This window comes from Balaenoptera ricei, chromosome 1 (genome assembly GCF_028023285.1).
Source record: "Balaenoptera ricei isolate mBalRic1 chromosome 1, mBalRic1.hap2, whole genome shotgun sequence".
Taxonomy (NCBI): domain Eukaryota; kingdom Metazoa; phylum Chordata; class Mammalia; order Artiodactyla; family Balaenopteridae; genus Balaenoptera; species Balaenoptera ricei.
Genome location: NC_082639.1, coordinates 67,590,364 through 67,703,845, shown reverse-complemented (window position 1 = coordinate 67,703,845; position 113,482 = coordinate 67,590,364). Strand labels below are relative to the sequence as shown.

Genomic DNA, 113,482 nt, shown 5'->3' with positions numbered 1-113,482 from the left:
GAGTTAAAAGAAATCTGGAGGAAGTGTTGCAGCCAGAGGGAACAGCAAGGGCGAAGTCGTGAAGTGGATCGAGCCTGCGTGTTGTAGGAACAGAGGGAAAGCCAGAGAGGTGAGCGAGGGAGCTATGCGGTGGGAGATGAGGTAGGCAGGAGCACATACAATATACACACACAGATTATTTTTCTACCTGAGACCACATTACTAAGGACGGAGGGTGTACAAATCTCTCAAGAGGCCACAAAAGGCAGGATGAAGCGGACTTCCAACCGCGGCGCTCCAGGGACGCCTTTCCTCCAAGGCTAGGGACAAGTTAGACAGCCGTAGGGGATGGACTGGGTCCCGCCCTCAGAAGACCAACCCTCGCCCAGGAGCGGGGGCGGATCGCGGGGGTGGACCTCGGCAGTCCCCGGCTCGCCTGGGCCGCCGGCACTGCACCGGCCGCGGTTACCAGCAGGCGGTGTAGTGAGCGCGCCTGCATCTGCAGCCGCAGCCGCCGCCGCCGTCGCCCGCCAGTCCCAGCAAGGACGAGAAAGGAGGGGACCGGAAGGAGCCACTGGTGCTGCGGGAAGTGGCAGGAACGGGAGGCGGGGACCCACCTGGAAGCGCCCCAGCGCCGCTGTCGAGCTTCCTGCGGCGGCGGCCAGCCGAGCCAGTGCCGTGGCGGGGGCGGAGAGCGGCCACGGCGGCGGCGCCTCCCGGAGTAGCCTGCGGTGCTCGGCCCCGCCCGAAAGGTGAGCAGGCGCTCGGGGCACGTGGTGGGGGCCAGATGCGGGGGAGGGGGAATGGAGGAGGAGGGATCTCGGGGATGATCGGCTCTGGGACCCGGATTTGGAACCTAGTGCTAGGAGGGGGTGGGCTGGAGGCGGCGGCGGCGACGGCGGCGACGGCGAAGCCCCCACGTGGGGCGGGGGGGCGCGCGCACGTGTGCGCGGGCAAAAGGGGGGCGGGGAGCGCTCTGGGGAGGGCGGCGGGCGCGCGCTCGCTCAGTAGTGGTCCACGTGACCGGCACGCCGAGAATGTTTCCACGTGACAGGCTCGGAGGCTGGCTGAGGCAGAGGATTGCTGTGTCTGTGTAGCGCAACCGTGGTCGTCGGAGGGTTTAGGGTTGTTTGCCGTTTTTCATCTCTAGTAGTGGGGTATGAAGAGAAATATAAGGCGGAAAAGACTTCCTGCTCTTTCTCTGTTATACACATTCTTTTCGTAAATGAAACCCTTTCTAAATGCCGAAGTACTGATTTCTCTGTACCGCCATGTTGGTTCTAGAGGAAACTCGCGAGATGCTAGCGGGTTTGTATCGCGAGATCTCCCGATTCTCGCGGGACCTTGTTGGCAGAGCAGTTGTCCTGGATGGCGGATCCCTGGGTTCCGGGGGCCTGGGACCCGCAACTCTTTCTACAAGGCAAGTTGCGAGGGAGGGGCCGGGGGCAAGTGCCTCTTGGTGCCGGGATCCGTGCTGCGTCATCTTCCTCTAGTCTTGAAGGGAATACATTGACCCAGTTGAGGCGACACGATCCTCCTCCCCACCCCCCCTGCGGGCGCTTCGCCACCTGCAGAAGCCACCCCTCATCCCGGGCTCCTTCTCCCCCGCTCAGTGATAGTTCCTCCCCCGTCTCACTGGAAGTACGGAGCCGTGCTCGCACAGACGTGATGATTCCATTGGATACCGTTCCTCTTACTTTCAGACGTTCTTGTCAGTTTTTCCCCTTGTTGCTATTTTCTGAAGAATTCCAGACCTGTTAACCATTCTGTCGCTTGTTTCTGCTGCAGAACCTTTCTCCACGGCCCCTTCTCAGACGCTTCAAATAGAACGCATTCCGTTTTTTCTCTCTGGGCATCATTTACTCCCATTTATTTGGTCATTGATAACTTCCTCATCACTCTGTGTTTACGATAACTTTTGGCAGTATTTGGAGGGATCCTTTATATCTCTGACAATACCTGATGTCAGAATAAAACCATTCTTTTAATTTTTTTGGTACGTGCCTATTAACCCATAATTATCGATAAGTTTTTTTTTTTTCCGATAGGATTTTGATTACTCTTGTTATGAGTTTGCCATCTGTGTTGTTCAGGGATGATTGTTTTAGTTTACGTATTTAAGGCAATAGTGGAATGTTTTAAGTCAAATTTAAAAGCAAACTTCTTTTCGTAAATTTTGATATCAAAGCTTGAGTTCAATTTTTCCTTAAATGAGTTTGACGTAAGATTAGTTTTTCTCCAACCCTTCAATGTTTTATCAAAGGTGAATTTATAGTATACTTTTTTTTTCGTATTTTTGAGCAGTCTGGATTTATTTAGTATTCGTAGTGGTAAATTAATCGCAAACTAATCAGATAATTAGGTAATCCAGTCATAATTTTTTTTAAACTACAAACGTGTTATTTTGCTCTACACTTAGTACGGAGAAAAATAAAGGGTAAAATGCTTCCTGTTACATTCTACCAAGTTGCCTCCCTCAGTCCTAAATCTCTGTAAACACTCTTAGCGGTAGCTATGTATTATTCCAGATATTTTCCTTTTTTTTTTTTTTTTCTTTTTAACAAAGAGGAGGAAACGGAGGGGTGTTGTTTTAAGATACTCTATCACAGCATTAGCAATCAGTAAAATTTTTTTCTGCTCACTTATATTTTTATTTAGTGGTTTTTTGACTCATGCATACATGCTTTAAAAAAGTAAATTTTTTGTACAGATTTTTTGGTGGTATAGTTTTGTGAAAATAGCTTGAGTGATAGCAATATTTTTACTGTAGAGTGGTATGCTAGTCGCTCTGTACAAAAATAAAGTACATGTGAAATAAGATTTAAAGATTTAAATGTTTTGTCACTTGAGTTTTATATTTTTATATTTAATAGTTGTGCTATCTGTTTACATTTATATTTATATGTTTATATATTCTAAACTGTTACCCAAGTGTGTATATCGGAGTTTTCCAGAAGTTTAAAAAGTTATCAGCTTAATTAAATAGTTCTCAACTGAAGAGTGGAAGACACATCAGTAGTTAATACAGACAAACGTACATATACTCAAAAGTTGCTAAGCAGCATTTTGTGATTGTTTTTTGTATTTTTCCCTCCAAACTACCAGCAATATTATTTATCACACTTGTCACATAAAAAAAGTGACCACTCGTTTTGGTCGCTGTAGTTTTCTCTTGTAATAGTTAAAGTAGGAATGTTGGGGAATAAAAGTGAGTGTTGAGAGGTGAGATGCGGGAAAGAGGAAAAGGAGACATGGGAGTGTGTATAGGTTGATACTGAAATGGAATTGGAGAAGTTGCAGAGAAAAGAAAGGGTGGTAGAAGGTTGACAGAGCCATGGTCCAAAAATAGTCTGTTCATGATGGCGGGAGGGTGACTTGAGTTGACCAGAATTTGGAATCAGTATGTGAGGCAATTTTTTCCTCTTAAATAATTTTTTTTAAACAGGTTTCAGCCCACCCCCAAATTTGCTTGATATCACCTGTCCCAAAAAAAAAAAAAAAAAAAAATCAACTGAAGTTGATGTTTAATCGGAACTTTGTGAATTCTTTACTTATTTTATGTTTTTAGAAATAGGAGCTTGTGAAAATGACAGTGGATTCAAAAGATCTCAGTTCTATAATGGCCTTTGCAAACTTTACAAAGTTTCGCTTGGGAATTGGGCCTTGAGAGTTCGCATGTGCATCTGATCCTTGTAATGATATATGTTACTTATTCGTACAACTTTGTTTTATAAACTGTTTTTGGTAGCGGATCTTAGGAATTACCAGACTTTTACAGACACTAAAATACCCATATACTGGGTAGAAATATACTGAGAAAATACAAGAGAAATATATCTTATGTGAGTTGAGTTTTGCTTGAGTAAAACTTAACCAGGAAATTTTATTTTCCTCTTTCTCAGTTATTACTGTCATAGAAGTGATCTATGAGAGCTAATGAGCTTCAGTAATCAGAGGATATTAACAAAAGTGATAATATGATGTCCTCACTTGAATTTTTTTTCTTTAGATATGACACAATGCTAGTTTCCATAGACCTGTAACTTTGTAACTATATAGTGTAATACCTATGTTACATATTAATTATGTGAAGAATGTACATTTTATTTCCTGCCTCTTACTGAACCAGTGTCCAAGACATTGCAGGAAATTACTTGACCAGAAATATCAATGAAAGTACGTGCAGGCGCTTTTTAAACAATCTGCCATTTCATATGAAAATTCATTGTCAGTTTAAGTACAAGGAATATTTGCTGGAAGTCTTTGCATGTTTTTTGTTTTGTTTTTTTTGTTTTTTTGGCCTCAACAGTGAAAGCGCGGAGTCCTAACCACTGGACCACGAGGGAATTCCCAGTCTTGATTTTTATAGTACTATTTAATATATATGTGGTATACACTGTAGTGCAGTTTTCTATAGTTAATACCGTGATAACCACTGTGATTATACTTTAAAAAACACTATGTGTATATATTTCCCGAAGTCCTAAGTCTTGCCTTCTAGAACCATGCAGTATGGACTTTGCTATTTCATTTGAACTTGTCCTTCTCACTTCTTTCCTTCTTTTTCTTTTCATCTGTTATTTCTCAACTTACGTAGGTAATTTTTCTCTGGTCAGAGACAAGTGAGTTGAGTAACTTTGAGGAGACTATCAAACTATTCAGTTATTATTATTTTGGAACTCCAGGATATGTGTAAGTTGCAGTTAGTAATTAAACATTTTTTGAGTGATTGTGATTTTAGTCATTTCAAACAGCAGAGATCCTGAGGCTTCAAAATAACTGTAACCAAGTATAATAAGCCTATGAGCTTTATTCAGAAACTACTAACTGGAGTAAATAACTTAACATTTTGCAGCCCCAACAGGGTTGGTTATCTGATATTTCAGCCCACAGATTACAATTTGCAAGGTTGGCCATTGGAGTTAGGCACACTGACAACTGAAATGTCATCTTATTTCAAGGCTACTGAAGAAGAGCTATTAAAAAGTATATGGAACTATAAAAGGATAGTGTTTTAAGGCCATTACATGGAGACATACAGTCCTACAATCATTAACTTCTGAGGGAATCACAGTGTTGTAGAGTAGTATAGTACATGGTCTGTCACAATGATGATCTTAATCATAAATAAACTTTTACTCTATGTACTGTGTTTAAGGAATTAAGAAATTGGTGTCTTTTTAGAAGATTCTTATAAGGGTAAACGTTTTCAAAGCTTTTTAATAAATTTGTTTCAGTTTTCTAGAAAATTCACTTAACAGAACTCATCTGATACCCCCCAAAAAATGGGGCTGCTGTGTATGGAATTTTCTTTGTTTTATTTTATTGCTTTTATCTACTTATTTCCTTATTTAATATTTCAAGGAGTTGCCTCCCAAGTAAGACTCTATTACATTTAATATTTGATATCAGTAATAATTAACCAATTGGCTAAAGACAAGCACGTTTGTTGATGAAGGAATTTTCAGAGCAGATAATTAGAATTAGTAAATGACCTGTCAATCACTTGTATAGTTTTGAATCCTGATAGTGAGTCTCCATCCTTAGCACAGCTGAATGTCCTGAGGTGAGAAATGTTTCTTTTTGTAGTAGATTTTGTTTGTTGCTTTGCTTGCCTTTCAGTCTCTTTTAATATGTTAATTTAAACCTTAATGTTAATTTAAACCACCCTTCAGTGGTAGAGTGATGGTATATAGCACTTGATTTAGGTATTAAGTGTGTATATTTGTGTGTGTTTTAATGATTTTGATGGCTGGTTTGAGGATTTTGAATCTTGGGAATTAATATAACCATATTAAAAATTTGATGTATTTCTTCCATTATTTAAAAACATATCTTTTACATGTTTACAGATAAAACATTTAATTTCATGTCCTGATTTTAACCTAATGTTAGGTAACATTTTCCCATTCTCACAATGAGTATTCTTAACCATAATTATAAGTGGTTGTATGATGTTCCATGTGTAGATGTATATCATTCTCCTGTTCTAGTTTTTTGCATAAGAGTGTGAAGAACATTTATATATAAGGTGTTTCTTATATATAATATTATCTTCTAGTATATTACAGGTATAATTTTTAGGTACATTTTAAAGGCTCTTAAAACTGTGTCACGATATTTGTCAAAAGGATCAGTTTATATTCACGTTGGAGTGGCTGTTGGCTCTATACATCAACATTAAGTATTGTTTATAAAAATGTAATAGGGGATAAGCTGTATTATAACATTTTTTTCTTAGATTACTACTGGGGTGAAACATTATGCTTAATAGGTGTATTTCTTTTGTGAGTTTTTCAGATAAAGAGAATTTTAAAATTAATATAATCAAATCATTGGCCTAATTTTGTTTTATTTCTGATCTTACGAAATTCTTCCTTCTCTAGAAATGTAATAAATAAATAATACTGATCTTAATACTATTTATTTTAGTTTTTCTAAGTTAGATTTAAATAAATTTAACTTTTTATCTCCTGGCATTGGTATGAGAATGTAAATGTTTTCCTGCAAATCGGTAATTGTCTCAAGTCTATTTATTAAATAATTTTTCTTTGTTTTGCGTGTTTCATTTTTACATTTTAAATGTTTATATCTTATATTGCTTATTTTTAATCCCAAACTTAAAAAAAATTAGTATTGTTTTTTAGATGATTCTTACTACATGTTTAATATCTTTTGCCCTGGTCTCTTTATTGTGTTTGTTTTCTTATCGATTTTTGAAAGCACTTTATAATTTGAGGATAATAAAAGCTCATTTTGTACAAAACAATGTTTTATAATTCCTTTTGTCAACCAAAATTTGAAATATTATTTTCCCATATACCAGAATTAAGTAGGATTAAATGAAGCAGTTTCTCCTTTCTTGAAAAGATAAAATATGAAACTATGTAAAGGTACAGTACAAGAGGCTGTAAAGAGAAAAACTACTTTGTGGATTTTGTGGAATTAGAGAAATAAACTTCTAAGATCAACAATTTAGGATGTGTGCTTAAGGTGTTTCTCTCATTAAATAGTAATACACAACTTGACATCATATCCCTCTAAAATATTTAGAAAAAAAAAGTGTTCGTTAGCAGTTCTAGGACTCAAGTTCCAGAATCACAATTCCTTTGTTTTTCAGCTGTTAAGAATGGTGACAATGTTGTGCATTTACTGAAATTAAATAATGAATCTGAGAAATTCTATGTGAGCATTAGTGAGGGCATCCATGCCAAGGAGAGCTTTTTAAATGTTTAAAGTTCTTATTGTTTACGAAGGTGTGGTTTGTTTTTTCCTTTATGAAATAATTATTCAAGACAATAAAATAATTTTTTAAAAAGTGAGATATTTATACTTACTTACACTTTAAAACTGTTATGTTCCAAGCTATTACTTTATTAAATATTGACGAACACTTTCTGTTGGCTACAGACTGGTGTGGTTACATAATTGCTAGGAAGAAAAACCAGATTAACTTTGTGAGTATGAAAATGTAATAAATATTTGAAAACACGTATGTCCTGTGCTTGGGTATTACATAAAGAGAATTGCAGATGAGGAACCAGGTGTGATGAAATTTCCTTTTACCTTGGATTGGGATTAGATTTATAGGGATTGGAGCATAATTTATATCTTTTATTTCTACTAGAATTCTGCTACCCCCTAAGGGGTGAGTTTATTTTTCAAAAGGGCACTGAAGTGGTCCAGGAATAGCAGTTGCTAATTGTGTTCTGGCATTTACTTACCTCCTTACTAATAACTTTTTTTTTAAATTGGACAGAAGTTTAAGGAAAGTAGATACTGCAGCTCATATACACTTCCCCATTAGAAGCAGATTTATGTGTTTCATAAATAGAGTGAAATTTAGCTTGGCTGTATTATAGAGGGAGGTACCAAGATTTTTTCCTCCTGAAAAAGGTGTGTGTATGTATGTTTGTGGGATTTATCTACTGAAAGCCCTTCAGGAGCTTTGTAATACTTCTCTATATTAACTCTCTACTCCCCACCCCAAACCTGTAATTCTTCTTTTTTTTTTTTTTTAAATTAATTAATTAATTAATTAATTTTTTTGGCTGTGTTGGGTCTTCGTTTCTGTGCAAGGGCTTTCTCTAGTTGTGGCAAGTGGGGGCCACTCTTCATCGCAGTGCGCGGGCCTCTCACTATCATGGCCTCTCCTGTTGCGGAGCACAGGCTCCAGACACGCAGGCTCAGTAGTTGTGGCTCACGGGCCCAGCCGCTCCGCGGCACGTGGGATCTTCCCAGACCAGGGCTCGAACCCGCATCCCCTGCATTAGCAGGCAGATTCTCAACCACTGCGCCACCAGGGAAGCCCCCAAACCTGTAATTCTTAATCTGAATGGTCTCTGCTAAATTTTTTTTTTTAATAAATTTATTTATTTATTTTTGGCTGTGCTGGGTCTTTGTTGCTATGCATGGGCTTTCTCTAGTTGCGGCGAGCGGGGGCTGCTCTTCATTGTGGTGCGTGGGCTTCTCATGGCGGTGGCTTCTCTTGTTGCGGAGCACGGGCTCCAGGTGTGTGGGCTTCAGTAGTTGTGGCACATGGGCTCAGTAGTTGTGGCTCGTGGGCTCTAGAGTGCAGGCTCAGTAGTTGTGGCGCACGGGCTTAGTTGTTCCGCGGCATGTTGGATCTTCCTGGACCAGGGCTCGAACCTGCGTCCCCTGCATTGGCAGGCGGATTCTTAACCACTGCACCACCAGGGAAGTCCCTAAAAATTTTTAATGTTGCTTTTGCAGTAATACGTTTCATTTCCTGAGGGAGAAATTTCCTCCTCCCCCACTTAAAAAATGTAAATATGATTAGCATATTAATACACACAGAAAGTTCTCCTAAGTGTACAGGTCAGTGAATTTTCACAATGTGAACAAACCTGTGTAATTATTACTGAGAAGTAGAACATTATCAAAACCCCAGAAACTGTCTTGTGCTGTATTGTGGTCATTAACTCCCCACGCCCATGAGAAATCACTATTTTGATTTCTAGTACCATAGAATAATTTTGTCTGGTTTTGAACTTTAACTTCCTTTATAAACATTAATGCATTGTTATCCTGTTTTGATATGAGTAACTTGAGAAATCCTAGAACTTGATCTAGTTTATACCTGGACATCTTAGCACTTAGACATTTTTCTCATGGTATTCATAGTTTTCAGGAACTCTAGAAGGGGACATCAAAGAACCACCTTCTTTGCTTTCAGATTGTGTGGTAGACCCTGTTTGTGTTTTATGTTTGGGCAAACAGGATGCTTTTAATTTCTGTCATTGATGGCCTTCAAGAGTACCTCACCTTTTTTTTTTTTCCTCCTACTTAAAAATTTTGTTTTGAAAACTTTGGTATAGCATTTCTGACAAGTTAATGGCTTTTTGGACTTTTATCCTATGAGTTGGCAGCTTTCTTTTCATTCTTTGAATTCCTTTCAAGCAGTGATTCCCATTCAAATTTTTATGACAGCTACCCTGTAGTATCCGCTGTTATTTCAAAGAATGTCGTGAGTACCCACCCCGCCCCTTCCCTCCCCTCTCATAAAAAGTCTCAGGTTAAGTCATTTTACTTTTAAAATATTTATTTTGTATTTATTAACAGTATAACATTGTGGTATACAGATTATAGATCAAATTATAGGCTACTAAAAAATTGAGAGTCAGCTATACCTAGTTAGCAACTCCTTTCAGGCTGGCTTCAAGTGTTAAGTGTAACTTTCTTATGAGAAATTCTCCCTTTGTACTTTCTTTTCTACCCCTCCATTTCACTTTCTTAATTGTAAAGGAAGGCATAGGAAAGATTTATTACTGTGTTCCTGCACATAATTTTTCTTTCATTTAAGTCCCACAGTTAGCCTGGGAGATACACTTAATTTCCTTTATAAACGAATTTTGCTTGCTGTCACTCAGTAATTATTAGGACCAGAATATTATAAATGGCCTGTAGCTGTCAAAATTTGATGTTTTGTTCAAGTATAATTTAAGAGTAACATGTATCTACATTTTGTACCCCAGTGCTCTTTCATTTGCTGAGCTTTTGTGGAAATTAAACGTTATGCAAAAATTGAGACTAATTTCAAAAAAAAATTTTTTTTCTTTTTTTTGCCTGGATATTTTAAATGTTTGACTTTGGGCATCATGTCATAGGAGAACATCTCATGAAGAGTGAAGGAGAAAGTAATTGACTTTTGTAAAGGTTGTAGAGTTACCACTAAATTTGAATAAATGCTGTTCTTGGTGAATGAGTCAGGACAATTTCCAGTTTGACCTAAGGCACATTTATGGGTAGGTACTTTCCTTTCTATAATTAGCAAAATTTCATGAAGGAAATTTTGATTCGTTTGTAACTATAAGGCAGTTGTTCTCAAACTTTAGCATACATCATAATCGCCTGGAAGTTTTGTTTGTTTTTATTCTTTAAAAACATTGCATGCTGGGCCCCACTCATAGAGTTTCAGGTTTAGTAGGTTAGGAGATCACGCAATACTAGGGTATAGTAAGGGCACCTACATTTAAAAACAAACAAAAACCCCACAGGTGTTTCTGATGTATATCCTAGCTGAGAACCTTTGAGCATTATTTCTTACGATATGGTCCTGGGAATTTCAGTTGGCAATCTGTTAAAGGTGCAAATTCTCTCAAACTCTGGGGTGAAACCTAGAAATCTATTTTAAACTAGCCCTCCAAATGATTCTGGTGTGTGCCAAAGCTTGAGAACCATCCTTGTAACTCAGAAGTGTCCTTCCTTGACACCTGTCTGGGAGCTTGTTAGAAATGGAAATTTCAGACCTTCTTGATAACAATCTCATTTTAACTAGATTCCCAGGCAGTTTGAATGTATATTGAACATTGTGAAGGGCTGCTCTAGATGATTTTTATTACCATTATAAAAATAATACTAATTTAAAATTATTGAACATTTGCTGTATGCTAGATACATGTAAATACTGTATTCATTATTATTTGGTCCTCACAACCACCTTGTAGGGATGTTATTTATGTATGTATGTATGTGTTGGGTCTTTGTTGCTATGCACAGGCCTCTCATTGCTGTGACCTCCCCCGTTTCAGAGCACGGGCTCCAGGTGCACACGCCTCAGCAGTTGTGTCTCGCGGGCTCCAGAGTGCAGGCTCAGTAACTGTGGTGCACAGGTTCAGCTGCTCTGAGGCATGTGGAATCCTCCCGGACCAAGGCTCCAACCCATGTCCCCTGCACTGGCAGGCGGACTCCCAACCACTGCGCCACCAGGGAAGTCCAGGGATGTTTACTTTTATCCTCATTCTGCAAATGAGCAAGTTGAGGCAGAGAGGTTAAGTATCTTGCTCAGTGTCACACAGGCATTGAATGCAGGGTTTAGGATATGAACTTAAGCATTCAAACTCTACTTTTGGGGTTTGAGATGCTATCATCAGGACCATTTATATGCATGTATATGTGGCTTCCTTGTTGTTCGAGCTCCATTGTATTGATATATATTCTAATGAATTTTTTGTGTGTCAAATTTTACAGTGGCATTTGAATTTTCTTCCAGATCTTATATGCAAGGACTGTTTTTGCTAAAATATTGTGTTTTATATACAGAAACAGAACTGGAAGTAGCTGTGATTTGATTACTTTGGTTTTTAAGAATAGAAATCACTTAAGTTTATTCATCAAGGTGTTATTTATCCAAACTCTTTGTTCCCTTATACTTTTGTGTGCAATTGTAGTAAGGCAGCTCTTACGGGTTAGTGTTTCATTTAAAATTTTGCACAATGATAAGTTCATATATTCAAGAATTGTATTTGTTTATTAAAGAGGACCACAGTTGTAGTTCAGTACTTAGAGGCCCCGATGTGCTGAAATCATACTTGGGGTTCATTTCAAGTAAGCATGCATATTTGCAGAATAATAAATCTAAATGATGGCATTTATTTCAAGGTAATAGTATAAGAAAGCATTCTGGTCACCTTATTAATAATAGATTATTTGGGGAGGATTTGAGTCATATTTTTTAAGTGTACAATTCATTGATTTTTAGTAAATTTACATTGTTGTGCAGCCATTTCCACAGTCCAGTTTTAGAACATTTCCATCAATCTAAATGATTTCTTTTTCTTTTTTTGTCAGTCTCACTTTCAGCTTATTATAGATTTTTAAAAAGTCAGCTGGTGCATTTTAGAAGTCCTTCAATATAGTACCATACTACATTATTAGTAGTAAAAACCTGTGTATAAACGTTAATCCATAAACCTTTTTTTAACTTACTTTTAAGAAATGGAAAAAAAAATACTATTCTAGCTCTTAGTTTCTGTTCACTCTGATCAATTAACTGATTGGCAGGATTCAAAGTGATGTGAATGGTAGTGTTTGGGCCTAGGAAACATTCTTTCATTCACTTAATTGGCTGTTCACAATCTAATGTATGAAGAGAGAATGAGGAGAAGAGAAAGAGAAGATAATTAAGGGAAACTATAGTTCCATGATGATATTGACAAATACAGAGTTCTGTTTGGTGGTTGCTTGGTTTCTGGAAAACTATGGTAAGCATTTCTGTTGTCTTGATCTGAACACCTCACAAGAATGACAGTTTTTTTTTTTTTAAAAACCCTTTTTCGCTACATTGTTTTAAGAATTTTGAGGATGAGTAGCACATTATGCTGAATAAGGTAGTTCAGCCACCTGGCTTTTTGTCTCTCTAACCCTGGGTTTTTATGATTGCATATAAGGCTCTTTTAACACAAAAATGTCTGAAAATTACGTGGCATAATGTAATAGAATTTTTACTTTTAATTAAGTGGATTAATTAAACAATACATTAACAATAAAGATTATCAGAGCTTTTGATATATTATTCGCTGGCAGTTTAGTCTCCTGAATGTGGAAGAGAACTGCTGGTATGAAATTGATTCCGACCAACAAGGAAGAACAGTGAGGGACGTGTGGAATTAACTATTATTGAACATTTGTTTTGGGCAAGTGGACCCATTTTATAGTCTCCTCTTTGTGTTGTAGCAAAAAGAACACAGGCTTGGAATCAGATAGACCTGGATTTAAATCCTGGCTCTAGCACTTAGAAACTCTGTGACTTTAAGAAAATTGCTTATATCTAAGCTCTTGTTTTCCTCAATATAAATGATACATACTTTCTACTTACATGTAGAGTATATAAGGCACTTGATATAAAATAGGTGCTCATTAAATCTGTTCTTTATTGATGTCGAAATGGAGACTCGGAGACGTTTGTTACACGACTAGTAAGTGACAAATATCTATCTGTCTGATTTCAAAGTCCATGCTTTTCCAAAATACTGTTCTTTGTCTCCTAGATAGAAATGGAAATCATGGGAATCAAAAGTTAGAGACTGTGTCACTTTGGATTTTAAATTATTAGGTAGGAATTCACAGAAAAGCAAGTTTCAGAAAGGTCAGAAAAAAGATTGGTAATGACCACAGATGATGTAGACAATATTGATAGAAGGCACTTAAAAATGAAACATGTTATTTAAAAAAATGGAACATGTATTAAAATTACAAAAAGTTTCCACTGAGGGGAGAAAAATGCATGAGTCATCCAGAGAAAATATTGTGACTTTCACATAGGTAATTTCTAATAAACTTCAAAAGAAAACGTATCAAGAATACCTGCATTACTAATGGTTTATAACTGATGGTTAATACTAAAATGTGTCAGTAGGAGTATGGGGAGGCTAGAGCTCTGAATGAGTTAAAGTTTGCAAAAAATGCTTAAGCCAACAAAGGAGGGCTTTAAGCTAAACTCAGCAAGATAAGTAAGGAAGAAAGAGGCCCATTCATTGGGGAGATATTAAATAATGACAACTACTCAAATCCTGTTTTACTTCTTTTACATCTAAGAAAATGACTTTCATACTGGAAAGGAGACAGCCTTGTTTAAAGAGGAGACTATTCCATGATTGTTGTGTGGTAAAGAGCATCTAGTTTCATTAAATAAATTTAGATCTCTAGTTCTAATGAATTACTTAGAGCAATGAAGCATCATTGTTTCTTGATGTCTGACTGTTTTTGGGTGTAAGGAAGACCATTTACAAGTTTTGGTAAAATAATATTGAGTAGTTAACAAATTAAAAAACTTGTCTTTTAAGTTCAACTTATACATTTTATTACTCTATTAATAAATTTAGCAAGTTTCATATAAACTAAGAATATTTTTGTTTTCCTGGGTGGGGGGATGACCCTTTGATTACTATATCTTAGTAATTCTCGTTGAAGAGATTAAATCTCCCTTAAAACACCCTTTCCAGGTAAAATGGCTTTTGTACTTGTTTTCTTTTTCTGTAATACACTTATATATTTGCATGCCTTGTTCCCTCATTTCTTAGGTTCAAATGTCACTTGGTCTAGAGAGGTTTTCCCTGATGAAGGAGTTTCCAAGGGGCATCATTTACATAACTTCCCTGTGAATGATGCTTACTGGTGTGACCCTCTTCATACCATCTAAAAGAGCACTTCCTCCTTTCAGTTTCCCTGGTTTATTTTTCTTCACAGTAATTATCATATTTGATATTTATTGTTTGCCTCTTCTCATTAAAATATGAGATCCACGAAGGTTGAAATTATGTTTTCATAATTCACTGATTTATGTTCACTGATTTAATTCTCAGAGCTTCATGGTGTATGCTCAGTGATTATTTGTTGAATGAATGACTTTATATTGTAAAGTACTTGGAACAATGTTGAGCACTAGGAAAATGCTCTTTGACTGTTAGCTGTTAGTAGCACTACTACTGCTGCTTAACTTCATTACATTCCTTATATTTACACATTAATTATACTGGATTTTATTTTATTTTTTTTAGCACTTTATATACCTTACAGAGTAAATGTAAAATTTCAACAAGCAGGACTTTCCCGGATACTTAAAACTCCTTTAAAATTAATAAGTGGAACTTATAAATATAGTCAGTCATAATTTCTCTTAAGCATTCCAATATTGCTTATTAACCAAACCAAATACTTTATACCTTTAAACTTAATGTCCTAAGACTGAGGTCAGTTACTATTTTAAATTTAGAATTATAAGACTGTCAGATTCTATAATGTTAAAGTTCTCTTAAACACTATAAAAGCTTAAAGAAAAAATACGTAGTTGTAAACTTAACATGGAAATATTAATATTGTGGGTTTGATATATAATACTTAAATTTTAGTAGTATTTAATTCTAATTCACCTTGGCAGAGAGTCACTTACTTAAGGGAATAGTTTTGTTGTCTCAAGCAAGTTGAAATTTCTGTGACACAGTTTATGAACACAGACCAGTTACCATCTCTTGACTGGCTGATTATCAGCCTGACATTGATCGGCTTCGGAAGCTGCCTTTGTCCAGGTGGTTTTACTCATTCTGCACACGGACACATTGAACCTTTAACAAAAATCGTCCCTATGATAACAGTGGAACTCCAATGCCCTTTGGTTTCTTCTCCATTCAAGTTTAAGGCTTTTTGTAACTGCCTTTTAATTCCATTGCCTGATAAAGTTCTGTAAACCCCACTCAGGTTGTTTCACCCCTTGATTGGATTCCAAGAATTCATTTTCTACCTATTTGGCTAATGCCACAGGTTTTAGATCGTTTAAATGACACAAGGGAACTGAGAGAGATGTTGATAGCTTTTGTTAATTTGTGGTGAATCAGAGTATGCCAGAAGATTAGAAACGACAAAGTCTTATTTTTTTTTTAAAAAAACAGTAGTTTTTGAAATCATTTTCCAGTCCTTGGAGGTAAGGTAGAGAAATAGGCTAGTTCATCAGCATTAAGACCATTACATTAATAGGCGTAAAATAACCTTTTTTAAATACTGGTACAGAGGGATTTATGTCAAACTTAAGAGATGTATCTAAAAAGGCTTTTTTTGTCCTTGTCTATTTTAACATTTTTATTAATACTTTGCATAAATATACAGTTGTGCTTATTTTCTGAACACCTCAACTGGCAAGGATACATGACTAAAAACAGCTTTCAAAATTTTGTCTGCAATCACAGGCAGGAACTTATAGTGTGAGTTACTTAAAAGTGAAGAATTTCTGAAAAAGTATGGAATTCGATTGAAAAAGTTCTCTGAGTAGAATTCTATTCAGTTCACCAATTTTAAGGAATTGTACTAGAGAATAAAACATGAATTGCACTGTTCCCTCAAGGAGCCTGTAATCAAGTAAGGAATATACACACATCAAACTATACATTGTAAATTCTGTGATAGAAGATTTAAGTGTTATGGGAACAAAAGAGAAAGCATTTAATTCTGATGGATCATTGAATTGGGTTTTGAGGAAGAAAAGTTTTCTAGGAATTGAAGATGGGAGAAAGTCATTGTGGTGTTTTGTTTGTTCTTTTTTTTTTTTTTCTAATGAGGGGACTGAAAAATCAGCCAGGGCTCTGTTTATTAAGACATATATTTGTGAACAGATAATACATTGGAGTAGGAGATTAATTAGGCTATTACAGTTATTTAAATGGGGTGATGATGGCCTGACCTGGAGCAATAACAATAGGACAGAAAGAGTAGAAAGTTTTTTTCAGGACATTTCAGAAGTAGAAGAAGTAGGGTTTATTGATTGTATACTGATGGGAAAAGGAAAGAGTTAAGATGTCTCAGAGTTTTTTAGTTTGGGTGATTAGATATATGTCCTTTAGATTGTTGACATAGGGAGGAGATAGTTTTTTGGAGGTAGAAAGAAAATGACTAGGGATTTGTACTTGTTGAATACAACTATTGGGATATCTAGATTGAGAGCTCAGAATATGCCAGTCTGAAGTTTTTGGTGTTGGTTGGGGCTAGAAATATAAAACTGTTTATAGATTAAATTTATCTGAAAGAGTTTGACTTCACCTATGGAGAGAGGGTTAGAAAGGGTGGGACATGTACATTTTGTAGGGAGCAGAGAGGAGTCACATTGCATGAGAAAATGGAGGGGAAAAGCCTTAGAAAATTTATGTCAGAGGTAGGAGGAAATCTAGAAGGAAATGCAGGTCAAAGATGGGAGTTTCAAAGGAAGGAGAGAAGTGATGACTTGATTAAAAGCTTCAGGGGGATTTAAATGGTGTGGCCACTGAGAAGAGAAACCTTTGCAACTGGGGGAAGAACTAGCTGGATTTGATAGACAATTTTAGGAGTTTGGTTTTGCATAATCTCAGAGATCCAACAGTGTGAATTGTTTAAAAAAGAACAAAACAAAACAAATGAGGTACCAGGTTGTATTAATGGGATTATGTCCATAATAAGGGATATACCGTAATATGTATTCCATGTTGGTTAGAACGTGTTTACAATGTTGGCCTTGCTTCTAGAAGCTGCATTTTAAGAACAGTAAATGAAAAATTGAATGTGTCAAGAGGAGGGTAACCAGTGTCTGAGAACCTTTGAAGGAGTTTGGAGTGCTTACTGTGGAGAAGGGATGACTTGGTTGGAATGGGTAGAGAACGGGAGGTGGCAGCTATTTTCAGGTAATGAAGGGCTGTAATGAAGTTTCATAGAATGGAACTAGATCCAGGTATACTGCCAGACTTTTTTCCTTAACTGGGATATTCTTTTAAAAAATCACAGTTACAATGATCAAAATCAGGAAATTTAACATTAATATAATATCTAATTTATAGTACATAATCAAATTTTGTCAGTTATCCTAATAATTACTTTCATCGCTTTAAAATCAAGGATCATGCGTTGTATTTAATTATCCTGTCTTTCTAGTCTCCTTTAATCTGGAACAGTTCCTCAAATTTCTTGACCTTGGCATTTTTGAAGAGTTTAGGCCCGTTATTTTGTTGAATGTACCTCAATTTGTGCTTCTGATGTTTCCTTTTGTTTAGATTCAGGCTATATGTACTGATACCTTCCATTCCAGTCACTGCAGTGTGTATTGCATTTTTCCACCCTGACATGTTTGTAACTCTCTTCTCCAATAAAGGTAATTAAAAGGTTTTTTTTTTTTTGCATCATGTTTAAAAATACCCTGTTACCGCTTTGAACTGCTCAAAAACAGAGAAGGGGATATCTTGTGAGTTTAGAAACTCCCCTGAATTGGATAAAGGAAACTGACAACATTCTACAATGATCTCATTTTATTCATATGATAATTATCAATATTAAGATTGGTATGCTTTCCTCTTTTATACAAGAGAAAATCTCTCCTCAGAGAATTGTAGTTTGTTACCAAATATCTAAATATAAAGTCCATATTCATTTTCCTCTAAGTGTCAAAAAAGCTGTTAGGGTGTGTCTTCAGGGCTGAATAACATGAGGGTGTTTTCAATCATTGCACTGGAAGTTTGCTTTTTGTATGTGTGCCATTGTTAACTGCATGCTTTTCTGAGTGATTTTTATGAGGGGATCCAGCGATTTTTTTTTTTTTTTAGAGTTAAAACAATTAATGCTCAATTTATTGATGACAAATTAGGGTGGCAAATGCACTTAGAGTACATATGGAATTTGAGTTCCTGAATTATCCCAGAAAAGTTTTTATAAATGAAAAATATATGTTTTGTTTATATTGTGTGTTCATAAATGTGTGGTTCCTGTTGGAACAGCTATTGCTAGATATAAATTGGAAGAAATGGAGATTAGCCCAGAATGATTGGAAACTTGGATTTGGTCACAATGATAGTATAAAGGGAAGGGAAGAAGACGATAGTTGGGCTCTAAAATAATGGGATAGAAGTAATTGTGGCCTGTTACTTAAGAGGCATACCTTTACCTGCTAGAAAATGAAATGTGCCTCTTCATTATTATTGGTCCCTATTGATATATCTCTACTGTAAGTTTATTCTTCTAGCTTCTTGTATATAGGAGTGTTAATTTCAAATGTAATAAACTTTTTCAAAACCTTTTTGTTGCGGTATAACATAAATATGAAAAACACATCATCATTAAGTATAAAGGTCAGTGAATTTCCAGAAACTGAACCAGCAACTAGATCAAGAAACAGAACATTAGCAGTACCTCCTTTCTTTCTTTTCTTCCTCCCTCCCTCCCTTCCAAAAAAAAAAAAAGAAAAAAAAAAAAATATATACATGGCTGCACCAGGTCTTAGTTGCAGCATATGGGATCTAGTTCCCTGACCAGGGATTGAACCCAGGCCCCTGCGCTGGAAGCACGGAGTCTTACCCACTGGACCACCAGGGATGTCCCAGCAGTACCTCCTTTCAATCACTTTCTACTTCCCCATGCCAAGGGTAACCTTTATCTTGACTTCTGATAGTATAGATTAGTTTCTCTGATTTGAACTTTATGTAAATGATATCACATAATGTTAATTTTCGAAAGATTTTAAACCTAAATGTTTTTACTACTTTTGTTATGAAATCATAGAATCATAAAAGTTTTATCCTTTCACTTCTAGGGAAAAGATTATCTTTTATATTTGTATGATTAGTTTAAAATGTGAGTCTGCGCTAACTTTTCCATCGATTTATAGAAAATTTCATAGCTCTGTATGGTGAAGTTTATGCTGACATTTCTGGAGAAAAGAACAAAAATTACATTAATTTATTTCTTCTGGATAAAGATAAAACTTTTTTTAGTGAAAAATAAAATCATCAGAAGTGGTTTAGTTATAAAGCAGGGTTTAATTTGGAATATCCAATTTAGGTGTTTTCTATAAGATTTTGATGAACATACTGATTGGGAAAAGGGGTATTATTGTAGAAAGAGAGGTATAAAAAGATAAAGGACATTAATGTGATCCAGTGTAGGCTCATCCCTAGTCCTAGGGGTGGAGTATATTATCCAGGCTAAAGCCGGATCAGCTCACCACTGGCCAAGTGATTGGTTCATGAGAGATGAGCACATGACTGAAGTTAGTCCAATCAGAGTGAATCTCAAGACTTTACTGTTACTGGAGTGTAAACTCAATAAAAGTAGGGACCTTCCTTACCTGTCTTATTTCCACTTCTTCCACAACATCTAAAACAAAGTAGATAATATGTTTGAATGTTAAATATCCAAAAATGGAGCTAAAAGTGGAATAAAAACTGGATTTTAATGACATCGAATCCCTGTACCTCAGCTAAATCTACCCCTAGGTCATTCAGTTACTAAGTCAGTAATTTTCTTTGTGTGCTTATACCCGTTTGAGTTTGGATTTCTCTCACTTGAAACCAACAGGTAATAGGGAAATAGGCAGGACAAGAAAAAAAAAGATAAAAAGACTTTAGAGATAAGCGTTTGATATTAAAACCAGAAATTAGACGTGATAAAGGAGAACAGCGTAAAACTCTGTCTTTTAGTAGGGAAGCTTGATGACACTTGCCATCTTTTTTTTACCCCCCGATGTCCTGTGTTCCTTGGTAAATAATCTTTTACGCTGGGGTTTCTTAACAGTGGGCAGTTGGGCCGTGACCTCAAAACAATGGAGTGAACTGGCCTTTGGCAGTGGTTCCTGAGAGATATGTTTAGTCTGAAGTTCTGATCATCAGCCATTTGGCATTCGGCACCTATGTGTTTCTCTGGTAAACATTGCTGCCTCAATGTCAAGTTACTCAGTGGTTTTTCAGATAAGAAAATGTTCCTTAGGTAAATTGAAATACCTTAGAATCAGTATTTATAACCATTCTGTAGCCTTGAGCAGAATATCAGAACACCTTCACAGAACTTCTAGCAAGTGTCCCTTTTAACCTTTATTGATTTCTGCCATATTTATGACACGCCATCTTCAGTTTTTTGTTTTTTCTCCAAGATGTGCAGGAATTGGAAAAAAAAAAAAAATCTTAGACCTTCTTCACTGCCACACACTTCCTTTGAAATGCAGTTTTTTCTTTTTTAAATCAGAATATCAGATTAAACTTTTTTAAAATTTAAAAAAGTTGATTAGGTTTATTAGAAAACATTAAATGGAATAATAAATTGGTTAGCCTAAATCTAAAATCGTCTTTCATTAGTAACATTAAAACACTTAAAGCTACATCAAGTGATAGCAAATTATTGTAGTATAAGCCACCTTTCTATATAAAATATGCTTAATAAGGATATTTTAATGTATTGTTTTGTAGTCACCTTAAATTTAGAAGTTTTAACATATGCAGCTTTATATTAACAAGTATAAAATATAAAAATATAAAAGCTTTATCTTAAAAGCAACTTGACGGTGTTCATCACAACCCTAAAAAAGTTCACATCCTAGGACCCGATAAGTCTGTTTTAAACAAGTAGTCAAGGATGCAGAAATGTACAGAATGTACAAGGACATTCATCAAAGGGTTATTTATAATCAATAATAAAATATCAGAAGTAGTCTAAATGTCCTAACAGAATGGATATGGTTGAATTAGGGACTACTTACAAGGTTTTTCTATATCCATTAACAATTTTAAGACTTAACCATGTGACATGTTAAGTGTGTGTGAGGCAGGATGTAAAATTAAGAATATGAATGTGAATTTTGACTTTAAAAATGCACATATAAATAGGAATGGAAAGGAATACACTAGTATATTAAGTGGTTGTTGAAATGGGTTAAGCTATATTTGTACTTTATATTAAGGATGTGTCTAATAATGATTGTATAGTAATTATTCATTTAACAAATAGTATTGGACATCAAGCTCTGACTAGGCTCTGGATTATAAAAGAGAAGAAAACAGACAAAGTCCTTCTAGTGGAGATTATATTTAAGTTGTGGGAGGTAGCAAGCAAATATTCCATTGAACCTTATTAAAAGGCTGTTATTTGATCATTTTTGACCTATTAACTAGAAGTTTCATATGATTTAAACATATCTCAGATGGTGATAAGTGCTGTCAAAAAAACTGGAAGTAGGGTAAAGGGGATGGAGATTGTGGTTCTGTGGAGGCAAGGAGTGGCTATCAGGGAATATCATATGTAGGTGATCAGGGAAGCCTGATACAGTGATATCTGAGCAGAGGACTGAAAGAAGTGAGGGAATTAACCAGAAAAGTGTTCCACACTGATGTAACAGTAAATTGAAGTCCAGAAGCCTGCAGTTGTATACTGTGCTCTATGCTTGTGAGAATGCTTTACCATGTTTTTGCAGTATCATGTGTTCTAAACACATGATCCTAGTTTAGGTCAATTATATTAGCACATTAAACTTTCTTAGCCAGAAAAATAGAATTAAGATATAATTATCTTCTATGTGTTTTTTAGGTATGTGTATTTTCTGGATAACAGTTCCCAACTCTTTCCCTATAAAACTTCTCATTTATTATTTCCCCTCTAATCTATATTTTCAAAGGTTTTTACTAAAAAAATTGCATTATTAATACTTATGATCAGCACTGAGATAACTAACGTGGCCATATAACTTTCTAGTCAAGAAACAGGTAGACTGATAAGAATGTAAATATGGTTGATTTTCATTATATGCAGGTTTTGAATTTATGAATTCACCTACTTGCTAAAATTTATTTGTAACACCAAAATCAATACTCCTGGAGCTTTCATGGTCATTCACAGACCTGCAGAGTGGTGAAAAATTTGAGTTGCCCAAGGCACATGTTCGTAACTGAGGTTGAACAAGGTCATGACCTGCCTTCTTTCAGCTCGCATACTGTAAACAGTGTTCTTTTCATGGTCTGTTTAGTGTCGTGTCTTTCACATTTTTGTGTTTTTTGGGGTGAGATTTTGCTGTTTAAAGTGACCTCCAAGTGTCGTGCTGAAGTGCTGTCTAGTGTTCCTAAGTGCAATAAGGTTGTGATGTATCTTACAGAGAAAATAGAAAATATGTGTTCGACAAGTTTCATTTTAGTACTAGTTACAGTGCTGTTGGCTGTAAGTTCAATGTTAATGAATCAACAATATATATTAAATAAGGTGTATTTAAACAGAAACATGCATAAAACAAGGTTATGTATTGATCAGATGATGAAAATGTGACCAGAGGCTTGCAGGAACTTAACTCTGCATTTCCCTTGGGAGAAAGGCTTCAGTATTGGCTAATTCAGTGTTTTGTGGCAACTTTATGGAACATAACTACTGTGAATAATGAGAATCAACTATATGAGACTTGTTATGGCAGTTTTAGGTTTTTGAAATATCAAAACTAGCTTGGGAACTCCTTAACCTCTATAGATTCTTAGAGGTGGTGGAGCATCCACTTAGAGGTGGATTAGTATACTGGTGAAATTTTTTTGTCCTCTCTGAGATAATTGACAGTAAAAATTCAAGAACTTAGAGGAATTACTAGAGATCTGATAAGATTTCAAGGGTTTTGCATTTTGATATTCAGCCCTTGATGATGATATCAAAAAATATTTCTGGGAGGACTCTGTCCTGAGAGAAGAATGGTAAAATGTCCTAATTCAATATGACTCTTTACCTTAGTTTGTCTCCTGTTGATTTTTTTATTTGCTTTTAAGATTTTTCCTAGTCTTTTAAAAAAAATTTAATTTTATATTGGCATATAGTTGATTAAAAATGTTGTGTTAGAAGACTTTTCCTAGTCTTCATTGTTGGTCCTTGATTGTTGTGTTGACCAAAACCATTGAGAATTCTTAGGACAGATGGAACATGTCTTTTAGAAAGGGTTAAGTAATCATTTGTTACCTGTGACTGGCTTTTAAAGAAACTGACATTACATAACATCCTTAAAGATAAAAATCACTGAATAAAATGAATGGAAATTTAGCTTTTTCTCTAAATTTAACTAATTGATAAATTCATAACCATTCTAGAGCATTGCAGAATTTGAATTTAAAATCATTATAAATATAAGACTTTTAAAAACTGAAGTATAGTGGATTTACAATATGTGTAAGACTTGTTTTTAATATTTTAAAAAAGCACTTACAATCGTAATTATTTGTAACCACTTTCAAAATGTTACGTACAGCTAGGCAGCTCTGAAAGATAGTTTTAGTGAGGAATATTACTGAAAGGAAAACATTTATACAAATTGAAGTTAATAGAGGGATCTTTACATCAGACATTTCACATAGGCCTTGCTGAATTATTAATACTTACGTTGCAAATGTTTACTGAAGGTGAACCATTGTACAGAGCTGAGATTTTATCTTAATGCTGGTAAGTGCATAGTAACATAACGTGCTCAGTTAATGTATCTTGAAATGAATCAGTCTTGCTAGTCCAAGAATCATTTCCAAACTAGTCTGTTCCATGAACAACCAAGCTAGTTTGGACCTCAGAATGATGTATAGATGCATTCGCATTTCATTTTTTGAAAGTCATCAGTCAACTAAGGGAATATTTTTGACTTATGAAGTTGAAAAGTTCAGATTGTTTATCTCGCTTCAGGCAGAACTAAATCAAACTGTTTAAATGATGGCCCTTTAGGGCTCTTTTTCCTTCTTTTGCTTGGCCACGGGGAGTTTCAACCTTATTTTTTGCTACTCTAGAGAAAAATCCTATCTGTTAGGCTATTTCATTCGCCATATAAACAGATCTCATGGAGGAACTGTGATTGGTGCTGCTTGCGTCATATGCTCTGTGTGTGTGTGTGTGTATGTGTACATATACATATATACATGTAGATGGGGTCAGCCATGTTTAAATCAACTGTATCAACACACATTAGTTTTACCTGTTCTTGAACTTTATATAAATGGAAACATACAGTATGTACTCCTTTGTGTCTGTCTTATTTGGCTAAACATTATGCTTATGAGCTTTTTATTGTTGCATGAACTTTTAGCTTATTTTCATTGTTGTATACTATTTCATTGTGTGAATAATCAACAAGTTATATATCTATTGTTGATGGGCATTTAGGTAGTTACAAATAGTGCTGCTATGAACGTTCTTATACATGTCTTTAGATGAACATATGCATGCATTTCCCTTTTTTCCCCCATATGTATGCATTTCTATTGGCTGTATACCTAGGATTGAAATGATTGGGTCAGATGGTGTATATTTATTGAACTGTAGATATTGACAGTTTTCCAGAGTGGTTATATCAGTTTACACTCTTGCCAGTAGCGTATCAGAGTTCTGGTTGCTCCACATTCTTGGTCAATTTTTTTTTTTTTTTTTTTTTTTGCCGTGGTGTTGGCTTGTGGGATCTTAGTTTCCCGACCAGGTATTGAACCCGGGCCCTTGGCAATGAAAGCGCCAGAGTCTGAACCACTGAACCGCCAGGGAATTCCCTCTTGTCAATTTTTGTTTTGCCTTTTTAAAAAATCATAGTCAGATGGTTTTGATTTTTGTTTCCTTGATGAATAATGAAGTAGAGCATCATTTCATGTTTATTGGCTAATTGGCTTTCATTTTTTGTGTGGTCAAATCTTTGCCTGTTTGAAAAATATTAGGTGTGTATCTTGTTCTTATTGGTTTATAGGAATTTTTAAAATATATTGGAACATGAGTCCTTTTTTGATTGAAATATACATTGCAAATATCTCTTCCCACTCTGGATTGCCTTTTCATTCTCTTAATGGTATCTTTTGCTGAACAGAAGTTCTAAAATTGTAACATAATCCAGTTGATCCATTTTTTTTCTTTCTTTTCTTTTTTTGTTTTTTTTTTGGCCGCAACACGATGGGGATCTTAGTTCCCCAACCAGGGATCGACCCAGTGCCCCCTGCAATGGAAGCAGTCCTAACCACTGGACCGTCAGGAAATTCCCAGTCCATTTTTTCAAATGCTGCTTTCTGTGACCTGTTCAAGAAAATCTTTGCCTATTCCAAGATGATGAAGCTGTTCTCGTGCTAAGAAGTTTTTAAATTTTTCTAAAAAGTTTAAAAAAGTTTTTTACCTTTCCCATTTAGATCTGTAGTCTGTCTGAATTGATTTTTGTGTATGGCGTGAGGTAGTAGTCAAATCACATTTTATTCCATATGGATATCTAGTTGACCCTCTGTAATCTATTAAAGAAAACCTTTCTTTCCCCACTGTACTATAGTTTTACCTTTGTCATGAATCAGATGACCATATTTGCTCATACCCCTTTTGGTTAAAAAATAAGTAGCTGTTTCTTTTAAATATTTAAAAATACTGTCATGACTAAAATCCAGTCAAACTATAGGTAATTATAGAAGAAGCAATTTTAATTTTGATCTTACAGATCATTTGTTTGATCATGTTGTGTCAATATTAACTATTTAATTGGCTTGCTTCTCTTAAGTTTTCTATTCTAGGAGACAAATAGGAGATAAATACAATGAAGGGCACTTTTCGTATCAAGCCTTAGGTGCTGTCTTGTCTTCAGTCTTCACACCTTTCCAAAGATGGAAATCTTTTCCCTCTTCATGAACAGAGAGAGGGAATGAGTTTGCAGGAGAGACTGAATGACTTACAAAGAAGTATAAAACTCTCTTCTAGTTCTCTGTTAAATGATGTCATTCATTAAACAAGAAGCATATGCAGAAAACAGTAATGGACCTGTCAAAATATCTTCTGCGTTTGATTAGCACTGGGATATTCTCACAGACTTCATGTAAGTAGGGTAATGTTGTTATTGATATTCTTAAGTAAATCTATATATATATATATATTTTTAATTTTATTTATTTATTTATGGCTGTGTTGGGTCTTCGTTTCTGTGCGAGGGCTCTCTCTAGTTGCGGCAAGTGGGGGCCACTCTTCATCGCGGTGCGCGGGCCTCTCACTATCGCGGCCTCTCTTGTTGCGGAGCACAGGCTCCAGACACGCAGGCTCAGTAATTGTGGCTCACAGGCCCAGTTGCTCCGCGGCACGTGGGATCTTCCCAGACCAGGGCTCGAACCCGTGTCCCCTGCATTGGCAGGCAGATTCTCAACCACTGCGCCACCAGGGAAGCCCAGTAAATCTATATTTTAACTTCTGGTAAATTTGACTGTTGACAGCCATTGGGAGGAAGTATTAACATAGGTCATGTATCATCTGTTTATTAAATATAACCTCTCTTGTTTTCTTCTGGAAGGAGTTCTTCATTCACAGTGTTTATAGAATTATTACCATAATGTAGAGAGCCACATAGTCTCATAGATTGAACTCTGGTTTGAGCAATAAGACCTAGGCTCAAATTCTGGCTTTATTAGTTGTGTGATCATAGGCATTTCTTGAGTTTGTTGCCATATGCTACAGGAAATGAATATCATGCCTATCCTGTATACTTTTGAGATTGTTGTGAAGGTATAATGAGAAAGTTGTTATTGTAAAGCACAGTATCAAAGTGGTTAAGACTCTTTTCTGCCACTTAATTATCTGTGTAATGTTGAAGAAAATATTTAACTTTTCAAGCCTTAGTTTTCTCATGTGTAAAATGGGAATAATAATAGGATCCCCCTCCCCCCAGGTTTTTGAGAGTTTTAAATGAGATGATGAATATAAAGTATAGTGCCTAGCATTGGACATAATACATATTAACAATCATTATTATGTGTATCTATTGATTATGTAATATGTACTGGAAGTACTTTATATAAATTATTTCATTTAATTCTCAGGATAATTCTGTGTGGTAGGAATGCTTTTTCCCCATTTCACAGGTGAGGAATGAGTGTCAGTTAATTGCTCAAGGTCACATAACTAGTAAGTAGTTTAGTTTGGATTGGAACCTAAAACTCTCCTCCCACCCCAACACCCAGTATATTAAGATTCCTTTCAAATATATGCTGTAGGTACCTTTACACCGTATAGATGAATCACCTTTGATTCATGTTTACAGATTTTTTCAAAGACTGATTTTGAGTTTTCCAGTGTTTTCAAATATCTTTTATTCCAGTCTTCCTAGGTTTCTTTAATTTGCTTGGTAGACTAGAACTTCTACTACAGAAATAAACATGCTTTGTTGATATGTAGTTAAGAACAGTTAATAGTTTGTTTATAAGCCACTAGACTCCTTGAGTCTGGCTGACTTAGCTATTACAAAGTGACTTTAGACTTTGCCTCTGTAAGGGAAAAATTCTCTGATTTTATCCTCTGTTTGTAAGGAGCTTACTTCAAGTTGAAGTGCAAAATTGTAATTGACTTTCTAGCCAAGGGAAGAAGGTCAGAAGACCCCAAAATGAAAAAGTACCTAGCTTTAAATATTTCTGGTTGGTCTTTTGATGCTGTGTCTGGGAAAATTGAAATAGATATTGTTTTCAAGGGAAATTTGGAGAACTCTATTGAGGTTTTCTTCTTTGTTCTTTTAATTTTTTTTCTGATGCAGTCCAGTTTTTGAACTTGGAATACTAAGAGAGCCCTTTAAATTATCCTTAGGCATTATGATGGCCTTTCACATTTCATTCCATCACTGTAAAATGGGCAGCATTCAAATGAACTCTCTCACTTGGTGGTATGTATTTGTTTAAAAAGCATTTTTAAGAGTTTTTATGAAAAGGTTTATGTATTTGGGATCAAAAGATTTTCTACTGATAATTCATCTGTGCAGTTGAGGTTGTAAATCATTGGGAAAATGTGAATTTTTATCAACAACTTGAATATATGTTCTTTGTGGAGTTAGATATAGGTGTTTATAAAAGATAACTTGTGTATTTGTAGGTCGTAATAACACCATTTCCCAAACATTAATCCTTCTCCTATAACTTTATTGTTTTTTTTGCTGAAGATTTGACTCCCTTAATTTTTCCTAACTAACATTAGAGCATTCACTAATATACCATAAGTCAGAGAAAGCAGATTAAAATGATCTTCCTTACCCTTGTGCTGTGACATCATTAAAGTGCGCATAATGTACAAAAAAAAAATATGATGAATGATTGGATATGGGTATGGTGGGTGGGTTGGATGATAGAGGAAGAGGGAATTAAAAAGATTACTCCTAGGATTTTAGTTTTGGCAGTAGGGTATTTTGTAGTATCATTCATTTAGGTAAGTAATTCTGATGGAGGAACCAGGTGTTGGTATTGGGGCTGAAGGGAAGAGGTGAATTCACTTCTGAACAAGTAGAATTTGAGGTTTTTATGGAGTCCAGCAGGCAGTTGGATATAGAACTGAAGCTCTGAAGGGAAATGTAGAAGCTGATGTATAGATTGAGGAGCCCACAGCATTGAAGTTATTGTGCAAGGATGAAAGAAGGCAGTAACAAAAGAGGGAGTAGGACAGAACCTTGCAGAGTACTCCTGGGCAGAGGAGGAGTAATTCTTAGAATCTTTGACTTTCTTTTAAAGCTCACATCCAGAGTATTAATGATAGTGAATTCGGTTTGGCCTGCTTTCAAAATCTAGGTTGAAGTGGCTACTGTCTTGCCACTTCCTCTGATAATGCACTGGTATTTCTCCCATAGCAGTAACATCCTCTGGAACTGTCCTTCATGTTTCTGCTCTTGCTGTCTACAGTCTGTTCTGCACAGAGCTGTTGGAATGATCCTTTTAAATAAATGTCAGATCATGGTACTCCCTTGATTAAAATTCTCCAGTGGATTTCATCTCACTCTGAATAAAATCCAAAGTCCTTACCATTGCCTACCAGGTCCTACATGATCGCTATTCAAATGTTAGGTCATTCTTAGAGATTGTCATACTGAGTGAAGTAAGTCAGACAGAGAATGACAAATGTCATATGATAACGCTTATATGTGGAATCTAAAAAAATGGTACAAATGAACCTGTTTACAAAACAGAAATAGAGTCTCAGATGTAGAAAACAAACTTATGGTTACCAAGGGGGAAAGGTGGGGGAGGGATAAATTGGGAGATTGGTATTGACATATACACACTACTATATATAAAATAGATAACTAATAAGAACCTACTGTATAGGACAGGGAACTCTACTCAATACTCTGTGATGACCAATATGGGAATAGAATCTAAAAAAGGGTATATGTATGTATATTATAACTGATTCACTTTGCTGTACAGCAGAAACTAACACAACATTGTAAATCAACTATACTCCAATAAAAAAATTAATTAAACAAATGTTAGGTCATTGGAGAATTCCCCCCTGACCACTCCCATCATTTTCATTGTCTTATCTTGCTTTATTTTTTGTAGTATTTATCTGACATAATTTATCTGTTGAATTGTTTATACAAAATGTAAGCTCTGTGAAAGCAGAAACTTTCCTCTTCCCAGTGTCCAGAACAGTGCCGGGACCACAGTTGGTCCCAGTTAGTATTTGTTGAATGAATGAAAACAAGTGACAATATTGGATGTAGTCACTTTCCTGCTTAAACGTTTATTCTTTTATTCCCTTTGTTCAAATTTATTAGGGTACTCTTGTTCCCTTCCCATTATGCTCTTGAGTTCACATTCACACAGCAGCCAGAATGATCTTTTAAAACTGTGTATTAGATTGCGTCATTCTCTTCTTTAAAACTCTTCTATGGAGTAAATACTTCAGATTAAAAATACATAACAAAATTAAAAAGTAAATGAAAAAAACCCCAAAGATCAAATTCCTATCATAGCCTACAAAGCCCTTCATGGTCTGGCACCTGTCTGCTTTAAAGCTTATTTCATGATGCTTCCTCCCTTGCCCACTTAAGGTCCAGCCTCACTGGCCTCATTTCAGTTCCTCTGATATGCCAAGGCTTTTTCTGTTTCAGTACCTCCATTGATACTGTTTCCCTTTTCTTAAACATTTTTCCCCTTACTGATTTATCCTCCATATTTACTTTTAGTTTGAATAATGTCTCAGTAATAATGTTTAATTAATGTTTTCTAAGCATCAGGGAAATGATATGGGAGGCCTTGCTATAAACTAGTTTTGGTGAATGAAATACAAGTGAATAGAAGAGTATAGTAAGTAGTAATTTTCATACTCCTAGGTGAATAGTTTGAGGGAGGGTGGGCAAGCTTACTGTCACGCAATGACTTTACCCTTGTTTTTAACTAGAGCAGCTTTACTTTCTTCTGTTTCTTTAGCATATAATTTAAGAGTTCTTGCTTTAAAAAAGAGTTCAGAAAATACCACATGTGCTCAGTGGTATGATAAGAGCTATGCACAGGATTCCCTGAGAACACATAGCTTCTTTATGGCTAAATTTGTTTTTAAATTAATTAATTAATTAATTTTTTGGGCTGCATTGGGTCTTCGTTGCTGTGCGCGGGCTTTCTGTAGTTGCGGCCAGCGGGGGCTACTCTTCCTTGCGGTGCACTGGCTTCTCATTGCAGTGGCTTCCCTTAGCGTAGCACAGGCTCTAGGCGTGTAGGCTTCAGTAGTTGTGGCGCACGGGCTTAGTTGCTCCATGGCATAGTGGGATCTTCCTGGACCAGGGCTCGAACCCGTGTCCCCTGCATTGGCAGGCAGATTCTTAACCACCGCGCCACCAGGGAAGTCCCTAAAGTGTACAGTTTTAATGGCATTAAGTACATTCACGTTGTTGGGCAGTCATCACTATCATCCACCTCTAGAACTAATTTGATTTTGTAAAACTGTAACTCTATCCATTAAACAATAACTTTCCATTACCCTCTTTCCCTAGTCTCTGGAAACCACCAGTGTGTTTTCTATCTCTATGAATTTGACTACTTTAGTTACCTCATATAAGTGGAATCATGTAGTATTTGTCCTTGGTTGCTTGTGCTTTTAGGGTCATGTGTAAGAAACCATTGTCTAATCCAAGGTAACAAGGATTTATATTTATTTTTCTTCTAAGAATATTATAATTTTAGCTCCTACACATTGGTCTTTGATTCATTTTTAGTTAATTTTTTAATGTAATGCAAAAATAGGTGTCCAGCTGTCTTTTGCATGTGGATATTCCATTTTTGTTAGCACCATTTTTGGGGAAGATTATTTTTCCTCCATTGATTTATCTTGGTTCCCTTGTTGGAATAATTATCTTTTAAATACAGAATCTACAGTTATACCACTTCTTTTTTTTTTTTATTTATCTATTTATTTGGTTGTGTCGGGTCTTAGTTGCGGCATGTGGGATCTTTTGTTGTGGCATGTGGGCTTCCCTCTAGTTGTGGCACGCAGGCTCCAGAACGCGCCAGCTCTGTAGTTGCGGCACACAGGCTCTCTAGTTGAGGCTCGCGGGCTCAGTTGACCCGCGGCATGTGGGATCTTAGTTCCCCGACCAAGGGTTGAACCCACGTCCCCTGCATTGGAAGGCAGATTCTTAACCACTGGACCACCAGGGAAGTCCCTCTTTGTTTCTTAATATTAATAATTTATATTTTTTTTTCCTGATCAGTCTGGCAAGAGATTTATCAGTTTTATTGATTTTTGTTTTTCTTTTTTTTTATAAGGTATTTTAATGGTTCTACAACTTTTTTTTTTTTAATTTATTTTTATTTTTGGCTGTGTTGGGTCTTAGTTTCTGTGCGAGGGCTTCCTCTAGTTGCGGCAAGCGGGGGCCACTCTTCATCGCGGTGCGCGGGCCTCTCACTATCGCGGCCTCTCTTGTTGCGGAGCACAGGCTCCAGATGCGCAGGCTCAGTAGTTGTGGCACACGGGCCTAGTTGCTCTGCGGTATGTGGGATCTTCCCAGACCAGGGCTCGAACCCGTGTTCCCTGCATTGGCAGGCAGATTCTCAACCACTGCGCCACCAGGGAAGCCCAATTTTTGTTTTTCTGTTTTCAGTTTTCATTGATTTCTGTTCTTTATTATTCCCTTTCTTTTTTATATAGGTTATATTATTCTTTTTTCTCTAGTTTCTTAAGGTGGAAGTCGATGTTATGTTGAGTTCTTATTTCTTTTCTAATGCTTTCTGCTATAAATTTTCCTTTAAGTGCTGCTTTTGTTGCATCCCACAGATGCTAATATGTTGTGCTTTTATTTTCATTTAGTTACACTATTTTCTAATTTCTCCCTTCATTTCTCTTTCTTCTTTGACTCATGGGGTATTTAGAAACATGCTATTTATTTTGAGATATTTTGGGATTTTGAGATATACTTTTAGTATTGATTTCTAATTTAATTCCATCATGGTTAATTTATATTACTTGAATCTTTAAAAATTTATTGATTGTTATTCTTTCCAAGCAACTTTTTCCAAATAACTATTTTAAAACTGATTTTAGACCATTTACATTAGCTGTAGTTAAGTTTAAACCTACTACCTTGCTATTGTTTAAAATTTTTTCCTATATTGTCTTTGTTCTCTTTTCCCTCTATTCTGCCTTCTTTTGGATTTAGTATTTTTTCTTTTTTATGTTTTATTTCTTTTGTTGGCTTATTAACTATCATCTTTTTTTTTGCAAGTGATTGCTTTTAGGGTTCATAGTCTACATCTTTAACTTATCACAGAGTATCTTGAAATTATATTATACCACTTCACATGTAGTATAAGAACCTTACAGCATTGTATTGTTGTAAGGTTGTTGTTGTGCTATTATTACCTTCCTGGTTGTTGTGCTATTATTACCTTCCTGGTTGTTGTGCTATTATTACCTTTTACTTCTGTGCATGTTATAAACTTCACAGTATATTGGTATTATTTTGTTTTAAATAGTCAATTATCTTTCTTTTAAAAAAATATATTTATTTATTTATTCATTTTTGGCTGCATTGAGTCTTTGTTGCTGCGTGTGGGCTTTCTCTAGTTGTGGTGGCTTCTCTTGTTGCGGAGCACAGGCTCTAGGCACGCGGGCTTCAGTAGTTGTGGTGCACGGGCTTAGTTGCTCCGAGGCATGTGGGATCTTCCCGGCCCAGGGCTCGAACCCGTGTCCCCTGCATTGGCAGGGGATTCTTAACCACTGCGCCACCTGGGAAGTCCCAGTTATCTTTTAAAGAGATATAACAACTAAGGGGAAAACTCTTTTAGATTTACCCTCATTTTCCATTTCTGGTGCTTTTCATTCATTTGGTTAGATCCAGAGTTCCAACCAGTATCTTTTTTCTTCTGCCTGAAGAACTTCTTTTAACATTTTTTTTTTGTGGGAGTGGGGGCTGCGCCACGCAGCATGCAGGATCTTAGTTCCCTAACCAGGAATCGAATCCACATCCCCTGCAGTGAAAGCACAGAGTCTTAACCACTGGACCGCCAGTGAAGTCTCCTAACATTTCCTATAGTTTATTTCTGTTGGTGATGGCATCTTCCAACATTAACCATTTGAAATCATCTTTATTTCACCTTTGAGAACATATCTTTCAAAAACTATCGAATTATCAGTTGATAGTTTCTTTCAGTATGAAGATAAACTTCACTGTCTTGTGTCTTGTGTTGTTTCCAGTGAATAGTTTGCTTTCAATCTTATTCTTCCCGTGTATATAATGTGTCATACTTCTCTGTCTGCTTTTAAGATATTCTTTTTTTTTTTTTAAACTTGTTTAAAGCAATTTGCTTATGATGTGCTGTGGTTTTCTTCATGTTTCTTGTGCTTGGGGTTTAGTCTCTGTGATCTGTGTGTTTATAATTTCCATCAAATTTGAAAAATTTGGGGCCATTACTTTTTCAGACATTTTTTTCTGCTTCTTTTGTGCACTCCAGTTACCCATCTATTAGGCCGCTTGACGTCTCACAGCTCATTTATGCTTTTTTTATTCAGTCTTGTTTGTCTCTGTGTTTTATTTTGTAGTTTCTGTTGCTATGCTTTCATGTTCGTTGACATTTTCTTTGCAGTATCTAATCTGCTGTTTATCCCAACCAGCATTTTTCATTACTAGAAGAATCGGTTTTTAAAAATATCTTTCATATCTGTACCTAACATGTTTAATCTTTCCATTTATCTTTCTGAATGTATTAACTACAGTTATAATAAATGATTTAATGTTCCTGCCTAGTAAATCTTTCATGTATGTGTCCTTTTTTATTGATTGATTTTCTCATTATATGTAGTATCTTCCTGTTTCTTAGCATGTCTGGTAATTTTTTATTGGATGCCAGGCATTGTCAATTTTACGTTGTTTGGTGCTGGACGTTTTTGTATTCCTATAAATATTTTTGAGCTTTGTTCTGGGATATAGTTAAGTTCCTTGCAAATGGATTTATTCTTTTGGGGCTTGCTTTTAATCTTTGTTAGGTGGGACTAGAGTAGTCTTTAGTCTAGAGCTCATTTTGTCCCAGTACTGAGGCGATGCCCTCCTGGGCACTGTACTTGATGTCTTATGAATTATGAGGTTTTCTGCTCTGGCTGGTAGGTATACAAACTATTCCTGGCCCTGTGTGAGCCATGGGCAGTGGTATACTAGAGCTTGTGAGGGCCAGTTTTCAAAATATCGGGAAGTTTGTGAGCTGGCTTAATTCTTAATAGAATTAAATTATATATACTTACAGTTAAATCAATTATATTAAGAATAAAGGTGATAAATACTCAAAATTCATTACTTCCAAATTATATTATTACTTATTAGTATTTTGATGCTATGGTGGTAATTTATTATATCACTATTTTAGAAATACTCTGTAATGTTTAATGTGCTACCATGTATCTCTTCCCATCTTTCACTCATTGATATTCCTTGATAGCTTGAAATTGGCCATGGGTAGGAGTATTCACACCAGAGTCATTGGTAACCCTGCAAACCAGGAACTATAAACCACCAACTGCCCTTAGTTGTTACACATTTTCTAGCATACCCCTGGCTATGGGTGGTTTTCCAGACCTTGGATACACTGCATATACTGATCAGTGCTCAGCTCAAGACTTGAGGAGGACCTCTGCAGATCTCCTGAGGTCTTACTTGCTCTCTCTGAAGCTGCCTCCTCTCTGGTACAAGTGTTCTGGGAACCTTAGCTACTTGGGTCTCCCCACACTCTGTGCTTCATTTTCTTAAATCAGGGAGACTGCTTTGCCTGGGATCACCCTCCTCACTCTGAAGATTGGAAACTCTCCAAGCAGGAAGCCGGGGCTTTGCTTTATTTGTTTCTTCTCTTTCATCGATCACTCTCCTATATTGTCTGGTTTCCAGTGTCTGAAAAACATTTTTATACATTTTGCCCAGATTTTTAGTTGTTTCGGATAGGAATGTAAATCTCGTCTCTGTTACCCTGTCTTGGCCAGAAGCGGAAGTCCCTTGGAAGGGTTTTAGATAAGAGAGTGACAGAAATGTGCACTTTAGACCCCGCTGTAGACCATGCATTTGTAAGGGACAAGACTTAAAGTAGAGGGACCAATTACAAGTCATGTGGGTTAGTTCAAGTGAGAAGTGATGAAGGCCTGATGTTAGTCATGGATGACACTAGAGAGGTGGGGAACGATTTGAGAAACGTGTAGGGGGAAGAATCTAGTTCAGGGTTTGTAAAAGGATGGGTCATGAGCCATTTACATCTCAGTCACCTGTAGTGTTTGATAAAAATGAGGATTCTGTGTCCTGCCCCAACTTTATTGAATCTGAATTTCTAAGGATGAGGTTTAAAAATTTGTATTTTAAATAAGCCCCTAGGGTAATGCTTACAAACACTAAAGTTTCAGAAGAAAGTGATGGAATTTTTTTTCCAAAGGGTGAGCCTCATCTTTGGGGGATCCCCTACATTGGAATGACCTGAAGTGGTTAATTAAAAATAAAGATTTATGTGTGCATGTCCAGAACTGCTGAATCTGAATTTCTGGGGCAGTTAGTTCCAGGAATTTCTTAGGCACACTAAAGTTTGCCTACTTTGCAGGTATAATCTCACTGAACTTCATAGTAACCCTGAGATGTAGTCGGCAGGTATTATGTCTCCAGTTTTATAGGTGAAGAAATGAAACGCAGAAGTGCAAAGTGGTTTTCTCTTGGTCAAACAGTTATTATTGATGGTGGGTAGAGAATCATATTTCCTTCTCCTTCCACCAAATCTGATGCTCTTTCTACTTCCTTTCTGTTGATTATATAATAGGCTTATCTCTGAAATCTGTAAGAGGCATCCAAGACATTGCACCTGTGGTTACAAACAATTTAGGGAGCCAGGAAAGTGTGATCTTCTTGGTCATACTTTGTACCAAGTGAAAATTCGGTTCAGCTCTCTATAGCAAGTAACTGTGATAAACTTAATTGTCTAGGAAAAGTATTTCTGTCTTTGACCATTATCTTAATGCTTTTTTACAACCAGCTTTGAATGTCCCTCTCTCTGTTTTCTTTTAAAATCACTTAAAGCCATAGTGTAGTGCAGTGCATGTGTTCAGTATTTTTGCTTATAACAACTGAAGAATTGGGTGTGAAATATGAATCTATATTATAACCTTTGTTCTGAGTTTTTTTCCCCAAGGTCTTATAAAACTAAAAAAAAAAAAAAATTCAGTGTCTTATAATTTAGATTGCATTTAGCTTGGATGTCACAGTTTTACTTTTATAGTATGTTGTGTGGCTTATAACTTTGCTATATTAGTAGAACTGATATATTTTCTAGTGAGATTTTCTGTAGTCTTTCAAAGTGATTTCATATGTGCCATGAATCTGAGATCCGTAATCTGTTTAACACAGTAGTACTAGTGTTAGACTGCAAATGGTAGGAAAAGTAATTCTTTTCAGTAAAGATTGGTTTCTGGATTTGCTTTTGGAATTCTTGAATAGTCAATGAATTTTGTTAGTACGTGAAAACAAGCAATGCTCTGTGGCAAAGAATAAATAAGGCCTTAGGAATGGTATTTAAATGGTTTGTTTTCTATTTTGTATGCTTTTCAAAAGACAAAGTAGCTAAGTTTTTTAAACTTCTGGAAGTAAGTTACTATATTTAAATAGTTCAAGTTTAAAAATTATTGTAGCTTGTCACAATTCTAAGTAGCTTCTCTGCTCCAGAAAGCATATAGTATTTGTGCAGAATCTTAAATATGAAATGTATAGTGCATGAAATGAAGACTGCTATGTAGGGAATATAAGAAGAGTTTTGACTACTTTAACTCCTTGCTTGTTACAAGAGAATTTATATCAACTTTTAAATTTAGGAATACCTAGATCTGTATTAATTTTTTATGGCATTTCCTAAAGTCTTTTTTAACATTTGAAAACAAATGAGGGAATGCACTGGCGGTCCAGTGGTTAGGACTCTGCACTTCCACTGCAGGGGACCCAGGTTCAATCCCTGGTCAGAGAACTAGGATCCCACAAGACGTGTGGAGTGGTGGGGGAAAAAAAAAGAAAACAAATAATAGGAATGAAGTGTTTGAGGACAGATATTAGTATTTCTTAATCGCTGTCTATTGTTTTTTTTCCCTCCAATTAAAAAATATTTAAATATAATTGACATTATGTTAGTTTTCTACTGTATTTTAGTGAAACTTTTCACTGAGAACATATCAGGTTGACAACTCCAGTAACAAATTTTATCCACAAAAACAGATATAAGGCTATGTGCATTTTCTGTGTAGATTTTTACTCTTTCTTTTTATTATACAGGAATTTGGAATGGTACACCATGCTGAATCATTTTAGAATGCCATTGATAGATTTCTTTGACATATATATGACTTTTTTTTAGCGTATTTTTCCAATAATAAATGGGTAGAAATGACTTAAAAGTTTTATATAATGCTTTTCATTATCATTGTAAGCACATTGATGTGTTTCTCAGACTTGTAACCTACAACCATGTGTATGTTTTTAAGAAGCTGACTTTTTTTTAAGGAATGTTTGTACAGCTACATCTTGATTTGTTTCTTCACTTATTTTGTCACATTTATTTTCTATTTATATTCAAAATAACATGGTCAAATTAGTCACAGAGGGATAATCTAACCAAGACAAAAATGTTACTTTAAAAGACATAGAATGTTTTAAAGTCACATTTAGGGGAAAGTCATGATCTTTTTTACTGCATTCTTAAGCTTTCTAGATTTATTCCCTAATATTGTTATAAAACACAAAAAAGTACTTTTCTATTAATGTCTGAGAAATTACAGATATATCTGTATGTCTACATTGGTAGTCAGAAAAGGAATCTAAGGAGCTCTAAAACTTGTTAGAATTTTAATTTAGAATTAAACTTGAAATATTTTATGTGGGTACTGTGAGAAGCATTTGTAAGAGTATTAACAAATCATCTTAGTCTGCTAAAAAATAACACATATTTTGTAGCTAAATATAAGGAATTATTTGTGAAATTTATTAGAAAATGCAGTGTGTGGTGTGTTAAGAAATATTATCAGTTTTATCCACAAATCTGTAAACAGTAACACATCCATAGTGACTATATTGTGGTTTCCCTTCACAGATATCAAGTTGTGCTAGTACAACCATATAAATAAGTAATACCTGAAGTCTCAGTGTAACATGGACATTAACAGTGATGACAGATAAATGCAGACGCTTGGGAATCAAATACTAGGCGAAACACTTTTTAAAAAGGTAAGAAAAAATGTAATCTTAATTAAGACCAAGCGGGCTTTAGTTAGTAGAAGTAACTGAAGTTTCTTTTTCACTGTATTAGGCTTTTAAGAAGCCTAATCTGCCTAATCATCTGCATGATCCTGTTTATCTTAATACTGGTAGGACTCAGCTGTAAGTATCAGTTCTTCTGTGAAAATAACTGTTGCAGATCTCCTTGCCTGGCAAAGATCATAATGGATGATGTTTCAACAGCAAACCCTACCCAAATAGGATAGTAACGTGACTGATTGGAACTTGATAGAGCGCTGGAATGGGCATGCCAGTGAATACTCAGAGACACATCCTAAACTGTGGATCCTCTTTGGCTCTGTTGATTGCTGCCATCTCCATACACCATACAGTGTAATGCTTTACCATGTTTGTGAAAGGATTTCAGGGTTGAGTACAAAGGCGTTGGCAATTCGAATCTGTTATAAGAGTGAAGTTTCAAGTCAAGGGTTACTTTTTTGTAGGACCATTTTTCACTGTGCACCCTCCTCATGTTAATTTAGAACATTTTTTAATGTAGTATTAAATAATTTTATTTAGACAATTTTCCTACCTTGTGCTTTTCAAGAATTTAGAAGACATATCTGGGAGAAGTTACACCTATAGATATTAGATATTAGCCTTGTTGCCCTCTTGCTGACTAAAACTGTAATCTATTTATTTTTTCTAGGCAGTAAATCTAGTTTACAAAGCTTGATAATTGCATCAGTTTTTATTTTTAAAAATTTTTTGCATTAGTTTTTAAGTTGCAATCCTTTACCAAAAATAGTGTCACTTTTAGAATATCTAGTTTTATGTTTATAATAAAGTGACAATTTCCATCATGAACATGGCTAGTCTTTTTCCTGGTGTTCCTCCTTGTTTTTGGATGGGCACTCTTAGTAACCCATTTATCCAGATTCTCTGAAAAGGATATCATAATACATTATTATAAAGTAAAACTGTAATTAACCAGACTGTCCAAGAAATGGATTATAATTAGATTAATTAAAATATCTGGCCAACTGGGTACTAAAGCCAGAAAATCCTTATTGTTTTTGTTGAAAATCCATATGCCAAAAATAATAGAAATTTCCCTTTGTAAAGTCTTGTAGCACTTTATAACCAAAGTTATAATATATATATATTGCAGAAGACTTGGTTGATTCTTTGTTGTACATAATCTAAATTATTTTTGTTGTTCACTCCCTAGTTTTAAATACCTGAAAGCCAAACTTTGGGAAGGCCTCTAGAATAAGAGTAAGAGATTATAAATTCTGTATGAGAAATCTTCTTATCAAGGGCAGTCTTTGGGTCACCTCAAAACAATATTGCCTTAGACTCTAGAAAAGAACTGAGTTACATTTTGACTCAAAATAATACTGAGTTGTTGTAAAGATTTAGTATATTTCAAGCTCTTTTTGGTTTGTTTTTGTTGGTTTCTGAAAATCCTTTTCCAGTTTCTTGATATCTCTGAGGCTACAAAGTTAACAAGAATTACCAAAGATGTTACTAAAATATTTTAGCATAAGTTAATTTGCTTCTTTAATTCTTTTTTTTTTATTATTTTATTTTTAAAGAAAGGAATTTAGGAAGTTCTAGTATTCTCCATGGCTGAAGCTGAGAGTCTGAAACCATGATGCTTAAGCTCTATTCTAGATCATAGCTCCAACTCCTTCAGGATATAAGGAAAAGAGATAATATTTCCACAATGATAGATCTTTGGTTGTACAGGTAAGTTATTTAGTTTTGTAGTAGTGAAGACAACTGTAGTCTGTTTGTTTGCCTGTAATTAAGGAGAGGAGACTTGTTATTTTTCTATACTTCCTTTGGTGCATGGAAAATTGTGCAGTCTGGGTAGCTGTTCATAGGAGTGCAGAGCTATAGGGAATGGTGTAGGGATGAAGTATTTTCCCAACAGGGGATAAATGAAGTAACTTAAAGTACATTGGAATCTCTAGAGCATTATACCTTTCTTTGACACTCTAGGTATTTTTGATTCAAGGGTAGTATGAAATTCCTTGACTTCTCTTTTTCCCCACTTGTCTTTTTAAGTGTATATTCATTCAGCTCTCTCTATATCTATGTCTCTCTGCCTACCCCCTCGCCCCTCTCTGAATGGGGAAGAAAGAAGAGATCCCTTTAAACAAGGGATCAAGATAGTATGTAATAGAGTTCCCAGGGTTCAAAGAGGCTGATATTAAGAACCTTAAGTTGAATTGCATAGGTAGGTCCCCAGGTCTCACTCTCCTTCTTTTAACCTTATAGATACTTTTGACATTATAGATAATAGTGGTAATTGCTCAGCGAAGAAAGTTGTCTTAAAATAATTGTATGACAAGGATAGTCCCTAAACTGTTATTAAACAGTTCCTGTTTATGTTCTAGACAAATAGAAAAAGAATCATTGGTAACACTTCCCAATTGCTCCTGCTCTTTTTGCCTTTCACTTTTGGTTTGTCTGCATGGTATCATGACCAGTTCCTAAAAACTGTTCACTTAATAAAACTAAATAAATATCAGCTAGAACATTGATGTTAATGAAGGATTGCCAGTCCTTCAATTCCCAAAATAAACCATACTACTTCAGTAATTATAGTGGAACAAAAGCTTACAGGCAGTGTCTTTGAAATATCTTTTGAGATTTCTAAAGTAAAGGTGATACATAGCTGGAGTAGTGTTTCATTGGGTGGACCATTTTACTTTCAGTCACTGAAACAGTGATAACAGATGTGATCACAGGGGCTGGAAATGTATGATCTGAAACATAGCTGATACTGTTTCAGAGAGCGTTTCAGAATCCTATAATTATATTTGAGAATCCTATAATTAGATCCTACAAGTAGATTCAAATTTGGGAGAGGGTAGTTCAACAGTAAATAAATGGGTGAGACATGGAATTATAGGTAGGATTTGGGCCTTAATGTGAATGGATAGGGTAAAATTTGGTTGACTTTCCTTCTGAGATATGTTCTGCAATAGAGTGAAAACTTACGAAGGTGGGGAAGAGAGGAATTCTAGTGATTGATTATATTCTCTTCCCTCTATTGTAGAAAATGCCATATTCATTAGTTGGTGGATAACATAGGAAAAACGTCATTCTAGTTGCTAGATTGGGTTTTGCCCATATGAATCTGTTAACTAACAGTTTCCCTTAATTCTAAAACTAGAGTGATTGGTTGAATTACCAGTTCTAGTTGGGTGCTGGCTAATGTTTAAACCATGTTAACTATTTACTTAACTAACAGGGGTATTTTCTGAGATATGTTGTTTGTAAATGAGTTTCTTTCTCTTCCTTTAGCAACTTAATTTTTGGCAGGAATGTAATTTTGTACTCCAAGCCTCTTCACTGAATTTCTTTAGTAACTCTTGTGTTATGCAGCTAAAATGAGGACGACAACTGCTTTAGTCTATAATACTTTATTTACAAAGCATGGCAAAACAATGTTGAGACTTGGTTGAGATAATTGGAACATTGTTAGTCTCTTTTCGGTAATTGAATTTTGCACTCAGTTTATCAGATAACTACAGAAAGTATGTGTCTTTATAAATGCTTATTCAAAAATAGAAAAGATAATGAAGAAAAAGGTTAGAACAGAAGAAAAAAATCATTAGAAGCGAGAGTGTTGAAATTTCACTTAACTCTAATCTTCAGAATTTTAACCAATTTAATACCTTAAGTATATATAATATGTTAATTTCAGGCAAGAGATTTTTATAGTCCTCTGTTTGGTGCTTCCTTAGCCAAAGGGATAATGGTTTTATTTATAAATTTTTTATTATTAGGATTGAATAAAGAATTAAAGGATATGTTATAAGTGGTCTAATTTAGTTTGAAACTTGATATATTTTAATAGACTACTGTCTGGATGCAGTGGTCTAAGGCAGTGCTTCTCAAACCCTAATAGACATTTAATGACCTGGGAATCAGATTAATTGGACGGTCTAAGGCAGGGCCTGATATTCTGCATTTGTAGCAAGCTTCCAGTAGATGTCCATGGTGCTAGTTCTCAGGCCACACTTCTTTTTTTTTTTTAAGACTTTTATACTTTAAGGACAGTAAATACGAGTCACCAAATTTCTGTACAAAATATCCTATTGGTTTCTTTTTTTTTTTTTTTTTTTTACTTTCTATTGGAGTACAGTCTATTTACAATTTTGTGTTAGTTTCAGGTGTTCAGGCCACACTTTGAGTTGCAAGAGTTTGAGGTACCACAAGGGTTCTTATCACAAAACAGTTTCGTTTAAAATATGGCCCAATAGCATAGGGTTTGAGAACTCTAAAACTTGGACTTCATTGTAGTTGTGAACGGAATAAAAAGATTTTTAGGGAGCAAAAGAAATGAAAAAAGTTGTAATATTTCATGTTGATCAGTGTTTTGATCACTGGAATGGTGAAGAAATAAAACAGACCCTCATTATAGGTGGTGTTTTATAATGATATATATACATTCTTTGTTAGTAGTTTTGGGTACTACTAATAATAGGATTATTTCATTAATAATGATAAGGCAGAAATTTTGCTCTCATTTGGATTGGTGTGGAGAGAAAAGGGCTAGGAATGCCTGTTACCGGAATCATTTGAAGTTTATATGCCCTTGACTGGCATCATATTTTAAAAAATAAAGATAAACAGTTTTTTGTGTGTGTGTTTATAAAATATTACTATTGTCAATATTATTTTTGAACCATAAATCACAAATATAATCAAATTGGCATTAAAGATATTTGCATTAGGTTTTGTAAATAAAGTTTATAAAATTAACTTGTTTTCTTTGTTATATTTACATAGGTATTTAATATTTAAAAATCTGTAATCTTCAAATTTGAAAGCTCCAGATTTGGGTACATGAAACAAATACACTGATTTTAATATTTTTTAGTTTGTGCTCTTTTGAAACATCATTTGAAGTTTAACGTAAAGTTTTTGTAATTAAAAGTGGATATTTATGGGTCATTCACTGTTTATTACCTGTGAATAAAAATAGACTGTAATCTTCATAAGAAGATTTTAACAGAAGAGAATTATACATCAGGTCTGACTAATGAGTCCCAAAAGAGTAAAAGTTTACTTTGAAAAGCATTATTTTTAAGTTCTGATCAGTGTTCCATACTTACTGTTCATGTGATTGCTATGGAATTCTCTAGAAAGAATTTTCACACTTTAATCCCAGGGCTGATTTTGTGAGTCTTGTAAGGTTTAAAAAAATTGTTAATTAAAAATTTAGAAGTATGCCATAATCTGAAACAAAACTAAATTCAACTGACTTACATATTTTGCAGGATACTTCTTCACTTTATTCATTTTGTCAGCAGGCAGGAACAAGAAGGCAGTTTCTTTTTTTTGTATGTGATACCGTGTTACTGTATCTTCTGTAGTTCTTAATAACCTTTCCAACTGTTAGATACTTATAAGTTGAGGCAAAGGAGAGATTGTATTTGATTTGTGGGGAGAGGGGTAGAATGGCATTTGGAGGGTTATGGGAGAGTGAGCTTGTGGGAAAGCTGGCAAAAGGGATGAGGGAAGAGGGTCCTGTGCAGCTTTGTACTACAACCATTACTGGCCTCTTTTCTCTGTCCATCCTGCACCCTATTCGAAGTCAGGCAGTGAAGTGGCAAAGTTTCTTTTGAAAGCTAAATACAGGAGGAGCAGAAGAATGGAGACTTGAAATTGTAACAGCTCCTTTAATTCTGCTTGTTGGGAGAGCCTTGGAAAATAATCACTGAATCACTCAGTTTATCCAAATGGATCAATCAGGGCAGTTTTCAGTTTCCTTCTCATTTGTATTATAGAAAAACCAAAGCATTCACACCAGAAAGCCTGCTCATCTCCTCAACATGCATTAATACTGTGGCATACACATATACTCAGGAGTTCAAGAAGGAAAGGATGGGGTTATATGTGTATTCCTGATTTCTTAAATGTAATATTTGTTTGGCAGTGTGCTTCTTTCCCTTTTTCTTCTATCCTCTTTAGAATACTTCCTTTCACTTGCTAATTTGTGGCTCTACTTCTAGAGACTAGGGTGGCTTGGCTTTGCTCTGTATTGCTCTTAGCAAGTATAAGCTACGGTTGTGATTTCTGTTCATCTGCTTAGTTATAAAAAATTCTACTGCGATTTCTGTTCATCTGCTTAGTTATAAAAAATTCTACTGCAACCAAAATTTTTTGGATGCCACGTAGTTTGTTTTCAAAGAATTTGACCTGAAACTCATTTTAGTAAGAGTGAATTAAAAAGAGCAGAGCCTGTCTTTTTACCTCCCAGAAGTGTTTTGAGAAAACATGAGAAGTGATTGGGATAGTTTATGTGATAGCTGCTATATAAATTCAAGATTATTATTTTAATAACCAAGATGAAGTCCTGTCTTTGAGAGAGATCTTTCTGGGCCCTTTGCCCCTGTATATCTGAGAGGTAGATACATAGCGAGGAAGGTTAAGAGCATGGAATCTAGAACCCTGCCCAGCAGTTTACTAGCTGTGTGAATTTGGACAGATTACTTAAAGTGTATGTGCCTCAATCTCCTCATTTATGAAGTAGGAATGATAATAAGCACTTATTCTAATTGTTGTTAGACTTAAGTGAGTTAACGTATGTAAAGCATATAGAATGAATCCTGGAATGTATTAAGTGCCATATAATTGTTAGCTAATGTTATCACTTTTGGAAATGTTAATAAAATAATTATATCACAAAATTTAATATGGCTATACATGGATTAAAAAGTTATAGCTTTATACTTTTGTTTTAGGTGTATTAACTATTACCTTTTTCTCATTATTTTGTTTACGTTTTTGAAGGTTTCCCAATGAGTGGATCATGATGACCGTATTGTAGGGACTTGCCATAGTATGGCTGCTTCCCGATCTACTCGTGTTACAAGATCAACAGTGGGGTTAAACGGCTTGGATGAATCTTTTTGTGGTAGAACTTTAAGGAATCGTAGCATTGCTCATCCTGAAGAAATCTCTTCTCATTCTCAAGTGCGATCAAGATCACCAAAGAAGAGACCAGAGCCTGTGCAAATTCAGAAAGGAAATAATAATGGAAGAACTACTGATATAAAACAGCAGAGTACTCGAGAGTCATGGGTAAGCCCTAGGAAAAGAGGACTTCCTTCTTCAGAAAAAGATAACGTAGAAAGGCAGTCTGTAGAAAATTGTGAAAGAAGGCAAACAGAACCTGTTTCACCAGTTTTAAAAAGAATTAAGCGTTGTCTTAGATCTGAAGCACCAAACAGTTCAGAAGAAGATTCACCTATAAAATCAGACAAGGAGTCAGTAGAACAGAGGAGTACAGTAGTGGACAATGATGCAGATTTTCAAGGGACTAAACGAGCTTGTCGATGTCTTATACTGGATGATTGTGAGAAAAGGGAAATTAAAAAGGTGAATGTCAGTGAGGAAGGGCCACTTAATTCTACAGTAGTTGAAGAAATCACGGGCTATTTGGCTGTCAATGGTGTTGATGACAGTGATTCAGCTGTTGTAAACTGTGATGACTGTCAGTCCGATGGGAACACTAAACAAAATAGCACTGGTTCCTATGTGTTGCAGGAGAAATCAGTAGCTGAAAATGGGGATTCGGATACCCACACTTCAATGTTCCTTGGTAGTAGGAAGGAGGACAGTTATATAGACCATAACGTGCCTTGCACAAATTCAGAAGTGCAGGTCAAGTTGGAGGACCACAAAATAGTAACTGCCTGCCTGCCTGTGGAACATGTTAATCAGCTGACTACTGAGCCAGCTACAGCCCCCTTTTCTGAAATTCATTCATCTTTAAGGGATTCTGAGGAGGAAGTAGATGTGGTGGGAGATAGCAGTGCCTCAAAAGAGCAGTGTAATGAAAACACCAATAACGCCCTGGACACAAGTCTTGAGAGTATGCCAGTCTCCGGAGAACCAGAACCATCTTCTGTTCTAGACTGTATTTCAGCTCAAATGATGTCTTTATCAGAACCTCAAGAACATCGGTATACTCTGAGAACTTCACCCCGGAGGGCAGCCCCTACCAGAGGTAGTCCCACTAAAAACAGTTCTCCTTGCAGAGAAAATGGACAACTTGAGGAGAATAATCTTAATCCCAGTGAAACAAATGCACCTGTTAGTGATAATATAAGTCAGTCTCTCACAAATCCCGATGAAATTTCTCACAATGAAAAAGGCATATGTTGTGACTCTGAAAATTATGGGAGTGAAGGACTGAATAAGCCATCCTCAGAGGCAAGACTCAATATTGGACATTTGCCATCTGCCAAAGAGAGTGCCAATCCGCACATTACAGAAGAGGAAGATGATGATCCTGATGTTTATTACTTTGAATCAGATCATGTGGCACTGAAACACAACAAAGAGTATGTGTAAATATGGTAACCATGAATTCTGCTTTGTTTATTATTCCCCAAGTTTTCATTTATTCATAAATGTCTATAGCATTTTTATTACAGCTAAAATTAATGCTTTAGCTGAAATTTTGGGTTTAACACAATGATATTCTCAACTCTTAAAAAAAAATTTTCCAAAAAAAAAGACTAACATCCAGCTTTATTAGCCTTCTCAATGGCAATACGGTTTTCTAGTTTTGAGATTTCACACATCTCAAATTAGAAAAGACATGTGGAAACATGGTAGATGGTGTTTTTATTTTTAATAAGTTTTATATCATTTGAGTTAATTTATAAAATAGAAACATCTTTAGTTATCACAATACACTTTAATTTATAGTTGTAGAGCTTTATGAAGTGTATATGGTATCCACATAATGTAGAACAATTAATGAGTGAATAAACATCATCCAAATAAGGGAAATCTGGCAGGCCACAAATCTACATTTATCTTAGTTACTTACATCTAATTTCCAATTAAAACTTTTGATTTAAACAATGTGCTTTATGCATCATCTTTGACTTTTGTGATATAGAGAAGTAGATATTACTGTGAATACTGTGACAGCTAGTTGTATGTTGTAATTAGCTTATTAGCAAGAGTTAAGTCTGCTCTATAGTTTACATAAAGCATTTGAGACAGATTTTTTTTTTTCCTGATTCTAAATTATAAGGGGAGACTGTATCTTAAAATACTATCTGTTCTCAACCTTTGTGATAAAGGTACTTTTTAAAATAAAGAATTCCGTGTCCAGATTTATCACGATTTTGCTTAGATTTTCTTTAAAGTACTCTGGGCAATAACAAATGAATTGGAGCTATGTCTAAATCGTGAAAGGAACTGTGAACAAAAGTGCTTATCATAAATATCATGATCAGCAATAGTAAAAGATAGACTTAATCACGTTTACTTCTACAGAGTAGGCTTTTGAATAAATATCACAATCAGATTATATAAACTGCGTAAAAATACTTATTTGAGGAACCTTCTTAATGTTTTTGTTGTGGCAGCTGTCAGATCCTGCTATATATTGGATGAAAGTATCAAATCCTGCTTGTAGAATATAATAATCTTTTACCACGCATTATAGATAGTTTAGATTTGTATATGATAACATGGTGGCCTTTTAGCATAGGTCTCTTTTCTGAAAATTTTCTTCTGTTTTCTTTATAAACAGCATTTTAATATTGTGTTTAATAGATCATTTTATCTGAGCATTTTACTTATTTTGTGGAACTGTTAGCATTTTCATGTATTTGAAATGTTTGAAGTCCAGTTTGAGATGAAAAACAATTCATAAATGAAGTTTTTTCAATTTGAGATAAGTTGAGTTCTTACCATTAGTATCATGTATCAGTTTTCAAAAGTAGAGTTTTTTCCTGCAGGCACTAGGAAGCAGAGCATGTGTCTTGGGGGAAATACCGAAAAGTCTGGAAGTATGCATATTTATAAAATGATATTCTGTTAATTCTATTCTTTGCTTTTTATTGTTTCTTTGGCAAAAGAGGTACTCTCTTATTAAGGGTTAACTGGTTATTAATCATGGAAAATATTTTCCCATTAGTACATTATGTTACTTTTTTGGTAAGTGCTCTTCTGGTGATTCTGAAGAATGATGTTCCTATAAAATGATTATCTAAAGATAGTGGCCATAACATTTGAAGAGTGAGGTGCATATTCCTAAACCTTTGAGAATGAGAACAATAGTTTCATGGGTTCCTTAGGATATACAGAGTACTTTGGAATTTGGATGATAGTTGCTTTATTAGGACAGTGTTCTCAAGTTAAATTAGTGCCTTGTTGGGTGACTTTGGGCAACAGAATTCATTCCTTCTTGCTTTTTTGCTTCTTCCAAATCTTTTGAAAATAGCACCTTTTGACCCTTCACTTCTAACTTTTTTTTCCCCCAAAGGAAGCAGATCAGGAGAAGTGGGATGGAGAGGGAGCATCTTGATTAGCATCTTGGTTAAAGATAATTTAAGAAAAATTGGGATGAGGTGTTTGATCATATCAGATGTAATCTCTTTCAGTAAAATCCCTGTTCCTATCTAGAACCAGGAGATGGTTAGAGAAAATGTTTTGACTCTTTTTACCCAAATTGTCATTGTTGAAAATAGCATCATGATACCTGTCTAGTGCTTTTAATTCTCAAGTAAATTTCTGGCAGTTGGAAAATGTTAAAAGGTACTTTGGGGAAAGAAAGAAAAAAAAAAGACACTTGGGATAGATGGATTATTGTCCCCCTGCACACACAGATCTCCACCACTAGGGAATGAGTACTTCCTGATGGCCAGTTCAGAAAATACATTATGAATAGAAGACACTGAGTGTGACGTAGCTCTTTGTCTGGAGCCAGGAGGCCATAGCTCTTTGTTCCAGTTACAGTTCTTTGAATTAACATTAATTAATCAGCAACCTTCTATCCTAGCATTCATCCTATAATTTATCCATCTTGTTTGCAAGGATATCATATACAAGGTCATCTAATCACTTGTAAATGTTTGAAAAGATATTGTATGTCGAGTCCTAGACTTAGACCCGATTCATGGTAATTAGGCCATAGGCCAGAGAAATGAACTTGCGGATGTTTTGGGTGCTTGCCCTGTTTCCTCTCTAGATGCCATTCCTCTTCTCCAGCATATAAACCCATAGGTGCTTTTATGTATTTATTTATCCAAATGGAGAACTCCACTGTGATCAAGGGACTAAAGAGTATCTTCTTTTCTGGTGTGATTCCAGCTGTGGAGTATTTTACTAGAATATGCCTTCTTAAAGATTAGGGGGTGGGGAATCAAAAAGAAATATACTTTATCTCAAGACACTCTCATCTTCAAGGTTGATAGAGTCTGTTAAAGTCGTAGATAATACCTAATGATTCTCTTTTTGGCCTAAATAGCTGGACTAACTGAGATCATGTGCTTAACTGTGTGTGGATTGCTCTTTCTGTTTGAGAATGGACCTTTTGCTGATTTTGAATCAGAGACACTGAAACTGACCTCTAAATTTTGAAGTTCTGGTTCTAGGGAGAAAAGATATGGAAGATTTCAGGCCCTGGGATTTAATGTTCAGAGCTTTCCTTCCAATTCACAAGGCAGTCACTGGAAAATAAATTTTCAAATAAAAATGTGATTTGGTCAGTTGCCTCTGAATTCTCATTGTACAAGAATACTTAAATAAATTTGTACTTGAAGGGCCTTGGATAGCTTCATGAAAGCTTTTATGAACAGATAGAGGGTGGAAAGTCAGATTTAGGGTTTCTAGATTTCTGAGGTCTTACAAATGATTTAACTCATTGATAATATTGCTAATGTTGATATTGATTTGTAAGTTTCTAGATAATGAAAGCGTAAGAGTAAGATAGTTATTGCTCATCTAAGAGTGTTGCTCATGTAGTCTTCAGGTAAAAATCTTGTTTTCAAATCATATTAAGGCATATTACAAGAAGTGTAGTTTCAAACTTGATTCTCTGAAAACATTAATGTAGTGAATAATTATGTGTCCTTCTGTTGCACAATGCTTATGAGGAATCATTTGATACTTCATCAGTTTCAGAAGCTACATAGGAAAATCCTCATCAATTCTTCTAGATTCACTACTTCCTATGAGACTGCTTTTTTATTGTTTGTCAAGGTAATTTCTTTCAAAGGACCAGAAAACTCCAAGACTAGGGATGGATTTTGCTTAGAAAGCACTAGAGTTGTCATCCTGCCCTGGATAAAATAATTTTACATTTGTACTGTGTTTCATAATTTACAAAGTAATTTCATCTAGTTTCTCATTTGACACCCACAGCTACTTGGAAGTAGACAGCATATACTACCAGGTGGCAGTATACAGTCCCTGTTTCCTAACTCATAATCAAGGTTTTCAGGTTATTAAGGTATGATGAATTCTGGGTAGAAATGGGGTTAGAAATTCTGTCTTTTAATTGATAGTCTGAACTAGGTTCCCTGATCCAATAAAGACTTATTCCATGGACTTTTGGGATTTCTAGGTTGAATACTCTAATGGAGCAGATCTTGGATACCCAGTTTTCAAAATTTGTTAGCACAAGTTTAAGCTCTGTAATTGTAATCATAATTATTTGGTTTTATCTGTCAGAGAATCAGCCTTATAGGTAAGTAACCTGTTTATTGAATGAAAGACTTTCATGTTCATTGTTTTTTTTTTAAAATAAATTTTATTTATTTATTTATTTATTTATTTTTGGCTGCGTTGGGTCTTTGTTGCTGTGCGCGGGTTTTCTCTAGTTGCGGCGAGCGGGGGCTTCTCTTCGTTGTGGTCCGCAGGCTTCTCATTGTGGTGGCTTCTCTTGTTGCAGAGCGCGGGCTCCAGGCGCGTGGGGCTTCAGTAGTCGTGGCTTGTGGGCTCTAGAGCGCGGGCTCAGTAGTTGTGGCGCACAGGCTTAGTTGCTCCACGGCATGTGGGATCTTCCTGGACCAGGGCTCGAACCCGTGTCCCCTTCATCTGCAGGTGAATTCTTAACCACTGCACCACCAGGGAAGCCCGTGTTCATTGTTTTGAAGAACATTTTGTTAGTGTGTCTGTGAAGGATAACTCCCATGTACAGTAAACTGGGGAAATATAATTACAGATACAACTTGACTATACATAGAGGATTTGGATAATGCGCAAAAAATAGTTTGTGGAGGGTAGTTTAGAATGCAATTAGGTATATTAAAGTCAAAAGTTACTAGGGAAAACTCATGGGAAAACACTGTGGAATACAAGAGCCAGATTGGCCCCAGTAGTTTGACACAAAGATTAATGGGAGGAGGGAGATAAGTGTCCTAAGTATAAAATTTTGGGTTGAAGTGGAGTAAGCCATTGACTAGTCAAAATATTCAGTGAATTCTTTGTTTTTTTCCTTTGAATACCAATATCTTTTATTTCAACTAATGTCAATGGTTTCCAAAAGTAACTATCTGCCTGTGATTGAACTATATTTGTACTCCAGTGTAATTTAATCTGTTCTTTTTGATTTAGGGTCATCTTTGCTGGCAGAGGTTATGTGGTGATTCTTTTTCTGGCATCACTGCCAGAAGGTCTGTTTTCACCTGTGTTAAATGATTTGGGCTTCTCAGCTTTTTATGTTTGTAGAATGTGGCTTCTTTTCAATGTTCTTTTCTAAGTTCTCTGGCTTCTTATGATTTTCTTCTTAATTTTTGTTGACTTTCATTAGTCACTTGTGCTGTGATGGTACTTATCTTCTAATAACTCAGCCTTCCCTTCTAATTGCTTTTAGTTTTCTTTCAAATTGGAAACCAAGAATAACCAAGCTTGTAGGAATTGTCTCATGATTTTTAAGATGCACTGAGAAATTTCTTTTTGATTTAGTAAATGAGCATTACTTCATGAAATTTTTTTTTTTTAATTGTGGGTTTTCTTGTTTGCTTCCTCTCTGATTTGGAGGCTGTGTCTTATGTAAGTTACCAGGTATCTAAATTTTGAATAAACAGTAGTTGTTTCTTTATACATGGCAATAAATACTCATTAGAAATAAAACCCATCTAAAATAATTATCATTTATTTGAGACTGATTGAAGCTTAGCCTTTAGTTGCAGGAGGTTTATTTCTGTAAATTTTTATAGTAGGCTAAAAATGTTGTATTTTTACGTATTAGTAGCCTATACCATATATACTGTTTCTGTGATGATGCATGTCATCAGGTATTATAATGTATGGTAATAAGTGGGAAGACCTGTCTGACCGTTCTACTCCTCCTCCCCACCCTCCACCCTTCCTCCCTCTTTCTTTAGTGGAATCTCTCTACCACATTTCCTTTGCATTATTATGGAAAGCTGCTTCTACTTGTCTCTTTAATTTCTGATTTTAATAGAGGGAAATTTGTAAAGTGATGAGAGGAGACTGAGTAATTTGTTCAGGGTTCTCTCAGTAGACAGAATTCTCTGTAGTGTGTTAACGATTTTATTTTCACATATCTAGTAATATTTGTGTGGTGGACACTGTAAATATGTTGTTGACGGTCTGGATTTTGTTCTTTCTTTAAAAAGTGTTGAAATTTGATCTGACAGGCAGTTAATTTACTTGATAATAAGCTTGGTCTTAATAAGGCTTATACTTTTAGCTCTGTTAGGGGGAAGTCCAGAGTAGCCTGTGCTCTAGATCTAGTTTAGCCTCACATCTATGCCATGGCCTTTCTGGTGTCTCTTTTAAAAAGGTCTTTACTCTGGCTAGTTGAAACCCTAATGACTCTAGCTAGCCTCGTGAGAATACTAGTAGTTACTCTTTGCTTGGTCCTGTTTTATATGTGCAGCTTTATGTTCAGCCAAAGACTCTAGGTTTCTGTGTTCCATCCTTTTCTGTTTCGCTTCTTCTTTGGTGCTCTGTCCCACAAATTCCAGCTGCTTCAGCTTGCCCAAACTCTGTTTTCTGTCTGTCTGCTCATCCAGACCCCTTCTTATTTCATGATACTGATGGTACTTCTATGTAGAAAGTGAGTGGGATCCTAGGGCTTAGCTCATTTGTTTGCCCTGTCTCACAGGTCATAGTTCTGCTCTGCCTGTTGTCCATTGTCTAACAGTAATTGTTTCTATATTTTCTCCAGTTTTCTAGTTATGTATAGCAGGAGGGTATTCAGTGTTAGCTACTCTGTCATAACTGGAAGCGAAAATCTCTGATTTAATTTTAATATACATTAGGTGTGTTTTCTTCTCGTGACACTCATGCCCAGCCTACGGTTTGGTCATTTGGAAATGATTTTTTGTTGATGCTCCTGTGACAGTGAGGGCTAGTTTTTTTGTTTTTGTTTTTTAAAAAAAATATTTATTTATTTATTTGGCTGCGCTGGGTCTTAGCTGTGGCATGCAATCTCTTAGTTGTGGCATGCATGTAGGATCTAGTTCCCTGACCAGGGATCGAACCCGGGCCCCCTGCATTGGGAGTGTGGAGTCTTAGCCACTGGACCACCAGGGAAGTCCCTAGTTTTTAGCTATACCTTAAAAATCAGTTTAAGCAACTTCTTTTTCTAAGAAGCTTAAGTCAGAGAAATTGGAATAATAACAATTTGAATTGAAGAATGAAGGTAAAAGAAACTTGACATTGATTTAGTTGCGTTGATGAGGTATTGTTATGGTTGAAGCAGAAGTAAAAAATTGGGTTACTGGTTGATATATACTTCAGGAGGAGGGTAAAAGAGAAAGTGACCTACAAGAAGATACGAAACATTGTTTACTAGGTTTAGAATGGTAGCCATAAATGATTAAGGAGTAATGTAATGTATCTGGATTTTAGTTAGCTGTTTTTCTTAGACCCTTCAGATCTTTTTGCTGGACCAAACTTTCTGTATTATATTTTCAGAAAGCCATGGTGAATGTTCCCTTTTTACGACTATCAGTTTAATCCAGTTTCTTGTATATATTTTTTTCTTAAATAAAATTAAATGTAGGGTATTATGCAGAAATCTATTTTGCCTGGTACCATAGTTTTTATCATTTGTATTAAGTTGAAAAATTTTGGCTGAACTCTTTCTTTCTTTCTTTGCTACTTTTCACTTGTCTCACATTATCTTTCCCCATACTTTTTAAATGTATTTTTATCATGTTTTAAATAATAGGTCTCAGAATATAAGAGCATAAGATTATTTTGCTCTGCTTAAACTTTAGTTAGAGAGCAAGGGTCATGCTAAAAGTTTATTGGCAATGAGGGTAGGAAGTGTGAGTGAAAAAGATTACAATGAAAACCTAAAGTATCTTCTTAATAAACACTTGAAAACATATATATGGGTGTGAAGAGTCAGGTTAAAAGCAACAAATATAATATTTTCTGTCAAAATTAGAGGTTTTTTTAAGGCACCAATCATGAGTAGATAATGTTTGTGTTTTTCTTTTTATTTACTTATTTTTTATTTTTGGCTGCACCACACGGCATGCAGGGTCTTAGCTCCCCAACCAGGGCTGGAACCTGGGCCCCTACAGTGGAAGCACGGAGTCTTTTTTTTTTTAATTTCTTTTTATTTTATTTTTTTTTAAACACCTTTATTGAAGTATAATTGCTTTACAATGGTGTGTTAGTTTCTGCTTCACAACAAAGTGAATCAGTTATACATATACATATGTTCCCATATCTCTTCCCTCTTGCATCTCCCGCCCTCCCACCCTCCATGTCCCACCCCTCTAGGTGGTCACAAAGCACCGAGCTGATCTCCCTGTGCTATGCGGCTGCTTCCCACTAGCTAGCTATTCTACATTTGGTAGAGAAGCACGGAGTCTTAACCACTGGACTGCCTGGGAATTCCCAGTGTTTGTGTTTTTAAAATGCTAACTCGTTTAATTGTAAAATCTCAATATTTAAAAAATTTTTATTTGTAAATTATTTTCAGAGGTTGGACTAGATTTGAGGAGTGTTCCGGTCCCCTTCCATGACTGTTTTAAACTGGTACTATGGAGCTGGGTAAATGTCTTTAACTTCTGTGGTTGTCAGTTTTCTCATCTATAAAGTTGACATGATTTGATTTCTGTAATTCTAATTATTGTTTCATATATGTCTATCTAATCTGTCTATCCATATATATGATTTTGAATTCTCTTTCTCTGCTCTTCCCTTTACTTTTGGCCCTGCTCAGGCTTCAGTTGTTTACTTTCTTCATATTTTGCATGCTCTCTGGGCATTCTCACTGCTCTGAAATTGCCATCTTATATACTGATGGATTTCCAAATTTATATGTCCAGTCAGATTATTCTTGAACTTTGGACCGTTTATAAGATATCTCCATTTACATATCTCACAGTAACTCAGTAGAACATGTCTAAAGTTGAACTCATCATTGCTTCCTCCATACACACCCAATAAACAACACCATCTTTTTTACTTAGTTAGTAGGGTCTTTCATTTGCCCAGTCTAGAAAAACGTACTCCTATTTTTCTTCAGTTACTTCTTCACCGTACCCTCCTCTCCCACCAATGTTGACTCAACTTTATTTCTTTATTATTAATGTCACTTTCTTAAATTAATCTTAAATTAATGCCACTATCTTCTCTTTTCTAGATTATTGGAAATGGTTCCTCAGTTGCTTTCTGTGATGCGAGTGTATTGTTTCCCCCATGGATTCCTGTATTGTGGCTGGCATAAATGTCTTTAAAATAAAACCTATTCTTTAAAATGAATTATTGCATGATTTTAAAATATTCTCCTTTACTTTCTGCCTCTCACTCTATATTTGAAACAGATTAAGCCTTTAGTTCCTTGATGATTGTATTCTTTCACTCTAGAATTTCTCATGTGCCTAACTGCCTGCTCTAGTCCACTCTTACCCCCTTTCCCTGGTTACCTTCCTTTCCCTGTCTGCAAAGGGAGAAGGCTGTCACAGTTTAGATATCATAATCTCTGTGAGATCTTTCATATCTTCCCATGACTGATTAATTACTCCTTGTGTTCTCTGTCATAGCAAATTATAATTTCCTGTAAACATGTACCGTACAGTGAACCTCAAGCTCTTTGAGGTATCCATGCCTTACTAGTTGGTTGATGTATCATCATTGATATGTCAAGCCTTATCCTGCTTTGAAAATGTCAGAAAAATTTGGCATGCTTTTCATACTAGAAATTTTTTTATACCATTAGTTTGACTTTTAAGATTCTGAATTTATGGAGTTAGTATTAGTGATGATTTCCCTTTTTTTTACTTAAAAAAATCTAGACTTTAAATTTTCAAAAGAAAAAAAATGAATAGCCTGCATAATCATTCACATAGTTCACTAAACTCAGGAATTGGGAAGAGATAATGGCAGGGGGTGGGGAGATAAAAGGATGTGTCTCATGATCAGGGATGGTTGTCTGAACACAGTACCTGGTTAAAATAACGTTTCTACATGGTCACATAAAAAAGTAAGCTCAGTTGTTAATACCAGACCCAAAGAGAGGAAGTCATTGTATTATAAAACAAATTTACAAGTTTGGTATGATCAGAATGTTTTATATGGCTTCAGATATATTTTTACAATCTAGAGTTTTGCCAGTAGCCTTTAGAAAGCATATGGAATGATAAGAATTTGGTTGAGGTTGTCTTTATTGAATTGAAGGACTTGAAAGAAAATGTGCATCCCTTTCTATGTATGTGTGTCTGTCCTGTTATTTAAAGATTTTCATCAGAGGTTATTATCCACCTTTCTCTGTACGAACTCATAATTTTGAGTAGATACTAGAAATAATTAAATATGACAAGACATATCCTGTGCCTTTGAAGTTACTGTGAAATGATCAGATACCTTAACAGATTTGTAGTTTGCTTATATTTGAGGTGTGTTGCCTGTTAGAGTATTAGCTTATAACTAGAAATTACTAGCTTGTCGCAATTATTTGAAACTTTAATTTATTTGCAATTCCAGAATAGAAGGTGAACTTTTTAGATGTTACAGAGGATTGTTTCTTAGAGTGGGTAATCTAAAACTCTTGAGTAGGGAAAATACGTGAATCTTGGTCTGACTGGTCAGGATTTTTTCTAGATGACTGTGCAACTTTTATAATATTGACCACAATACAGTTGCACTCAGCTTCCTATTTAAGAAGGAAAACTCAAGAATTCTGTTGAATAGATTTAGAAAAACAGGTACTAGGAACAAGTTGAAAGATCATCTTTTAAGGTTTATTACCACAAGAAACCTGGAGTCTTTAGGGAGGGAAAAAAACCACATTATTTGGAAGGCTATAAAAGTGTGGATTAAAAAGAATGATACTCACATTCTTTTAAAAACTCCCTGTGAAAGCCTTTGTGTGGTTCTTCAAAAGGTATTCAATTTAAATACAAAATATTAAAATCCATTAATTAGTAAGGAACCTCTTCAGGTTATTTAAAACTAGTGAGAGAAATAAAGTCAAGGTAGTCAGAGCTTGTTTTAGTAAGAACTTGCTGGTTTCAGGAATCAGAAACCCATTCAAAGTATGTCAAATAAAAAAAAAGTTTATTTTGAATAAATAGTAGACAGTCTTAAGAATATCCAATGTCAGGAAATAAAGTCTAACCAAGCCTCATGAAATTATAACCTGTCAGTGTCCAAGATTATACTCTCTTACCTCTGCTTCTCTTTGTGCAGCACGGACTGTAGTTTTTCTCTTTACCAATGTTTCTTTGCACACTTTTTGCCTTCTTTCCCCCGTAATTTCAGTTTGCGAATGGCAATGACTTCCCACTGTGTTTGCCCTGATCCCCACACTGCGTGATCTTTATTCTGCAGAGCTGCTTCTCACATTCTCTAAAGAGAACCTGGTTATTGACTTTTCAGTAGATGGACTCTCCTGGGTCAGGTTTCTATCCCTGGCAAAATTATCAATGGTCAGGGGTGGAATTACTGTGGGAGGGAGGTGGGGTGGAGCTGGAGGCAGTCTGTTGTGGCGTATCCTTTCTGCAAGGATATCTTCTAGGAAAGAGGTTGGTGGGCAGTGTAGGTGGTCAAAACATGCCCATTATAGACCAGTTGGTGTTTCGGGTCAAATTGTATTCTTGATTAGTTAGATATCTATAAAATGGGTTGTGGGAACCCTCATGCATTGCTAGTGGGAATGTAAAGTAAAATGGTGCACCCACTGTAGCAATCTGTTTGGCAGTTCCTTGATATATTAAACATAAAATTACCATATGATCCAGCAATTCCACTTTTAGGTATATACTGAAAAGAATTTTTATAAACAGGTATTCAGATAAAAAACCCTTGTACACAGATGTTCATGGCAGCACTGTTCACAATAGTAATAGTAAGAAGGTGGATACAACTCAAATATCCATAAACTGATGAATTGATTAAAAAATGAAGTTTTATCAATACAGTGGAATACTATTCAGCCATACAAAGGAATGAAGTACTTTTACATGTTACAACATGATGAATTTTGAAAATATTATGCTAAGTGAAAGAAGCCAGACACAACAGGTCACATATTGTATGATTTCATTTATGTGAAATATCTAGAAGAAGCATATTCATAGAGATAAAAAGCAGGTTAATGGTTGCTGGGGGCTGATGGTTGCACAACATTGTGAATGTACTAAATGCCACTTAATTGTATGCTTTAAAATGGTTAAAATGGTGAATTTTTTATTATGTGAATTTTAACACAGTAAAAAGAATGACAAAGTATGGGTGAGGTATGTGCATACCAGAGGATGCTCAAGAAAATCCATTGGGAGATAGGAAGAAAATGCTATTTATATGTATTTTTCCTTATTCTTAAGAATTTTGGGGGTTCTTTGTATATGTTTATAATGTATATAATAAGTACAGTTAAACATATAATTCATAAGTAAGTATATATATATTGGAAGCATGTGCCAGAATTTTTATTTTATTTTTACCAGTAGAGTTGCTTGGTACAAAAATATGAAAATCATTGTTTTTAACAAGGAAAAGTCAGTTATTAATCATTAACTTGTTGCTGAAGCGGGGAGTTTTAAAAAAATATTAGTAGATTCTCTCTTGAAGTCAGGGTTATAGAATCCTAATAATACATTTAGAGAAACTGTTGGCCTCAGCTGGCATTCACTTTACAGTGAAAACAACTTTGGGTTACTTTTAGCCAAATCATGGTGATCTATTATAATTAGACTGACATTTTAAGTATTGCTGTCATTCTTAAGAAGAACACCAAAGGGATCTTAGGAATTAGAGACTTGTGAATTTTCTTCATACTGGGAAATTGAAGCCAGTAATACTAATGATAATAAATATGAATACTGGTTATTTAGAGAAAAACCAGTGATTTGGGGGAGAGGAATCATGGTTTCTGCAAGGGCAAGGATGGGAAGCATGCCTAGCCAATTAATGAGAATTCTTTAAGAGAAAATTGTTAAGAAGATAAAGAGAACTCAGTAATGTATAATGTATGTAGACTTAGGAGCCTTCGGGAAGGTTCCGTGTTATAGTTATTTCCTTTTAAATATGTGATAAAAATATTAGTTAATTTGAAGGGGTTTTTGACATACAGGAATCACATAGTGGTTATATTGATATTAGGTAGCATGTGGCTATAAGGTAGTACTACTGATTTGCTAAGTTTTATTTAAAAAGCAAAAATAAGTAGAACATCTTTCACTTTACAGATATCAGTGCCTCACTTTACTGGACTCAACAACCATCATGCTCAAAATGTTTTTGGAACTCAGTTTGTAACAGCTTACAGAATATCCTCAGTGGCAATTATTTTTGAAGGATATTTAATTTTTACTTGGTTTCTTAATCAGGTTTGGTACAGAAATACAACATGGAGAAATAAATATACTTTGTGTCAGAAATGAAATTGTAAGTAATGAAACTGATGTTCTTTCATTCCTCACTAACCTGAACCTAATGTGACTAATGAAGTTGGCTCTGAAGAATTTCAGAAAAACTTTATAGCCATTTTGCATATGCATCATCTATCACTATCTTCTCTCCTAGATTGTGAGTTTCTTTGAAGGTGGGACCAGGTTTGTTGTACATGATGTAGTTTCTTCACATTGATTTAATCATTACCGTCTTTGTTAAAGATTCAGAATATTTTATGGATCTCTCCCCACCTCCTCTGTCTCATTTTTCTAGTCATCATTGTAAAAAATTCTGGGAAATAATACTCTGTAAAGACCATCCTACTCCTTGATTATATTCTATATAGTTCTGCATCTGTTTAATTTTGAACAGCCTTTCTGACTACCCTAAGTTCATGTACTGTGATGGTGGTGGTGCCATTTTTTTGTTAAGTAGAAAGAAGGCTTTCTTGAATTATTTGGTCTGCTGATCATCAGTTGTGAAAGCAAAGAGAGAAAGAGAAGAGGGAGCAACTGGGGTTACACCCTTGTGGAGACTGATGGTTGTAGATGCCTCTACTGTCGGTGCCATGCTGTGCAGTCATTCCTGCCGCCCCATGCATTAAGGCTTCTTTGAAGAATGAATGTTCTTTTTACATTTGCTTGCTTCTCTAATATTAGAAGTGGATTATAACTTCTGGTCCCTTGCCCATGGTTAGACTCTGAAGCTATGTTTTGATATGAAAGTAGATAAACATAAATATTGTGAGGGATTTGGAACTTGAAGCTAGCTAGGCACACCCTGGGCTCTTCTGGGTTTTTTTTGTTTTTTTTTTTTCCTCTTCATTTTATTTCTCTTTGCTTTTTTTTTTTTTAAAGAAATTCACGTTCTTTTATTTATTTATTTATGACTGTGTTGAGTCTTCGTTTCTGTGCGAGGGCTTTCTCTAGTTGCGGCAAGTGGGGACCACTCTTCATCGCGGTGCGCGGGCCTCTCACCATCGCGGCCTCTCTTGTTGTGGAGCACAGGCTCCAGACGCGCAGGCTCAGTAATTGTGGCTCACGGGCCCAGTTGCTCCGCGGCATGTGGGATCTTCCCAGACCAGGGCTCGAACCCGTGTCCCCTGCATTGGCAGGCGGATTCTCAACCACTGCGCCACCAGGGAAGCCCTATTTCTCTTTGCTTTGAAGACTGTACTCACATCTGATTTTTATATCCAGTCGTCCATGTTATTTTTAATTCTTTGCTACTTTAGGATGAAGATAACTAGTTAATAAATCGTTTAATAAATGACTAGACTAGATCTAGGGTTCAGCGTGGTGAAAGTCAGCTCCTAGTTGTAGAAGTGGCAGCTATTATGCTAATCATCCATGTAATTAAACCTGGCTTTTATTTTTCTCTTTAGAGGAACAGCAAAATTGCTTGTTTACTATTATGACCTACTGGATAAAGAGATTTATTCTAACACTTTACAGTTGGTGTGATGATAATGGTTTCAGAGGCTGTTTTATCCCTCTAAATTTATAGGTGTAAAAACCTAGACCAGAAAAGATAAGTCATGTTCAAGATTGCAAAATTAGTGGCAGAGTTGCCACTTGTTCCATGTTTCCTGACTCTCAGACCAGGCATTTTCTACTCTTAATTTCTTATAAAAGTTTAAAATTGTTACTATTGTTATTATTTTGGTCTGCATAACAGTCCTGAGGGTGTGCTAGTCAAATTTTACCACCTCCGTGAAGAAACTATAAACTTCTCCAAAATTTTTTAAATGGACTTTATTTTTTAGTACAGTTTTAGATTTACAGAAAAATTAAGAAGAAAGTACAGAGAATTCCCATACGCCCTGCACTATTTCCTCTGTTAACATCTTATAGAAGTATATTTGTTATAATTAGCGAATTGATGCATTTTTATTAATTGTATATAATATAGTTCAATTAACATATATATAATATATATAAAATATATTAAACACTTTGCATTCAGAGTTCCTTAGTTCCGGAATCCCAATTAGTGTATACCACATTTCTTTTAGTTTTTGTGTCTCCCCACCAAAGAAGTGGAAGGAATAGCAGTGGAGAATAAGGAATTTTCTTTCTTTTAAAAGATTCTAATAAAATCAAGGTATTTATTACATTATTTAATACCTGGTCTTCACAAATTTATTCTATGGTTAGGACTTCAAAAGTATAATTCAGCTAAATGCAAGTGAAAACAAGCTTCTATTTAAGAGAAATATCAGTTATACTCAAATTTCTTCAGAGATGGAAGAGTTATTCCTGCATGCTGTTATATTAGGGATTGTGTGTTTAGACCAATACTTTAAACAGCAGCTAGATGATGTTTTAGTCATTTACTGATGAAGGTAGAACTTGCCAACTATAACCCAAACAAGGCGGTAGAAGTAAAGATCGTCAGACACTTTTAAAATAAGGGCACACTCTGTAAATACTGATTTTCTTGGCATGGATAATTTTCGTTTTCCCTTAGCTAAGAAAAATAAATGATGTTTCTATTTTTAGTATACAGGCTAATATTTTCTAAACAGATTATATTTTTGCCTTTAGGTTTTTTTTCAGTCAAAGCCATGTAAGTGAAAAATTTTCCAGCTTAAAAAAATATTGTGTGTGTATATAATTTAAATGGAGAAAGAGCTGGTCTATAACAAACACAAGTATTCTTCAAATTTTTTTTTAACCAGAAACAACATAGGAGGCATAAGACTATGTATGTCTAACTGTAAAGGGAATGAGGGCTGATACTATCAAATGCTTATTGAAAGTTTTTGAGATGTGGGAAGCCTCAATTCAAACATATTTGCATTCAGAAGCAAACAGCAAGGTTAGAGATCCAGGGAATGGGTGTAGAACATAAGGGATTGGTGAGTTGACTGTTCTCACATAGCTTACTAGAGATATTACTTCTGGTACATGACACTGCCTAAATTTGCTTTCTTGATTTGTAAAGACTTAAATTTAGCTCATAAATAATTTTTTAAAAACATTTTTATTGGAGTGTAATTGATTTACAATGTTGTGTTAGCTTCAGGTGTACAGCAAAGTGAATCAGTTATACATGTACATATATCCACTCTTTTTTTCGATTCTTTTCCCATATAGGCCATTACAGAGTATTGAGCAGAGTACCCTGTGCTATACAGTAGGTCCTCATTAGTTATCTCTTATGTATAGTAGTGTGCATATGTCAATCCCAATTTCCCAATTTATCCCTCCCCGCCTTAGCCCTGGTAACCCTGTTTGTTTTCTATATTTGTGACTCTACTTTTGTTTTGTAAATAAGTTCATTTGTACTCTTTTGTTAGATTCTACATATAAGTGATATCATATGTTTGTCTTTCTCTGTCTGACTTCACTCAGTATGACAATCTCTAGCTCACAAATAATTTTTTAAAATTGTATTGCAGTTATACATTATCTTTGCCCCTTAGTTGTTAAATTGTTTCATTCATTCATCTCAACTGTAAATAGTAGTTTCTTTTCTAATATTGATAATTCTTTTTTAGAAGATATTTATTTATTTATTTGGCTGTGCCAGGTCTTAGTTGCGGCATGCAGGATTTTTAGTCGTGGCATGCAGGATTTTTAGTTGTGGCATGCAGGTCTAGTTCCCTGACCAGGGATCGAACCTGGGCCCCCTGCATTGGGAGCATGGAGTCTTAACCGCTGCACCACCAGGGAAGTCCCTAATACTGATAATTCTTAATGAATCTTTATTGCTTTTTAGGATTGATACAGTGTAGCAGAATAGAGCTGCACATTAGAATCACTTACGATGTTTTAAAAATACATGAATGCCTAGACTTGCCCTAGAGATTCTGATTTAGTCTGTGGAATCTCAATCACCCCTCTCTCTCTCTTTTTTAAAAAGCTCTCCAAATGATTGTAATATTCAGCCAGGTTTGAAAATCACTGCTATATATAGGATAGTTTTAGAACCCATCTAAAAGTTTCAATACTGAGACTAATTTTATTTTTTTTGGCTGTGCTGCGGCTTGGGGGATCTTAGTTCCCCAACTATGGATCCACCCTGAGCCCACGGCTGTGAAAATGCTGAGTCCTAACCATTGGACCGCCAGGGAATTCCCTACTAATTTTTAATCATTCAACTTAAAAAGAGAAATTTCAGATTGGTTTTTCAATTAAAATATTTCATTAAAAATTTTAAATTTGGATTTCCCTGGTGGCGCAGTGGTTAAGAATCTGCCTGCCAGTGCAGGGGACACAGGTTTGAGCCCTGGTCCAGGAAGATCCCACATGCCGTGGAACAACTAAGCCCGTACACCACAACTACTGAGCCTGTGCTCTAGAGCCTGCGAGCCACAACTTCTGAAGCCCGAGTGCCACAACTACTGAAGCCCACGCGCCTAGAACCCGTGCTTCGCAACAAAGAGAAGCCACCGCAATGAGAAGCACACCGCAACAAAGAGTAGCCCCCGCTCACTGCAACTAGAGAAAGTCCGCGCACAGCAAGGAAGACCCAATGCAGCCAGAAAATAAAAAATAAATAAAATTAAATTTTTAAAAAAAGTTAAATTTATTTTTAGGGGAAAAACTTTTAAACTTAGAACATGTATTTTCCTTTTTTCTTTTTATGACCCTTAAAAGTGAGTGCTAATCTTTAATTTGGCATCTATAATAAGATGTCTTCTGACATTTATTAAGCATAACTATTATAATCTACAATAATATTAAAAAATTCTTATATTGTTTATAAGCCATTAGATGACAGGCAGCATAGAATTTTAAAGGGCCAGTCCAAATAGCATTATGTGAGAAGTGGTTTTATGGTAACATGTTGCACTCTGATCATATTTTTATTGATTTGGTCTTAAACTTTGAAGAGCAAGTAATAAGTAAATGTCTGTAAATTATCAGATATAGTTTCCCTCAGTCTTCATTTGTGTTAATACTCATTTACTGAAAAAAGAGATACGTCCTTGAGAACATCTTCCATCATTTCTTTGATTCTAAGAAACGATTGAAATCTTTCAGTTTTCTGGAACACTTCAGCTAATATGCAGTAACATTTGAAGACCACAACAAAAATGCAAACTCAAATTACATGGATTTGTTATGATTAATTTAAAAATAGGTATTATTCTTACAAATACGATTTTCTAATGTCTTACTAGCCTAGCTGAAACTTGAATTGGCAGGCTCTTGAATGAATAGATGGTTCTAGTTTTAAGAAATTTTTTTTTCCTAGACATAGTAATTTTTATCTGCCATGTTCAGAGTCCTAGGTTTAACTAATTAATTTAGAACTATTTTAAAGATGGGGTGAAAAAAAATCACAGTAGCTTGTTAATCATGCTCATAAATCATGTAAAAATAAATGATTGTGTATGACCAGCATCTATTTTGACTTATTAAGTGTTCTTAATTAAGTGTAGGTGAAATCCGAGTCGGTCACTGGCATTGTGATTTAGGGCTCACAAGTCTTTCAGTGCTAGGGTAATTACCTTTGGTTAAAGCTGGTGCTTCAGTACTATAGATCCTTTTTTTTGATTATATTTGATTAACAATGCTGTTAGTTTCAGGTGTACAACAAAGTGATTCAGTTATACATATACATGTATCTGTTCTTTTTCAAATTCTTTTCCATTTAGGTTATTACAGAGTAGTGAGCATAGCTCCCTGTGCTATACAGTAGGTCCCTGTTGGTTATTTTATTTTATTTATTTATTTTTATAAATTTATTTATTTTTGGCTGCATTGGGTCTTCATTCCTGCGTATGGGCTTTCTCTAGTTGCGGTGAGTGGGGGCTACTCTTCGTTGTGGTGCACAGGCTTCTCATTGTGTTGGCTTCTCTTGTTGTGGAGCACGGGCTCTAGGCACGTGGACTTCAGTAGTTGTGGCATGCGGGCTCAGTTGTTGTGGCTAGTGGGCTCTAGAGTGCAGGCTCAGTAGTTGTGGCGCACGGGCTTAGTTGCTCCGCAGCATGTGGGATCTTCCCTGACCAGGGATCGAACCAGTGTTCACTGCATTGGCGGGCAGATTCTTAATTACTGCACCACCAGGGAAGCCCAGTTATCTTTTTTAAATACAGCAGTATGTACATGTCATGCCCAAACTCCCAGTCTATCTCTCCCCACCACCCTTCCCCCGGTAACCAAAAGTTTGATCTCTAAGTTTGTGAGTCTCTTTGTGTTTTGTATATAAGTTCATTTGTATCATTTTTTTTTCTTTTTAGATTCCATATATAAGTGATATCATATGATATTTGTCTTTCTCTGTCTGACTTACTTCATTTATTATGATAATCTCCAGGTCCATCTGTGTTGCTGCAAATGGCATTATTTCATCCTTTTTTATGGATGAGTAATATTCCATTGTATACATGTACCACTTCTTCTTTATCCATTCATGTGTTGGTAGACATTTAGGTTGCTTCCATGTTTTGGCTATTGTGAACAGCAGTGCAGTGAACATTGAGGTGCATATATTCTTTTGAACCATATTTTTTTCCAGATATATGCCCAGGTATGGGATTGCTGAATCATATGTAGCTCTATTTTTAGTTTTTGAAGGGGCCTCCATATTGTTCTCCATAGTGGCTATACCAATTTACATTCTTACCAACAGTGTAGGGGGATTCCCTTTTCTCCACACCCTCTCCAGCATATTGTTTATAGATTTTTTTTTTTTTTTTTTTTGGCTGCGTTGGGTCTTCGTTGCTGCACGCGGACTTTCTCTAGTTGCAGCGAGCAGGGACTACTCTTCCTTGTGGTGCACGGGCTTCTCATTGCAGTGGCTTCTCTTGTTGCAGAGCACGGGCTCTAGGCGCACAGGCTTCAGTAGTTGTGGCTTGCGGGCTCTAGAGCGCAGGCTCAGTAGTTGTGGCGCACGGGCTTAATTGCTCCGCGGCATGTGGGATCTTCCTGGACAGGGATCGAACCTGTGTCCTCTGCATTGGCAGGGGGATTCTTAACCACTGTGCCGCCAGGGAAGCCCTTGTTTGTAGATTTTTTGATGATGGCCATTCTGACTGGTGTGAAGTGATAGCTCATTGTATTTTTTTTTTTTAAGATTTATTTATTTGTTTGGTTGCACCAGGTCTTAGTTACAGCAGGTGGGCTCCTTTGTTGTGGCTTGTTGGCTCCTTAGTTGCAGCATGTGGGCTCCTTAGTTGCGGCAGGTGGGCTCCTCCTTAGTTGCGGCTCCAGGGCTCCTTAGTTGTGGCTCGCCAGCTCCTTAGTTGTGACACGTGGTCTCCTTAGTTGTGGCATGCAAAGTCTTAATTGTGGCATACATGTGGGATGTAGTTCCCTGACCAGGGGTCGAACCCGGGCCCCCTGCATTGGAAGCGCAGAGTCTTATCCGTTGCGCCACCAGAGAAGTCCCCTCATTGTAGTTTTGATTTGCATTTCTCTAATAATTAGTGATGTTGAGCATCTTTTCACGTGCCTCTTAGCCATCTGTATGTTTTTTTTTTTGGAGAAATGTCTGTTTAGGTCTCCTGCCCATTTTTTGATTGGGTTGTTTGTCTTTTTGACGTTGATCCACATGAGTTGTTTGTAAATTTTGGAGACTAATCTCTTGCCGGTCGCATTGTTTGCATATATTTTCTCCCATTCTGTGGGTTGTCTTTCGTCTTGTTTATGGTTTTCTTTGCTGTGTGAAAGCTTTTAGGTTTCATTAGGTCCCATTTGTTTATTTTTGTTTTTATTTCCATTACTCTAGGAGACAGATCGAAAAAGATCTTGCTGTGATTCGTGTCAAAGAGTGTTCTGCTTTTGTTTTCCTCTAAGAGTTTTATAGTATCTGCTCTTACATTTAGGTCTTTAATCCCTTTTGAGTTTATTTTTGTATGCTGTGAAAAAATGTTCTAATTTTATTTTTTAACATGTAGCTGTCCAGTTTTCCCAGCACCATTTATTGAAGAGACTGTCTTTCCTCCATTGTATAGTCTTGCCTCTTTGTTGTAGATTGACCATAGGTGCGTGGGTTTATTTCTGGGCTTTCTATCCTGTTCCATTGATCTATATTACTGTTTTGGTGCCAGTACCATACCATTTTGACGACTGTAGTTTTGTAGTATAGACTGAAGTCAGGGAGCCTGATTCCTCCAGCTCTGTTTTTCTTTCTCAAGATTGCCTTGACTATTCTGGGTCTTTTGTGTCTCCATACAAATTTTAAGATTTTTTTTTCTAGTTCTGTGAAAAATGCCATTGGTAATTTGATAAGGATTGCATTGAATCTGTAGATTGCCTCGGGTAGTATAGTCATTTTAACAATGTTGATTCTTCCAATCCAAGAACATGGTATATCTTTCCGTCTGTGTCATCTTCAGTTTCTTTCATCAGCGTCTTACAGTTTTCAGAGTACTGTACAAGTCTTTTGTCTCCTTAGGTTTATTCCTAGGTATTTTATTCTTTTTGATGTGACAGTAAATGGGATTGTTTCTTTAATTTCTCTTTCGGTCTTTTGTTGTTAGTGTATAGAAATGCAACAGATTTCTGTGTATTAATTTTGTATCCTGCAGCTTGACCGAATTCATTGATGAGCTCTAGTGGTTTTCTGGTAGCATCTGTAGGGTTTTCTTTGTATATACTGTCATGTCATCTGCAAACAGTGACAGTTTTGCTTCTTCTTTCCAATTTGGATTTCTCTTATTTCTTTTTCTTCTCTGGTTGCCGTGGCTAGGACTTTCAAAACTATGTTGAATGAAAGTGGTCAGAGTGGGCACCCTTGTCTTGTTCCTGATCTTAGAGGAAATGCTTTCAGCTTTTCACCATTGAGTATGATTTTAGCTCTAGGTTTGTCATATATGACCTTTATTATGTTGAGGTATGTTCCCTCTATGTCCACTTTCTGGAGAGTCTTTATAAATGGGTATTGAATTTTGTCAAAAGCTTTTTCTACATCTGTTGAGATGATTATGTGGTTTTTATTCTTTAATTTGTTGATGTGGTGTATCACACTGATTCACGGCTATAGATCTTTTAAAATTAATTTTATTAATCAACAAACATGCAGTGTGGGCTGCTGTTGCTTTGCCCTGATGTGATTCAGTTCAGCAAACATCTGTTGAGTGCCTGCTGTAAGCTTGGAATAGTCTTAGCAAAACCATATATGTAAAGATGAGTAAGAGTTGGTCTCTTTCCTGGAGGAGTTTAGGGAGACACATTTTATCTATCTATCTATCTATCTATCTATTTATTTATTTAATGTATTCCTTTACATTTTTTTAAATTGGTGTATAGTTGATTTACAATGTTGTATTAGTTTCAAGTGTATAGCAAAGTGAATCTGTTACGCATATATCTTAAAAGATTCTTTTCCCATGTAGGTCATTATATCAATATCAGCATATTGAGTAGAGTTCCCTGTGCTGTACAGTAGGTCCTTATTAGTTATCTATTTTATATATAGTAGTGTAGGGAGACACATTTTAAGCCACTACCCATTTCCATCCCAATTGTATTTTAGTGACAGTCTTGCTTGCTTTCAGTTCTTCCAGGTATTTTGTTCCCTTTCACCATTCTTATGTCTGCAATGTCTCAATTAATTATTTAATATCTCAGGAATGTTTATGAAGCTCTTACTTTTCCATAACATTTGAGATGTGATTGCAGTGTATATGTATATGGCTTACCTTTTGTTTTCCCTCCCAGTAATTGTCCCAGAATAGATGGACAGCTGATAATTGGCAAATAAATACATAGAAGAATATACAGTTTCTTACTTAACAACTCTACGTTTTCTGTATTTGCCCTTATCTGTCCTTGCTTCCTTTTGTTATCTGCCTTGGATTCCCTGATCTTTAACTGCATAGTTTTCTTGCCAACATTTTTTCCTCCCCTCTCCCATTGCCTTTCCTTTGTTCCTACTGAAGGAAGGTCACATACTTCTGCATACTGGTACCACTGTAAATTTATGGTTTCCAATTACAGTTGGGGGCCTCTCAGGTGGTATGTACCTTCCATTTTTCCCTAATCAGCTTTTTTTTCATGACTTTTTAAAATCTTTTTTACTCTCACTAAGCCACCAGCACCTCACTCCACAGATACCCTGGCTTCCTACTTCATGGGGGAACAAAAGGCACTGGAGCAGAACTGCTACCTCAGTCAACATCTTGCTCCACGTTTATCTGCATCTGTACCCATCCTTCATGAGTGAGAGTATAGTGCACTGATTATGCTCTTGGGAGTCAGAGAGGCTTAGCTGGGTTCAAATCCACTACTTGAAGCCTTGGGCAAATTACTTAACCTCCTTGAAGTTTTGTTTCCTCATCTGCAAAAAGAGAGTAGTAATACATATAGGGCTGCCAGCGGTTGTAAAGAGCTTAACATAATATCTTAGAAGTGCTAAGCTTTCAATACAAAATGATGGTGATGATGATGAGGAAAAACAGACTCTAAAGTGAAGGGATTTCTTTTTCCTACCTGAGGCTAAGCCTTCTACCAGTGAGTCGGGTCCCATCCCCTCTTACTTTCTTTTAGAGACCTTGCTCTATTTGTTACTACTCTCAACTGAGTTTTCAGAATCAACCTTTCTAATGGTCCCTTTCCCATCTGCATTTAAACATGCTTAAGTCTTTCCTGATTTAAAGATTGTCTTTTCATTTCCCAAATACCTTTCAACTACTTACTTCCTCCTCTTCACAGCTAAATTTCTTGAATAAATTGATTCTTTTTCCCATTTCTCCTTTGTTAACTTTTCACTCAATCCTAAAGTATTGAAGTCTAGCTTCAACCTCCCAGCGTGCCACTGAAGTGACTTGCTAATGATTTCCTTGTATGAAATCTAGTGGACATAGCCTTTTACCTTAGATTTTTTTTAAAAATTAGAAGTTGGCTTCACTGGCCCTCCTTCTTGAAATTTTTTTGTTTTTGAATATTTCTTTTGTCCAGGCAGTCACCAAGTGCTATAGAACCTACCATATAAATCTCTCAAATTACCTACTTACCTCATTCTTTCTCCATGCCCACTACCTTAATGCAGTCTGTCTTTCCTCTGGGTTATTACAACAAGAGCTCATTAATTGGTCTCCTTCTGGAGTCTTGCTCCACTCTAATCCATTCTCCTTGTTCTGGTGTGAATGGTTTTTGTAAAAAGCAACATTTTTTTCCTTCAGCTTTAAAACTTCTCCAGAGCTTCCCATTGCCCTTAAAATCAAGTTCAGTCTTGACTTTACAGAGCCGTGTGTGATTGATCCCATTCTTCCTCTCGAGCCTCAACTCTGTCTTCACTCCCAGTCGTACCAAACCTCTTTTCTGGTCTTAGGTTCTGTGCTTTGCCTAGAAGCATTTCTGCATAATGTTCCTTCTGTTTGGTTGGAAAAATTCTTGAACTCTTCTTCCCTCTACACCTCTTCCCCAGCTAATTCCCTTTCTTCTTTCTGGTCTCAGCTGAACTTCTTTTGGGAAGCTTTTCCTGACCCTCAGAGACCTCTGTTCAAAGCCCTCCTATATTGTGTGCATTCCTCTTTACAACACTCATACCCCATGTTGTAATTGGCTGTTTACTTATTTGTGTTGCCCCCTTGACTGGTACCTCTGATAGGAAGAGGCCCTTTGTATCCCGAGTGTTTAATGCAGTACTTTAGCGTAGGAGGTGAATGAGTTAATGAAAACGGAATGCAATCATGCTGCTTCTTCAAGTATTTGGAACTAAGAAAAACTATGTTAAAAACCGTACTTTGGCATCAGAGTATAGAAATATATCTGAAGCTTGTTTAAGCCTTCTATTTAAGTTAGACCCAAATAAAACAAAAAGTGATGAGACAAGGAAAATATAGCTTAACTGTCATGCTTTTTTTTTTGTTGTGGTTAAAGTATTATAGACAGAGATTGTAGACTCCAATCTAGATCTATCCTAGGCCAGTTTCCAGGTACTAAGATAGACTCAGAAAAGAGAAATCTGATAACTTTTATTGTAGAGACCATTGAAAGAATGACTGTATCTTCAGGATATTTGATGAAACCTTAATGGAAATACCTTTTGAAACACATTAGAAATTACACTTCTTTCGGGGGCTACCTACACATTGAGAACATACATAATGAAGCCTTTTGGGGAAGGGGCAGGTATTTTTGTACAACTGTTTGAGACTGTCAAACCTCTTTTTTTATTATGAATGACATGTTTGAGTTAAAACATTGTTTACTCTATTTATGATACATTTAAATAAAAAAAACCTTGATATTCTTCTTTCTCCTCTGTTGTGTTGTTATTGAATTAATATTTGTACTAGTAGATGAGTAGGAAAAGGAAGAGTTGTTAAATAGGCTAATTTTATTACTATTCTGTTATATTTTAAATGGAGCAGGAAATTAAGGCCTCATGTTAGGTTTTGGATAATTTCTGAGTTTTTGGTTTAGGCTAATTTTCCTAGTGTATGAAATCTAAACTCAATATTACACATAAATTATGTTGTGTAAATGATATTATGCAAAGAATTTTGTGGCAGGAATCTACCTGTATTTCCAAGTTTTAGTTATGTCATCTGTAACGTGGTAATAATACCTATTTCAAACATTTTTTGATCAAGGATAAATATGATCACATATGTTAACATAACTAATATATACTCAATAAATATTCATGAAATGAGAGTTACAAGGAAGGTAACAATAGCTGTGCAAAGAGTAAAGTTAATAGTAGTATATTGAGATTATAAGGTAGCAATATCAATACAGAAGTAAAAAAATTTTTATTCCATCTTGTGATTTTAAAATTTTATGTAAATTGCGTTCTTAACAGATGCATATACACCTAAATACATTTTTTACCACTCATAAATATACTTTACGAACCACTGTGTTGTAAATGCTAAAGTTGGTCTAATACTGTTTTTTAAAAAATATTTATTTGTTTATTTGGCTACACTGGGTCTTAGTTGCAGCATGCAGGATCTTTGTTGTGGTGTGCACGCTCTTTAGTTGTGGCATGTGGAATCTTATTTTTTTAGTTGTGGCATGTGGGATCTAGTTCCCTGACCAGGGATTGAACCTGTGCCCCATGCATTGGGAGCGCAGAGTCTTAACCACTGGACTACCAAGGAAGTCCCTAATACTGTTTTATAAAACATCTACCATTATTAAACTGGAAGAACTATTATTTTTAAACTTTTCCTCCCTGCAGCCTCCCCATCAGAATGTATTTTTTATTTTTTTAAATCATTTATTTTTGGCTGCGTTGGGTCTTCATTGCTGTGCACGGGCTTTCTCTAGTTGCAGCAGGCGGGGGCTATTCTTTGTTGCGATGCGCGGGCTTCTCATTGCGGTGCGCGGGCTTCTCATTGCGGTGGCTTCTCTTGTTGTGGAGCACAGGCTCTCGGCATGTGGGCTTCAGTAGTTGCAGCATGTGGGCTCAGTAGTTGTGGCATGCGGGCTCCAGAGCGCAGGCTCAGTAGTTGTGGCGCACGGACTTAGTTGCTCTGCGGCATGTGGGATCTTCCTGGACCAGGGCTCAAACCCATGTCCCCTGCATTGGCAGACAGATTCTTAACCACTGTGCCACCAGGGAAGTCCCCAGAATATGTTTTTTAAGAGTATGTAGTAGCTAGGTCAGGCATAATGGTGTTTATTTTAATGTCACTACTATGCTGAAGCACTAAAATTAAAAGACTAGAGTTGTGCTTACTCAGTAGCCTAAGTTGAATAACTGTAGTAGGTCTAGAGATTAGATTTATTGGACAAAGATTTTACATTTGAAATACTCTAGCAGTGATCACTCTTAAGCAGAATAAATTAATACTATAAAGGTGTTTTCAACAAATATATGGAGCAGAGATAGCAGCTGAGAATTATTTATAACTTGGCAAGTTCTAGAATCATTAAAATGATTCCTCTATGTGGTAAAGTTTAACCCAAAATAAATGATAATTTGCTAACATAAAATTTTTAATTTTAAAATAATTAGATGGGGTGTCTTAAATTCTGATATTTCAACTGGTGGAATCTTAAATACATACTTCAACCAAATACTTTCCCTTTTGCTATTCCAAGATAGTAAAGGAATAATGGCTATAGGGAAGGTTGAGAAATTTATTTTATTAAAAAGATTAATAGATTTATAGAAGAATCAAGAACATATTACCGAGAGTTCCCATCACTCCCTACCCAATTTCCCCCATTAGTAATATTTTACATTAGTATGTTACCTTTATTACAATTAATGAATCAATGTTATTATTAACCAAAGTCCATACCTTATTCAGAGTTCCTTAATTTTTAACTAATGTCCTTTTTTTGTTCTAGAATCCCACTTAGGATACCATATTACATTTAGTTTTTATGTCTCCTTAGTCTTCTCTTGGTTGTGGCAGTTTCTCAGACTTTCCTTGTTGATGACCTGGGCAGTTTTGAGGGATACCAGTGGAGTATTATAGATTCCTCTCTATTGGAATTTGTTTGATGTTTTCCTCTTGATTAAACTGGGGTTGTGGGTTTTTGGGAGGAAGACCACAGAGGTAAAGTGCCATTTTTGTCATTTCATACCAAGGGAAATACTAGTTTTTAAAAAAATTTATTTTATTGAAGTGTAGTTGATTTACAGTGTTGTGTTAGTTTCTACTCTATGGCTAAGTGATTCAGTTATACATATATATATTCTTGTTCATATTCTTTTCCATTATGGTTTATCACAGGATATTGAATATAGTTCCCTATATAGTAGGAGTTTGTTGTTTATTCTCTATATAATAGTTTATCTATTCTCTGTATAATAGTTTGCATCTGCTATTCCCAAATTCCCAATCCCTCCTCCACCCCCATTCCCCCTTGGCAACCACAAGTCTGTTCTCTATGTCTGTGAGTCTGTTTCTGTTTCATACATAAGTTCATTTATGTCATATTTTAGATTCCACATATAAGTGATATCGTATGGTGTTTGTCTTTCTCTTTCTGACTTCACTTAGTATGATAATCTCTAGGTCTGTCCATGTTGCTGCAAGTGGTATTATTTCATTCCTTTTTTATGGCTGAGTAGTATTCCACTATATATATATGTACCACATCTTCTTTATCCATTCATCTGTCGATGAACATTTGGGTTGTTTCCATGTCTTGGCTATTGTGAACAGCACTGCAAGGAACATTGAGGTGCACGTATCCTTTCTCATCTGTCGATGGACATTTAGGTGGTTTCCATGTCTTGGCTATTGTGAACAGCACCGCAAGGAACATTGAGGTGCATGTATCCTTTCTCATCTGTCGATGGACTTTTAGGTGGTTTCCATGTCTTGGCTATTGTGAACAGCACTGTAAGGAGCATTGGGGTGCGTGTATCCTTTTGAATCATGTTTTTCTCCAGATATATGCTCAGGCGTGGGATTGCAGGATCATATGGCAACCCTATTTTTAGTTTTTTGAGGGCCCTCCATCCTGTTTTCCATAGTGGCTGTACCAATTTCCATTCCAACCAACAGTGTAAGAGGTTTCCTTTTTCTCCACACCCTCTCCAGCATTTATTTGTAGACTTTTTAATGATGGTCATTTTGACAGGTGTGAGGTGGTACCTCATTGTATTTTTGATTTGCATTTCTCTAATAATTAGCGATGTTTAGCATCTTTTCATGTGCCTATTGGCCATCTGTATGTCTTCTGTTTAGGTCTTCTGCTCATTTTTCAATTGGGTTGTTTTTTGTTACTGAGTTGTATGAGCTGTTTGTATATTTTGGAAATTAAGCCCTTGTCATTTGCATCATTTGCAAATATTTTCTCGGATTGTCTTTTCATTTTGTTTATGGTTTCCTTTGCTGTACAAAAACTTGTAAGTTTGATTAGGTCCAATTTGTTTATTTTTGTTTTTATTTCTATTGCCCTGGGATACTGACCTAAGAAAACATTGGTACGATTTATGTCAGAGAATGTTTTGCATATGTTCTCTTCTAGGAGTTTTATGGTGTCATGTCTTATATTTAAGTCTTTAAGCCATTTTGAGTTTATTTTGTGTATGGTGTGAGGGTGTGTTCTAACTTCATTGATTTACATGCAGCTATCCAGCTTTCCCAACACCACTTGCTGAAGAGACTTTCTCCATTGTATATTGTTGCCTCCTTTGTCAAAGATTAATTGACCATATGCGTGTGGGTTTATTTCTGGGCTCTCTATTCTGTTCCATTGATCCATGTGTCTGTCTTTTTTTTTTAAAGATTTGTTATTTATTTATTTTATTTGTTATTTTTGGCTGCGTTGGGTCTTAGTTGCGGCTTGCGGGATGTTCGTTGAGGCATGCAGGATCTTTTTGTTGTGGCGTGCAGCCTCTTCGTTGTGGCATGTGGACTTCTGTCTAGTTGTTGCGTACAGGTTTTCTCTTCTGTAGTTGTGGCGTGCAGGGTCCAGGGAGTGTGGGCTCTGTAGTTGTGGCATCTGGGCTCCAGAGTTCATGGGCTCTGTAGTTTGCGGCATGTAGGCTCTCTGGTTGGGGCCCGTGAGCTCAGTAGTTGTGGCACGTGGGCTCAATTGCCCTGTGGCACGTGGGTTCTTAGTTCCCTGACCAGGGATCGAACCCCCGTCCCCTGCATTGTAAGGTGGATTCTTTACCACTGGACCACCAGGGAAGTGCCCCATGTGTCTGTTTTTGTGCCAATACCACACTGTTTTGATTACTGAAGCTTTGTATATTGTCCGAAGTCTAGGATGGTTATGCCTCCTGCTTTGGTCTTTTTCCTCAGGATTGCTTTGGCAATTCTGGGTGTTTTATGGTTCCATAGAAATTTTAGGATTATTTGTTCTAGGTTTGTGAAAAATGTCATGGGTAATTTGTTAGGGATCACATTAAATCTGTAGATTGCTTTGGGTAGTATGGCCACTTTAAGAATATTAATTCTTCCAATCCAAGAGCATGGGATCTTTCCATTTCTTTGAATCATCTTCAGTTTCCTTTATTAATGTTTATTAATGTTTAAAAATTCTCAGCATTTAAGTCTTTCACCTCCTTGGTCAGGTTTATTCCTAAGTACTTTTTTTTCTTTTGATCCTATTTTAAAAGGGATTGTTTGTTTACATTCCCTTTCTGATATTTCATTGTTAGTGTAAAGAAATACAACCGATTTCTGTATGTTAGTCTTATATCCTGCTACCTTGCTGAATTCGTTGATCAGTTCTAGTAGTTTTTGTGTGGAGTCTAGGGTTTTCTATATATAGTATCATGTCATCTGCATATAATGGCAATTTTAGCTCTTCCCAAGGGATATACTATTACTATGATTTATTGCAGTTGTTGACCTTGATCACCTGGTATTATTTGTCAGGTTTCTCCACTGTAAGGTTACTCTCCACTTTCCGTACTCTATTCTTTGGAAAGAAGTCACTATGCACAGCGTACACTTAAGGAGTGGGGAGTTATGTTCTCTCTCCTTGAGGGCAGAGTGTCTCCATAAATTATTTGGAAATCTTCTACATGGGAGATTTTTTTTCTCTTTTTTTTCCTCCCTCCCTCCCTCCCTTCCTTCTCTCCTTCCTTCCTTCCTTCCCTCCTCCCCCCTCCCTCCCCCCCACCCTCCCTTCCTCCCTTCCTTCCTCCCCCTCCCTCCCTTCCTCCTTTCCCCCCTCGCTTCCTCCTTCTCACTCTCCCTCATTCTTCCTTCAGTCATTTATTTATATAAGTATAGACTCATAAATATTTACTTTCATACTTTGGGTATAATTTAGTACCACTCTATTTTATTGCTCAAATTGTTCCAGCTTTGGCCATTGGGAACCTTTCTGTTGGCTCCTGTGTCCCATTAAGGTGGTGTATTTTTGTTCTATGTATTTGTTTGTTTGTTTTTCAAGCACTTTCTTACTTTCTGACACTTTAAAATACTCCAGATTCAACTTGTGTATTTCCTGCCCCAGTCCTAGAATCAGCCTTCTCTGTAAGGAACCCCATTTCCCTTCATTGCAGAACAGTGTTAGAAGTCAATATTTGGGTTCTGTGTGCTGGCTGCTGGGGTTGTTGTTGCTTTTATTTATCCGTCTCAGCTGACAAGAAAATATATGTGTGTTTACTAACCTGTGTATATACACATATCTATAAATATTTCTATATGTAATCATCTGTATATATACAAAGCTAAACATGAGTTCATACTTTGACTCTATCTCGAATTCATTATATTACCATATGGATCCTTTTAGCTCCTCCCCTTATTTTTCTGTAAATTCTCCAGCACTAGCAAACCTGGCCATCCACCACCCATTTATTTGTTTAATTCCATTATATGTGTATAGCGGTATTAGAATAGTTAACTCTTACTTCTATGGGAAATAACTATGTCAAGCAGAATATAGTGCTTATGTGAAGTTCCTTTTACCTTTTGTCCTTGAGATGCTGCTCATTTTCAGAGTTACCTAGGTCAGGACCTTTTCCTTCTACCCGCTTTAGTGAGGTTGTTTCATGCATTTATTGTACAGTTAGATCCTTGTGTCACAGTTTATATTCCTTCCTAGGGTCCCCTGACCTACTAAATGATTTTTTTTAATTTGCATACATTAAGGTACATTGTTTATGCGTTAAAGTTTTATATGTTTTTGACAAATGCATAATGTCATGGATCCAACATTACAGTACCATACAGAATAATTTCACTGGTATTAAAAAAAAAATTACCTTTGTGTCCTGTACTCAACCCTCCTCTTTTCCCCTGAGTTTCTGGGAACTACTGATCTCTTTACTATGTCTGTAGTTCTATCTTTTACAGAATGTAATACTATTGGAATCATAACATATAGCCTTTTGAGACTGAAGAAATTTATTTATTTATTTATTTATTTATTTTTTTTAATATTTTTAAATTATTTATTTATTTTATTTTTGGCTGTGTTGGGTCTTCGTTTCTGTGCGAGGGCTTTCTCCAGTTGTGGCAAGCGGGGGCCACTCTTCATCGTGGTGCGCGGGTCTCTCACTGTCGTGGTCTCTCTTGTTGCGGAGCACAGGCTCCAGATGCGCAGGCTCAGTAATTGTGGCTCACGGGCCTAGTTGCTCCGCGGCATGTGGGATCTTCCCAGACCAGGGCTCAAACCCGTGTCCCCTGCATTGGCAGGCGGACTCTCAGCCACTGCGCCACCAGGGAAGCCCCGAAGAAATTTATTTTTAACACTCTTTCTAGTATCTTTAGAAACTTATTTTGGAGTGTCCTTGATGAAAGAAAGCCTAGTCCAAACTTCTGCCAAATTTATAACACCTGTACAGTGTCCTTTGATGGTGATCATTCAGTATCTATTTAAACTTATCTTGTGACAGGGAACTCACTGCTTTATGAAATCTTTCCTTGTTTTGAAGTTCTTCCCTAGAACTTCTGTTGAATGATGTGATTTTGACTTGGGGTGACTTAGAATATGTCTCTTCCCTTTTCTACGTAACAAGCTCTCATATTTTGAAGACAGTTTTAATGTGCTGTCTTCTGCCAACTACTTTCTTTTAACTTTTCAGAACCCTAGCTGGTTAAAAACTTCTGGGTATATGTCAGTGTAAAATACGGTGTTTAGCATGTAATGTTATACACTAGCCACATAGCTTTCTATGTGGTTTCCATTGCCATTTTCGTTTCTCTCAAGTTTATCTTACACGTTGCAGCCGTGTTAGCCTTCCAAATGCAAATGCTTTCTTATATCATTGTTCAAAACTTCCAGTTGCTTTCTGTTGCATTTTTGAATATAGATGCTCAAGTGGTACTTTCTGGGAATTACAGAAGTGGAAAGTGATTTTAGAAAGTCTTATTTTGTATCAGTACAAGAAGAAACTGAAGGCCTGATATGATACAGGCTAGTAGATTTGATCTTGACCACAGCTTGTCAGAATGGGACTAGAAACCATATCTCTTTGTCCCATCAGATCTACAGCTCTTTCTAGTAGTCATTTAAAGACTTTTTATTTTGTGTTTTCAACTTGTCCTTATGTTTTATATTCTTCATACTATCACTATTCTCTCAACTTAACACACACTTAACCTGCTGCTGTGCTTTCTCTTGCGCTATTTATTCTGTCTATAATATCTTAACCTCCTTTTCCCTTTTCCCTTAAAAATACCACATATTTTTCAGGATTCAACTTGATTTTTGCTTCTTGTATGAAATATTGTTTGGATTTCCCAGGAATGATAACTTTGTTCATTTCATGCTTATAAGCTCATCATGGTTAGTCAACTTTTACCTATGTGTTTTTCTCTTACAGTACATTAATCACTATAATTCTTGCAAATTTTAGAAATTGACTAGGAATTTTATAAGCTTTCTTGTTTTTTCAGTATTTAAATAAGCAACTACCAATATACATATGAACACCCTCTTACTTAAATTGTAATGGTCTTAAGGGTAGGACTGCATGTCGATTATACTTGTATCCTTCAGGAACAGCTGATGTAGTGCTCTTTGTACACTGAGCATGCTTGGTTAAGTGTTTGAATGGGTTCATACAAGTTCAAGCTAATATATGTTTTTGAGCAGCCACTTCACACTTCAACCTCATAATTGTACTTAGGATCAACTGGGAGGCTCGCAGTTTTTTATGCCTGTTAAGGCAACTTCATGCCATCCTGTACTTGTCTGGTTATTTTGTAGTTCAATTCCAGATTTTTTGTTTATGTAGTTAAATTTCTTCGTGTCTAGTTTTCTAGAAGTTGCTTGTTATTTTTTAATCCTGACTTTTTTTTCATCTAAAGTATTTGCTGTCCTTCTCAGCTTCATGTCATCCATGAATTTGCTTAAGTATACCTTTTGTGTGTTCATCTGAGTCTTAACTGTTGAAAGGATTGAGGCTATATGTACGTTTACCATATCTAAAGAAATCACAAGAACGTATATACACCATTGAAACAGTGTTCTGTAGACAGTTGTTTAACCACTGAAAAGCCATCCATCCAAATAACTATTCAGATCATATTTTCTCTTGTGGTTTTTGTTTATTTGTTTTCATCTTTATGAGCACTTTCTATGTCTTGTGAACCTTAATATCCTATGGGACAGTATTAAAGAAGTAGAAAAATGGCTTTTCTCTCAAGGATTGTATAATGTAATAAATGAGGTAAGACATATATTTTAAAAACTAGAGGGATAGGTGTACCTAACAATTCCCATCTTCAGGAAGTATACTATTCAGTGATTTAGGGAATAGCCAGTCTCTTCATAAACCACAGCCACCATAGTCCAGGTAATTTCTTTTTGGAAGTAGCTTCTTTGAGAGAAAAGCCATTAATGTATCATTGCATTGTAGGGAAAACTTACTCCTTAGATCTTTTAAAATACCTTCTCCTTTGAGAGCACTTACTCCTCACTATGGGCAGAGCTGATGAACCCAAGTCTTAGATATGTTCTGTATGAAGTCAACAGTGACTTAATGCTGTATTTATGTGTACAGTATAAACTGAGTCCATTTTTAACTCAGGAAGAACATAAAATAATGATTGACCAGAATTGAACAAGTGTTTTATAATCCTAGAATGTTTCACTTTGAAAAAAGTTTTTGCAATCACTGATCAGGTCCATTCTTCTCATTTTATAGCTGAGGAAGCTAAGGCCCAACTTTTAATGACTTGAATAAGGTCCCATAGTTAGTTGCTGATGGAGCTTGGACTTGAAGTAGGACTCCTATGTGAATCCTGAATAGTTAGAAAAGAGTAGAAGTGATCTCTCTGCAACATTGTCTCCCTAGAAAACTTTCCCTTAAAAAAAAAAAAAAAGGTACAATATCTCATGCATATAACAGTAATGAAGTATTTACATACAGATATAGAGTAGTTATGGAATCAAAAAGCCTATAATTGTTTAACCACAATCTAGGTTAAGAAATACAATATTGACAGCACTCCAGAAGTCCCCTGTGAATAGTTCCTCAGTTACACCCCCTTCTTCTTCTCAGAGATAACCACTGTCTTACTTTTGTGAAAATCATTCTTTGCTATTTTAAAAGGTTTTACCACCTATGTATGTATTCAGAAACAATGTAGTTTAGTATTCTTTTGTGATACATTATGTTTGTGATATTCGTTTGTGTTGTATAAATAGATGTAGTTTGTCCATTTTCATTGCTGTATAGTATTCCATTGTATACCCTTATCACAGTTTATCCATTCTGCTTAGATGGACCTTTGGGATGTTTCTGGTTTGGAGTTGTCATGAATAAGGCTGCCCCAAATATATGCTGCTGTGTATATTTGAGAGTTTCTTGAAGTTACATTCCTGTATATGGGATGTCTGAGTCTTGGGGTATGTGCATCTTCAGCCTTACTAGTTAATTACAAACTAAGATATAATGGTCTTCTTTGAGAGGGCCTTTTACTTCCTGTTCACCCTTATTCCTAGGGTGTAGCCCTTCAGGATCCCAGGCCAGAGCATAAGCTGATTTCCCAGAGCCTCACCCTTGGTAGGCCCTAGACTCCAGCTTGATCTTCTTCCATTTTAAGCTATCAGAAGTCTCTCAATCTCCTCTTCTGGATCAGTAAATTGTTTCTGGGCAAAAGCGCCCCACAACATAGTTTCACTTTCTGGTTTCTGTCTTCTCATGGATCTTGACCTGATAGTACTTACGATTCTGTTAGCTCATTGATGCTTTTCAGAGTTTTTACATATTTTTTTTCAGCTTGTCTTCAATGAAGGGTTTATTCTGAATTTGCCTAATCTACATTTTTCTGGAAGCCAAAGTTTGTGCCTGTTGAGCTTTTAGTTTTAACTATTATATTTTTAGAATTTTAATTTGCTTCCTTTTCAAAGCTATATACTCAGTTTTTGTAGTTTCCTATTCCCTATAGCTATTTTCAAGCTTGTGTTTTATTCTTATTCTTTGTGTCTAGTTTTCCTGTATGCTTGATAATTTTAAAATGTGAGCTGTTCACTTTCTTTGGAAAATTATTTATTAGTTATCTTTGAGGCCAGCAATAAAGTTGTATTCCTCGCAAGAAAATTGCGTTCACTTCTGTGGGTATGTTGGTGGGGATGGGTGTGTGTATACCAGTCCAGAATGACGGCTTTAAATGATAGTCATGGCTTCAGTTCTTTTAGGCCACACAGTTAATATGATTTGGGGCAGCAAATATATACAAGGACTATCTGTGGTAACAGCTTTTTATGGTTGAAATTTTTATGTACTTGGTTCCTGAGTCCCAAAGCAAGTCTCCTGTGGGGTGGTGGGAGTGAGGGGGGTAGAGTCACACCTTGATGGGAGAGGGTCTCTTATTGGACTTCCTACCTTGTTGGCTTTGTTTTCTGTTCCCTGACCAAGTGAAGTACCTGCCCTCAAGGCCAAAGTGGTGTTGTGCTGCATTTGATTCTCCCAGTTTATGCCTTCACTTAGATTTTGGCCTGTTAATAAAAAGTCTTAGTATCTTACTGGTTTTTCTGTGCTTTTAAAATAAAAAAGTACATGGTTTTTTCTTTATTTGTTTTTATTTATTTATTTATTTATTTTTATTTTATTTATTTATTTATCTTTTTAATTTTTGGCTGTGTTGGGTCTTTGTTGCTGCACGTGGGCTTTCTCTAGTTGCGGTGAGCAGGGGCGACTCTTCGTTGCTGTGAGTTGGCTTCTCATCGTGGTGGCTTCTCTTGTTGTGGAGCATGGGCTCTCGGCACACGGTTGTGTGGGCCCAGTAGTTGTGGCTCCCAGGCTCTAGAGCACAGGCTCAGTAGTTATGGCGCATGGGCTTAGTTGCTCTGTGACATGTGGGATCTTCCCGGACCAGGGCTCGAACCCCGTGTCCCCTGCATTGGTGGGCGGATTCTTAACCACTGTACCACCAGGGAAGTCCCTCTTTATTTGTTTTTAATTCAGCATTTTTAGTTGTTTTCAATACAGGGTTGATCTTTATATCTGGAAAGATATACTATCAGGAGCTGAGGTATTAGTTTCTGTCTTAACACAGAATTTCATAAAAGTCTTTTTGATCATTCTCTAATGAAAAGTGAGAAAGACCATTTGTGAATTATTGAATTTGCAAATCCTGTAGTTTTAGTGTTTCAAATCCTTCGTGAAGGAAGACAATAATTTTAAAAACCATGTGTTCTACTTTCATAAAAGTAATTTCTGTTCAATCATGTATATACTTGGTGAGCTCAATATTTTGCAGACAGTAGAAAATGCCACACTTAGTTAAGATAATTGTATAGTTAGAGTAAATTGAGGCTCCTCCCTCAATTGTTTTACCCTGGTAGATTGCTATGATGAAATTTGTTATTGTTTAAAATTTTGTTAAAATGTTATTGTTATTTTTGAGAGCCAATTTGCTTTACATAACTTTGTCCTGTTGAAAATAAAATCTATAATAAATCTTGCTCTTCTTTTTCTTATTTCCTTCTACTCACAATGCATACAAGTGTGCATTTGTGCACACGTGTGAAAACATTGGTTAAGTCATCTGATTGTAAGTTTTTCGTATACCCCTTTTCCTTTTCTTCTTACAGTATAAATTAATAGATTTATTATTATGTCATGATACTCCCTCTAGTTTTTTTCAGTGTGTTTAATCAAGCTTAGTGTTCCAGCTAATAATAATCATGCTACTCTTTCCCCCTCATCTTCATTCCCACCTCATATACTATAAAACTTTTCTTTTTGCTAAGCCAGTTTTTAATTAATTAATTAATTAGTTAGTTAATTTGGCTGCGCCGGGTCTTAGTTGAGGCCCGTGGGATCTTCGTTGCGGCATGCGGAATCTTTCAGTTGTGGCATGCGAAATCTTAGTTGTGGCATGTGGGATCTAGTTCCCTGACCAGGGATCGAACCCAGGCCCCCTGCATTGGGAGCGCAGACACTGGACCGCTAGGGGAGTGCCTGCTAAGCTGTTTTAAAGTGTGTTGTAGACTTATCACCCGTATATGTTAGTATATGTCGCCTAAAAACAAGGGCATTCTCCTGCATCACGTTAAATACCTTATTACACCAGTTTGGCACTGATACAAACAGCAATATATTAAAAATTTTCCATCTATACACCCAAATGTCCGTTTTCCCTCTGTGGGAGCTAATCTCAGATTATGCATTACGTTTGGTTGTCATGTCTCTGTATCTTTTGATCTAGAACAGGGCCTTGCAGACTTTTCCCTAAAGGCGCAGATAGTAATATTTTAGGCTTTGGGGATCAACTCCACTTTACAGCTACTCCACTCTGTCATTGTAGCTAGAAAACAGCCATAGACATTGTGTAAACAAATGAGGGTAGCTATGTTCCAATAAAACTTTATTTAAAAAAACAGGCAGACCATAGGTTGTAGACTCCTGATCTAGAATAGCTTTGTTTTTATTCCTTTTTATTTTTGGTGATGGTGGGGTCTTTAGTGACACTATTTAATGACTGAATAATCAAGCCAGTTTTAGGGGCAGAATAACCCTCAGTTTAGATTTTTAAAAATGTTTCCCCAGGGACTTCCATGGTGGCGCAGTGGTTAAGAATCCACCTGCCAGTGCAGGGGATACAGGTTCGAGCCCTGGTCTGGGAAGATCCCACATGCCGCAGAGCAGTTAAGCCTGTGCGCCACAACTACTGAGCCTGTGCTCTAGAGCCCGCGAGCCACAACTACTGAGCCTGTGTGCCACAACTGCTGAAGCCCATGTGCCTAGAGCCCATGCTCCACAACAAGAGAAGCCACCGCAATGAGAAGCCCACACACCACAACGAAGAGTAGCCCCTGCTTGCTGCAACTAGAGAAAGCCCGTGTGCAGCAATGAAGACCCAAAGCAGCCAAAAATAAATAAATAAATAAATTAATTAAAGAATAGTTTCCCCATTAGTTTTTTAAAATTACAAATGCCATGTAACCTTCCACAATAGAATTGAAATCTGACAGCTTGAAAAAGATTCTGGCTTGCTTGGAAATAAAATCTTTCTCCTCTATCTCTCTCACTCTCACTCTCTCATAGTGTGTGTAATATCACTGCCTAGAAATTGGACAATACAATTAAACTTCTGGATTGTTAATTCTTGGTATCCTCTTTCAGACATCAGTATTTTTACAAATGTACTCTTTCATATAAATGTTTTAAAATTCACAGAAGTGAGTAAAGAATTCAGGAAGGCTTGGAGAGTGAAAGGTAGTGAAAGTAACTTAGATGTAGATTTGAAGAGTATTTCTATTTTAGTCAAATGTGATTCCTCAGTATACAAGCTAAAATTCTTTTTATGTTGAAGACATGAAACAGAAATAAAATTAACAATTATCTGCCACAGCTAAGCTTGCTGTTCTTTGCATTGGAGTCAGCTTTAGAAATAGATAAAAAATAATTTTGATAGATTTAATACAAAGTTGTCCATGTGGGGAAGCTGTACTCTACTTGCATTCATGTAAAAGTGTATACTTTTTTTTCCCTCAGTCTTTCCATCCTCTTACTTGGTTCAGTGAATAGCAGAATTGAAAGCAGCATGTTTTACTGGACTAAAAGAGTTTCAGGATTTTTTAATGCTTGAATTTCCTTTAAATATCTCTGTGAACATCTGTGGTGATTGGGCGCTATCCTACCATCTTTTATTGGTTTTGACTGAGAAAAGGTTTTTCTTCAGATTGTGCCTTATCACAATTTGATTCTAGTTTGCCCCTTTATACATTATAAAGCAAGTCTATTTTCTTTTCCACATAACTGCATGTTACATAAAGATTGAAATAATATTTTATTGGAAGTTCCCATTTCTTGGCTAATTATTCCTCACATCACATTGTGGAACAAATGGCTGCCATGATCTGTGCCTTGGTTTACTTATCTGTGAAATAAGGGTAATGGTACCTATCTTGTAAATTGATTATGAGAATTGACTAATTGCACATTGTATAATATATATAGTACACATTCAGTAAATGTTTGACACTATTGTTATTTCATATTACATAGTCTCCCATCCATCTTGTGTGGTCATGAACCTGTTTGTCTCTCAAAGCAGAGCTGAATACAATAGCGAGTATGATCCGATTAGCCCAGGAAGAGTACAGTGGCCACATTACCGGTTAATTTGAACTCAAGTTGGAGTTTTCTTTTTAATTCATTGTGGAGAACTTCAAGCATACAAAAAAGTAGACAGACTGGTATGATGGACCCTCACATGCCCATCCTCCATCCCCCACAACATGGCAGTCCTGTCCCATTCATTCCCATCCAGTTCCTTTACTCCCTCTCTGGTGTAGTAGTAGATCCTCTATTATACCTAAGCTCCGTTCCTGATTTACTTTGATAATTACTGAAGCTTTTAAGGATAGTGCCTAAATTAATGAACAGATGAATCTTGCCTCGATTGATGCCTGGGTCAGATTCCAGTGGTTTGCTTTTAGAGGTGAAGTGAGTGGATGGGTAGGATTGAAATTAGATTTGTCTGTATTATACTGTGTTTTAGATGTCATGCCATTTTTTTATTTCCTCCATTTCTGCTTAGGGATATGTATGATAATCTTATTGGTAAAATCTCTGAATACTCTAGGAAATTATTCAAATTAGCTGGCCTAGAAGACTTAAATTCACAATCTTCTTACAGTCTTTTCACTTATTCTGGACTTTTAAGTCTTTACCAATGTATATATTAGGTCTTTCAATTTGCTAATCATTTTATCTTGATTGAAGAGAAGCAAAATAGGGAGTGAAGAGTTATACTTTCTTTGTCATCTCTGTTGGAATTATTTTTTAAAGTCAGAATCATTGTGGAATAATTTACATACAGTAAAAATTGTTATAATTTACTGACTTCAAATAGAGGCCTTTCTTCCCAGTGGCAGTGACTGACTGTAGCACTTTTTTCAAGCCTCTGCTTGTTTTTTCCTATAACTCTGTTCTTACTTGTGCCTCATTAATTGTTACTTGCTTACAGTAGTTTGCTGCAAGTTTAATAGACTCATAATCATTTTCATATTGATGATACAGAAGTGTGTCCTCCTATTTAAAGCAGGGGTCAGTCATATCACAGAGACACCATGATAAATCTTTGGTTATTCAGCTACATGGGATAGCCGTTCTGAAGGTGAAATATGGCAATTAAGAGTATTATAGAGAAGTTAGGTTCTACCTGACTCAGTACAATCACCCTAAGATTGAGCGTGGGTGGGCCTGCCTGGTAAGAAAACACCAGCACATTCAAGGTTTGTACACGCCCTACACCTCAAAGCAAACAGAGGCAGAGTGAAAGTGAGTTTAGGCTTATTAACCCCTGTAACTGATCCAGGAGTAACTTAGTACAGCCCTTGCTTTCCAATTCAGTTCTAACTTTTGAATGAAGTATCTCTAGCTTGAGAGAAGCCTTACCCTTCAGTGTTAGGAGTTTTTACCTTGATTATTAAACATTTCATCAGGGGTTAGTTAACAAGGGACTTGAGAATAAGAATATGTTTTAGGCAGGGGGCTGAAACGGTGTTCTAATAGAGAATGTCCTGTTGCAGTTACGCCATGGCTGTGAACATCAAAATTGCATTGTTTTACCCTTGAAATTTCTGCTTGTTTGCTAACTTCCAGACTTAAAAGTTTCAGTATACTTTTGATTGCACGGAACATCTGTCCGTTTGTTCATTCAAAGAATATTTACTGAGCATCTATATGTTGGGAAGTGTGCTGCACACTGAATAAACAAAACAGTGGACTTTTCAGATGTGTTTGCCATTATGGAGTTTACAGTCTGTTGGGAAACAGAATGAAATTTATTCAAAGCCATAAAGAAAAATTGTGCTTCACTAATATTTTAAAGACCTAGTGACTTATTTTGAAGTGAACTTGGAGTGGTTTGTTCTTGGTTCTTTTTGCAAAATATATTTGAGTATTCAGGGTTTTTGTGCTAACATGTTTCCTTACGTGTCTTGATATGTGAAATTAGACATTAGAGAGTCAGGACAATTTGAACTGGGGTGGGGGGGAGGAGAATATGAACAGAGTAGGTTTGTGTGGGTAAAATTCTACGTTAGCTGTGCTAAATAGACTGTTATAGGCAGGGAAGTAAAAAATATCTTTGAGTCCTTTCTTCTGTAAAAATGTTTAATACTTAAGAATTGACAGGGAAGTAAACTTCCTCTAGAATCGAGGTATAACAGAAAGAGCAAATGAGAACCATGACAACTAAGATCATGTCTGAATTATGTGACAGTTTCTTGTAACTCTGGTCAAGAAAATTTGCCTCAGATTTCTTATTCCAACAGAGTACAACAGAGGGACTGAATTTGGTGATCCCTCCTGGTGCTAAAAATCTTACGATTTAAACAAAAAAATTTTTTTTTTTTAATTTAGCTGTTTCTTAATGACTTGGATTGCTGGAAAGTCAAGATGCTTGCTTTCTTACTTTCTGTACTTGTTCCGGTTCAAGAATTAAGAACTTTAGATGGGAGAATAAGGCTTTGCTTTCTCTAACTGATATTTTCTGACTAGGTACTTCGTAACTCAGGAAGACCTCATTTATTCCCAGTAATATGTTTTACTAAAACTCTTTCAGGTAACTTTACAAAGACTGTGTGACTTAATAGTAGATCACGGCTTGAACTCAGTTTTTATTTATTGTTGTAACTAGAAAATTTTAGTGAGGGCTTTTTTTTTTTTTTTTTTTTTGTCTCTGTAGTTATCAGAGACTGTTACAGACGATTGCTGTACTCGAGGCTCAACGTTCTCAAGCAGTCCAGGACCTTGAAAGTTTAGGCAGACATCAGAGAGAAGCACTAAAAAATCCCATTGGATTTGTGGAAAAACTCCAGAAGAAGGTATATATTGAGCAATTTTTAAGATTTATTGAGATGTATTTGGTAATAACTCGGTTTATTCTTTTTATATGAATACATACTTTTTTAAATGTTTAATTTTTTCCCCTTCTGTAATTAACCATATTACTGAAGGCAGAATACTGCCTTCCTTCACCCCCACCAAACACACAATAAAATATACCCCAGTGAAGATAGCTAGGAGCTTTAATTGGATGTGTGTATAGAAACTTGATGTCCTGTTCCTAGCCATTTTTATAGTCTTTTTCTGTTACTTTCTTCCTTCCCCATCTTAAAAATATTTTCCCTGTTTTGCTTTCAGGACTTCAAGATTGTTGAAGCTAAAAGAAAAAATACTTTAATATTTATTTACTGCTTAGTTTAGAGTTACTTTTCTAACTCTGAACGTAGTGAGATAGAAAACAATGGTGATACAAACAAAAACTATATTTTAAATGTCTTTAAGGTTATGGTTGCCAAGTCTATGAGAATGAGGTATATAAATTTTACTTAATTTTGAAATGTTCTTTTATTTTAGTGTAAAATTCCTTATAATTTTATTTTTTCCTTAAAACATAACTTTCATATTTAAGCAGTTAACCATTTGAAAGTGATCCAAGTTTTTATAACTTTCTTAGTGTGTAAACATAGAGATAATCTAGATGTGCATTTATGCCATAGTATGTGTCTTGAACTAGGGGCCCACTAATTATTCAGTAAATTTGAGAGGCAAATATTAATCAGCATTGTCTGAAAAGATTAAAACTGAAAAACTATGAAAAAGAATCCTCTTTTTCACCTTAAACAACACAAAAATTTAGCCTGTTCAGTAAGACAAATTTAGTTATTAGTTACTAGTTTTTAATGAGTCACAAAAGTGGTCTACCAGGTGTTGAGGGAACAGCCCTGGGGACTTCATTTTATTTAGATGATTATTGTTTGGATTTGGATTTATCTAGTTATGTTATTTACTTGGCAAGCATTCCTTTCCCTCTGTGCTTTCAGAACACTGAATATCATAATAGACGTAGGATCTATATATTGATTTGTTAAACCTTCTAGAGTTTTTAGAACCCTATTGCATCCTCTGTGTTATAGTGGGCCCACTTAGGTGTTTATTGATTCTGCACTGCTGTCATGAAACAATTTGCTGGTGCAAAAAGATACAGTACTTACAGTGTTTACTTATCATTGATTCAACTAAAACAGATGGTGTTTTAACCTTAATTGCATTTTATTCATGTTCTTGGGTGGGCAAAAAGTTGCAATTATGCACATTTACTAGATACGTATGTGGTTGGTTATTTGCTGGTTTTCCATTTCTGTGTTTAGTTTAGAACTGAATTTCTTTCCACTTTATCTCAGAAACAGGGATATGATATTGACTATCTTAAGAATTTTTTCAAAAATGTACAAATGTGTATTAAATCCCAGACACTTTGGTAATCATGAAAGACTTATGTTCCTTGGAAAGAAAATTTTCTGCTGGATTTAATTTAGAAGTTTGACTTTTCAGTTTTTCTGTGTTAACTCATGTATGCTTAAATTGTCTATTTTCTTTAGGTTTACCAGAGTAGTTAAGTTGTTGACATGTGATCTCTTTGTTTTAGTGGACATCTAAAAACTCCTAATTGAAATTAAGGAAACTTGGATTATATATTGGTATATAGAATGCAGGGAACCTTTACGGCTTGTTAGCTTTCTTTGATATTACTACCATCATTATTTTAAAAGACACTCTGTTCTAATTTTTCAAAAGTTGAACCTTAGACTAATATGTGCTATTATGATGATGGTGCTAATATAATATGTCACAAGCAAAATAAAAATTAAGAATTCTGTGTCACAAAGTGGATTTTGCTTGCCAATTTCATAATTTATGACCTGATTTTTTTCTCAACGTTTTATTTTGAAAAATGTTAAGTAGACAAAAAAGTGGAAAGTACTGTATAGTTAGCACACACATCCACCCCCAGATTCTACCATTAACATTTTATTATATTTGCTTGATTGTATGTTTATGCAATCCTTCCATCCACCATTCTATCTTATTTCAAGATGGAATGCATTTGATGCATTCCAGAGTTGCAGACATACACACTTAACACCAAAACACTTCAGAATGCATATCGTTAACTAAAATTCTTTTTTAAAACTTTTTCAGGTGAAATTTACATGCAATGAAATTCAGAAATCCCAATTTTACCATTATATGAGTTCTGACAAATACACCCACCTATGAAACCCAAATCCCTATCAAAAGATTGATCATAATGACCTGGTTTTAGTAATTATGACAACTAATAACTTCTCTAAAGGTGGTTGGCAAAGTAATTGAATTCCAAGTAAACTAAAGATGTAGTTTTGATTCTCAAAATGTGATAAGTTTTTTTGTACACGTGCTGAGTTATATAGTGTGAAAATAATTAATAGTTTTATGGATAAGTCAGGAACACATGGGTCCATTAAAAATGAATTCTGTGTGTCAAGTCATATCTATTATATTTCAGTCAAACATATTTCATGTGCTGTTCTTAGAGATAAAAATCTTTCTTTGCTATTTCTGTTTAAAGTGTGTTAGTGATAAAGTACAGTATGTTTATATAGTTCAGCTTTAGACCTCTAAAAATAGTGCTTATGTTTTGTTAAGTTCATTTTCCTTTACTTGGCTATCATTTCTACCATTTAATGTTTAGACTGTATTAACTTCATTGGCTGTTGGATTCAAAAAGTGAATAGAAATGCTCAGTTGATGATTATTTAGATTTGGAGTCATCTGAAAATTTGGTTGTAGTTGATAATTTATTGAATTAAACTTAGTTTGTCACTTTCATTTTTTTCCCCCACCAGGCTGATATAGGGCTTCCATATCCACAGAGAGTTGTTCAATTGCCCGAGATTGTATGGGACCAATATACCAATAGCCTTGGGAACTTTGAAAGAGAATTTAAAAATCGCAAAAGACATACTAGGAGAGTTAAGCTAGTTTTTGATAAAGGTAAGAAATTACGTGATATGAATTTAATTAGAGAACTACCTGACAAAGTCTTACTTTAATAATCCTATACATGGTTTTCTTTTTAGTAGGTTTACCTGCTAGACCAAAAAGTCCTTTAGATCCTAGGAAGGATGGAGAGTCCCTTTCATACTCTATGTTGCCTTTGAGTGATGGTCCAGAAGGCTCAAACAGTCGTCCTCAGGTAAGCAGGATAAAGTGTTGGAGCAGGAAAATTTGAATTGTAGACAAAACATTTTAACATTTTGCTGGTTTGTATTCTTAAAATTCAAGCAGTCTTTCACTTGAAGGTATAGTGAGAACATGAACTTTGAAGTTAAGAAAAAGCTGGGTTGAAATCATAACTCCACCGCTTACTAGCTGTGGAACTTCAGATGTCATCTATATTAAAGTCTCCAAGCTGCAGTTTCCTCCTGTATAAAATGTGATTGTTATCACCCTATGTTGTAGAGTTGTTGTGAGGAATATAATGAGTAGTACATGTAACATGCCCAGTTCAGTGCCTGACACATAATACAGTATTTATTCTAAAAATAAGAGCTCTTTGTGTGTAGTGGAATGTAACTAGGGTTTGCTGGTTGTAACCTGGCCTTGCTGCTGTTGGTTAGATGAACTTCATAAACATGTGGGTTCAGAATGAAAAAGTAACATTTCTTTAAAATAAACAGTAGCCATAAAGATAGGGGTATGTTGAGCTGTGTAACCAGTTAAAAATATTATGTACATTTTAGTAAAATAGATATTAGGCTCCATTTTATGAGCAAGACATAAGTTTAGGATATTACTTTATTATTACTTAAATAAAAAGACCAGCACATTAAAAATATTATGGAAAAAATTCCACGTATAATTTCCTCATTGTTAGCAAAGAATATACTATGGTACATGATTATTTCTAAAACTGCCCTAAACAGTCAATACATATGATCTCTTCAAGATGTTTCCCCACATCCTTAGGCTAGAAATAAAACTGTTCATATTTCAAAAGTAAAGAATAAATAGATAACAAAGGAGAAAGATGCACCTGGTATGTATTCATGCTTTGTTTCCTTCATTTTTGTTTGTGAGGGTGGATGTGATGCTTTATTTAAAAGATTGGGATGGAAATACTCTTCTGAGGTACAAGACACTAATTGGAAAATGGATTTGTTAAAAATCTTTGAATTCTTTGGTTTTCAGATGATTTGCAATCTACCAAAGAAAGGTAATTCAAATAAAATATAAGCAATATAACAATGATTATTAAAAAAAAAAAAAAGAAAAAGTAACATTTCTTTTTCTTTAAAATGAAGTTGCTGTCACCTATATCTCAAGATTGCTAGGAGTATAAAACCAAATGAAATAAAAGAACATGAAAACATTTTGTAAGCAATAAATTATGTACACATTAAAAAAATAAATTTACTCACATATTTTGAAATTAATTAAAAATTTCACAATTTGTGTGTTATTTGGCTATATCAAAGGGTAGTCTTTGTTTTTTCTCTCTGACAAAAACCTTGTTTTATATGCAGATGATAAGAGGACGCCTGTGTGATGATACCAAACCTGAAACATTTAACCAGTTGTGGACTATCGAAGAACAGGTAATAGATATTTCTAAATTGTGTAGGTTTAAAAAAAAAAAAAAAAAGCAGTTAAAATTAGAGCCAGTTTTATGAGTAAAGTGTATATTGTTGTATGTAATCCCTCTTAACCATGAATTTAAAATATTTAAACTTGTTTCTGTATACCTTTCTGCATACTTCAAGAATTTCGCATTCTGAGAATATATGAATTCCATTTTGGGGATAATTTTTAAATAAGGAACGTGGGTTTTGGGAGGGGGATTGAAAAAGATATTGAAACAGATGGAGTAAAGTTTTTGTAATGCAGCTTTGTGAGACAGAAAAACCTGGAGCCAAGTAAAGCTGTGCTTCAAAGTGAATTCTTGTTTTTGTTTGGAGGGGAGCTGGCAAAGCCAAGGTCAGAGTGTTCTCTTACATTTTGGCATATAGCTAGGATTGTTTGTGGGTAAGGTTTGAGACACATCTCTATCTCATATGAGGATTAGCCCCACAGCTATAATGAGTTTATCAGTTTATAAAAAGCTTCAGGAAACTTTTATTTCTAACATTTGGACTATTTTGCATCCTTAGGACTCTGGGAGAATTTAGGAGATAGGTCAGAATATTAAAATTAAATATTTGAATGAAGGACCACACAAAGGAGGAAAAGATCTCTTTTAGTATTCTAAGTCCAAATGAATTTACATAGTTTTGTCAGATCCATAGTGGCAAGCCTAAGCATAGTCTAGCAAGATAAAGTGGTCAGTGGAAATCACTAAGATATGTAACACATTAATTAATTATTTTCTTTGTTGGGGGTGCTTTCCTTTTTTTACTGAAGTGCATAGAAAATCTTTATAAGGTCTTTCATAGGTTTATCTTCTAATCTTATTTTTCTTGTGAAGTCTTAAATTCCTTACTAGAAATTTTTCTAGCATGAGGATTTCTAGTTGACCTAACCCCCAAAGTTGGGGAGGGAGTATTATAGTTTACGATGGAAGGGTGAATGTATTTATTTAGAAACTCAGTATTAAACTTTCTTAAATTTGGTCTTTGGTTTGGCTTAGAAAAAGCTTGAACAACTACTCTTGAAATACCCTCCTGAAGAAGTAGAATCTCGACGCTGGCAGAAGATAGCAGATGAACTGGGCAATAGGACAGCAAAGCAGGTAATTGAGGAGATAGCCCCATATTGTTGGCATGTTTTTGATGGTTTTTTAAATGAAGGATAGTGAAACTAAAATCAGTAGACCTGCCCCTTCATATTTAGCTACACAGTGCCATAGTATGTGGAGTTTTAAAAAATAACATTGTGTATTTTTCTGTTGATTTTAGAAACAACTCTGAGATAATTCTGCTTTGGATCATTACTAAAAAATAAAAAAGTAATGGACTTGGTGTCTCTTGAATGTTTAATGAGTGCACCAGTTTGTGCTTTTTGGTTAGACTGTGCTAATAGATTTGTGATAGTGCCTTAGTCAGTATTCCCTGGGTGTCTTTCTAAAAAAATATCTGTCAGTTTTCTCCTTCACATTCCCATTGATATTAATAGATGTGTTTTGATGCTACAGGCACTAGTGTTCACAAGTTGAAAATGTGTTTAGCTTTGGAATCAAACAGATTTAATTTATTTTAACAATTTTTTTGTCTATATTTTAAAACATAAGTGTCTTTGGTGGCAATTTAAAATTATTTCTAGATTTATGGTAGATTTTAAGTTGTTACTATTCATTAAGATACACATGTATGTTTTAAAAACTATTTTAAAAAACTATTCTGGTACTGCATGTCTTGTCATTTATTACGTTAAAAAGGCTTGTCCTGTTTCCTTAGGTTGCCAGCCGAGTGCAGAAGTATTTCATAAAACTAACTAAAGCTGGCATTCCAGTCCCAGGCAGAACACCAAACTTATATATATACTCCAAAAAGGTAAAAAGAAAATAGGTAAAAGTAAACCTTAGATCTCAGATTAAATTCATCAAAGTCAGAGTTCCTATGTAAAAGTTTATATATTTATCAGAACAGGGTTATTTTATTTTTAAAATTTGACTCACTCTAAACATTTTCTTATATATGGTAGGATTCCATTATTACTACTCAGTGAGTTTCAATGACGATTATTCATTATTTTCTTAGGAGTAGGTTAGTTTATGTGAATGAGTGCTATTTGAAAGATATTAGATTGTATGTATGTCAGAAAGGCCTTTGTGATGTTAAAGTTTTTAGGATGTTTGATTCTTTAATAAATATAATCAATTTCTGTTTTATACATATACTGTATAAATCCAAGGTTAGAAATGTTTATTAAGATATTTAATCCTCACTATAATTCTAGAAGTGTAGGTAGTATCACCTTCACTTTACTCATGATAATATTCATAGATAGCTTTTGTTCTTACTGTTGAATGCTCTGGGCTAGGTACTGTTCTACAACCTTTTTATAGATGAGAAAACTAAGTACACTGAGTAAATTGTCTAGTCACATAGCTGGTAAGTCTGGGAATCATTGATCTTCTGATTCTGCACCTAAGCCTTTTCCACTGTTCTCTGCTGCTCTGTACAGTGAGAAAGCTACCGTCCCTCTCCTACATAGAACACTGCATCGAATTATAGCCAATTTTTTGCTTTAATTGCAAAAAAATAAAGCACATAATTGGCCTTCTTTCATTTCCTTGGTAAATCATCTGGGTACTTCCGCTCCCCCGCAACTGCCACCGTTCACCTAAAGAGAAGCTAGGAGCCGATCTAATGCTGTTACCCTTCCTTAGTGAAGCTAACTATTTTACATAATTTTACATTAAGAATATTGTCTATATAGCTCCATGTTTTAAAATTTTTGTTTTTATTCTTTTTACCAAGCTATGGAAGCTTGTTTTAATTTGTCAGATGTTTTAAATATTTTGGATTTTTTTCTCCCCAAATATAGTATTATCTATCTTAGATATGTAGAGTTCATCCTGTAACTTCAGGATGTTGGAACTTTGATAACCACCATTTAACTTAACAGCTTTAATTTTCATGATTTCTAGGTTATCTTTAGATGTGTTGTGCACCTTATGTTTTCACCACTAAGACTAGATGATGATAACAAAAGGAATACCAAAGAAACCTAAATGTGTTCCCTTCTTTGGGTGCGCTGAATTTTAAGTTGACAGATATTTTGACTGCAGAGATCTAGCCCAGTCATAGACATGGTTAGAGGTTTTTTGTTTTGTTTTGTTTTAAATAAATTTAATTAATTAATTAATTTATTTTTGGCTGTGTTGGGTCTTTGCTGCTGCGCACAGGCTTTCTTTAGTTGCGGTGAGCGGGGGCTACTCTTTGTTGTGGTGCGCGGGCTTCTCATTGCGGTGTCTTCTCTTCTTGCGGAGCACAGGCTCTAGGCGTGTGGGCTTCAGCAGTTGTGGCACGTGGGTTCAGTAGTTGTGGCTCATGGGCTCCAGAGAGCAGGCTCAGTAGTTGTGGTGCATGGGCTTAGTTGCTCCGCGGCATGTGGGATCTTCCCGGACCAGGGCTTGAACCCGTATCACCTGCATTGGCAGGCAGATTCTTAACCACTGTGCCACCCGGGAAGTCCTGACATGGTTAGAGTTTGAATTTTGAAATGAAATGATGGTTCTCTATGTGGCTGAGGTTATTCTTTGTGGCGGTGCTGTTAGTGAAGAGAGGAAGTCTGCATAGTGGTTCGAAGGGAGGCCTTTGGCTCCACAGAGGCCTAGTTTTTAATCTTGATTCTACCACTGCCTAGCTGCAGTACCTTGAACAAGAAAGTTAACCTCCTCGTGCCTCCGTTTTTTCACCTTTAAATTAGAAGTGATAATAACTACTTTACAGGAATGTTTTGAGGGTTAAGTGACATTGACAAAGAGTAAGCAGTCAATCAGTGTTAGATACTATTTTCAGACATTGATCCTGTTGTGGAAATTTTCTTTTTACTTGATAGTTAAGTATAGTTATAAGGCTTTGGCTAACTTCATCCTCCTTGATCATCTGTCAGATGACCTTAAGAGGAGTTCAGCATGTGAATGCCAAGAGTGTAATAAATGTTGGGGATACAAATATAAGCTACATAATGACATATGGTCCATTATACTCCACGTAGGTATTCTGCCTACATTTCTGTTTGTTGGTTTGGTTTGTTTTTATTTAAGGCTTGTTGTCTTTTTAAAAATCCAAGTAACATAGAAAAAGCAACCACGTAAGAGTATGCTGAAGGGTAGAGGTGCAGTCCTTCTGATTAGGCAGACTTGCAGGAAGTAGCATTTATATTTTTGATTCTTTTAATGATTGTCCACTATCCCAATTAAAAATTTGTTTTCTCACTTAGTCTTCAACAAGCAGACGACAGCACCCCCTTAATAAGCATCTCTTTAAACCTTCCACTTTCATGACTTCCCATGAACCACCAGTGTATATGGATGAAGATGATGACCGATCCTGTTTTCGTAGCCACATGAACACTGCTATGGAGGAGGCATCAGTAAGTTATCTATTTATACTATATTTATATCTATCTATCTATCTGTCTTTATCTATGTATTATACAGATCAGGATACAGAATGGGAGCACCAGGATTTCCTAATTATTCCTATTCTTCAGACAATGTTGCTTTCTTTTCTTTTAATTAACTAGTCAACCTTGTTTTACAATGGGCTTTAAAAATGTTTTTATGAAGAAACTTTCAAGCATATACAAAAATAAACCCATGTGCACCCATTATTCAACTTTAACAATTATCTGTTTGTGGCAATCTTACTTTCATCTATACTTCCTACCCACCCAACTTTCTGTCTGGGATTATTTTGGAGCAAGTTCCAGACATTACAAAATATCACTATCATGTTTATTAAAAGGTAATTCTTTATATAATCCAGATACACAGTCAGTTCACATTTCCCCAGTCATAAATTGCAGTAGGTTCCACCCCCCACACACCTTTTCTGTGTCTTCTTTTTTCCCCTCTCATGTGTTTTGTTGAAAAACTGGGTTATTTGTCTTGTAGAATGTACCTCAGTTTGGATTTTGTTATTTGCATCTTCTTGGTGTCATTTAACCTGTTCCTCTGTTCCCTGAATCTCCTATAAATTGATAGGTCTAGATAACTGATCAGATTCAGATTTATTTGTTTTTTGTTTGTTAAGGTGGGCAGGACTACTTCATGTATACTTTTATCAGTTTGACATAGCATACATTGTTGCTTAGATCTATTAACTCATTAGATGTTACAAAATAGTAAAATTCTTTCTTTTTTTTTTTTTTTTTAAATTAATTAATTTATTTTTGGCTGTGTTGGGTCTTCGTTTCTGTGCGAGGGCTTTCTCTAGTTGTGGCAAGTGGGGGCCACTCTTCATCGCGGTGCGTGGGCCTCTCACTGTCACGGCCTCTCTTGTTGCAGAGCACAGGCTCCAGATGCGCAGGCTCAGTAGTTGTGGCTCACGGGCCCAGTTGCTCCGTGGCATGTGGGATCTTCCCAGACCAGGGCTCGAACCCGTGTCCCCTGCATTGGCAGGCAGCTTCTCAACCACTGCGCCACCAGGGAAGCCCTAAAATTCTTTCTTCATTTATTTGATAGAATATTCACAAAGTAAGCCCCCCATCAGCTATTTGATTATCCTAAGTTACATACAGAAAACGCAGCGTAACTGCTTGATTCTTCCCTTTATTTTCTTGTTTTTAAAATAATGAGTTTGTTCTCTAATATCCTCCAGATTGACTCATGAGGTTTTAAAGTTTTTGTATTCTTATGAATTGTTGGACTTAAAATATATTTAATGTGTTTCAGTGCATTGATATTATTGTCTTTATTAGTGTACAGATTGTCCCATTGGTTGGTTGTAACCTATTCAAGCTGGAATTTGAGTTCTTTTGACAAGACTCTAGTAATCTTTTATAGCTTCCTTACTGGCTGGTAGGACAAGGAAATTCCAGGCTCATCTTGTATATTTCCTGCTTCAGACCTGGAGTCAGTTCTGCTTTCTTTTATTGAGAAATGGTATTCGGAGGCTCTGTCCTGATATAGGATGTTACTTGCTATTGGATTGATCATTGTATCTAAGCCTATATAGTGGATAGAGCTGAGAAATATGTTATATATTTGTTAAAATTAAAAGACATCATAAATTCATCATTTTATTTCAAATTCAACTTAAGGACTGTGGGAATTTTACTTAACCCGTATTGATCTTTAATATGTATCATTTTTCTCCCATGCTGAAAATTCCAGTTATCAGTGACATCAACATAATGCTTACTTTCTTTGTCTCATACTGCCCACAGTAGTCTCAGAATTTAATAATACTAACACTACCATCAACAATATGACACTGAAAACAGGTTTTTTGGGTAGCACTGTTTTTGCCTTAGGATATACCCAACTACAGAAATAAAGTCAAATTATACTTTTTAAATCCTCTTGGACCAATTCTTCTCTGTGTTGTCATCAACTGGATGCTAATTTAGGTTAATTCATTTCATCTTACTTTACATTCAGAGATTCCTTTTTATTGCTGTTAATATTTTTTATTTTACTATGCTAAAATTCTTCCTCAATAAGTAACATGATTCTGATTCCTTGCTTAAAGGACATGAATATTGCCTTATATCTTTCTTAATACTTTGATTATATATGGTAACTGGAAAAGGAGATTTTAATGAAAAGTCAGCAGATAAAAATAAGTCTCCTTTGTTCTGTTTCTAGATTAATCAAACACTGATTGTATACTTTGGTATGAAACTACTGTAAAATGACTGTATTCTTAAATTTTTTTTTTCTTTTTAAACTTGTCTTTTTGAAAAACAGCTAGATTCTGCTGTGTCTTAAGATATGGCATTTGTGTGTAATTTTGTATTTTGTGACTATTAGAATTACTTGTTTGAGAAATGTTTATTTACACTTAATATGTAACAGGCTCTGCTAGAGGTCAGCTCCATAGTTATGAATAAAATATCTATGATCTTGGGGTTCTCATAAATCTTAGTTTTGTGGGAGGAGATAAATGTGTAATCACATCAATAAATTACAAAATTTTAAAAATACTTCAAAAGTAGGTGTCATTGTAATTATTTTAGAGGTACTTAATCCAGATTGAGAGTTTAAGTGGAAGACCCAAGGAAGTGATAGTCAAGTTGGCCACTGAAGGATGAATAAAACTTAGCTAGGTGAGGAGTGATGATGGGATGCTTAAAAGAAGTACATTTTGAGAAAATTGGCAAAATATAGTATAGTATAGGTGGTTGAATTTGATTTAGCTTTTGTTTGGTTGATTTTATTTATTTATTTTTAATTGAGCACCAGTTCACATCATTCTGATTACTTTAAAATAGCTATTGAAATGTATATTTATGAATCCTCTAGTGTAAAATTTATAGATTTTGGTTTCTCTTTTTCAGAAAAGCAGTGGCTAGAGAGACAATCTGTATACCATTTAGACCCCCTTGAAATTGGTCATAGTATTTCTCCTTTAAGTAAATTTAAAATGATTGTAACTAGGGAATCTGTTTATGGGTGAGCATTTTAAAAATATTTGTTTTTTTGTTCATTTTAAGGTAACATTGGTTTATAACATTATATGTTTCATGTGTACAGCATTGTAATTCAACTAATATATATGCACTACAGTGTGCTCACCACCAAAAAATCTAGTTTCTATCCATCACCATACATTTGACCCCCTCTACCCATTTCTCCCTCCCCCTACCACTCTTCCCCTCTGTGGAAAGAACACCAATCTGTTCTCTGTACCTGTGTGTGTTTTTGTTTTAATTTGTTTGTTTATTTATTTTATTTTTTTTAGTATTCAACATAAGAGTGAAATCTCGGTATTTGTCTTTCTCCTCTGACTTATTTCACTTTGCATCAGTTCTCTCAAAGTCCATCCTTGTTGCCACAGCTGGCAAGATTTTATCTCTTTTTTTTGATGGCTGAATAGTATGGAATTTTTATTTTTAATTGTGCTCAATACCCATAACAGGAAATTTACCATCTCAGCCAATTTTGAGTGTACAGTTCAGTGGTGTTAAAGTTCATTTATGTTATTGTGCAATGAATCTCCAGAACTCTTTATGTCTTGCAAAACTGAAACTCTGCATCCAGTAAACATCATCTCCCTATTCCCTCCTCCTTCTAGCTCCTGACAACTACCATTCTACTTTCTGTCTCTTTGAATTTAACTACTCTGGGTACCTCATATAGGTAGAATCATACAGTTTTTGTCCTTTTGTGACTGGCTTCTATCACTTAGCATAATGTCATCAAGGTTCATCCATCATGTAACATGTGTCACAATTTCCTTCCTTTTTACGGCCAAATAATATTCCATTGAGTGTGCATACCACATTTTATTTATCCATTCTTCTGTCAGTGGACACTTGGGTTGCTTCCACCTTTTGGCTGTCGTGACTAATGCTGCTGTGAACACGGGTGTACAAATATCTGTTGGAGTCTCTGCTCTCAAATTCTTTTGGGTATATACCCAGAAGTGGAATTGCTGGATCATATGGTAATTCTGTGTTTCATTTTTTGAGGAACCACAGTACTGTTTTCCATAATGGCTACAACATTTTATATTCTCATCAACAGTGTACAAAAGTTTCAATTTCTCTACGTCCTTGCCAACACTTATTATTACTATTTTTAAATTTTGATAGTAGCCATCTTAGTGGGTGTGAGGTGATTTAACTTTTTTTTTTTAACATCTTTATTGGAGTATAATTGCTTAACAATGTTGTGTTAATTTCTGCTGTATAACAGAGTGAATCAGCTATATGTATACATATATCTAACTTAATCTTGTTGACCAAATTTAATAATACCCTTAGACTTAAAATGCAAATTAAAAAATTTAGCAGAGTTTGTATTCTTTGTATTTGCCTAAAATATCTAAATTTAATACATTTTATTATAAAATTTCTTACTACATTATTTAATTATTTGGGTTACATCGTATTTATTGGTATTACACATTTATTACATTATTTATGTTGTCTTTCTCAGGGGTAACATAGGAAGGCAGTAGCTATAATTTAACATATTTAGTTGACAAGAATTTGAAATGGATGAAAGATAGTGGGAGATAAGGTAGGTGAAGTGTGAGATTGTAAAGAATCATTATCCAGCTGAGGACTTTGGACTTGACACTGTAGATAGCGAGGAAGCCATTTTTAGCAACAGTGAGACAGAGGAGGGAGTGGATACTATAGAGGATACTGATTTGAGAGAGATTTTAGGTAGTATTAAATAGTGATAGAATTTTGTTGTATTAGATATGACAGTATAAAATTAAGGATAACACTTAGATTTAGGCCTTGGGCTGCTAGGTGTGTAAGGGGTTAGTTATATAGACAAATCTGGGTTCAAATCACTTGACTCTGCAACTAATTAACTATGTAAGCTTGGGCAAATTATATAATTTCTATAAACATCAGTTTCCTTGATATAATATAAATATAGTAGTTAATAATACCTAACATGGAGAGCAGGAGGAACGGGAGGTGCAGGGGTTGTCTGGTCCAGGATTGGGAATTGATGGAACACGGGATTAATGAATTGGGGATGCTTTTAGGAGGGTTGTGGAAATCAGTGATCATGGGATCAGTCATGAGGTAGCAAAGGGAAGAAATGGATCCTGGGTGGCAGAGCACAAATAAATTGGGAGAATAGGAAGCAGTTAGTGATTCATCTGTCAACTTTAAATTCATATAGCTTTTACTGTTCATTTCTTTATTGTAAATAATAATCTTTGTAACTTAAGTTTATCCATTTGAGTAAGAGGAATGTACTGTCTTGATCATTGGGAGTACTGAGCAGAAAACAGAGCAGAAATTAGTTTGCTTGTTGTTAAGAAAATGTTATATTTACCTGAGGAAGCTTAAAAATCTGTTAGATTGGAGAAGAGGAGCTTCCTGCAGATCAGGAAGAAGTAGATTACAAGGAGTCTTCCAAGTCGCCATGAACTTGTTGGGATGGGGTTGAAGCTGCGTTAGTGTATGACAGAGGTGGGAGTCACGCCTTGTTCCCCTGGTACTTGCATTATGAAGATGCCTACTACAGTTCAGTATTACTATTGCATTAAGAAGCCCTCCAGAAGTATTAGTCTAAAATATTGCTGATAGCAGCGCTGATTTTCTATGAGCCCTAAAAGGTTGAGGGTCTCTTCAATGTGAAAAATATCTTGTCAATAGAAAAATATTCTTTATCAGTATTTCTTATACTAGTTCATTTTAATTATGAAACGCACATTTTTGTTTTGTGTTTTGTTTTTTTCAATAGGATGAAGAAAGTATTCCTATTATGTATAGGAATTTACCTGAATATAAGGAACTATTACAGTTTAAAAAGTTAAAAAAACAGAAACTTCAGCAAATGCAAGCTGAAAGTGGATTTGTGCAACATGTGGGCTTCAAGGTAAATTCTACTTAATTTTTCTATTCATTTAATTTTTGAAAGGGTGATAGGATATATTTAAGGTGGTTTTCGAAGCTTTAAGCTCCACAGCTTTCAAGCACACAGATAAAAGTAAGCTTAGCTCTTGTCCTGTTCATTTATACAAAGTAGTGTGCCACAGTTACTGGTGTCAAGAAATATATGATTCAGTAGAGATAGAGAAGAAAAATATACAGGTATACTTTGAGGTAATATATGAGATGAGAAGTTTTTCTAGCTATTCCCCCACCCCAAATTTACTGAGATATAACTGACAAATAAAAATTGTACATATTTAAGGTGTACAAAAAATTTAAAATATAAAAAAAATTCACCTCGCATAGTTATCTTTTATTTATTTTTTTTGAGATAAGAACACTTAACATCTGCTCTCAGCAAATTTCAAGTATGCAATGCAGTATTATTTTTTATTTTTTTATTTTTTTAAACTTTGGGTTTATTTTATTTATTTATTTATTTATTTATTTATGGCTGTGTTGGGTCTTCGTTTCTGTGCGAGGGCTTTCTCTAGTTGTGGCAAGTGGGGGCCACTCTTCAAGGCGGTGCGCAGGCCTCTCATTATTGTGGCCTCTCTTGTTGCGGAGCATAGGCTCCAGACACACAGGCTCAGTAATTGTGGCTCACGGGCCTACTTGCTCCGCAGCATGTGGGATCTTCCCAGACCAGGGCTCGAACCCGTGTCCCCTGCATTGGCAGGCAGATTCTCAACCACTGCACCACCAAGGAAGCCCGCAATGCAGTATTATTAACTATAATTACCGCGTTGTACATTAGACCTCCAGAACTTATTCATCTTATAACTGAAAGCTTGTTCCCTTTGACCAATGACACCACGGCCACCACCACCTCCCCACCGCCCCCCAACCCCTGGCAACCCTCAGCAACCTCCATTCTAATTCTTTGCTTCTGTGAATTTAACTTTTTTGGATTCTACATTTAAGCGAGATCATATAGTATTTGTCTTTCTGTGTCTGATATATTTCACTTACCATAATGTCCTTAGGTTTCATCCATGTTGTCACAAATGGCAGGATTTCTTTCTGTTTTATGGCTGAATAATATTCCATTGTGTGTGTGTGTGTGTGTGTGTGTGTGTGTGTGTAGAGAGAGAGAGAGAGAGAGAGAGAACACATTTTCTTTATACATTCATCCATAGAGCTATTTCTTTTGTTGTTGCTGTTGTTCATGGATCAGAAATTTCTTTTCCCCTTTCAGATTCAGTTATCTCTGCTGTTTTTTGAGAGGCTAGTAGAAATACATTTATTCATGCCACAAAATTTTGAAATATCCATTTATGTTCCAGGCACTTTGCTAAGTGCTAGGGATTCAGCAGTAAGCAAGATGGACTCACATCCTTCCCTATTCTGTTTTCATCTCATAAGTGATTTAGAGAAGTTAAATGAGTGAATTAGTTGAGTGTGACTAGCGTACATACTGGAGAGTAGTGAGAGGCTATTTAGTTGCCTTGGAAATTTTGCTAAGGAGTTTAAACTCTTCTAAAATGTTGGAGAAACTTTGAAGGATTTTAAGCAGAGTAACATGAAATTTGCATTTTGGAAAGATCATTCTATTTTCTTAAACAATACAACCCTTAGGAAGGCAGTGGGTTTAGAGTGGATAACTCTTAATCTCTGACTACAGTATTGTTAAATTCTTTAAATAATAATTTGTTCATGTATATTTTTTATATAATTGAAAAAAAATTAAGTGAAGGGGGAAAAAGATCATTCTGGCATTAGTATGGAGAATGGATAGGAAGAAAGGAAGGCTGAGGGCAGGGAGACTAGTTGGAGATTCTCTTCATTAATTTAGACAAAAGATGAGAATGTCCTGAACTTGACTAGTGGCTGTAGAAATAGAAAGATTGACAGGTTTGAGAACACCTTAGACATTAGAACTGGCTATACTTGGTGGAATTGGAGGAAGTAAAATTGAGACCATGAACTACAGATTTGCTGGTAGTGGTATACATAAAAATACTGGTGTGTGCTGTGACTTAATAAATTTAAAACAAAATTCTTATACCTCTGATCCTCTGGAGTGGCTATTAGCCAGACTATATTAAATGATTTTCTTTTCTTGATCTTGCAGTGGTCCTGCTTCTCCATTTAGAGATTTTCCTAATTGACAGCTGTGTCTTTCCAGGAAGAAACTCTCTCCACTTCTTATAATTTTGTTGTAAGACCCAGCTGTGGCTTGTTTGCCAGTCTGTCAGCCACTCTAGTTGGCCTGATGATCAAAGAAACTAGAAATGAGATTTACTTTGATTTCCAAGATTGCGCAGAACACACTGAGGGCTACCACACTGCCACAACACTGAGAAAGAGCTAAATTTGCCTTTTCTTCATGGTGGGCATTGGTTATTAGGAGCCTTCAAGGCTTTGGAAAGTAACTCAGTAAGATGAAAGTTCAGAGAGGATTTTGTGTTCACTTGGGTTTATGTTAGCTGTGGTAGCCTGTTTTAAATAGTTCTGTAACATATTTGGATAGTTTTAACTATGGTATTAAGTCAGTGGTTCTCAATCCCAGTCATTGTACACTAGTCTGAGGTACCTTTCAAGTCAATAGCTACTAATAATCAAATGCCCAAGTTTGCAGATGATTTAAGATTTTTAAAAATAAAGCATATTACGATGTTCCTCTCACCCATTTGTATTGTAGCTCAAACTTGAATGGATAGAGTTTCAGCTAGTTTGCTAGAAATTGTGCCTAACTTACAACCATTTTTTGTGTTATCCCACTATCTGGTGCATGGGGAGAGAGGAGAGAATGTCTGTGTGCACATTATGTGTTGCCCAGCAGGAAAAAAGAAAGCTTGAGAACAATATAGTTTAATACTTTTTCTCTCTGAATCTTTAATAGTGTGATAACTGTGGCATAGAACCTATCCAGGGTGTTCGGTGGCACTGCCAGGATTGTCCTCCAGAAATGTCTTTGGATTTCTGTGATTCTTGTTCAGACTGGTAAGTGTTATCCTTCATTGTAAGTCTTAAGTTTTGACAGGAGCTTCTCAGACACTAGTGAGTTTGATTTCTAAACTGCTTAGAAAATCACCACACTTAATGGGTTAAACTTTGCTGTTCTAGACAATTAAGAAATTTTCCTTAATGATACCATATCTCAAGTAACTTTCCATTAGAGATTTTGATAGATTAACAGATTTAAACAGGTAGAGCTGTGAGGAAGTTTGATAATATCTAGACCAAAATGCATCCAATGCCATGTAATGATGTGTTTGTGTTTGTGTGTGTGTGTTTTCTTTGCAGCCTTCATGAAACAGATATTCACAAGGAAGATCACCAACTAGAACCTGTTTATAGGTCAGAGACATTCTTAGACAGAGACTACTGTGTGTCCCAGGGCACCAGTTATAATTACCTTGACCCAAACTACTTTCCAGCAAACAGATGACATGGAAGAGAACATCATATACTAGTCCTCTTCAACACATAGCAATGGTATCATTGTGAATTATGTGCACAATTTGGAAAGATTCTCTACTTTCCCTGAAATGACACTCACAGCATGACAGCTTCCTGAGTGTTCTCGTCAACAGCTCTGCACCGTTGTGGCTCTAGATCGCTGTTCAGCAGCTGAACATTCCTGGTGAGCAAAAGGGTTTCCCTGGTGAAATTCTCACCACCACCTTAAAGCCTTTTAGGTGGTGATCTTAAATGGGTGAGATGGAAATGAGAGCACATATTAAAGAGAGAGTAAATTCCAAAGGTTTCAAAGAACTTGGTCATAAATATGCTAATGAGAAGACAAAGTATTTATATTAAAACAGTTTAGTAGCTTGCAGTTTTGTGAAAATAGTTTCCAGCACAGAAACTGACTTCCTTAGGCAAAGTTTTAACCAATGACGGTGTTTGCTTCTAGGATATATACACTTTAAAAGAACTCACTGTCCCAGTGGTGGCCGCTGATGGCCTTTAGTAAATTGGAGCTGCTTAACCATATTGATGTCTAATTTCTTTTAACCACAATGAACTGTCCTTATTACCAACAGTGAAGCACTACAGGAGGCAACTGTGGCATTGCTTCCTTAACCAACTCATGGTGTGTGAATGTTATAAAATTGTCACTCAGATATATTTTTTAAATGTAATGTTATATAAGATGATCATGTGATGTGTACAAACTATGGTGAAAAGTGCCAGTGGTAGTAACCGTGTAAAGTCTCTAATTCACAACATTAATTCCTTTAAAATACACAGCCTTCTGCCTCTGTATTTGGAGTTGTCAGTGCAACTCATTGAAGAAAACTGCCTAATAGAAAAATCATATATATGGTAATAATTTCCCTCTTTTGTAGTCTGCACAAGATCCATAAAAGATTGTATTTTTATTACTATTTAAACAAGTGATTAAATTTAGTCTGTGCAGTGAGCAAGAGTTCACATGCATTCTTTTATACTGCTGGATTTTGTTGTGCATCATTTAAAACATTTTGTATGTTTCTTCTTATCTGTGTATACAGTATGTTCTTGAATAATGTTCATTTGTCAGGAGAACTGTGAGAAATAAACTATGTGGATACTGTCTGTTTATATTATAGAATGCTTGTTGTGACTTCCTTCGGTTAGATTTTGGATTTTATTTTTACTAGTATTAAAACTAGAACAATTTTTTTTTTTTTCCTTTACCTATCTGTCCCTTAAAAAGAGTAAGGACTATATGATGGAAAAGAAGGTAAACTTGAGAAGCTCTGTAAAAGATGGTAATGTTTTCACTCAGTGTGTGTGCTGAAACACTGAACTAGGTTAACAAAAAAGAATATGTACCATGGTTAAAGAAAAAAGACAATTATTAATGTCCAGATGTGAAAACTAAACTTAGGTTGAAAACTTTTAACCTAACCATCATTCTCTCTGATGAAATAAGCCCCCCATGTGTTAAATAAGTGGTTTTTGAAAATCACTGTATTCCCTGGAAATTATTATTGACTACTGGAAAAGAAAATATAAATATTCTAAGATTGACTAAGTATACTGACGCAATTTTTAGAGTCTCCTGTTTTTTCCAATTTTAAATCAAGGGGACATTATTTACCAGTCCTCTTCAATACATTGCAGGGTACTGAAATCATACCCTGAATTTTTTTAATTGAGAAAAGTAATATAATTTTAACTATAGAAATATGAGAATTTTAAAGTAATATATTGATTAAAGAATACTGATGATTTTGATAAAATATATCACATCAGAAGAAAAGGAGATGGACTTGAGTTAGAGTTTTTGCTCTGGAATTATTAGTTGGGGCAAGAAGAGGGGAATCATTAACATTCTGGGCATTTGGCTATTAAACTTCAAGTGAATATGCCAGAGATCTACCTTCAACTTGTAGTAGAGTTGAAGTAGCACTTGATGGTAACTTCTGTAACTTCTGTGTTTGCATAGAAGTAATACCAATCAGTTTTGGAGAACCATTCAGAGCCATTCAAAAATCCCATAGAGTATGAAGTATGCTTTGAAAGAGTGACACAATTGATATTTATATAAGCAGAATAGACAAAATAAATGCACTTAAATGTATTTTTTAAGGACAAAGATTTTGAGAATTTTGAGTAACAAAGAGGCTTATTTTCTGCTTGAGCAAAGATGTGTTTATTTTGCATTTTTCAGTTCCAAGCAAATAGTCCTCATGGCTTTAAAAGGGTAGTAGTAGTGGTAATGTGTTTTGTTGTTGTTTTAATGTGAGGACTGCAGGAATGCACAGGGCTCTCATTTGCAAGTAGGCCTTCCACCTCCTACATAGAAGCATTGGTTGTAAAAGACAACGTAGACCTACTTGTTAAAGCATCACTTACTTAGTAGTATTCAGTAGGTCAATTGTATTTCCTGAAATAATTCTGCTCAAGTTATTTGCTAAGAACTGAAGGAACTTTTAATGACACCTAAAACCACTGCTTTAAGGTTTTTAGGCACAGGGAATTTTGGTTGGTGTGTGATGTATGCTAAGAATAACAGCAAACACTGATAGAGTGCTTATTATGTGCCAAGCAAGCATACGGTAACGAATTTAATTCTTACAACCTTATGAGGCAGGTTCATTTATTATCCTGTTTTCATATGAGGAAATCTAGCCAGAGAGGTTAAGTAACTTGCCCAAGGTCATATAGTTAGTAAAGTGGTGATGCTTAGATTTTAAGCCAGACAGATTGCTTCAGAGTCAGCGTCTGAGCAAGAATATTCCCTTTGTGTCAGGGGTCTCAGAGATGGTGGAGGTGGAGGTGTGCAGGAGTTGCTTTTCTGTCTTTCCTTCTGGTGCGGTATGCACCCTAGAGTACAAACCTGAGCACACGTCCAGGTTTTTAGCTCAGAATAGAGCAGCATATCTGTGGATGGGAAAACCCATCCATCTGTGAAATCGTCTGCCCCATGACGAATTAGGAAAACACATAATTTACATATTCTAATTTGACAGCAAACATGTGGTCATGAGGCTTTAGGCAAAGCTGGGACTGAAGACTTGGGTCTTCTGCCTCAGGTACGATTTGTTTCCATGCATGTTTGGTGCCTCTCACTTTACCTAATAGTATGCTGTGTCCATTTTTCTCTCCTTTTCTCTTTTGTTTAAATTAAATTGCAGAACACAACAATTTACTGAGGTATGAGGAACATTTGTTTTTTATGAAATTAAAAAAATAATATATGACATGTATTAAGGATAAATACTTTGCAAATTTCTATGTTAGTTATAAACATAAGAGTGGCATGCTATATAAACTATATTTCTTACTGTGGATAACAAAGTTTGAAGGGCATTATTCTAGGTACACTGGGTAGATTGAAAGCCTCCAGATAACAAGTAGATTTTTACACAAGATTATGTCCTATTTAGGTTCTAAAGATTTCACATCTTGAAGAAAAATGGGCTTCTGTTTATATGATCCCAGAAGAAAAAAAAAAAAAAAAAAACCTTTTCCCCTACAGTTCAAGTAGCTGATTAAATGGATTTTTGAGCATGGTGTCACATTTAGCTCCATGAGGACAGAGACCATCCGTGTCTATCTTTATCCCTAGGGCCTGGCTCTTAGTAGATTCTCAATAAATATTTATTGGTAGTAGTTCCAATGTTTTGGTTACGTTTTTTCTCTAGGAAGTTAGAGAAACCACCTGTGTCTGCGTGTGTCTGTGAGTGCATCTGTGGGACCCTTAGAGGGTTTGCCTCAGGAGATCTCCTTCACAGGGCTCTGGGAGGACTAAAGGATGATTACATCCTATTTTATCTGGAGGGTGTGGTTCAAACCTGGGTGGCTGAGATGTTGGTTCTCTCTGGGACCCCATTTTCTGCCATGTTTTTAGAGTGATGTAATGTTAACTAGCATGGAAATTCTGGGTCCTAGTCTCAGTTGTGGAGGTGAGAGACCCTCAACAAATGTTGACACAGAACTGCCTCTTATTGAGCACTAGGAACTAGTAAATGATTTACATGTATTATTAACCTGTTTAATCAGCACAACACCTCTATGAGGTTGCTTACTATTGTGACCTCCACGGTACAGATGAGAAAACTAAGGTTCAGAGGATTTAAATGTTAGCTCTCCATAATGACTGCTATGTGTGGGACTGAGGATACAGAGCCTTGCCCTTCTGAAGCTTATATTCTAATGCCAAAGACTTGCGGTAAACAAGTAAATAAAAAATACTATGTAATTTTACGCAGACATAAATGCTGTGAAGAAAAATAATGCTTGAAAAAATAATGATGGACGAATCGGGACCAGCCTGCCATTTAGAGGGAATAATCAAAGAACACGTCAACAACAAGGGTAAATTTGAACAAAGACCTAAGTGGAGTAAGGGAATTAGCCTTGTGGATAATCTGGAGGAAGAGGCAGAAGGATAGCAAGGGCAAGGGCCCTGATCCAGTAGAGAGCTTAGCTTGTTCAGGCAACGTTAAGAGGGCCAGTGTAGCTTGAACCAAATGAGCAAGAGGAGAGTGGTAGTTGTTGGGGTGAGAGAGGGCAGAGGGCCAGATCAGGTGAGGCCTTGAATGTAGATCATTGTAAAGGAGCTTGGACTGTGTTCTGATGTCTTCTACATACAGACAAGGTCTTCTTCGAGGGGGCAGAGACCTCTAAGGTCCTTTCCTGCTTTAGAATCCTCTGACTTCAGTGATGTCATAGCAAGCCATTCAAGTCAGTCAACCTGTTTTAACAGTTCTGTAGAAGACTTGCTCTGCACCTCTAGATACTCTTCTTCCGGGCAAAGCCATTTACCCCTGCTGATCTTTTTCAAGAGGGTGGCCAACTGCAGCCATAAAAGCCATGGCTGGGCTT

General features: G+C 35.8%; 1 protein-coding gene across 5 annotated transcripts; it reads left to right on the top strand.

Annotated features, from left to right (window-relative positions):
* The first annotated feature begins 641 nt into the window (after window positions 1-641).
* ZZZ3 (zinc finger ZZ-type containing 3) lies at window positions 642-109,757 on the top strand. Of its 5 annotated transcripts, none has more exons than XM_059924707.1 (14): window positions 642-731; window positions 38,838-38,971; window positions 40,561-40,714; window positions 45,779-47,334; window positions 90,057-90,195; window positions 93,043-93,190; window positions 93,277-93,392; window positions 94,723-94,794; window positions 95,823-95,924; window positions 96,589-96,684; window positions 99,083-99,235; window positions 105,024-105,158; window positions 108,060-108,160; window positions 108,464-109,757. In XM_059924707.1, exons 4-14 carry the CDS (start codon window positions 45,830-45,832, stop codon window positions 108,606-108,608), a joined length of 2,712 nt encoding a protein of 903 aa, XP_059780690.1. In that variant the 5' UTR covers window positions 642-731; window positions 38,838-38,971; window positions 40,561-40,714; window positions 45,779-45,829; the 3' UTR covers window positions 108,609-109,757. The 5 variants fall into 5 exon arrangements, with proteins under 5 accessions (XP_059780690.1, XP_059780710.1, XP_059780681.1 ...); XM_059924727.1 differs by lacking the exon at window positions 642-731 and adding an exon at window positions 26,209-26,323 and having other exon boundaries at window positions 93,280-93,392; XM_059924698.1 differs by lacking the exon at window positions 642-731 and adding an exon at window positions 26,209-26,323.
* Window positions 109,758-113,482: the final 3,725 nt, after the last annotated feature.

Bases quoted from the DNA above. Each gene is read 5' to 3' on its own strand.
- ZZZ3 (XM_059924707.1), top strand. From the start codon at position 45,830: ATGGCTGCTTCCCGATCTACTCGTGTTACAAGATCAACAGTGGGGTTA. The intron at 94,795-95,822 runs GTAATAGATATT...GGTTTGGCTTAG, and splicing joins TGTGGACTATCGAAGAACAG to AAAAAGCTTGAACAACTACT. The intron at 105,159-108,059 runs GTAAATTCTACT...AATCTTTAATAG, and splicing joins TGCAACATGTGGGCTTCAAG to TGTGATAACTGTGGCATAGA.